The 142711-nt window shown below is 43.6% G+C and overlaps 2 protein-coding genes across 4 annotated transcripts in view; one reads left to right on the top strand and one right to left on the bottom strand.

The window, feature by feature from the left end:
• The window catches only part of GPRC6A (G protein-coupled receptor class C group 6 member A), a 13018-nt gene extending 6787 nt beyond the window's left edge, over positions 1-6231 (bottom strand). For 2 of the 3 annotated variants that reach the window (XM_074988803.1, XM_074988804.1), the window contains exons 1-3: positions 6038-6231; positions 3886-4189; positions 168-995 (exon numbers count right to left, since the gene is read on the bottom strand). In XM_074988803.1, the coding sequence (XP_074844904.1) occupies positions 168-995; positions 3886-4189; positions 6038-6231 (1326 nt within the window). The remainder of the gene's footprint in view (positions 1-167; positions 996-3885; positions 4190-6037) is intronic. The other variant, XM_074988805.1, reaches the window with a different exon arrangement.
• A 33159-nt stretch (positions 6232-39390) lies between these two features.
• Positions 39391-92136, top strand: RFX6 (regulatory factor X6). The gene is made up of 19 exons (XM_074989118.1): positions 39391-40147; positions 40645-40801; positions 42634-42757; positions 47125-47186; positions 56914-56991; positions 60034-60061; positions 66382-66489; positions 68900-68977; positions 69069-69182; positions 73060-73109; positions 75982-76141; positions 77174-77318; positions 78783-78892; positions 81494-81611; positions 82660-82782; positions 84294-84503; positions 86863-87375; positions 89916-90134; positions 91961-92136. Exons 1-19 carry the CDS (start codon positions 39391-39393, stop codon positions 92134-92136), a joined length of 3330 nt encoding a protein of 1109 aa, XP_074845219.1.
• The last annotated feature ends 50575 nt before the right edge of the window (positions 92137-142711 follow it).

The raw sequence follows: 142711 nt of genomic DNA, 5'->3' as shown, positions 1-142711 counted from the left end.
TGTATACCCATGTACCTCAATTCAGGGAACAGGTTTCTGGCAGGAAAAAGTAGGTTACAGTGTAACAAGAGGACAGAAGTGTCCAGTTATTGAATATAAGCAAAAAGAAGAAGTATGGAATGAAAGGAATTCTCAGAGGAGAAAACATGCAAGTATGATAAACGTACTTCCCAGGGGGCAAAAGCAACAGGATTCTTGCAGTCTCTGTCTTTGCATTGCTCCCGTATGGCATATGCAATAGCATGGACTGCAAGTATAGTACTCTGGATAAATCCTGGCTCGATATTGGCCTTCAGAAAATCATCTCTCCAGATCTGTTTGCGTATCTCAGCTTTGGAACTCCAGGTCTCCTGAGAATTATTTGAAATACACCTGTTCAAATCCTGGTCCTCCACATGTGCGCAGTCTGACAAAAGCACATTATATTCATTTAAGAACCAGTTGTTTTCAATGGGCCGCAATTGCAGGGTTTTCAAGAAGTCATGAAACGTAGACATGTTTTCACTTTTGAACGCAAATCCCACTACGGTTCCCAGGTGCTTGATGTTGGGAATTCTACTAATCTTCACGGCAGCAGACCAGTTATCACTGGCAATCCAGATTTTCTGTATGTTCCTCTCTATGGCTTTTTTAAATAGTTTTGTCACATGGAACTGTCTCAGAAAGACAACGATTACATTTACCCTGGTTTCCTTGACAATCTTCTCAAGGGCTTGATTAATTTTGGCATTGATGGTGCCATCAGAGAGATAGGCCGGCAACATCTCTTTAAAAGCGATACAGACATTGCTCGCCATGGCCTGTACACCAAAGGTCTCCAGAGCAGAACGCCCATAGTCATCATCAGTGGCTATTATTCCAATCCAGTTCCACCCAGACTTGTGGATCAAGCGGACCATTGCCTGGGTCTGAAAAAAATCACTGGGCACAGTGCGTAAGAAGGAAGGAAAGCGGACTTTGTCACTGAGGATTTCAGCACTTGAGGCGTGACTAACCTAGAAGGAACAAAATGTTTCAGTTACAGAACTTGAATTTTGAGTGTGTATCAAGCGGTTCAGTGCTGTAACAATTGCTTCTCCTTTGAACAAATGCTTTCAACTAAAGGTTTACTCTTCAGGTGGACCAAATTTGAGCCTGGTACAGCTGTGGTCGGGAGAGGCAAGGGTCACCCTAAACCATCTTTCTGCCTTCCCCCAATCTTGGGGCTGGCTGGGAGCTTCAAAGGCACTCCCAGAAGCCCAGAATCACCCAGAGTCATGCTCCTCTTCCACCCTGTCATGACTTGGACCTCACTCCTCCTTACTCCTTTGCTGTCCTTGACAGTTCCAGTACACTAGACAAGTAGAGTGGGTGATACAAAGTCAGCAGAGGACTCCTCCATATGAGGGAAAAGATTGGCTGAGTATTTAGGGCTGGTATAAAGACACTGGGCCAAATTCATAAAGGTATTTAGAGAACTAAAGATGCAGACAGGTGCCTAGTGGGAGTTTCAGTAGTGTTTAGGCACATATTTGTATCTGTAGACATCTAAATACTTTTACATTTCTGGTCCTTTGTCCTACTCTGGGGGCACAAAGGTTGATTCATGATGACAGAGGATCTGGTGTTAAAAGAAGAAACAACAATGCTAGTGCTGTCATTTTGTTTTATGGATAAACTTAGTTCAGAAGAGATCAGCCTGCTATTGAATGCTATTCAGCTATTTGGTAGTTTTCAAACTGTTGGTATCCTTAGACTTTGTAAGGCAACACTATCATCAAGCCTAGTAGAACAGTTTGCACTCTCAGAGCTTTAATTTAAAAAGAGTTACAATTTCGGTATTTACTGGAGGATCATCACTGGGAAGCTAGTTGCAAATAGTAAGGAAGTGTAGTACCAGAAAGGGTGAGACAACCCCTTTTGTAAAAACTAGTTGGTGCTCTGATGCTGCAGACGATAACATGGACATCTGGGCGGAAGTGTTTAACTTACACTCAGGTAGCTTTCAATCCATTTTTCCTTTGCACATATTGCCTGTCTTCCCTGGCATGTGAAGAACTGTCACAATAAGCCCAGACTTGCCTACAAGGGAAGAATAACCAGGCTGGTTGTTTCCATTACTGTTGTTAGCCAATTATACAAATTCTTGGTGGGAAAAGCCTCTGTTAGGTCATATTCCCCACCCTCCTGTGCCAATGTTCTTGTAACCTGCCTTTTGATTTAGATGAGGTTCAGATCAGCTTAATATCTGTTACATCCCCTTCAGGGGAATTGGACAGCATGATCACTTCCTGTCAGTGGAGAAGGAGGGTTTTAATATCTTTTATGTTTGTTTTCCATCTTTACATTTACTAAGTCCTACTGCATACTTTTAAAATTATATTCAGGACTAGATGGTGGCGCCTGTCTGCACCCCTTTTATATCACTGGAGCATCCCAAAAGCAGGTGCTTAAGCACTTGCCTAAATTTAAGCATGTGAGTAGCCTCACTGATTCCAGTCTGGTTCCCTGACTCCCAGCCAGAGGTGGAGAAGGATATTTGGCTGCAAGGTGAAGATGGCTGGAGCACCCTGTGCTCCACCAATCCCTGGATGCTCTACAGAACAAAGAGGAGAAATTCCAGATTTATCTCCAGACTAGGTCTTGGTCTGGGGGAGTCTGTGTTTGCATCTTATACTGTACAGCAAAACAGACAAAGTTAAACGTCCATTAACTCCAGTGGACTTTGGATCAGGGCCTCAGCTTCCCCGGCCTGTCTAGTTCGGGGTGAGGAATCTTTTTTTCTGTTGGGGGCCACTGAGCCTCAGAAAAAATGACTTGTGGCCACACATAGCCCTGTGTGGGGGCAGAAGCTTGGAGCTTTCCCTAAGCTCAGTGGGGGGAAGGGGTAGAAATAAGGGGGTGCAGGGTGTGACGTGGGCTCCAGACTGGAGACGAGTGATTTGGAGAGCAGGAGCAGGCTCGAGGCTGGGGGTGGAGGTTCTGGCAGGGGATTGGGGTGCAGGAGTGGGTTCCAAACTGGGGCATAGAATTCAGGCTCTTGTAGACAGTGCAGCCGTGGTAGCTGGCTCAGGGTTGGAATGGGCGTTGGGGTGCTGGAAGGTGCTGATGGCTCGAGAAGGGGGTTTTGAAGTGGGGGACCCAGACTCTGGGAGGGACTGGGGGAGTGCGTGAGTTGCGGGTGCCTACTAGGTGCTGCTTACCTAAGACAACCACCAGTAGTAGGGCTAAGGCAGGCTCCTACCTTCCCTGGCCCCATGACACTCCCAGGAGCTGCTACAAGGTGGCTTTGCATGGCGCACACCAGCTGTTCCCACAGGCCCTACTCTCACAGCTCCCGCTGGCTGCAATTCCCAGCCAGCGGGAGCTGCAGGGGCAGGTTTATGTGGACTTGGAACTTAACTGATCATCCCTCCCTGCACTGAGGGGCTGCGTGGGCAGCCAACCAGCCTGACACCCCAGCTTCCTCTGCAGCGGGGCGAGGTGGCACTCATGGTTCCAGCGTTGCGAAAAGAAGCACCAAGATGTGGAGACTTGCCCTGGGCTGGACCAAATTAAGCAGGGGCCTGGACCTGCCTGTGGGCCCAGGCTCATCTCTCCAGTTCTAGTTAGGCAGCTTGGGTCCAATCATCAGGTGCCACGGTTGTGTGGCTTAGGGGGCAAGTGAACTTCAGAGCTCTTCCTTTATGCCCTGGCATGAGACAGCTCACAGGCATTGACTGCAGTGCAGGGCAGCACTGTCAGTTTGGCACCTTCCCTTTTGATTCCTGAAGATGACTGTCAGTCTTTGGGCCAAAGCCAGCTCTGGTGTTAGCATGTGTCATTCCTTTCATTGGAGTGGCCCCTACTAACACCAGTGCTAAATTTGGTCTTCTACTCAAAAAGCAAATATTGCCCCAAACTTACCAGTGGGACTAGTTGCAAATTCAGTAGCCTGGAAACCGCCATTGCTATTTCAGAGTAGCTAGAACCTATGACAGCCTTAATTCTTGGTATATAGTCAGAGTAGTTACACTTATATTCCACTGTGTTCTTTGAAGCATTGAATTTAGACAGGAATCTCAAAGCTGCACCCATGGCTTTTGTAACTTCAGCACAACTGTCGTAGATTTCGTAGCCCAGTGTAATTCCAGATAACAGTGGAGAATTGTTGATCATTTCAATGGCATGGATCATCGCCAGACTCTGAAGAAACACTTGAACTTCGAAACTGTAAGAAAAATGAACTGTTACTTTCAGTAAAAATTTGCAGAGGCAAGGCTGCAAACTGCTCCCGGCCTTCTTCTGATATTTACTAAAATGAAAGCTCAAGATGATTATTAGTTGCGATTTGTTTGGGACTGGGGAAAAGTACTATTAAATTGAGATGGTTTTGCCTCACATCCAAAGGCAACGTTTAGGAACCCAACACAAAACTTTAATACAGCATTAATAAGAATTTGCATGTCAAGGGGTACACACTGCTATTCAATTGTCAAACTAGATATATTAACAGGCCAGACCATTAGGTGGTAAAAATCAGCAGAGCTCTGTTGAATTCAGAGCTCCCTGCTGACATATATCATCTGAGGATTTGGCCAAATAATCACATTTTCTATGTGAAGCATTTTTTTCCAGCATGTGATGAAGAAGTACTTTTTCATACAATGCAGAATTAATCTGTTGAACTCACGGCTGTGGGATCTTGTGAAGGCCAAAAATATAACTGTTCAAAAAAGAGGTGGTTAAGGTCCTGGGGTATGTCTATACAGCAGCCTTATTTCAGAAGAAAACAGCGACACACAACAATGCATTTTGAAATAGCACTTAGCTACTATGCTAATGAGCTGCCATTAGCCATTGTGAAACTGCTCATGAGCATGAAGCTGCCGGCAATACCCCTCCATGGAGACCCAGCCTGGCATAGTTTGTTCTTCTGCCTTTAATAATGTCTTTCAAAAAAACTGTCATCTTGTCTAACCTTTCTTCCCCCCTTAGACTTGCTTCCCATGGTATCTTTCTTACCAATTCACCGGGTTTGCTTAAGTTGTCCTTCTGAAGGCCCATTTTTATCTCCATTATTCCCCCTTCTGTCATTCTTTACAGCCATTAGCACTATCCTTTCATGATCACTTTCTCCCAAGCTGCCTTCGAAGTCTTAACTAGTTCCCCCCAATTATCAGAATCAAATCCAGAACAGCCTCTCCCCTAGTCACTATTTCTCCACCTTCTTCAAAAAAAATACTATAATTTAGAAAACATACTGTATGCAATAGTGGCTAATACAACATACTCAAGTGATATATTATTATATGGCCAATATTTAAGATGTCGTCAGTAACATACTACCATGGAAAATAGTAACAGAGAGGGAGCCGTGCAAGTATATATACCTTGATCATTTTTTTCTGATTTGTCCTCCTTGATTACTGTTTTTGGTTCTCTGTGCCTTAAATATTGAGTCTGTTCTGGTCTGGCTATGGTCTGAAGAAGTGGGTCTGTCCCACGAAAGCTCACCTAATAAGGTATTTTGCTAGTCTTTAAAATACTACTTGCCTGCTTTTTGTTTTGATAGTACTACCATGGAGTGTAAGCTCTTTGGACTAAGGCTGTCAGTTTGCTCTGGATTTGTACAGGGCCCCCATACAGTGGGCTCCTGTTGCAGGACTAGGGTTCTTAAGCACTGCTGCATAACCAGGAATAAATATTAATACAGTAGGCTAATGTTCAAGCAAATGAAAACAAATGAGAGTAAATTGGTAATTGAGAAGAAAAAGATTTGCTCATCCTCAATCTCCAATGCCATTTTCTTCCAGGCGTAAATACGCCCAGGTGAGTACAGGAAGAGTCACCCCAAGTTCAGTGGGTCACAGTAGCTTCTAGGGAGCATATTATTACACTACACTGTGCTATTCATCCCGCTTAACTCCAGGGTTCACAAGACCAGCTGGCTTTTAAGAAGTAATTGTTCAGAAATGCAATTGATCAGGCATTTTTGGTATCTGCTCATGACTGGTTTCAGTGGTATCATCTTGTATTATTCTTCACCTTGTATTGTATTATTTGCAGCGTTACTCACCCAGCACAATTCTGAATCACTGGTCTCATGGGGTGTTCCTCTGGATGTAGCATTTTGCTGTGAACTGCAAACAAACCTCCAATGACAATGTCCCCGGGGGCACTGGCCCCCACAAAGTTGTCAGCATTCTGGCAAGAGTGAACAACATTAAAACTGATCACAAAGCAGGGGATCAACACACCAATTAATGCCATGCTTCTGTTTCACTTGCTTTCTAGCTGCCTGGAGTTTATTAAGCTAGCTTCTGTACCAACAATGCTGTTGCTATTTCACCTGTAAATAGCTGCGAAGGAAAAGGGCTGCACTGAAAGCCAGTCACACCTCACTAGATACCTGTGTTTAGTTCATATGGCTCATGTTATTCTTATGCAAATAGCTGCAAGAGAGAGAGAGCTGCAGTGAAGTAGATGTATTTAAATAAACAGGATGTTGGGCACAAAAATTCAATGTACTTAATGGTGGTAAGTTACTGGGCTGTACGTGAAACATGTCAAATATTTTGATGTAAATTTGGATACTACATTTTGTACCAAGGAGGAATTTTCTACAGTAAGGTCTCAGACTATGCGAACCCGGCTCCAGTCCCGCAGGGGAAAGCCAGCTCCAGCCCCAGGGGCTGACAGGGGCTGACCTCTCTGGTTTATTTACAGTTGTATGTCCAGACTGCACTCACACAAACGGGAAACATTTAACACCAAACAGATTTTGGGGACTGGCATAAAAGACCAGAGTGAAGTGCCACCTGGTACAAACAGGGAATCTGTGCAGGGACAGTTGAGGGGTGACACAGTCTGTGCTTTGACATATTAGAAGAATAGACCGAATCATTATAAGAAAGTGCTAACAGGGGATCACATGGTCAGTTCAGCTGCAATACTTGCATTTCCCACCCACACTAACACTAACCTCATTCAGAATGAACCAGTGAGGGGAGAGATGTTCATAAAAGTTGCTAAGAGGTCTTGCAATTGGCCGCACTTACGAAATGGTGTCGAACCACTTGTGTATGTGATGAAGGAGTGTCTTACAGCTTCCTCAGGTGATTGCACTGTTATTGGAAATGCCAAAATCCTATCATTCTCTACAATCACAAATAAAAGGAGATAATCAGACGGAAGGAAACCTTCATATCCCAGAAAAACATTCCAAAAACATTCTATTAATTGCTGGCCTGTGCCTAAGTGATTTACATCAGCATTACCAATGGAACTTTGGATCTGGAGAACTCCCTGTGATATCCCTATCTTTCTTCAAGTAACTTCAGGGAGCAGATGTTTTATCTTAAGTCTCCAACATTTTCTTAGGGCTTGTCAGGTAACTCCAACCTTCTCTTAATACATCAAGCAGTGAGGAAGGCCACATTTTTCCAAACACCTGGGTTGAGCCCAGGGTACACAACTCAGCTGGCTTCCAGAGTCAACCCACTAAGAAAAAGCCCTTTGAATGAGTATTGTTTTTGTCTAAGAGCTGCAATGAGAAAATCTTCACAAATCCTCTGGCTCTTGGTTTGCATCCTTTTTCCACCAGAAACTGGCTTGATATTTCTTAAAGAAACCTTTCCTGTTTCCTCTGTAAACAAGGAATCTCTGAATGCTGTTTTTCAGTGGAGATTCATGATCTAATTATCATCTTGTACGTTTCTACTTTAGTAAATCTAAAAATGACACATGCAGCAATGAACAAGGGATTTTTCAACTATCTGATTTGACAGTGCTAGATCAGGTGTATTTATCTGAGTAGGGTATTTCTGAGTATCTAGCACCTTGGTTATCTTTTATGAACATCTCTCCCCTCACAGGTTCATTCTGAATGAGGTTAGTGTTAGTGTGGGTGGGAAATGCAGATACTGCAGCTGAACTGACCATCTGATCCCCTCCCAGAACTTTCTTACAATGATCCAGTTCATTCCTCTGATAAGCCAAAGCATAGACTGTGTCACCATTCAACTGTCCCTGCATAGATTCCATGTTTGTACAAGGTTGATCTTAACTCTGGGCTTTTATGCAGTCCCCAAAATCTGTTGGGGTTAAACGTTTCCACTTTGTATGAGTGCAGTCTGGACATACAACTGTAAATAAACCAGGGAGGTCAAGAGGACAAGTAAGCATTGTCTCACTGTGGTTTTGTTCATGAGCTCTGCTAGATTTTATCTGTCCTGTATACGGGATCTCCCAAAGTCACAGTGAGTGGAGAACAACAGGAAACCAGTGAGCAAATTCTTACCTGCTCTAGCGTTGTAACTGGCTGCAGCTGACAGCTAGCCAAAGCAGTTGTAAGAGTGTGCGATTCTTTGCTCTTTACATAAAAATAAATGTATATTACAAAATATTTGTTGCTTATAGTTCTCTGACCCATTTCAGTAATAGCATCAGACTTTCTGTGTTATTTGTGTCACATGGATTCCTCAGTAATTGTTTCTTCTTAGAAAAACTGGATGGCCATTTGATGCACTTGACTTTGGGAGAGCCAAAGAAAGGCAGAAAATGCAGTGTTTTCACCACATAACTCTTCCTGGCAGGTAGTGCTTCACAGCCTGTGGAGAAGCAGAGGACATGACTTACCAACTCCTAAGACATAGTGAGAGTGACAGAGAAATTCTACAGGGCTTGGAGCAAATGTGGAAGGCCAGCCTCACTCTGATATCCCAAGGTTCCCCGTTACCATAGCAATGTGGCTCCTCACTTGCATCTCCCTCCCCGCCATGCCAAATTTCATTTCCAAGGGACATTGGAGGGCAGAGGCACCACATGGGAGATAACGTAGGCAAGGTCAGTATTTATCCCTGGGAATATTGTAGGCTTACTTTACATAAACTCCAAGGTCAGAAGGGATCATCTAGTCTGACCTCCTGAACGTGCAGGGCTCAGAACCTCACCCATTCTTGACACACACTTCCTAACTTCTGGCTGAGCTACAGAAGCCTTTAAAGTTTAAAGACTTTAAGTTACAGAAAAATCACCATTTACTCCAGTTTAAATACACAAGAGATCTGTGCCTCATGCTGCAAGGGAAGGTAGCCCATCCAGGGTCTCTGCCAATCTGACACATCAAAAAAATTGATTCCTGACTCCAATGGAAATCACTTAGACCTTGAGCATGTGGGCATGATGCACCAGCCAGGCATCTGGAAAATAATTCTCTGTATTGATCAGCTGGTGTCCAGTCATTTTATTGATAGTGCCATTAAATGCTATAACACTCCTTTGACCAGATGCACTTCACTCCCTAAACCTATGGCCCTGGTTATGCTGAGGGGTCTCTGTGAAGCCAGGAGCTGGCTATGATGCCAGATAGGTTCAACCTTAGATTATTCAGACACATTTTTGATCCCACAACTTGATCTTTTGCTCCTTCTTCTTGATCATGGCCACAGTTGGAGGGGCGCAGCTGATTCTTATACCGAAAATAATGTTTTCTAACAATAACTCTGGAGCACATTTTATCAGCAAAAAAGATACCATGTTTCAGGGGATCAAACAATGAGAAGTTTGAATTATCTATATGCTCTGGCAATTGCTTTTCATAATGGAGAGGCTTATACAGCATGCTGGATTGCAGTGCCAGTCCCTGTTCTGAAATGAGATAGTGTAGGACTGTTTTAATACCATTTTCTTTCCGGCATAATAACTGCTTAAATTCCTTCATTTCAAAATAGTGTGCAATGAAGGTCCAGATCCTCATCTAAGCAAAGAATATGCTGAATGCAGCTAGAAGAAAAGGAAGTGCCATAGATTCAGGTAGTTTTCATTTCTCACCACCCAAACAAACTGATGAGACAGCGCAGGTCCAGGGCTGTGCCTTCCAGGCCCAAGTAAGCCCTTACCATATTCTGGACCACATCAGGTACTGAAAAACAAAATTTCGTCATGCTTTTGTACTTTAATGTTCTTCTGAACTGAGAGTAACTTAAATCACTGACAGAGAGGTAGCCGTGTTAGTCTGCATTCTATCAAAACAAAAGAGCAGTCAAATAGCACTTTAAAGACTAACCAAATAATTTATTAGGTGATGAGCTGTTGATCTGAAGAAGTGGGTCTGTCCCACGAAAGCTCATCATCTAATAAATTATTTGGTTAGTCTTTAACGTGCTACTTGATGGCTCTTTTGTTTTGATTAAATCACTGAAATGTCTCTTTTGTCTGTTCCTATATGAAAATTATTCTCCCAGCCCCACCCCTTCCAACAAAGGAGGGGTGATCTTGTGATTCAAGCACTGGCCTCAGATTCAGGAGACTTGAGTTCAATTTCTAGTTCTGCTATAGCCTTCTTGTGTGCTTTCAAGCAAGTGACTTAGTCCCAGACTTCCATGGGACTTTGGTGCCGAAATACCTTTATGAACTAATTTCTCTGTGCTTCAGTTCTCAACTGCAAAATGGTCAAACCACGCCTGTCTTTGTCTCTTTTGATTGTAATGTTTTCAGGATAGCACTATGTGAAAGTATAGTGAAACACCACTCCACTAGGGCCTTTAGCTGCTACTATTTTCATGAGACAATAAATAACAACAATAAGAACAACTATATGGTAAGAGAAACTACACACATTGATCCAGGCTCTGCTGTAAATCAGAGCTGCAAGATGTGAAGATTAAATGCTTCTTTTATACATGTTTGCATTTGATCAGGGTTAAAGAGAGGCTGTTTTCCCATCTCCCTACATGTTTTGCTTTTCAGCGGGTCTCTTTAAAATAAGTGCTAGCTTCTTATATCACTCCATTGATCTTGGGAGTACTGTAAATATTGTGGTTTCATAACCCCTAAGCCTTTAAAGTTTCCTTCAGTTTGCAAATGGCAGCTCGTGTGTGCTGTTCTCTCCATCTCACTCCAGAGACTGCCCCAATTATTGCTGTGGCCAGCAAACTACCAATGCATCTATGTCTTCCTTACTGGGCCCTTCTTAAACCCTAAAGGGCTTGGTGCTGCTTTACTGTTCTTTAACTTGTTTGCTCCAGTGTGAAAAAAACAAACATCCCAACCCCATCAGGTTACAGCTCTGTAAAGTGCCTTTTTAAAAACAGACTCCCAATGCTGGGAGCTCTGCTCTGCCCAAGTGCTGGTGCTGCACTTCAAACTTACAAGTGTAGAGAAAGCTGCGGAAACAACTTGCCTGAAAAATTCCCATGCAGTGGAAGTTAAAGGATCTGCTCTTGTAAGGTCATTCTGGAGTGGCAAGGAGAGAAACACACTCAGGCTCTCCCAGAAGGGATTCAGCACCTCACAAATACAGACCAGAGCCTTGCGTCTCATGGACAGAAGATATGGGAGATCAGGGTGACATGTATCGGAGTGTAGAGCTAGGGGTGGGATTTCTAGCTCACACACCCACACCAGCTCCATGAGAGTTACCATGAGTATAAATAGGAGTATAGTCTTAGTAACACAGCTTAGCTATGCTGAGGAAAAACCATCCTGAACCCTGTGGGCATATACTCAGCAAGGTTGACCCATGCAGTCGCTACCCATATTACTACAGTTATACTATTTATACTCATGTTAGTCCTCACCCAACTACTAGGAGCAGAGGTGACAAGTTGGGGAGGGGCAAGCAGGGTTGACCCCTCTCCCCCACATTTGCTGCTTGGTTTGTCCTAATCATGCTCATACAGACTGATCAGTCTCAGTAACACTGCTCCACCGCTCTGCTCTTGCACTGTCAGCAGGCACCATGTATATGTTAGCTGGGACTCTCACCTCTAGCCCGTAAGGAAGATGTAGCCTCACTGCAGAGTCTAACAAGGGATATCTGCAAGAGATAAACAACCAAAAACCAGCGAAAGCAAACCCCCCACCCCAATCACCACAACCACTCTGCAAAATTATCCTGAAAATATACAAAAAACTAGAGTGACAATTAGTTTCAGAGAATGACACCAAAACTGACTGTTGATACCTCCCCATCTAAAGCAAAGAATTGAGCTACGTGCATTAGATCAGCGTTGGTATGTCATGATGACGGCATTTTAGTTAAAAGGGATTTGGAGAGGAAATAATAATGTCAAAATTTAAAAAAGCCACAAGGGTTGCCAAGGCATGGAGGTGCATGGAGAGGAGAAGGAACACATACTTGTCAGCCTGAACTGTTTCTGTATCTTGGGTTGTCTACATTTTTCCCAAGTGATTTAAATAAAATTTCAGTCTGAGAAAGGGAACTACTTTGTTCACATAATGCATAATTATCCTGTGAAAGTGACTCCCACACAATATTACTGTGGCCAAGAGCCTAGCAGGATTCAAACAAGACTGGACCTAAATATGGTGAATAAGAATATCAAGAGTTAAAACAGTTGAGACTTTTTTTTGAAAAAGACTTTTGGGAGAGCTATGTACCTTCAGGCTTGAAAAAGGTGTACCCAGCCTCTGCCTAAAGGAAGTTAAGTAAGTAATTTCCTTGGAACCACATTATCCCACTATTACATGTTGCAGGGCTTTTTGAATGTACTTCTGTGGAACTGACTGCTGGAAACCACATACTGGGCTGAATGGGCCATAGGACTGGTCCAGTATGGCATTATGGTTCTAACACTAATCTAAATCCTAGCCACGACCGTGACTCTAACCTTATCCCAAACTGAGATCTGACTCCAATACTGCTCTTATACCTGACTCTATCATTATCTTTAACCCCAGGCCTAATGAAGAATCTTGTTTATCTCCATTCACACAGATAAAAACTCAACCCAAAAGTGGGAGGGTTGGGAAAAAAATGCTATTTTCTAGACTAATATCACTGTTCAATTTAGCCCAGTGCCTTTTGACTCAGTCCATTTAAGCAGACAAACAAGAAGAGAAATAGAAAGAAAAAAGAAGAAAGTAATATATTATTTTAATTATATTCAAACACTCCATTTATACATCCTGGTAACAGTGTAAGTGCATTTTAAACAGTGAAAACTAAAGTTAGGAGCACAGGATAGTCTATTTTTTTGATTTTTAGACCAGGTGAACAGAAAAAGCCTAGGGTCCTCACCATCACAGAAAGTAAAAAATTGTCAACGTCAGATGAAGCTTGGGTGAAAACCAAAAACCTAAAATACCTAAAAACAAGCTCAATTTTCAAGGTAATTAGTTTTGTCCTCTTGGCTCCTTCACAGGAGTTCCACAGTGGGAAAATGTGTATTTTTTCATCCGTGACAACTGAGTAGCATAATATCTATGCCGACACAATGCTGTCCACAGGGTGGCCTCACCCATGATCTCCGATGCTTCTGCTACAGTAGGCTCTAGTAGAAGGCTGGCTTGGTGGGAAGTCTGCCCAAAGAAGCAGTCTGGGAAGACTGCTAGTAAGGCTAGCAGCTGTCAAGTCTTCTTTTTGTGGGCCTGTTGCCATGCTGCACAGCCCCAAAAGTGGAGCTGTGACTGGGGAAGGATGCTCTCAGGACATGAACTGATATAGGGCACTGTAACTGTAGCCTCTATGGATTAGGCTCCATTTAACTTGGAGAGATTAAAGCACTCCCTTTACAGCTCCCTTGCGGTGGGGGGTGGGCCACAGGAAGAGAGGGACAGTGATAAAAATAACCTCCACTCCTACCAATTGCAGCACCATTTGCTAATGAAGGGAAGCACAATTTGAACTCCTGTTAACAGGCATGATTCTGGACCTTCAAAACATAAAGGTTACACTCACCCTACTACAAAAGGTCAAACAATGCCTTAACTATGTTTATATGCCAACACTTGTGCAGGGATTGTAATTTTTCTTCTCTATGTGTACACAGAAAAAAACCAAGCTAATATAATGTTATCAGAGCAGCTATGTTAAGTACTCCAAAACTAGGCTGCTCCAAAATTAAGGTTGTGTTCATGCTGTGCAGAATATACATGTGTTGTGTTATAGTATAAAATCACATGTACACATTCTATTTTTCTGCAGAATGAATCAAGACAACCTCAAAGGACATGAGTCACCTTCAGATAGTAATCGGTAGAGAAATGGAGACCAATTTTTACAAATATGGCCCAGAAAATCCAGGCATTGCAGGTGTGACTCAAACACTAGACGTTTGACTGTTTTCTTTTCAGAACCAATCACCAAATTTTATTTATTTTATCTTATTTCATCTCTGTCTAGAACAAAAACAAGTTAATGCAAATTGGGTCCTTAGGCCCAGATCCTCAAAGTTATTTAAGTGCCAACTCACACTGAAATCGATGCAAGTTAGGAGCCTAAATAGCTTTAAAAATCAAGGGCTGTGTAGACATTTTGAAGAATGAGTTAGGCCGTAAATCATGTAGGCGTGTCTGAAAATTTGGCCCAACCGTCCTCATTTTTATTCTTGTTGTGCTATTCTATTTTTAAAATACTGAAAGCAGTCAGGGTCAGATAAGAAGGCTTTAATATGCTTATGCTATAAGCATAAACACGTATGCAAACAGCCTGCAACCAGAGCAGGTGACCCCTGTAAAAATTCTTTTGAGATAAGGCAGGTACAAATTTCCTGGAAAAAACAAACGAAGAATCTGCAGGTAACCATTCTGCTAAGAGATTACAAAGACAGGGAGGTATGGTGAAAATTCATTGGAGTCTTCTGTTCAAATGCACTGTCTTAAAGCAGATTATTGTAAACCGTTAATTAACGCATTAACTTTCTACAGTAACCTCTTTTATATCTGACAGCCCCAGGACCGAGAGGTTGCCACATATTCATATACTCTGGATAACAGAGAAATATACCTAGCAATGCATAACACTAAAGCAAAACAAGATTAGATATTCAGACACACAAAAAAAGTTGTCAAATTACTTTATTTGCCAACAACAGTAGTATTGTGCACCGTAAACTTACATTGTATTTGCTATATTTATTTGTATTTACTTTCACCGTACTGTAACTTATGGAAAACATAACTCAAATTTACTTATGGTTAAAATGCTGGTTATTTGAGAGTTCTGGATAATAGAATGCTAGCTATGAAAGTGTTTATTGTACATCTGTTCGGCATGCTGCTTCTGAAGATTCCTAATTGCTTACACAAACAAAATATTTCTAGTTCAGCACTCTCGAGATCTGACCAGTGCCAAATGTGAGAATTTGCTGGACCACTGGAGGTCAATATTGTTTAGCATCATTACCAACATTTCCACTGCTTACTGGGCTCTTAGAAGACATTTAGGGGTAAATTACAGTTAAATAACAACACAGAACACTGAGAGCCCTGATGGCTGGAAACAAACTTTATGGGACCAAGGGGAACTTGGCCAAACACAGGATAAGTGATCATTCAGCTAACTAAAATCGTTCCCGATTACAGATGTTGCTGGATGAGAGACTGCCAGACTAGAGAGGTTCAACCTGTATTACTTCTGGCTAGCTATAATGTAAGTAGCAGGTTGTTGTGATAATTCCTTTCCAGTAAATAGCAACCAGTAAGAGATTACTTGCAAAGTGAGTTACAGGGATAAATAAATCACTAATTAAAAGGTATTCTCTTTTTATTTATGATATACTGGTTGTGGTCAAACACATACTCATTAGAGAAAGGTGGTTGTGGAACCTCTGGATTACTCTGGAGCTTGGTATTGCATCTATTTGAAGCCACGTGCCTGTGCTCATTATATGTGGAAGTGCCATCAGCATCACATTCATAACCTAGATGGTGGCATTAAAAGCCAGGGAAAGAGATGCAATCCCTTGCATTAACGGGCAAAACAAAAGGTAATAAGAACTTCTAAGATCCAATGATAGACTGAGTTGTCGTGGTAAAAAAACCCCACATTAGAGGGAACAACTGTGCAAAATTCACGTTTGGTTGAAAAATATCCCCATTTCAGTTTGTGCATCTTCACACCACTGAAATTAGGCAGTCACTGTGTAGTGACTATTTTTACACTGGAAATAAGAAGTTGAGTATTTTTAATACAAAAGTTGTTTCCCCACGATAAATAGACCACATTTCTCAATATCTGATTTTACTCAGCAGATGCACCTAATTTAGCACTTTCTTCTGCAACATGGGCTCTTTTTTTGCAAAAATCTTACATCCCAAATTGCTTTACTATCTGCATTAAAGAGTTTGCAAGCTCCTGCGGCAAATTGAGGCCACAGGCAGCTTTGTAAGCTGAGAAGCATTGAGAAAAAAGAATATCTGGAAGTTAGGGCATAAGTAACTTGACCTAATGGGTGCTTGGACATCTGTCTCCCAAGCTTATAGTTTCCACTTTCTCACACTTATGGCCATGTACATTGATTTCTAACACTCACTTGGGAACTTGTGTTTTTTGTTTTGTTCCCAATGATGAGAGAAAGTATCATCCAATGGGAGTATGTACCCTCTATAAATACAGGCTTACTTGAAACAAAACTCTGATTGAAATGAAACTGTAACAATGATTTTATAACTTGTGGCCGCCAAGCTGACCTTTACCCTCATTATAAATGGCTTTACTTGTTCTAAGTGCTTCAGCTATCTCAAATATAGTGTAATGAGAATATTTTGTTTCCTAAATATTATGGACCAAAGTTGGTTCTCATTTACATAGTTGCAAATATTTTTTGCCTGAATTCATATAAATTGGTGGTAGAATGCAGTTGCCTCCATACGGACACATTATAATTTGACAAAACCAGTGGCTTGACTTTGATTTGGTTTTTAAAAGTGTTAACTTTAGTATTGTTAGCACAATGAAGGTCTTTTGTTTGCTTTTTTGGGTTTGAAACTTCTGCATTCATGTTTTCGAGCTTTTTTGTGCAACCATGAGTACCGGAAACTTACTTTTTTTAAAAAAAAATGAAAGCTGAAATTCTCATATGATGATATGATTCCAGGATCTGGGTCTTTAAGAAAACACCAGCACTGATGTTTTAGCTAGTCTGCTAGTGCCCATAGTTTCATTATTAGTAAGAAGTTAGGAAACAGCAAACCAAATTCTGCTCATCATCATAGCAGATAGACTGATGGCTTGATCCTGCAAAGTATGACACACCCTCAGTAGCATGGGGGATTATGAGTGCTTTCCCTCTTGTACCATTGGATCCGAGAGGTTTATAATAGAATAATGAAGGTAAGATAATTCAGTAAATTTCAGAACAAACCAAATACTCTTTCACTATGCTTCAAACACAAATCAGGGTTCCCAACCCTGCAGGATTTTCGCGGAGTCTCTAGGAATTCAAGATTAATTTTTAATTAAAGATAATGTCATATGATGAAACCTCCAGGAATACATCTAACCAAAGTTGGCAGCCCTAGCCACAATATGATTTAACTACTAAAATGAACTTTGAAGATACCTTTATGTTATATGGCAACATAACACTGATATCATTTCAAAATATAAATACTAACGGAAGAATAAAAAAACTAAGAGAGCAACACTGACATATTCCATTACAGGCTTTTTCAAGTGGCTGTTTCAACAGCAGCAGTGAAAACAAATACTAAAGTCTTTTGTCTTGCTTATTGTGTCATATATTCTATAACCTTTCAGCAGGGGTGGGCAAGATAAAGCCCATGGGCTGCATCTGGCCCAAGAAGCTTTTTAATCTGGGCCACAGCTGGCTCCTGAGGTGGGGAGAGCTTCTAATGCTGCCCCCACAAAATCTCTCAGCTGCTGTTGGCTGGAAACTGGCCAATGGGAGCTGAGATATTTGTCTGGGGGCGGGGCAATGCACCTCAATTTCTTGTCTCCCATTGGCCAGTATCTGGCCGATAGGAGCTGTGAGATTTTGCTGGTGGTGGTGGGAGGGGGACAGTGCAGCACAATTTCTCAGCTCCTGTTGGTCAGTTTCTGGCTAAGGCTCCTTTGAATGGGTTTACAGGAGGTAACACTGATGCTTTGACCTTGAAAGTCTTTTTTCTTGTCTCTGGTAAGTGCACATGGGCACAGCTTTTTATTACAGCTGGCACCATTGTTGGGAGCATGAGCATGGACCTTAGAGTGGACAGCTCTGTCCTTCATAGATGTGTCTCTCCTAAAGAAGGCTAAAGAGAGATTGCTGGGGAATTATGGCGACGCTATTAGTTCAGCATCTATCCTTGTTCCAGTTGTATGCTAAATAAAAGACCACACAAAACTCCTTCCTAAAATGCACATGCCTTTCTTCAGCAAGTGCTTCAGCTCTGTATTTAGGGTTGAATTTGGCTCTCTTATGTTTAATGTCATCAGCCCAGCATTTCAACAAGTATTCAGTTCATTTCAACATCTAAAAATGAAAGTGCTGGGCACCCCTCCCGCCAGTCTCTACAAAGTGCAATTAGATACTGTCTAAATGTGAGGCAGTGTGATCCAGGCCTGCCGACGGGGAGGAGGGCCAAGAGGGACGAATGCACCTGGGCCCAGCAATTCAAAGGGGCAGGAGCTCCTGGCCATCACCACTGCTACAGTGGCAGCAGCAGCAGCTGGAACCCTAGGCACCTTGAAATGCTGCCAGAGCTCCAGAGTGCCACTCTGCACCGCTCTGAGTGTTGTGGGGGGAAATGATTTGGCCTTACTTCCCTCAGCCCTGCCCCTTCTTCCCTTGACCCCACCCCTTCTGGGGGCGCAGAGCCAGCTCCGCCCCACACCTTGCCCCAGGGCCCGTTGTGGCTTTTGGCCCTGTAGGTATTATCTATGGATGGGGCCAGGAACCAATAACTCCACAGTTTTAACCAATGTTACCACTGCCTTGCTGAGTTACCTTGGAAAATCACCATGGAATTGCAAAGATGTATCCTGAGCTGTGTGTACCCTATGGGGTGTGATTTCTCTGCTCATTTGCACATATTCAAAGTGTAAGTATACCCTAACATAGACTTACCCTAGCTCTCCTCAAGCTAGTGGGAGTAGAAGTAGGAGTATAACCATGATTTCACAGGTAGCAACATGCCAAGTACATACCCACTGGTTTCTGGCAGACTTGTACTGGGCACAGCTCAGCTTTGATTCTGCTGCTTCCACTCATGTTACTGCCACTACACTGGTACAGGTTGAACCTCTCTCGTCTGGCGCTCTCTCATCCAGCAACATCCATAATCCAGCATGATTTTAGTTAGCCAGACAGCCACATATCATGGGGTGTGGCCAAGTTTCCCGTAGTCCTATAACGTTTTGTAGCCACCAGCCCTGGCTCTCAGTGTTCTGTGCTGTTATTTTTCTGTAATTTCCCCCTAAATATCGTCAAAGAGCCCAGCTGAAAATGCTGGTAACCGTGCTGGACAACGTTGACCTCCCATCATCTGGCAAATTCTCTCGTTGGGGACCGGGCAGGTCCTGAAAGTGCTGGACTAGAGAGGTTCAACATGTGTTTATATTTGCACTATCTTGATGAGTGCAACCATGAGTATGTGTAAATGAATAGTTTTATCGCTCCACTAGCTTGTTATATCAACACAGGAGTAGAGGGATTTAGCCCACTGAAGGGGTTGTTTTCATTAGCTGTAAAAATGCAGTTATGGCTGTAGCTGAGGAAGATGAACCTTTTAAAGTATCTGCATTCCTCTGAAGCATAAAAATGCTAATATTATTGTGCCTACTTCAATTAATAAAAAAATCAGTTACGTACTTTGCTTCAGTGATTTCCCAGTGCTCTTTTGCCATGTTTTTAGATCTTCACACAGTTTTCTTGGGATCTTCTTTTCACTTATATTTCAAAATAAAGACTCAGGCTGGCAAACCTAGTGTGACTTCTTGTGGCTTATGAGGCTGAACTCCACCTCTGAGCTTCCCATAATGAGCTTCATTCCTCTGAGAGCTCTCACATTCACCAGACCTAGTACTTGTCCCATCTGTTTTATTTATATTCTTTTAAATAGGCAAACAGTGGCTTCGGAAATGCCTCCTTTTTAATGAAGTGACATTGAACTGGAGCTAAATAAATCAGGAAATAAATCAGTGTTTGCTCTCAGCAAGTTTACTTATAAGGAAAAAGGCTGAAAAAATGTAAGAGTAAAGATATCAAGGCCTTTCTTTTGAATAATTTGCATCTTTTAGAAGGGTCAGTGAATTATGTTTTGCTGGTGGCTGATCTTGCTTACTGTGTCTTATCCCCAAAAGGAAAGTGAAGAAAATTCTTATGTGAATAACAAAGGAGATTATGGTGAGGAGGCTCTTTCTAATTTCAATTAGGCTGATCTAAATCACTTCTATAAAATTATTGTAATTAGGTTGTGCAGACCTTACTCGTGCTCCCACCAGAAGAGTCATACAATGAATTTGCAGCATCTGCATCCTCTGTCTTCTGCAGATTCTTGAGCTCTGGTGGTGTGTGCATGAGGACAGTCTCTTCCAGTGACTTTTCATGTACCCTGTTTTGTCACAATCAGCGTTGCTGCTAACATCCCTTTCTCCCCATACTGCTGTCAATTAATTTTCCAATGTAGGACACCCTGGATGTAACCAGCTACTTTAGCTATGTCTACACTAGCCCAGAAGATCGACTCTCACCCATTTTTATTACAGCTGGCACCTCTGTTGGGAGCATGGGCATGGACCTTAGAGTGGACAGCTCTTTCCTTCATAGACGTCTCTCTCCAGAAGAAGGTTAAAGGAGATTGCTGCGGAATTATGGTGACACTATTAGTTCAGCATCTATCTAGTAGGGACATGTGAAATTGACCTTGCTGTTGACCCCTGTACTCCTTGTGAGATGCGAGGTGTAAGGGAGGTCGACAGGAGAAACTCTCCCATCGACCTTGAATTAGGGGAGGGTCTCAGTACTAGGCTGCAGCCTGAGCATCCACATCTATACTCCAATTTGATAGCCCTACAGTGATTCCAAGTCAGCTGACCTGGGCCAGCCAGAGCTGTGCAGTTCTTTCATCCAAGTGTAGACATACCCTGCAAGACAAATCCTGCCCCTGAAGGGCTTACAAGCTAAGAAAACAAAAGAGGGAATATACTGATACTTTACAAACAAGAATGAGAGACATAAAGGCCATGTCTACACTAGCAATGAACTTGGAAATTAACTTTGAAGTTCGAGCTTACTTTGAAGTTAAGCGCGGAACTTCTAAACACTTTATATGTTACTCCAAAATAGCGGTCGAAGTAAGGGGGCCCAATTTCCAGGTCCTTATTCCTTTCCCCGGATGGGAATAGCACCCTAGTTCAAAGTGTAACTTCAAACTATGATGTGTGTGGATGCTCCACATCCTGTTACTTCGAAGTAGTGGGTCCGCTGTGGCAGCAGCCCACAGAGATGCTCTGGCCAGCCCAGACAGGACTCTATGGTCCTTGCCATGCACGTGTAAAGATGTAGCTACCCAGCAACTCCAGGCAGGAAACTGAGTGTGTGCTACAAGCAGGGGGAGTACGACCTCCCTGCAGCATGACTGTTCCCTGACGCCACTGCACCGACAGCCACCCTCAGCCAGCCACGTCAGCCAGCCAGGAGCCCCATGCCTCCCAGGAGCCCAACATTGAGCCCAGCCAGGGGTCCCAGCAGACCAGCCAACACCAGCACAAAAGCGGCCCTTCCTGGATGGAGGAGGAAGTCAAGGTCCTCCTTGCACTGTGCAGGGAGGATGAGGTCCTGCTCCAAATTGGGGTGTGGCAATGAAATGTGGATGCATATGAATGGCTGGCCAGGGGCGTCATTGCCCAGGGGCACCCCAGCTGAAGCAGTGAAAACGTGAGAACAAAAGGGAAGGAGCTCTGGCAGGCCTACTGCTGAACCCAGGACACCACCAGCCGGTTGGGGGCATGGCCCACCCGGTGCCCCAGTATGAGGAGCTGCACTGCCTCCTGGGGCCAAAGGAGGTGAAACCTCTGGAGCACCTCCTGGACACTGCCACACCTCCCCCCCCGGAGACTGAGAAGGAGCTGGAGGCAGCCACTGACAAGGCATCCTCAGGTGCCACCAGCACCCACCTGGGGGACCAGGGGACTGAGGCCAGGAGTAAAAATGAGGATTCCAGCAATGGGACCCTCATCATCGCCATCTTCTCTGGGACATTGAGCCAGGACACCTCCAGCCAGGCATCATCCGAGTTCATGGAGGTACCAGCTGGTAGGTACAGGGCGTTCAGGATGCCTTGGGGCCTAGGGAGGGGGACCCTGTCCATGCCACAGCTGGCAGGGGGCCACATGTCCGCATGACACTCAGCACTTGCCCCTGTACAGCCCCACAGTCCACACGCCTGACCCTCAGCATGTGGGAACCCCTCTGCAGCTGGGATCCCAGGAGGTCCCCCAGGACATCAGACAGAAGGGGGATGAGGTGAGGCCAGTGGAGTGGGGGCCCTGGGCCCCAGATTCACACTGCTTCCCCCTGTCCCTATAGGTCCACTGTCCAGGAGCCACCCCTGTCCCATCCAAGACCAGCCTGCAGCCGCAGAGGGCCGGGAGTCTGACACCCCACCTGATTCTGCATCTCCATGGGGTCACTGATGGGCCAGGTGCTGCCACTGACAGGGAGGATGAGGAGGTGGCTGCCAACAGAGCTGTCCTGTGGGAAGTGACCACAGTGCTCCGGGACTGGCTGGGGATGGAGCAGGAGGTGGGGTGTGGGTGGCTGACACCCTAGAAACCCTGACCCAGGCTGTGGCCACCCACCTCACCGAACCTCCTCCCCCCTCGCCAGCCTGTCACACAGCACCTCCCGCAGCACCCCTGCCACTCCTGCTGCAGCTGCCAACCTTGGGGCCCTGCTCTTGCCTGCTCTCCCGCCTGCTGCCCCTCTGATGCTCGGGAAGTAGCTGGTGGCCAGCCCCTCCCAGGGCAAGCAGACCTCTCCATCCCCACTGGCTTCCCCATCCCCTCCATGGCTCCCACCGACCCTGAGGATGCCATACCCCTTCAATGTCCCTACCTTCCCATTTTCCCATCCTCAACCCAGCCCCCAGGGGGTCCCTGGACCTGGAGCAGTAATGGGTTCCATGGCCACTGCAGCTCCCAGCCCTCCACCCCAGTGGACAAACAAATCTTCACCCACCCTGGCTCCCTCCTACAAGTTGGTTCCCTCCCCCAATGCCCCCACCCAATCCCTCTTGTATATAGTTTCTCCCTTGTACATAGTTGTTTAGAGGTTTACAAACACGAACATTTTATTTACAATGGTAAAGTTAATGTTTGAGTTCTATCCCTACTCCTGCATCCTTATTGTGTGGTGGGGGGGTGAGAGGTAGGGGTGTGGGGGGCGAGAGGTAGGGATGTGGGGGGCGTGGTTGAGAGTTGGCTGGCAGAGGGTCACGGCGGGTCCCAAGTGAAGGCTTCATGCAGGGCCTCCCTGACATGCACCCCGTTTCTGTGCACCAGGCGGCATGGGGCTGTGGCTGCTCGTACCTGCCAGTGGGCTTGGTGGCCCAACCCTGGGCAAAGGGCTCCCCTTTACTCTCCACAGTATTGTGGAGAGCACAGCAGGCCGCAACCACCGCGGGCACATTTGGGAGGCTAACCTCCAGCCTTGTTGAGCAGGCATCTAAATTACCCCTTCAGCCACCCAAACACCCACTCAACAGTGTTCCTGGCTTGGTTCAAGGCACGTATTAAAAATGTCCTGGGACAGGTCAGTGCATCCTGTGTGGGACATCATGAGCCATGGGTCCAGGGGATACGCAGCATCAACCACGATGCAGGGGGGCACGGTGACGTCTCCTACTGCGAGCTCCCGCGGGAGAGAGGGAGGTGTCCTTCTGCATTCTGTGGCTGAGCCATGAGTTCTGAAACACCCAGGCAACATGGGCCCTGTCCAACCGTCCCACACAAACGTTCATGACCTGGCCCCAGGAATCACCAATGGCCTGGAGGAGCACAAAGTGGTAACCTTTGCTGTTTATAAAGGTGCCAGCGCTGTGTTCTAGGGCCTGGATGGTGATGTATGTGCCATCCAGCATGCCAAAATAGCTGGGGAAGCCCAGGAAGACGGAGCTGGTGAAGGCGACATCCAGGTCCACAATGGTGATGACCTGGAGGAGAATAAGGGTGTTGAATGCCCAGATGACCTGCATGGGGTGCAAGACAGATGAGTCCATGAATGCATGTCTGGATGGTACCCACCTCCGTGCAGGGCCCTGTTCCTGTCCCCATATAGGGCAACCCCCCCAGCCCCATGTAGGGCCACTCCTTGCCAGGTGCCCCCCTGGTGGGTGCATGGCCCTCAGCCTGGCTTATCTTGATCAGGACTGCCCCAATGGTGGCCTTGCCCACCCTGAACTGATGTCTGACAGAGAGGTGGCTGTCCAGGGTGGCAAAGTTCTAGAAGGCAATGGCTACCCTCCTGTGCAGGGGGCGTGCAGCCTGCATCCTGGAGTCCCAGTGCTGGAGGGCTGAGGCAAGCCAGTGGCAGAACTCCTTGAAGGTCTGCCTGGTCATCTGGAAGTCGTGCAGCCAACAGTCATCGTCCCAGTCTCCCAACTAAAGGCAGTCCCCAGCATTGCTGGATCCCCAGGGTCAGGTGCAACCCCTGTCCCTGGCAGAGGGTCTGCAGGAGGGGGCCCATGCAGTGTTGCTGGAGGATGGCCACCAGCAGCGCTGCCACCAGGCTGCTACAGCCTGGAGGAAATCCAGCTCAGTGAGCTGCTGAGGATCCATAAGCATCTCCACTGCGACTTGGCTCTGTGCAAAGGGTGGGCTGTGCTGTATACAGCCTGGAGCCCTGAGCACACGCAAGGTGTTCGTATTGGGAGGGGCCCCTTAAATGACCGTCTGCCTGTGGGCCCCAGAAGGGCTTGTCAGCCGTGCGACCTCTGTCCATGGCATTTCCTGGCCTCCTATTTCGAAAGAGGGTCAATGGGTGTGTAGATGCTTCCTTCTGAAGTGCCTGGCCGCTACTTTGAAATAGCATATGGTGAATTTGATCCACTTTGTGTGTGTGAACGCGCATTTTCAAAGTTTGTTACTTCCAAGTTAAACTTTGAAATAAGCTCCTTTGAAATTACAGTGTAGTGGAGACGCAGCCAAAGTCGCTTGTCTGAATGAAAGCGAGATGTGTGTTGTGGGGACAAGAACAGAACCCAGCGCCTTAACTGCGAGATCATCTTTCTTCACCCTGTAGCAAAGAAAAAGTCCCTAGCAACCTCAGACAAAAAGTTTACAAACAGATAAAAATGACAATAAATTACTGGCCAGTTTCAAGCCACCCATGTCCCTGAGGTCTGAGTCAAACATTTTGCAGAGTTCTTGTGATTACCCTGTGCAGAAACAAAACAAGTCCCCACTAAAGGTAGTGGTTTGTTATGAGGCACAGTGCTGAACAGCAGTTCAGAAGATGGAAGCACAATACCTCAACTACAGCATGACTCAAACAGGCCTGTACCTACTGAGTAGATCACGTTCAGACTGCAGTGGGCTGTATGGTTAAATCTGTTATCCAGCAAGAATCTGTCACTCATCTCTTTTGTTGATAAGACAGGGTAAACGTCTCGCTGATGTTTTCAAAACACTTCCAGACTGAACAGGTGGTTCTTAAGGAGTTCCAGTGTAAGGACTAGACTAGCTGAGGCTGGCTGTGGCTAAGGGGATATTGTACTCTGGCATTTGGTGTCATAAAGAGAAGTAAGAAAGAGGGGGGCTTGTTGCTCCGTTACTTGTAATGACATTACTTCACAGGCAGCTGTGAACCCCAGACATTGCTGTGTATTTCTGAGCAATAGTAGTCGACTCAGACTCCCTCACCTCTGCCCACACCACATTTTTGCTATGCCCATTTCAAATCCCCCAGTCCTTTGCAGATTGTGTGATTTGTGTCATAGCAAGAAACTAACTATCTCTATTTCACTTATCCCTCATCCAAGCACCAGCCTTTCATCGCACAATTTCTCTGCCCCAGTACTCGGGAACTTTGGCCAAAATCAGCTTTGGCCAAAAGTTGCCTCATAGAAGCACACCACAGGTTCTTCCAATGCTTTGGAATAGAACAAATACTATGGCCCCTGTAGGACAGCTTCACAAAGAAACGTAGGCATGGGGATGCTCCGAATCACTGCATCTAACTTTTAGGTGTAGTTGTGATTCACTAAGCCTGAGTTCATTGTCTAGGCTCCCTACCCAATGAATGGGGCACCTCAGAAGTGGCACCACAAAAGCTCCTAGGCAGTTAGAGCGTGAGTACTAAGCTCCACCCCCTTCTCACAGAGAGGCACCTCAGTCCAGTCTACAATGAGATGCCTCCTTTTGATTGGGATTCTCAAATGCACATGCTTGTTTGGCATTAAGCGGTCACACCATTTTTGTAAGAACCCCGGGAAAGAAGCAGGAAGAAGCACTGCCTCTTAACTTCTAGCAAAGTGGTTAAAGTACTCCCTTCAAAAGCGGAAAGCCCTGGGTTCAAGTTCCCCCTCCATGTCTGGAGGTTTAAAAAAGCCAGTGTCTAACCACAGGTCTGCGGACCTTTAGCTGGGTGCCCTAACTATGAGAAATGAGTTATGCGGGTGTGGGGGGAAGTCTCCCTCAAGTCCAGCTCTTTGAATTTATTCTACTGAGGAAAAATAACATTTGAAAAATCAGAGCAAGGGGAGAATCCTGGGTGTCTCATCTCTAACCGCCATGCTACTGAGTAGTCTAACCATCAGGCTACAGCCACCAAGCAAGTTTGGGCACCTATAGAGTTCAGTGGCATTTGAGCAGGGATTCTGTGAATCCCACTGAGACCTGATTCTGGGAGCCAGGTGCCTCAGTCCTTTTGTGAATGTAGCCTTAAATATCCAGTGGCAAATGCTGAGCCATTAAGGACAGGCAGTGTAGGTGCATAAAATAAACAAAAGCAAAACTCTGATCAAATTACATAAAACTTGAGTCAGACACTGAAGCTGGCTGGCTGGCTGGGGTATGAATGTCTTTATATGTGTTTATTTCTGTCGAGGACAGCTAGTAAAGGACCTGCCCCTCAGCCAGAATGCAGAAGGGTAATTCAGCCACAAGGTGTATGAGACATTTTGCACAAGAAAAATGCCATGTATGCCCTGCTAATCCTAATCCAGATCTGAGTGAAGTCAGTGAAGCCACTGATTTCAATTGGTTTTGAATAAGGTCTTAAGGCCCAGAGCCTTAAGAGGGATCTATCAGCTACTGATTTCAATAGGAGTCAGAAACCTCATGCCCTTTGAGACTCAAGCACTAGCTACCCACATATATAAATGAAATGTAAAAATGATTTTTCAGATGAAGTAATTAACAGGATACACAAAATAACAAAGTATCAGGCAGTGTGACGTCATTCGGCTTCCTTATCAAACTGCCACCCTGGAACGTTTCTGTCTGTGCTTTGACCAGTAGTGTTAGCAACCAGTAAGAGACTGAATATCGAATGTGATTGCTCCTGCACTCTGGCACAGCTAGCTCAAGCCATTTTTTCAAGGAAAGGTGTGTACAAATCTAGCAAATGCCTTTTCCGGTCTTGTAGTCCTAGTTATGAGAACGAGTGACAGAAGTCTCGTTGTCTCACACAAAAAAAGAGCAGTTTTGTCATCTTGATGACTTGCCTTAACACCAGAGCTTTTTTTTTTTTTTTTTTGCCAGTACTTGCCAGTACTGAGTACCAGCACCTCAGCAGTCCCAGCCATGGAATTGGCTGGGGAGGGAGATGGTGAGTCTGCAGAGTACCAGCTCCATTTTTTCTTTTTCTTTTTTTTACAAAACAACCACTGCTTAACACCTTGCTCTGCAGCTACTCCAGCTGCATCAGTAGCATTGCTAGTAGAATAGTATACAACATGTGCATAAATGTTCCACATCACTCTGTGAAGATTAAATGGATTCTCCATCCTCTGTCCATATTCTTGGAAAATTCATAGAAAAGGGGACATTGTTTGAATAGCCGCACATATAAAAACTCAGTTGGGCTTCCTACCTCCATTCACATGCACACCATCCAACGAGGCATGGTGTAAACAGATAAAGAGCATAACTCATTTCCAGTTCTTCGGAGTATGCACTTGTGATAAACACACAAATATTTTTACAAAATTCGGCAAAGCAAGGCATGTCTTCACTGAAAAACCAAATGTAAATTCTGAATGGACACAAGGCACAAATAGTTTTTACTTTAGGCCACGTGTACACATAACAAGCTTATAGCAGTACAGCTGTGGTCACAGAGCTCATCTAGCTCATTAGGGAGGGAGAGGCCAAAGAGGCAAAATTAATTATTTTTTTAAATTAATGTTTAACACCCACACGGGTTCACATTGGTAGCTCCTCTTCCTCTTTGTTTGTCCAAGGCTTGGCATAATGCTGCCTGGGGACTCTGGGTGGAAAAGAAGATAATGAAGTACAAATAAATAATAATTCACAGATTTGTAGAATGTCACTTGAAGAGGGGAAAGGGGACGTGCAGGTTCCTGGACAAACAAGGCCATTTCTCTACTTGAAAGGAAGTCAGAGCAGAAAATGAGAGGTGAATGGAGGCTAAGGGGGAAACAGATGATCAAACATCACCATCTACTGGTGATCAGTGTTTGCTTCTCAGGAAGCACCTGACATATCTGTACTGAATCAATTTGCCATCCAGTCTCTGCTTTCATTCCGGTGACAGGCCTGTATTCTCAGAGATTATTTCCCAGATGGTCCCCTTTCCCCAGCTCACACTTTCAGAGCTTTGAGCTCAGCTGTGGGAATAGTAGTCTTGGGGCTTTAGACCTGCGGAGGGGTTTGGTGCCACTGCTTGGGCTTTCACACCTGGGTGAGGTGATACACCAGGTCTTTGGGCTTCAGCTTTACAAGAGACATCAGGCTCAGGGCTGCAGGCCTATGAGGCATGCCAGGGCCCAGGGCTTTGGTGAACCAGAGTGCACCAGGGCTTGGGCTTTCAGCCCTGTGGTAGATGCTGAGGGCCTGTAGGTCTGAATACATTTACCAGAACTCTACTCCAAACAGTTCTGGCTGAACTCAAGCCCTAGCTGACAGTCTTCATGAAATATTTATCAGCTCACATACTGTATCTGTGGACCTTCTTCAGAAAATAATATTTTCAGCATAAAGGGGAAAAAGTTGCCCATTCAGAGATTATCAAGACAAGCATGAGAACGTAGCAATCTCTTTGTGACATCATGGGGAGCACTTGCCAGCAGTCACCATGGCCCATTTTTTTCAGCTTTTTGGAAAGAGGCGTTCACTAGCATTTTTCCCTGACAAATACACTTTAAACCATAGGAATATATAATGGAATTATACCATTAGCCCTCCAGGGGGCATGTGTTAGCTTGCAAAGGAATAAAAAATAACCCGCTTGTTTTAATTATGTGTTATTATCTACAGTGGCAAATTGAATTGTCTGAAGTTTTCCTTTTTGCATGCTCATGTGTGTGCATGTGCTTACACAGACACCCAGGTCTACTTTAAAGTAAACTTGGCTGACACATGGATTCAAGACAATTACCTTCTTAGCCTTTTGTGTGCAGTGCCTATTTCTCTTCTATTGAGAGTCATGTTCATGCTGTCTGCACATGAATCATCAAGGACATGAATCCATCAAAATTCAACAGATTTTAGATATAGTTCTGGGAAATCCACCCTACCCCTCCCCAGTGAGTTTGACCAGCTATAACATGATGTGAATGAATTGGAAATAGCTCAGAAAAGAGCTGCAAAAGTGACTCAAGGTCTTGAAATCTTCTTTACAGCGAAAAAAAAAAAGAAAAAGAAAAAAGATCCATCCATGTAGTTTATCTAAGAGATAGGGATGAAAGTAACTTACATTTTTTTACAGGTATTGTTCTAGTGCAACCCGGGTCCCTACCAGCTCTTTAAACAGCTCCCTGCTGGCTGTTTACAGAGTTGTGTACCAAGGTACATCCGCTTACTTTCACCTCTGCTAAGAGAAGATTGAGAGAGGATTTGATCACAGACTGTAAGTACTTATATGGGAAGAATATTATATTCTGAGCATAGATGGCTCTTTAACTTGGTAGATGAGGGTTTAACATGATCCACTGGCTGGAAGTTAAAGCCAGGCAAATTCAGGCTAGTACTAAGGTTCAAATTTTAATCAGGGAGGGACAATGGAACAACTTACTGAGAAGTGTGGTGGATTATCTGCCACTTGAAGTCTTTAGATCAAGAATGGCTGCCTTTTCTAAAACACGTTCCATAGCTCAACCAGAAGCTATGGACCTGATGCAGAAATTATTTGACAAAATTCTGCTGCCTGTGTTATTGTGGGGATGATCATAACGGTCATTTCTGACCTTCAGATCAAGGAATCAATGTATCTGTGATATACTGGAACTAAGTTCTACAGCTACAGTCCCATTCCTCCAGGGCAGAATTTGTATAAAATGCTATGGAAACATGGAAGACATATTCTGGGAGCGGAGAAAACCTCCCCTGACTTCAAGAAGAGATTTAGAGCTCATTTTTATTATACATTAACTATTGTGGTAATATTGGCTGTCTGAGAAGCTCAAAAATGTCCTTAGTTATCTGATCTCATCCAAACCCTCAGGATTCAAAGCATAAAGCTGGTGAATAAGTGAGGTGATGGGTACTGTAGGTGTTCTTTCTAATTTCCTGATTTTCAAGCCCAAAAAGTAACTAAAATGAGGTGCAGATGTACAGAAAGCACAGCTTTTACTTCACACACTGATGGTCATTGATCATCAGCAGTGAGTTAATAGTACAGAAGCAGAACTAGCGTAAACTGCCATACCACCTCTGAAATTAATAAGCAGCATTGATTTATATCAGCTGGGGACCAGGCCTTTTACTTTAAACTTGATAATAGTGTGAAGTTGACAGTTCTGTACATTTAAAGAACTATAAATATATTTGGAAAGGAATAAGTGTTTGATCATGCCAAAAAAAAGAGATGTTGATAATCCACAAATCAATACCCTATCAAAATTTCTATTGTAGTGCATTTGTCAAGGGAGACTATAACATAGTTTCCATACACTTGTGTCAACATAAAAAGTTACACGAGAACAAATCAATAGCAAATTTTACTTCTATTACATATTTATCTTCCACACTGTTTTTTGTTTAGCGCTCAGATACTCCTATTTAGTCAAGTCATGCTGATGTAAATAATGATCAAAACATTTAACTACTATGTGCTGTGCTGGCAGCATAAGGAGGAAAAGTTGCACCCATTTGGTAGATACTGATGTCTACAAGCTGGCATAAAATATATCATCTACAAACTGGTCACCATAGTTCTAGCATGCCATTGAACAAATGTAGGCTATTAGACCCTGCCCAAACACTGGCATCTCAGGAATTTTTCAGGTCTGTATCCAAAATCTGTTGAATGTGAGTGGTTTCATAGGCATGAGTTTCACTAGAAACCACCATCAGAAGTGCAGGCACAGAAATCATGGTTGTGACTTTGAATAGGAAAAGAATAAATAAAGGGGTTCTTTGCATATAGGATGCTAAGAAGATCGTTTTTGATGCCCAATGTTGACTGAAACTAGCATTCTGACTGGGCTAGTGAACTCAATTTTCAGATGTGCTGTGCACTCACATATCAAGATGAAGCCAATGGGAGCTATGAATGCCCACCCACTCTACAAAATGTTCTCTCTCCCTGGGGAGCAAATGTTTGCAATGTAGTGAAGGCAGTCTCAGACAGCATCTGGGGAAAGATGTGACATAAACCCATCTTACTGCCTGGCTGGCTTCAAACTCAGAATGTGAAACATGAAATATTGTGTTATAGAAATACTATTTGGTTAACTTCACTAACTTCTAAAACACCATCCCAACAGCTGGCAGAAAAGAATGCACTATAATGTAACATGGTAGCCCAGCCATGCCTCCTGTATTAATTAACTGAGCACTACTGTGTTCAGCTCTATGTAATATGCAGAAGATGCAATCTTTGCTCCAGAGGTTTTAGACTATCATAAAGTTTGCAATATTAGGCAAATAAAGGCCACAGACCAAAGATAATGCAGATCTTTAGTATCTTCACTGTGCTCGTTTCTAGCATAAATCCATCTTGAAAGGCTTCATGGAAAGAGTGAGATTTTCTATTATTTAATTCAAAAGAAACAGGACACTTTCTCCAGATGATGAAGCAAACTTTGGAAGAAGGCCCAGAGATAAAAGTGGTAAGGTTTGGTGAATACAATATGCTATCCATACATAAACACACAAATAACCAAAAGACAAATCATGCCCTTTCTATTTGATTGACTGCTTTTGAGATTGCATGAAGGAACAAAGAACAAATATAAATTTCCAAGAAGAGAGAGCATATAGTGTGTCTCTCATTTTGTAAGACCCCTTTTCAGTTGTCTCAGAACACCACTCTTCAACACACACAGAAGAAGTCTCGTTATATTTAAGGTGCAGCATGTGGAATATGGAATTTTGCCTAAGTTGACATACATACTACAAAGGGAAGTGTTTTGGTTGGAAGCTCGAGTGCAATGAAGTGAGTAGGCAGAAGTAAGTATAAGTACAGAGGGAGACAGAGTTGTGCAGAGCCTTGAAGTAAGGCACTGCTAGCTCAGATATGCTGGGGGGAGACTATCAGCCTACTGTTGCCAACTTGGGCCAGGTCTACACTACAATGAAAAATTGATATAAGATACGCAACTCTAGCTATGTGAACTGCATAGTAGAGTCAAAATATTGGAAATGGATTTGTTGCACCATCCCCACAGTGGGAGGTTGATGGGTGGAAGTGTCCTGTCGACTTCCCTTACTCTTCACAGAAGTGAGACGTTCCAGGGTCAACAGTGGAGCCCTGATGCTTAGATTTAGTGTGCCCTCATTAGGCATGCTAAATCAAACCCCAGAATATTGACCACAATGTCAATCTTCCAGTAAGTTTAGATGTACCCTTACTAAATTTCCAAACAGGCATCTTTTCCCATACTGACCCTCACACTTGGGAGGTGCTCCTTAAATCTACCTTCAAATTCTTCTCAGAACTCTCCTTTGTTATGATGCCCACAAAAATCTTGCAATGGTTAGTCTTCTTCCTTGTATTCCCCTATCACCACATGTTGTGTCTTTTCTTATCTGAAGATTGTAAGTTGACTGGGGGCAGGAATCATCATTTAATTCTGCGTCTGTACAGCACTGGTACAATGTGATCCTAATCTATTAATAGTAATAATCATATAATCAAGTAATAATAATACTATCATATCATATCATCTAGTAATAATAATAATCTAGTAATAATCATATCATCATCATCATCCCCCCCTTGAAATTAGGGAACTTTTGGAATTACAACATAAGGAAGTTAAAGGAAAAGTAAAAAAAGATTATTATATGTGAAAACTACTCTAAGGGCAAATCTGAAGAATTTGATTGGTGCCATTCATATGTGAGTGATACCAGTTGTAGAGTACACTCCTAGAGTGATCACGTGAGATCAAAAAGAGAAGAAAAAACCTGACATCCAAACAAGATGGCTCCTGGCAATGTCTAGGGTAATGAACATCACTCAGGATATGGACAGGATGTACATTGGATGTTGTGATGAAGGAAAAAGTGTGCTGTCTCCAGAGGAAGCAACTGACAATGCAGAATATAAAAGGAGTGAGAATAAAAGATTGTCTGGTTGCAATAACAAGCAATGGCTGTTTGTACATCCCAGTCCAACAAAGCATCAAAGAAAATAGAAAACAAATTGCAAAAGACAGACTTGCAAGATTTAGACAGAAATCAATGTATGGACGGACAGTGGGTGAGAAAGATTTAAAACTTTAGTGATAACCTAGATTAACCAACTCATAGTTTGTACAAGGATACCTCAAAAGAGACATAAGGTAGATGAAATAATGTCTTGTATTGGACCAGTTACTGTTGGTAAAAGAGACATGCTTTCATGTCTACACAAACCTTTTCTTCAGGCCTAGTCAAATACAAGATATTAGCTCACACACCTTATTTCTAATATCCAGGGACCAACACAGCCACAAAAATATGGCAACAAAATGACCAGCAGATTTGCTCCCTGAACTGCAGAAGGTGATCTAAAAAGGAAGAGATGATGGAACACATACTGAGTGCTTGCAGGAGCCTGAGTAGGAGAGAAGACATAAAGAGGTGCAATGAGATTCAGCGAGGGTCTTCACTCCAGCTAGTGTGGCAAGTGCAGATTGAAATGAGCCATGCAGTTTTATGACCATCCAATTGACAGCGCTCTAGAGAACAAACAAGCTATGGTTTTTGTGGGGTCTGTCACAGACTAGATCAAATGGTGCAGGCACACAGGCTGGACATACTGCTTGGAGAAGAGAAGACAAAAAAACCGAGGTTAACTGATAGTGATGCTCCAGCAGACAGATATTTTAAAAGGAGCCACAAAGAGGAGAGTGAGGTGTGAAGAACACTGCACTTGCAGTGGAACCACTACTGAAGAACAGAACACAAAGTGATCCCTGAGATGTTGTAGCACTTGGACTGATCCCTATAGGTAGGATGAGCAGCTCTAGGACACTTTAGGAGAGCAGGACATCATTGCCCCCTGAAGACAACACTGTTAGACCCAGTGAAAATTTTAAGGCAAGTCGAAGTTGAACGAGTGCATTGGAGCACCTAAAATGCAGCAATTCTGACACAGATTTAATAATCTTCCTGACAACCCAAATCTACAGGAAATAATCTCAGAGGGGTAGCTGTGTTAGTCTGTAACTTCACAAAAACAAGCAGTCCTGGGGCACCTTAAAGACGGAGGGCCACTTCTTCAGATTTGGAGCAGATAATAAGAATCCAGGGTTTACATGGGGAGGGGAGAGGGGAAGGAAAGAGGAGGAGGAGAAGAATCAGAAAGAGGGGTAGTCACCTGTCATCAATAGGAGCAGTGGAAGAAGTAAATTAAGTTGGATGTGTGCCATTCCTGCAAATATCAAAGGTGGGGAAATTGTCCTTTTAATGTGTAAAATTCTGTTAAGCCTCTGGTAAAATGAGTCAGACTTGCAAATGAATTCCAGTTCAGATGCTTCCCTTTGTATTCTTGTGGTAAAATCCTTCTGTAAGAGAATGGCAACTTTCAGATCCTTTACTGAATGTCCAGGGAGGTTAAAGTGTTCCTCTACAGGTTTACATATATTGCAGTTCCTGATGTCTGATTTACATCCATTCATCCTTTGGTGCAGAGACTGTCCAGTTTGCCCAATGTACATGGCAGAGGGGAATTGCTGGCACATGATGGCATATATCACATTAGTGGATGTGCAGACATATTAGTCCCTGATCGCATGGCTGACGTGGTTAGGTCCAGTGATGGTGTCTTTAGCATAAATATGCGAACAGAGCTGGCAACAGGGTTGGCTGCAGGGATAGGTTCCTGCATTAGAGTTCCTGTGGTATGGTGAGTAGTTGCTAGTGAGTATTTTCTTGAGGCCTGTAGGAAAGAACAGGCCTGCCATTCAAGGCCTGTGAGAGTGAGGGATCATGTTCCATTATAGGCTGTATATTGTCAATGATGCACTGTGGGGGGGAGTTAAGCTGAGGGCTGTAGGTGATGGCAAGTGGCGTTCTGTTATTTAATTTTAGTTTGCTGTCAGCAGCTATTTGTGACTCATTAGGATAAACAGTAAACAATAGCTTTTCCACTTTTATGCATAAATATATTATAAACTGTGAAGGCTATTTATTTTAAAAGAAATCCCCATTATAATGTAATATTGAGGGAAAATAACAATATAGCAGCAACATGACTGAAGCAATAGAAAGTCACACTTTTTGCTTCAGCATCCTGGCTAGACTGTAAGGAAGCAGACTGGCCTGACACAACAGTTCAGGCTGGAATAATCAAAACAAAAGATAGACACCAAGAGAAAAACAAGAGGGGTAGCTTCAGGAGACAGGTGAGAGGTGGATTTTGATGAAGTTATAAATCCCAAATGCATTTTTGCTTTTCCTGCTTTCAAGGAAACTATTTTTGCACACAGTAACTCCATACCCCCAGGATAATTTTTCCTTCCATAGATTAGGTTAGTATATCATCAGCATACAGTTTTCAAAAAACAAACAAACAAAAAAAAAACACCTGTTGGAACTATTTTAGGGTTATTAAAGTTCACTATCTACCCAGCATCTGCAGAAAATAACATACAGTTAACTATTACCTGTATTTATAAAAATGCTTACTTATTTTGTTTCTATTAATTATAGAGTAGACATGTTTGTTCACATAATGTGGCACTGGATGAGATGCTAGTTCTCATACACGCAGTGTGTGTTTACATAGGGGCACTAGCTTATCCTATTCTCTTTCTTTACCGTGGCAAACATATGCTTAGTTTTCTATTAAGCTGGCAACACCACCGGACACCCTTTTGCTGGCTTTCAAAGGAGAAATAGGTGCTGTTTATATGAGCCAAACAAAGGTTAGTAAATCCATTGAGCAGTTAGATTTGCTTGAATAGCTCTTAAAAATCACTGCAGACTTTAGGTAAGGTTAATTGAAGCCAGGGTTCTTTCCAGCTCTAGGTCTCTGTCTCTCTCACTCTCTAGGCCAGATCATGACAGAACCTGAGCAGCTGTGTGACAGGAAGAAGGCACTGCACAGGTGTCTGACTGCACCAACGCTGGAAGCCAACTGTTTCCTAAGCCTGATTCACCACTGTCTCACTCCATTTCTACGCTTGAGTAATCTTGCTGGTTTTAGCGGAGTTCCTCCAAAGTACAGATTGAACCTCTCTAATCCAAAACTCTCTCATCTGTAACCAGGCATGATTTTAGTTAGCTGGATGACCACTTGTCATGGGTGTGGCCTAGTTTCACATGGTCCCATAAAGTTTGTTTACAACCACCAGTCCTGGCTCCCAATGTTCTGTGCTGTTATTTAATTGTAATTTACCCCTAAATGTCTTCTAAGAGGCCAATAAGCAGCAGAAGAGTTGGTAATGTGATAGACAATGCTGACCTGCATTTGTCCATCAAATTCTCTCATCTTGCACTGGTCAGGTCCCAAGGGTGCTGGATAAGAGAGGTTCAACCTGAAGTATGAGGAGAATCTGGTTCCTGCACAAAGAATAGTACATTCAGTTTTGGGTACCTCCTGGCCAAAAAGACCCAACACACTAGAGTGTGCCAGCGAAGACAGTTACAAATAATTAGGGACTGGAAGGAATTACTTTAGAGAAAATATTGAGAGAGCTAATAATTTGGGCCAAATTCCCAAATATGTCTCAGTGAAATCAACTCTCAGTGAAATTCCATGATTTACATAAGTAAGCATTTTTATAAATACAGGTAATGGTTAACTGTATGTTATTCTCTGCAGATGCTGGGTAGATAGTGAACTCTGCTCTTACTTATACCATAGCAATGCAGTTGCACCAGTGAAACTAGGCCTATGTCTAGACTGCAGGGCTCTGTCATCAAAACATCTGTTTTGTTAACAGAGCAAGCATCCAGACTGCAGATCTGTTGGCAGAGATCTGCCAGTCGGGAGCATTCCTCATTCCATGAGGAAAAAGAGATGTCTCAATCAAGCAGGGGTTTCCAACATTGAGCCCAGCGTGGACAGGCCAAATGTCAGAAAAGCCTCTCCCGACAGAACTGTTGCCAAAGATATGCAAATGCATTGTGTAATTTGCATATCTTTTGCTGACAGTTCTCTGCACGCTTTGAGTAAGAACTGAAGTATAAGCTAAGTCAGGCTGTCAGCATTTGGCTTTCTGTGTATAGTTGGAATGCTGAATGGTAAGTGCTGAGTAAAGGTGGAGGGAAAAGGTACATGGTAATAGTTCACAGATGTAGGAACTGTACACTACTAAGGAAGGAGAGAAATTTCGGAACGTTGCAGCCAGAGGTAAGAAGATGAAAGTAAATAAGGAAAGACTTAGGCTGAATATGATTTCCTGCCAGTGACATGTATTAGGCTGTGGAACAATACTCAAAGGGAAATGGAAGAAACATGGTTCCTTTGGATGCTTAAAAGTAGAATGGATCGATTGCTAAGACATATTAGTGGGAGCAATCGTGTCTTGGCAGAAGAATGACTAGGGTGACCTCACAGGTCTTTCCCATTTCTAAATGCTGCCATTCCTTTTCACACAGTAGCTATGATCCTTTTGGCATACATGACTGAAGACACTGCTGTCTTGGCAACACCACCTATGTTGGTCTGATGCTGTGGTCCTGAGGAAAGGCTGAACATCACTTTGCATCATCTGACACCTGTGGAGAGGGGTTGAAACTCCTGATATTTGAATGGCAGTGCTCTGCCTTGCGGCCCAGCAGTGCATGATGCCACAAGGGGCAAGGTGCTGGAGGCTGGGAGACTGCATGCTTGGAGCAACTGCTTCAGTAATCATGAATGACAGCCCAACACTGCAAACTGGTGCCAGTGAAGCGGTAGGGCCTGGCTCTGCCCTCACACTACCCCTTCCTTGCCCTTCCCACGCTCAGAGTTCCTGAGCCCTTGCACTCCAGGAGCAAAGTTTTGGCTTGTTCAGGAACAAGGCAGGCAAAGCAAAATCCTTTGTCCCTCTTCTGTTTCTGGCACATCAGGCCAGAGCTAGTGCTCAGCTCAGGTTAAGTATGTATACCTGTAGGAAAGCTGTTTTCCAAAGGTGGTCAGAACTGGATTTTCCATTCCTTAGGAAATCCCATGAATTACATATTTGTCCCATCCTGAAATGACATGAACACAAATACACACAAAACCAAAACAAACAAAAAAAACTCATCCTAACTCAGGATAGGCTATCCACCCCCCTAATTACTACAGCAAAGGTTGGTTGAGTGTGATGTTTCCTCTCAGTGAACTCAAAACATCTTGTTGTGATTTCAACAACTGAATTTTAAAAACTTGACCTCCCTCTGGACACAACTTCCCCACCTGTGTAACCCGGAGGGTGTGGACTCAAATAGGGGCACTTTGGAGCTTAATGCAGGTGCCTCTACAATTTGAGCTTAAAGCTAACTCCCACTCAGCTAAGGCTATAGGGAAGACTCATTCTTTCTCCGGATCTGGGTGCCACTACATGGGACAGTGAACCACACCCACTAGGTGTGTGGGTAACACTGGCCCTTAACTCCAGCACTACAACTGCAAGTCACATTAAAGCCCAGCACGGGTCTTGGGTAACAGTCAGGTAACAGAATGGCAGGTAGGTGCATCCCTGATTCCTGGCCCTGCTCAGGGCACTGCAGACACTCCCCTCAGCTTGGACCTGGGAGGGCTCAGCAGGCTGGACCTGGCCGGGCCATGCCAGTGCCCCTTGCCCGGCTCCAAGTGCCCGAGTGACTGCAAGCTTGGCTGCTGCTTGGCAGGGAGGAGTGCTTTAACTGTGTGCGCTGTGCAGAAAATTCTTTCCCCTGGTTTAAAAAACATGAATTCATATTTTTTTAAATTTTGTTTTAAATTAACAGGTACATCTAGGAGCAGCCTTAGCCTTACTGGCCGGGGCATCTGCTCTGCAGCTAATTCAGCATTTCCTGTCCTCTTCGTGTATTTCACATGCTGCAACAGTTTTTCTCTCTCACTATTTAACACCTTCCCCAGAGTTGGATGTTTCCGCCACGGGGAAGGGAACGTCTAGTTCGAAGTTTGCACATTACACCCCTGGGTCCCCCGCGGGATGGTAACCGCTGTCTGGGCAGCTTCTGTACCTCGATGGGCTTGTAGCACGACTCCAGCTTCAGCACCGTCCACCGACGAGCCTCGGAGGTTCCCGCTCAGGAAGGCGTTCAGAGCGGTCCATCTCCAGCACGGCGGGGGTGTTACCTGGGGGCTGCAACCAGCCCCTTCCCCGCGGGAACACTGGGCGGCGCGGTTAACCATTAACCCGGCTCCCCGGGCGGGGGCAAAGCCTCGCTCTCTCAGCGGTGACGTCGGGCCCCGTCCGGTCCACGCGGCGGCTCCCCGGGAAGGGGCCCTTGGCTGGGGGCCGAGCCACGCGCCGGGGGCTGGCGGCCGCATAAAGGCCAGGCGGGCGGGCGGGAGCCGGGCTGGGCCATGCAGTGTAAGGCGGCCCTGCCCCCGACGTGCCTCTCCGCTTTGGGCCGGCTGCGGGGCTGATCTGCCGGCGCCCGAGCGCTCCGGGACACCCGGCTGCTCCGCTGGGCCGGGGAAGGAGGGGCGGCCCGGGGGGCCGCTGGCCCTGCGCTCGCCGCCTGCCCCGGCAGGGGGCAGCTGCTCGCATGGAGGCGGCTGGGGCGGGGCCGCGCTAGTGAAGAGCATGGCTCGGGCGCCCGGCGGACAGGAGGACTCCTTCCCGCAGCCGCAGCCCCCGCCCCAGGGCTCCGCCGGGACCCCGGAGGATCGCTATGCGGAGCTGCTGGGGAAGGCCTTGCTCGCCTACCCCGCCCCGGGGCTGCCCGCGGGCATCAAGGCAGGTAAGAGCCCGGCCACCGCCTGGGGACTGCACTGCGCTCGCCCGCCCGCTAACGCGCACCTCCCACCTGCGGGCGCCGCTTCTGTGCTCCCCCTCCCTCCCTGCGCCCTTAGACCGCGAGCGGCCGCCCTGCAGCGGAGCGTGGCTGTGGCATCTCCAAGCCGGGGGGTCCGGTGCCTGCGTGGTACCATCGCTGGCTTGCACACCCGCCTGCAAGCCGCCGATCCTGTCCCAGCTCGGAGGCGGTCTAGAGAAAATAGCGGAACTCCAGAGATCCGTCCGCCCAACCGAACTCATCTCCGAGCAAAGGTTGTTGTGTGTGTGTGATACACCTGTGTGCGCACAGGCAGACCCGCGGGCATACGCAGAGAGCTAGAGAGTCCAAGGATAGGCGTGCAGGGCTGAGCAGGGACACGGTAAATACTCTGTACAGCGGCAATGTGGTGAACAAATGTAATGATGCCCTCGGATTTATTTTCTTTTCCCCCTGACACTCAGAAATGCATTTTAACAGTGAAGCCCTTTCCTCGGAAGAGGAGGATAGAGATACCCCTGAGAGTAAAGTCAAATCCTTGGACAAAAACCTGTCTCCGAAGAAGACCATCACACAGATGATGAAGGATAAAAAGAAACAAACGCAGCTCACCCTACAGTGGTAAGGCTTTTACACACCTACACACTGAACACACCTGCCCTAGAAGGAGCTGCTTTCTTTCTTCGAGGAATGCTAGTAATTATTTACAAAGTCTGAGTGAAATCTCTGTAAGAAAGCTTTCCTAAAAGAAGTTACTTTACTACTTTCAGAAAATTGCTACCTATCGGTGCATTTACTACTTTTGTTGCTATCTATTGGTGCATAGGTAAAGCAGATCAACTGTTACAATATGCAGGATTTTAAGCCACAAAGGACATTTAAGTATTTGTCTACCAACACAAGAAATTGTTCTCTGTAGCCCATTTTCACAATATTTGCCATTTGATCTAGTGCTGTTTTGAAAAACACTTTATCTAAAAATATCGTCCACAAGATACCTGAAGGAGATATTCCACATTTTTTTAGGTGGCAGTTAACGGTTTTAATGTAGACTAGAGTAAAATGGGATGAGAGTTGTATTAGGAGGTTGTTTATAGAAAAGTCAACCTCTTCAGGAGCACTTTCACTGCTATTGATGTGTCACTCCTGAAAGCAATTAAAAGCAGGAGGATCCTAAAAGAAATATCCTCTTCTGGGTACCAAATAATGCAATAATAACCAGCATCTTATTTAGACATTATTTTAGTATGGTACTGTTATCTCTCCTTCTAAAAATAAGTAGCTTATAACCTTGAGACAAACATTAGTGAAAGAAGGGTTGAATTGCCAGAACTTTGGTCGTTTTACTGAGTTGTAAGGAACTGGTCATGGTTCCCAGATTGGAACCCCCAGTTTTACTGTATTTTATTTGGGCAAAGAAAACATCCAATAACAGTCCTTATTTGGCAAATATTCCCTTAGAAACATTGTTCAGGTCAGATAACTCTTGCAGAAGTCAACAGATCTTTGTTACAAACTGAAGGAGGACCCCAAAATCATTTTGTCTTACTGTGAAAATTGCATAATAAATACCAGGCTGCATTTCTACTGCAGATTTCTCAATCTAGTTTACCCTAGGCAGTGAGGCCTGAATTTTTTCAATAGTGTTTCCTAGAAAAAGTCCATGTATGCATTTATGCAATTTTGGAGGGGGGGTGAGAGGCTGTTGTACAGCAATGGTACTGATAATAGTGCAGGGGAGAAGTGGGGAGGGTTTGAAAGAGCTACCAAACTGCCAGCATGGAGGTATCCCCAAATGCCATGTTCACCTAGTACAAAATGGAAGAAGCAGGCTTCATTTCAATCCTTAAAGTATCTCCTTAATGTCCATTCCCGTTAGCCTCTGTGTCACTTTTAAAGGAAGCGCCAAGGTATGCAAGCATGAGTCAGGTAAACAAAAATAGCCTCTAGATGAGACTGTGCGTGACTTCTAGTTTAGCGGCTCTTTAATAAGCATTTTCAGTGTTTCCTAGCACTGGATTTTTAGTCCAAGGTTGTATATTGAACTCGTCCAAGCATGGAATCAGGATTTAGATTTATGCTCTGGATCAGTCAAAAATGATTGATTTGGATTAAAATTATCCCCAGGGATATCTTTATTGCATTTCAGTGAGTAACACCAAGGAGGAGTTCCTCCCATTATTTTGAAGTGGTGGCTTTTTATTCTTTCTTTCTTTCTTTCTGGAGAAGGAATTTGCAGTACTCATGGTCCTCCGTAAAGCACAGCAGATCGCAATAAGCCTTTTGACTCCTCCATCTTGCCAAAGGTGCTGTACAATACATTACTGCTAGTAACTTATAAATAGAACTCTGAGCAAATTTTGCAGAAAGGACAGGGAAAAGGAATGGGAGAAAATAAAAAGAGGAAACAAAAGGAGTGACTTTTCATTCTGGTTATTGTTTTTACTCTGCAGGCTGGAAGAAAACTACATTGTGTGTGAAGGAGTTTGTTTACCACGATGCATCCTTTATGCCCATTATTTAGACTTCTGCAGGAAAGAGAAGCTAGAACCAGCCTGTGCTGCAACATTTGGGAAGGTAAAGAGGAAATATTTGACTGTCCATTGCTTGTTTGACTAGTTCTTCCTCGAGATCATGTTTAACTCCTCTTATATTATCATGACTCTCAGAAATAAATGGGTCCTTATGCTTTCTAGAGCCTCTGCCTTTGAATTGAATTGGGTTCAACTAGACCTACCTTGCTCCCTCTAAATGGGGTGTTAAACAGTCATCTCAAAGGAATGAAATTACAATTCCTCTTGATTTGCACTGTGAAATCAAGAAGAGACATGATCTCTCAGGGTTATCATTTTGCAATGAGACCATGTGATTCTTCATGTAAAAAGCACAGAGTGCGGGATTTGGTATAGAAAACACACCTTATACTTGCCAGCTTTTAGTGCAATTAAACAGGGAAATGTTGTAATGTTTGTAGGAGACGAAGAGTGCAAATCAGAATGAGTAGCTAAGTTGGAAACTTTTGACTCCCCCTCTCTTCAATCTCTCTCACCCAATGAGTTCTAAACCCATTTAATTAGAGTGAGAGATACAGACTTTCCGAATTAAACCAGATACAGTTAATGAACTAGAAAACCAAGAATGCATCACGGATCAATTTTGTAAAATGCCATGGATCCATTTGGTTTGCTCACAGAAATGCATAAGTCTAATGAAAGAGCAATAATGGCAATCGGCTCCAGGTCATAAAATGCATAACATGTTCCCTATTCCCATTTTGTTACCTATCTTGGATGTATTTGTGGAGTTCCTCATTGATTAAATGACTTCAGTCAGCACAACTCAGGAAACAACAACTTTCCACTAACACAGTATTATTGTGAATGTTATTTTCTCTGATCATGGGATCAATGATTTTTCATCTTGTGCATCTGCTACCTGAAGCATCATTGAAATGACTATTGATGAGGAACGAAGATTAGGGCACTATCCTAGTGTTTGAGAGACAGGGGTTTAGGTTCCTGATCTGCCACAGACTTCTTACATGATCTTGGGTAAGCCATTTAGTTCCTCTGTTCCTCAGTTTCTGATCTGTATAATGGGGATATCCTTTACTGTGTTGTTGTGAGGATAAATACCTTAAACATTAGGAGGTGCTCTGCTACTGTGCCAGTGGGGGGAAGGGTCATATACATGAGAGAAGCTGTGTCTACACGTGCATGCTACTTCGAAGTAGCGGCACTAACTTCGAAATAGCGCCCGTCGTGGCTACACGCGTCGGGCGCTATTTCGAAGTTAACTTCGACGTTAGGCGGTGAGACGTCAAAGTCGCTAACCTCATGAGGGGATCGGAATAGCGCCCTACTTCGACGTTCAACGTCAAAGTAGGGACCGTGTAGACGATCCGCGTCCCGCAACGTCAAAATTGTGGGGTCCTCCATGGCAGCCATCAGCTGGGGGGTTGAGAGACGCTGTCTCTCCAGCCCGTGCGGGGCTCTATGGTCACCGTGTGCAGCAGCCCTTAGCCCAGGGCTTCTGGCTGCTGCTGCTGCAGCGGGGGATTCATGCTGCATGCACAGGGTCTGCAACTCGTTGTCGGCTCTGTGGATCTTGTGGTGTTTAGTGCAAGTGTGTCTGGGAGGGGCCCTTTAAGGGAGCAGCTGGCTGTTGAGTCTGCCCTGTGACCCTGTCTGCAGCTGTGCCTGGCACCCTTATTTCGATGTGTGCTACTGTGGCGTGTAGACGTTCCCTCGCAGCGCCTATTTCGATGTGGTGCTGCGCAACGTCGATGTTGAACATTGACGTTGCCAGCCCTGGAGGACGTGTAGACGTTATTCATCGAAATAGCCTATTTCGATGTCGCCACATCGAAATAGGCTACTTTGATGTAGGCTTCACGTGTAGACGTAGCCAGAGAGAGAAGAAGAGAGAAAAAGAGAGAGAGATTTGTGTGTCTTAGCTTTCAGAGTGCAGATTTAAGATAATAAATAAATCCATTGCAAAACAAAGTATCTAAGGGCCAAATCCTGCTGGTCTTATTTAGGGTTTATGGCAGTTTTGTTTATGTAAAGATACAGGGGCCTTTTTAATATTCTCTTGTCAGGTTTCCATTGGTACTGTGTAGTATACAGCAAGATGAATGCAGAGTGATTGTGTTGGAGTCATCAGTGCACAGGAGTAGTAGCCAGGCCTCCTGAACCATATTTCTAGCTGTGCCTCTGGCTCCCTGTACAAGCTTAGAAGACTTACTTACCCTTCTGTGCCTCTGATTTGTAATACTACTACTTCCCACTGAGCGAAAAACTCAACCAATCCATGTTCACAAAGTGCTTTGAGATCCTAGATTTTATCTAAATTCAAATATTCACCTGCTGAGAGCTGGTGTGGCACATGCTGTGAGTCTGTGGTGTCCTGTCAGAGGGATGGCAGGCATTCTGTCCTTGTATGCTCCTGTCAGTGGAAATCCTGCTGTCACTGGTTTTTACTCAGACATAGATTAAAACCAATCAGAAGGCCCATTCTTCAGGTAATACCCAGCTCCCACAGCCTGGAGACCTTCCCATTGGGAAGCAGAGGCCCTGCTATTGTTAGCACCCTCATGCGCTCTGCCTGTTTGAAAGGGAGTCGGTGAGGGTGAAGACATATCTCTTCTCCCCTCCTTTCCCCATATACTGCAGCCAGCAAAGCTGGCTTGCTGGGGAAGGGATCACTCATTGCATCCTCTTCTCAGGCAGCAGAGCGATCCTGCTGGCATGACTCAGTGTCTCGATCTGATGCCAGGGCCCCAGCAGGTGTAGAGGGCCAGGTGTGCTGTTAAAAGCTACTCCTGCCTGCTGAAAGGCATTAGCACAGCATGTTGTGCTATCTCATGTGAGTGTCTTTGGATCACCCCTGTAATTTTCTCCTGTCCTCAAATGGGGCGATGTGATCTGAGAGCCCCACCTTGCTGCTGCAGTGAAGTGGGGAGGTTCTCCCCAAGCTGGCTTTCTCCATTATGGGCTGTATTGCAGGTTGGGCGGGGAGCAAGAGGAAAGGAGCCAGCACAAGGAGCCATTTGCCTTTTCCCCATGGTCCCCAGTCCCGTCATCCCCCCTGCACAGCCTTGACTCGCTCCCCAGTACTGCTGCTTTCCTCACTCCTCCCCAGGCCAGAAGTACTTTCCAGTGTGGACACCAGGTACCTAACACCTTCTAGCCCTCATAGGCTTGGAGTCTTCCTTTCTCCTCTGGAGCCCAGACTTACCACACAGCACCTGCAGGAGCAGAAGTGCTGCAACGCATTCCTTCCTTCCACCTGATGGCCTCCCTAGCTGCTTGGGCAAAGGATCCAGGGCAACTTAAGTGCAGCACATTGAATAGTTGCTCCTGAGATGGCTAGTCTTTGGATGACCTTGCAAGTCACCTCTGCTCTGGGCTCTAGAAAGCATAAGCAGTTTGTTTGATTGTAGCATTGAAGGACCACTTATTCTTTAATCACAAACGTGACAGGTTTTGCTCTGTGCCGTGTTCTCTTAGCTCTTTTATACTCAGAGGTGAAAGTAAGCTGGTTCATCCCAGTGCAGCACACTAGTAAGAGACTGGCCAATTGGAGACATGGCTCTGGATGCTGCCAGTACCCTGGGCTGTGCAGCCACAGTGCACCTAGGCTCCAGCCCGGATGCTTGGGTGGCTGGGAAGTGCAGTCCCCACTGCCTGGGCCAGCCCCAGAGATCAGACGGCTGTCAGCACTGTCTCCACCACCCCAGTACATGGGCAGCCGGGCTGCATCATCTTTGCCATTCCAGCTTGGTTGGGCACCATGGCAGCAGCATTCCCAGCCCTGACCTGGCCCCCCCATATACCCTAAGCTCCTACAACCTGCAACCCACTGCTCTGACCTTTGCAGTCCCATTCCCTCCCATTCCCTGCTTTGACTTCTGAACACGCCCCCCCACATCAGCACCCCTGCCCTGAGATCCCACACCTTGAGCCCCTTAGCTTGGGTTCCCACACGCATCTCAACCCTATGTCCTTAGCTCCTTGCACTCCATCCCACATTTAAATTTCTGCCAGGCCTCTTCTATCAATTCCCCACCCCCATCTGCTACCTTGATTTCCGCCCACCCCCAAGGGGAAGTTATGATAGGACAGTGACTTGACTTATACCCCTGTACTCTGGGTGGAGCACAGGTCATCTACAGGTCTCCTCCACTTAACCCTGTCTCAGGACAAAACTTCTAGCTGACCCCGGGAGTACCTCAGTTGTTGTTGATAGGACAGTACCTATGAGAAATTCAAGTTACTTTCACCTATGCTTTATACTACATGTGCACTCTTTATTTTTAATATATTTGGGGGTAAATATTTGTCCACTGTCTTACACTTGCTTTTTCAAGATTAAACATTTCAGAGCCACTGACAAAGGAAACATGCCCTTGCAAGTAACTAATATGCCTGATTTCTTATTAGACCATTCGCCAGAAATTCCCCCTGCTTACCACACGGCGGCTTGGGACAAGAGGCCATTCAAAGTAAGCCATCATTATCCATATGTCCACGTAGAGCAGAGGCTGTACCAACACGCAAGTACTTCTGTGTCTGTATTTTATGGATAAAGCCCCAAAATCTCCATTCAGATAACTAGACCTACAGAAGGGGAGGGTGTGTGTGTGTGTGAGAGAGAGAGAGAGAGAGAGGAAGCTGAAAAACACCTGAATTTTAGAAATATTGCATGTACGATTTTTAAATTTAATTGCTTTCCCCCAGATTTTCCATTATTTTTATGTCAAGGATCTTTTGTGGTGACTGCAATCCTTTGTCAGGTATTTGTTAATAATTGCTCATTTTTTGCTGGGAAAAATCCGCCATTGAATTATGATTGCTATTAGTCTGGTTTGCAAACCCGGCAGCTTTTTACTCCCATTTCCTAATTACAGCAAAGCTTCAGCTGCAACTACTAGAGACAGATATTTAGCACTGAACTAGAGGAAACAAAATTACCTTTGTAAGGACAGTTTTATAAGGACTTTGAGAAATTCTCAATTGTAGCTGTTGACTTCTTTGGTCTAATCAATTGATTTATACAGCTGGTCCGTGGAGCATTGTGCATCAGGCGTACAGCATGTTGGGTTTTTACATGTAAGCAAGTATGATGCCTGTTGTGTAAATGATGTCTGTGTTAATCCTGACTTGCATTTTTAGCCCTAGGCAGAACATTATGTTGAATCTAATGGTAAATACCTCGAGAGCTTTGAGGAAGTGCTCACTGAGATATCTCATGTGATTTTGGTTGTGGTTCAAGAATGTAAAAAGTAAGTCTTTCCATGGATTGTGTATTTTCTTACAGAAGTAAGGAGCAATGTCATGTATCAATGTACCAATACATTACATATGGCACATTGAACAGAAGAAGCACAGTGGTCTAAATGGTTCCATGATGCACAATTAGTGAATAACCAAACCAGGAATCCGGTATTTCAGTAAACTCTCTTCCTGATGTGGGAAGTTACTGATGCAACAGCATTCTGTGTTGTTTGAAGATAAGAGTGTCAAATAGGTTGTGCTACCAGGCTAGATTTGAGATTGTTAGAGTGGCTTTACAGGCTAATTCCCATTCCTAACAATATTTCTAACAATATTCTAAAGGTCGTACTTCAATTAGAATTAGGGGATTTCGAAAGTGAGAGGAGACACTTCTCTGGTGAGAGGGGGTTTTGTTAAACTTTATTGTTCTTAGAAGGTATTGATCAAAAAAATTTGCAGACCTCAAACTTGGGTCCAGTTTAGTCAAGGTTTTACTTGTGAATTTTTCTTGGCTTCAGAAGTTTTTCCTAAGAATGCCAATGTTGCTATGAGGAAAGTTATGGGATATAAATGGTATCCATGTTTCTGTGAATATATCAACACTAATCAACAAGGTGTCTAAATATGTGTGTGTCTTCAAATCCAGGAGTACTCCCAGGATTACTCTCATGCTTAAAGTTACATATGTGTTTAAGTGCTTTCCTGAATCAGGGTATAGGAAAATAGACTTGACTGAAAGAAGAAATTACAACAGCATGACAGTTTATTGAGGTAAAACTGAAAAACAAAGACAAGTAACCAGGGAAAGATTCACTAACAAAGATGGAGAAAAACAATAAGCAATGAGAAAATCCAAACCTTCTGTTTACACAGGAAAATACTCTGTGTATGAAAGATTTCAATCTTACTATTAAATAACCTGTAAAACAAGGCACAGAAAAGAAAGGTGATTTCCAAAGGGAAAATATAAGGTTGTGTCCTCCTTGAATTATTTACACTCTATAAAGACTTCCTGATGGATGTTTGTTTGGTTGATTGGTTAGTTTTTTTCACTTTAGGCTTTACCTCAGAAATCTCAGGAAAGGAGAACTGTCTCTGTGGCTCTTCTAGAGAGCTCACGGGAGATGCCATGTATGGCATTTAGTTTTTGAGTTTAATCAAAAGTGGAGATGAATTGTAATTTAAAAATTTTAACAACGTTTGTTGTCTCTTGATGGTTTCTCAGGCACTGAAGTTAAATAAGTATTAGCAAAAACAAAATGAACCAAAGTGTATGTATAGACTGGCGTTTTGTCCCAGAATTTTGGTTTGTAGTTGATCTCATGTAAACTTCTAAATTTTCTGGTGTTGACACTGTCTGCATAAATAAATTACTAACCCATGCATTCCCTCAAGTTAAACAAGTCTTCTTAAAGGCCCCATAACCACTGAATCTAGAGTTTAGGTTTAGCCATTCTAGTGCTATGGTAAACATGAAAATACTAGAAAAAGTCCCCAAAATGCACCTGTTTTTTGGACCTGTCATACCTGATAAATTGGTTTTGCCCCAAAGCTTCAAAAAGGCAATTCTAACTTAAGTAAATATCGTACATCTGTGAAATGTCAGGTGCTTTGATTTCCATGAAGCTGAGGGGATTGTTTAAAATACTGTATGCATTTGTAAAGGGACTCTAGCTCCAGCCTTAATCGTGTGGAAACTAGTATCACTGCTCACGCCTGTTTTCTGAGACATTTTACAATATAATTATAGAAACACAGCTTGTCCAGCATTTACTCCACAGATTGCACAGACTAACTGACCTTGTCAGTATCATGTTTTCATATGGATTAACAATTTCTTCCAGTGGGTAAGGCACCTAGAGATTTCACTCAAAGGTCTGGCATTGGGATTGTCTTTTTTAAGTTGTTTTTTCACATCATGGACTTGATTTTTGTTTATACTGAGACACTTTTGAAGTGTAGATCAGTATTAGCCTACTTACATTGCTCAGGGCTGTGAGAAATTTCACCTTAGTTCAGTCAGCCTAACTCCTACTCATAGATGTGGCCAGGAGAATGGAAGATTTCCTCCATCAACCTAGATGCACCTCTTGGAGAGGTGGATTGACTAGGCTGAGAAGAAAAATTTCACACCCTGAGAGCCAAAGTTAGCTTGACCTAATCCCCACTGTAGACACCATTAGGTCAGTGGATGCATTCTGCCATCAACGTTGCTATCACCTGTCAAAGAGATGGATTACCTACTGATAGAAAAGAGCCCTTCCATTGATATAGGAGATGTCTACACAGCAACACAGTAGCAGCATAGCTACAAGACAGCATCTCTGCTGCTTTAGTACTTGTAGTGTAGACATAGCCTAATGAGACATAGCCACTCACTAATGAAAGTACGCTGGTCCCCAACCTGGCCTTGTGTGAGGTTAGGTGCTAGGGCCATCCCAAGTTGTAGATGGGCCCTAAGGCTCCACTCCTTTCCTGCCCCCTTATGCCTCCCCCAGCAATGGGGCCAAGGGATTTTCTGGGGCTGGGGGTTATGCATGGCAGTGGTAGTAGCAGTGGGGGTTATCTCCCCTGCCCCACTCACCATGTGTGCAGCAGGAGCAACGGCATGCTGTGGGCAATCTAGGCATAGTGGGTATGGGAGGGTGATGGAGCGGACAAGCTGCTGCTCCTACCACCTGCATAGTGAGTGTGGGGGGAAGGCAAACTCCTGCTGCTATTGCGGCCACTGGCACATGCAACCACAGGCCCCAGGTAATGCTCCAGCCTGGGCCCAGCCTTTCAATAATAAATTGAAAGCTGTCTGGGGCCAGGAGTGCCTTTTGGTTCTGTAGTTGTGTAGCACCCAGTGCAATGGAGTCCTGGTCCATGACTGGAGTTTCTAGAGCCCCAGCTCCAGCCCCAGGTAATCTTCCCTTCCTCCTATCCATAGGATGGCTGAGGCAGCAATTGCAGGGCCCCCAAAAGTGTGGGGCCGAGGGTCGCTGCTGTACCTCATCCTATGGACAGGCTGGCTCTGTTAGATACTACTGAGCGCCACGTTATAGTACAGATATGTCTGTGGAGAGAAAAGCTAGGGTATTTTGACTGGATACAATCATTCCCTAGCACTCAGCCTTTTTCCTTTTAATGACTGTAACACAATGGATTTATTTCAGTACTACGGGTTAGATTCTTGGTTATTATTTTTAATTGTATTTCTGTAGTGTCTAGAAACTCTCATCATGGACCAGGAGACCATTGTGCTAGGTGCTACACAAATATAGCACCAAAAGACAGGCCCAGCCTCAGAAAATTTTCAATCTAGTATTACAAAGCAAAACCCCTACTTTCCATGACTAAGTTCTCTCATTATGTACTTATGACCTCATGCATGTCAGGACATTGATAGAGCACAGCCATACCCAGAGCAGACCAGTGAACCACTGGAGCAAATCACTTCCCAGAAGCTTCCCAGGGCTCAGCGTTTGTTTTCATTTCACACTGGGATTGTGTCAACAGAGAGGGGTGTGTGTGTGTGTGATGGCAGGCCTCGATGTGATGTACCCATAGGCTACATGTGGTGAAACACACAGGTTCAAGTCCCAGCTCTGAATGTCTGAAAGCAGTTCTTCATCCCAGTGCCCCTGATTTAGGCAGCATAGAGCCTTTATCGTGTCTCATTCACATCTCAGGGCAGTGCCCTAACTGCCCCATAGAGTATAAGCATCTTTCTTCCTCTTCCTGGATTCCAAGCCCCATTTTGCCAAAGTCTTTGTTGAAAGGAAAACTTTTGGGCTTGTCTAAAGCAATATGTTTCACTGCAGGAGAAGGCTTCCAATCAGCATTCATCGCGACTGCCCTGTATTTCCTACATGTCTGAAGTTGTATGGGGGAAGGCAGAGGGGGAGGGTCCTGGCTCGATCCCAGCTGAATGGGGAGGGTCCATTATTGAAAAGAGTGTAAATCAATGTCTGTAAGCTCTTTGGGGCAGGGACTATGTCCTCTTGTGTGTTTGGAAAATGCCAAACATATTGTGGCTGCTCCCAGAATAGAAATAATAAAAAATAATGCCCACAATCTGTGAATTACCTGTGACAGCTTCTCAGGACAATGTACATACTGTGTAGAGCAGACACACAGGAGATTACGTTTGAGCTCAAGTTACATTTTAATTTCTTTGTAGACTTTGATCAATGTTAAATCTTAGCTTTTGTCCATCATGTCTGAAAGCCATTATCTTATTTATTAGGAGTGATTTAGTGGGTTAATAAAACTGATATGGCAGCTGGCCTCGTGATAACAAGTTATTGCAAGTCCCTGAACAACGTATTCCTATCATTTCCTTATCAGCCATCATTTGTGTCAGTGTAAGCTAAAATCACGGCTACTAGCTGCACAGGAACATATGTTATGGCAGACCTATGAAATAAAAAAGGAAAGCAGGTTAGTATGTTTATTTTGAAAGATTCTGTTGAGAAAATCAAGAAATAAGTCCTTTACCATCATGGATTTTATTTTATTCCTCATATATCCTATACAATACAGTAAACATATAGCTATGCACTTATGCATTTTATATAGTGAATGTGAACTCCGTATTTGTTGGGAAAGAAGGGCTATTTTATTAGGAGGTGAATTTTAAAATTAAAAACAGCAAGTGTTTAAAGCTCTGGAGAGAGTTCAGGTATTCGACTAAGATCTGAGAAGCTGCTTTTAGAGTGGAAATTAGCAAGTCAATGGGACATGTATTATAATGTGCATCACATTTTTTTAACTACTGGTGATATTCAGTGTTTCCTGTAAACTGAGCACTTGGACATACGCCCAAGAGAGATTCATGTGCCACTCAGCTGACTGGCACAGTGCCTACAGCTGTCCACAGCCACCCACAGCTGGCATCATGTGTTACTATTGGTGGTGCATATCCATACCTGCCTTGGCGCGCACAACAAAATTTATTCCACACATGGATGGAAAAATTAGAGGGCACATGGGCGATATCTCCATATAATACTTTCTTTCATCCAATGTACAACTCTTATTATTTAATTCCTAAATAAAACTTCCAACGTTTGATTTTTTTTTTAGAACACAATCTCATGCTTTTCATATCAAGGACTCCTAACTGTCAGATCTTATCTAAAATAGTTTAAATTCAATGGGAGAAAACCATTCCTGAGCCCACAGTGAAGTTTGCCTCTGAACTTTGCCATATGTCAGGAATGCTCAGATCCAGAAGTTTTGTTGAGGCTCATCTCTTGAATATAGAATACTTGGAATACAAAAGCTGAAAGAAATTTTGTGACTTCTCTCCATATCTGAGATTATATACAGAAGTTTATGCTATGGAGATAAAGTCGCTAGCATTATAGCATCTACTGACTGGTGTTAGCTAGGGCCTAAACCATCTGTTGACATGATTTTACATAGCTACTGTTGGGCAAAAATAATGGGTATAGGGGATATAATTTTGAACTATGTTAATGCATCTTTAAAATTGGACTGCTCACATGTACTTAGTCACACCACTGATCCTCAGACTAATATACTCACGGCAAAGAACCAAGGGGTATGGTGATAAAGTATGTGACAAAATCTTGCTCTTCTCAAGGGTCTTTGGGTACCTCTATGCTTTGGTGGAGTTATTTTTACCTGCAAACTTCAGACAAAGAATGAAAGCAGTAATGCATTTATTAGTGACCACTTAACATTGCATTCCATTAGCTATAAACCCCTGCCTACAGGCAGAAAACCTGCCCATCAGCAGAAGTAGTGCTTCGGTTGGGATTTGCAAAGCCAACGTGATTAATTTAGACACACAATGATAATCAAAATGGCCTTGTGTGGGAGTTGTGTCCAAATCTCCATCTCAGCTTTGAAGATATAGAACCTTCTTCATCTTTTACTGCTTCTAGCTTTCCTTGTAATTCAAGAGAGCAACTACTGAAAATACTATTTTATGCTAAAAGGAGCAACAATACTGAGTTAGAAATGTTCATCTACTTGTTCAGAGACAACATCAAAGGAGAACCATGTGCTTAGTCTCATTGAAGTCAGCAGGATTACTTCTGTGCTTAAAATAAGCATGTGCTTAAGACTCGTACTAGATCAGGGCCCAAATCACGTTGCAGAGCACAGCAGTTTGGCATCAATATAATGTTCACTGGTAGATTAGGATCATCAGTAGCGGCCTAGGGAGCAAGTATTTCATTAGTCGCTATCTCTAGGGATCTTAACTGGTTAAAACATTGCAAAGGCAGTTTCACATCTCTTGATATTCACATCTCCACACCAAATATTGTGAATGAGACGCATCCATGCTGACTTGATTAGACTTATTAACACTGGTCCGACACTGGACAAGCACCCTTTTTGTTGTTCTTGTATATACCCTGCCTCAGACTAGTATACTCATGGCAAAGAACCAAGGGGCATGGTGATAAAGTAGGTGTCAGTCTTGTTCTTCTCAAGGGTCTTTGAGCACCACTGTGTTTTCCACTCCAACTCATCTGAGGAAGTGGGTTCTACCCACAAAAGCTTATACCTAATAAATCTGTTAGTCTCTAAGGTCCCATGGAACTCGTAGTTATCTAGTCCAAAACATTGAGGCTTATGATGGTAAACAGCAGATTCAACAATGGTTTCCACTATGATATTGTTAACTTTGAGTTCTTTTGTTACACTGAGAAATGATACACAGACTGAAAGTTCAACCTTTTTCTTGGAAAGGTTTTATTTTAACCTTCATGATGCCATAAAATTAGGTTTTCGTTCACCTCCCAAGTAAAATCTAATGCTGAATCACTTTGGCTACGGCTAGACTGCAGACTTTGGTCTCTTGGAAGAAGTCTGCTGTGACCAAACAACGTGTCTGCTTTTCCAAGACCACTTTTGGACATGTGGAGTGGCCAACTGTTGGGAAAACCTCTCCCAACAGAACTGTCAGCAAAAGATACACAAATTTTGCTGACAGTTCCCTACAGTTCAGACTCAGCCTTTGACAGCACATGGGTCTCTTCCTCTTCTCCTCGCTATTATACTTTATGTTGCTCTTACTTTAAAAGTGACTTTAGCACTTTGAAAAGTGTAGGTATGGTGATCCTGTTAGTAAGCAAGAGTATCAGGTAAATGAAATTCTGTAATTCTGGTATGGAAACTTGATTCCATTATCTCTTGTAATCTCCTGAGCACGTCACATAGAAGTTTTCAGGAGCTTAAGTGATTTCAGACAGAGCTAAACCCTTTAGATCAAGCTAACTTACAGGAAGACCAGCAAGATAATTTATGCTAGGTCTAGACTGCATATTTTTTGCTGGCAGTTCTGTCAGGAGAGGCTTTCCCAACATTTGGCCCAACCTCACAGAGCCAAATCTCAGGAAAAGCCCCTCTGTCAGATCATCCCTTGTGCCTTATAGCATGAGGTATACAGGGATGATGGCAGAATATGTCCATTTTTCTGACAGCGTTTGGACCTCTGGTCTCTCAGAAAAAGTCTGCGGTCTAGACATAGCCTACAAAAAAGGGGGATATGGTGTCCTGCTCCATGCCTTTCTCAGCACTGCTTGCCCAGTTACTCTCCAGATCCTAGCAGAGCATAGGGACGCTGGAGAATCATAAGAAACAACCCCATTTGATGCTCACACTTAGAATCAGGGCCATTGACTCTAAATATCCGTGAGACCATCTAGCCTTGTTTTGTCTCATATATTTACCAGAGTTTTGTCCAGTGTAGTTATCAGTGTGCTACATGATGGGACTAATCACCCTTTAGTGATTATTCTTCCTCCTTCCACCTTAACTCTTCTGCTACTTGGGGATCTTCCAATTGCCTCTCAACTCTTAGTCTTTAGAAAGTTGTCCACCTAATTGTTCCTCCCTCTAGGTATCTCCTTCCCAACTGCATTTAAGGAAAAAAAAAAAAAACAGAGGTGAAAGGATTAATATACAGAGTTTGTAAATTAGGTGATAAGTTTGGGATCCCGCTGGATAAATGGAGCTATATAAATATAGGCTATTAGCTTTTATAGATGAGGAAATGATGTTGATGTAAGCGATTCTAATGCGACACTAATGAGCCATTTTTAAACACATTACTACTTTTATTGTTTACACCTGGAATATACAAAGTGGAGTCAATCTAAAATTTCCCCTCAGTTAAGCTGCCGTAATTTCACTGAGTTTGGAGGGGTCACAGCAATGCAGTGTTGGCCTTGTCTACACACAGAGTTGACCAGTTTAACTAAAGGTGTGATTTTAAACCAATTTATTTAAACCAGTGCAACCTTGTGTTATATTCTGAGGGCCCATCTGAGGAGAGTTACACTGATTAAACTAATGAATCAGTGCACTCAGTAGGGAGTGGAAAAAGCCTAAGAGGAGAATCCAGCTAAAATGAAGATTGAGGGATAGTATTTCTAGATATGGACAGCAGGCTGAAAACTGACTCATAGAGAAGACACACACTATAGTTGTTTGAAGAAGCTGCAGCATCACACCAGCAAAGCAGCAGTCTGAAATGTAAGCTGATTATAAGACACTGAGAGCTTTCCAGGGGCTTGGATTCTACAATGAAGAGTATGATATAAAAATCAGGATCAAACGTGACACTTTAGGGTTCACCAGGAAGCAAACTGAAATCCACTGCAGACTGTGGAGCAGGCATGAGATATAACCTGGCAGGACATAGCATTTAATAAGTAGGCCATTGCATTTTGCACCATTTGAATATCTAAGTGGATTTCTAGTGTACTCTTGCGATTGAAGGAAGTAGTTTAGCTGTGGTCTTTGGGCCAAATCTTGAACACAATGCTAATAGTCTCATTGTCTTCAGTGGGACCAGGGTCTGGCCTGGTGACATGAAAAATAACTTTAAAACAGAATCTAAGTAACAGTTGAGTTAAGCACCAGTTTAGCTCCTGGTAGACCTTTATGCCTGTCCCCCACAAATGTAAGTAACTCCTTTCTTTTTCACAGGTATCATTACTATGGAATTGGCATTAAAGAAAGCAGTGCGTATTACCACACCGTATATTCTGGAAAAGGGTTGACAAGGTACAGTAACATGACTTCTCAGATTAAGACTCTGCCACTGTATTTTGGAATGATGTTTAACAGTGATCTAATCTTAATTTTGTTTATCTACATAGGGTAGTCACAAGGCAGCTATCACTGTAGTATAGTGATGCCGGTAATATTATGCTCTCACCTTTCCAATGCTCAGTAATGTATACTGGAAGAATCAAGGGCTACATTTTTTAACACAGAAGGCTACATTTTTCAACACCTGTTTCTAGCTGGTATAATTCAGCACACCTGGGCTACGTCTACACGTGAACGCTACATCGAAATAGCTTATTTCGATGTAGTGACATCGAAATAGGCTATTTCTATGAGTAACGTCTACACGTCCTCCAGGGCTGGCAACGTCGATGTTCAACTTCGACATTGCGCAGCACCACATCGAAATAGGCGCTGCGAGGGAATGTCTACACGCCAAAGTAGCACACATCGAAATAAGGGTGCCAGGCACAGCTGCAGACAGGATCACAGGGCGGACTCAACAGCAAGCCGCTCCCTTAAAGGGCCCCTCCCAGACACAGTTGCACTAAACAACACAAGATCCACAGAGCCGACAACTGGTTGCAGACCCTGTGCCTGCAGCATGGATCCCCAGCTGCCGCAGAAGCAGCCAGAAGCCCTGGGCTAAGGGCTGCTGCCCACAGTGACCATAGAGCCCCGCAGGGGCTCGAGAGAGAGCGTCTCTCAACCCCTCAGCTGATGGCCGCCATGGCGGACCCCGCTATTTCGAAGTTGCGGGACGCGCAATGACTACACGGTCCCTACTTCGACGTTCAACGTCGAAGTAGGGCGCTATTCCTATCCCCTCATGGGGTTAGCGACTTCGACGTCTCGCCGCCTAACGTCGAAGTTAACTTCGAAGTAGCGCCCGACGCGTGTAGCTGTGACGGGTGCTATTTCGAAGTTAGTGCCACTACTTCGAAGTAGCGTGCACCTGTAGACACGGCTCTGCACTGATGTCAAGGGAATTAAGTGATTTACACCATTTATACTAGCCTGATAAATTTAAAGTAATGAAGCTCAATTTCCAGAGCATTTTCGTTGCACATACTTGTGTGGTAGTCTTCTACATTCACCACCCAACACAGCTGATGATAGAGAGACTGCCAGGGAATGGTGTGAAGCTGGCACCTGTGGGCAGGAGGGCAGGTTCCAGTGTAGATTAACATTTACGGGCTCTTTTACTGGCAAATATCAAGATGAAACCTAAACCAGAAACTCTAATTATATTTATTTAAGGTACAGCCAGCAAGATCAATAAATTATGATAGCTTCATGTTGGCTTACCCAACAAACATTAATAGTTCATAAAACAAATGTCTCTGTTCACATGTGGATTGAATGACGGCTTTCATTGTCAATGAAAATACAGACGTGAGTGGGATTGAGTTAAAAGGAAGAGATAAATGAGTTCATGGACATATACAGAAAATTCAGCCACTGTCAACTTCAGGTTATCGCCAAGGGTCCTTGGCATAAGAAATAAAATGCAGCAGAAAATATGAGGCTAATGCTGGCATTGGTTATCTAAAGAAAGGGAGATCTTGCAATTGCTGGGTATGATAAATCTGATCCTGCCATTTTCTTATCCAGTATTTATCAGTGACTGCGGAGGTGGTGTTGGCACATTGTCAGATGAGGTTATTTTGTAATATAGAATTATCTTGGACAAATTGCTCATTTAATTGAATGAGAGGCACAAAAGAGGCTGTATTGCTAATGGAGCCGAGCAGTATCTCAGCCAGTGCCATCCACCGTTAGCTTCAAGCCTCTGGCCTTGCAAGCTTCAGCGCTGCTGAGTGGGGAAAAAAAGTGGAGTTAATGCAGAAGTGCTTGGGGCCAGATTTTCAAAGGTGTTTAGGTGCCTTACAGTATTTTTCAGTGCTCCCAGGTGCCTAACGATCACTGATTTCAGTGTGAGAACTGAATGCCTTGGCATTTTGAAAACCCCAATTAGCACTTTTCTGCATATTTAGGTTGAATACTTTTAAATATCTCCCCCCCGTCCCCCCGATACATGCCTAGTCTTTCACAGGAGGAAGCGTAGCACGCTTCTACCAAGAGCACAAGCAGCACTTTGGCTTGTGAGTGGGGCTTTGGAGGAACATACCCAGCAGAAGTGGCCCTAATTATTTGGTGGCGTCCCCTTGCTGCCCTCTCCACATCACACACCTAGCTGGAAGGCCACTAACTCCATCCCTGTAGGCAATGGAGTTCTGCCCACCTGCCCTCTGTGCTTGGCATCAGACATGAGGTTAAGAAGATTTTGCAAGGATCTGCACAATGATGAAAACAAGTCAGTTTTAATTTGCCTAATTAATAGAATTCCATGGTAATTTAGCAGCAAGGTGATAAGATTACTACATGAAGTTGACATAGGGCAGTATTGTGGTTGCCAGCCACGGAGACATGCCAGAGACAGGGAGTGGAGCTAAGCTGGCCAGAGTTGACCCAAGGCATTCTGCCTGCATAGCCCAGATGTACACAGAATGGTGTCTATACTATTTCATATTCCTGACAGTTATTAATGATTATTTTCCTGTGAGAGATACATCTCTCTTGGATTGAAACCATACTGAATTTTAAGAAATAAACTAGTTTCTGACTAGCACTTCTTTATGCTATTATCGAAGGGGAAAGTCTAATTTCTTTTTTTAAATTTATTTTTTAACTCTTCTTTTATTCTAAATCTGCTAGGCAGTTCTAAAATATTTGAGATTTGTGGCCAAATGTCTCACTGACTTACACTGACTTTTGTGAGGTCCTGGCCCAGGTTGGAATTCTAAATAGACCTCAGACCTTAGGCTTTTCTCTTCGGTCACTTTTAAATGGCTTTAACTGGAGAATGGGAGAAGTTAAGAATTAGAATTAATTGTACAGGCGGGTTTATTTCTCATGCTCACCATGACTGTTTTCCATCCCATGCTGTGAGAGAGGAGAGCTGTTGTTGTTGTTGACTAAAATAACCACAGTGCTTAGTTTTGAGGTATTAATACAATCTCTTTGTTTTCAAAGGTTTTCTGGAAGCAAGCTGAAGAACGAGGTAAGCGCTGTGCCCAGTTTTCTCTCAGTTGTAGTCCAGTTATTCACAATGGTACTACTGACTAGGGAGTGATTCCCCTCCCCTTCACCTCAGTTTGTTTGAAAATTGCAGCAGGACATGAAAGGATAGATTGTGTGACCTTTAGTCATGTTGCTAACCAAGCCAATGGAATGACACTTGCGAGTAAGGGTTCTCAAAGTAAGGCTGTATTGTGTAGCTATGTGTGTTTGACACTATGCAGTTGAGTTTCTAAACAAAACTAAACCGAATGTGACCAGTTAGGATTTAGTGAAACTTGCAACCTTTCGTCCATTAAACTTGTATATCTGTTCAGTGCCTTAGAAACATCATAGAAATGTAGGACTGGAAGGGACCTGTAGAAGTCATCAAGTCCAGTCCCCTGCTCTGAGGCAGGACTACTTACTAGACTGTCCCTGACTGGTATTTGTCTAATCTGTTCTAAAAAATCTCCCATGATGGGGATTCTACAAACTCTGTGGTCGTTTTGTCCAGTTAATTTTTGCAGGAAGGATTTACAGTGAGTGCATGAGAGAGCACTCTCACCAGCAATACAGAAACATTGAAATATTTTAAAAATCTTATAGATGCAGACTAAATGAAACTGGGATGGACATTGATTGCCAGGCACATTGTTTACGTCTGGTATATTTTAGCACATTTTTAGTATTTTTTTGTATGAGGAGGTATCAGCAAATTCTATTATCTGAACCTGTTAGTGTGCCATTAGAGTCTGCATGGTTAATTAGGCTGACAATATTGCTGTCATTATCTTAATGTTAAATAGCCATTAGAAACAGATGGTATCAGAATGAAATAGCAGGTGGCAATGGGTTAAATTATCAGATCTAAAAATTGGACATAGTTGTATAAGTCCATTAGCACAATGAAATGGTGCAAATGCTTTTTCTTAAAAAAACTTCTAGGCACTAATTTCTTTTAATCAAAGCTTTTAACACATTTTGATGGCTAATTGCATAATAAAGGTATCCAGGTTGCTCCTGTTATCAATCGAAAAAAAACCTCTTGATACTGATATGCAATTGTAGAACTGCTGAAATATTGATTCAAAACAGTGTTTTAACTGTCTAATGTGTAAGTCAATACAGAATTTAAACTTCCATCATTCCTTTCATTTAGCTCTTTATCCATGTTTGAATAGGTTGATGGGACAGGCAAGGTGCTGTTCAAATAACATATGTCTGTCATTCCCTGCTTTCTGATGATAAAGTCAAGACTGTTTGGAAGTCTGAAGTATTCATTAAAATCTGAATTTAATGTACCCCAAATGCAAATGCACAACTTCAAATGAACCAGATCAGTGTGAGAATCTAAGTCAAATCATTAAAAACAGGACAAATAAAGTGGGGCAACACTTAGTTTCAGTTCTTGGTATTCAGAATTTACGTAATGTGAGGCTGACTCATTGCTGAAATCTTTACTTCTGTTATAGAGGACACAGATTTACACACCTTTCTGTATTTCTTTACATTGCATTTATGTACACCCATGAAACTTGCTAATCCATACCAGTATGGAATTCACCCATATACAGAGGGCTAGAACAAAGCCAGTTCATGTACCATTTACATTCTCAAACCAGTGTTTAAAATGTGTCAGTTCAGCACCTTGTCTGAATCCCACCCAGCAGTGACTGGGGAAACCAATTCAGAATGAGTAGGTTCGTAGACGTAACATTCTTCTCCTTACAGAAGGCCTGTGCAAGGCTCTGTGTAATGTGAACTAAGCGAGGCAGAGAAGGAACACAGGGACTTGTGCAGGCAGCCTGCCCATGGGTAAATGTAACCATACATGAGCAAACACAAGTCAATAAGTCAGGAGGGAATCACAGAATGTACTCTGTCCATTTATCTTGACAGCTACCATTTCATTTTCCTCATGGCGTTTCCTGAGGCAGCAATAAATTGTACAGTAGACCCTGAGCTATGTGAGGGTTGTGATCCTACACACCCTTGCGTAAATCAAATTTCACATAAGTCGGGGGGAGCCAGGAACCAGGCGGTAGCCAGGCTCCCAGCTCCCATGGGCTTGCGGGAGCCAGGAAACTGACCAGTGCTGGTCAGTTTCCTGGCTCCTGCCAGCTGAGGGAAGCCGGGCGGGCAGACAGCTGTGGTGGTGTGGCTTCTTACAAGTGAGGGAAGCCAAGGAAAGCAGCTTCTCCCTGGCTTCCCCCAGCTAGGGGAGCAGGGGGCTGGATCTGGGAGGTGGCGGAGGAGCTGCCCTTCTGCCAGCTGCCAGCCTTTGGGAACCCCAAGATTTCGATTTGTGCTTACCTCACATTAACGCAAGTTAAGTGCAAGTCAAAATCGCGTATATCAGAGCTTTACTGTACAGAGGTATAGATAATAAAGCTTAGGCAGTCTTATTAACATCACACCTCATATTATACAGAGTTAAAGCAAGCAGTGCTGCAGCACCTTAAAGACTAATAAAATAACGTATTAGGTTGTGAGCTTTTGTGGGAATGAGCCACTTCTCCAGATTCTGGAACAGAAGATCTGATTCCTCCATTTTCTCTCAGTTATGCTCCAGAATCTGAAGAAATGGGTCTTTCCCACTAAAGCTCATCACCTAGTAAATAGTATTGTTAGTTTTTAAGGCACTATAGGACTGCTTGCTTTTTTTTGCAAAGATACAGACTAACACTGCTACTTTTCTGAGATTGTACAGGGTGATAATGTCCAGGCTTCGCTGAGAAGTGGGCTGTGGCAGCTGGGCTTTTATGAAAATTATAAAGTCAGCAAACTAGTGAAGTGTAGATTTATCATGATTTATTGTACAGTCAGCATCTAAATGTGCAGGGTTGTTGTTGTTTCATCATCTGCAACTGCCATCACTCTGAATAGGAAATGCTAACAGGTGTTCAGTAAACAAAAAAGCAGTCCTGAAGCACTTTAAAGGCTAACAAAATAATTTATTAGGTGGGAGCTTTCGTGGGACAGACCCTCTTCAGATCTGGAAAATTCTGAAGATCTGAAGAAGTGAGTCAGTCCCACAAAAGGTCATTACCTAATACATTATTTTATTAGTCTTTGAGGTGCTACAGGACTGCATTTTTGTTTTGTGAAGATGCAGACTAACACAGCTACCTCTCTGTGACTGTCAGTGTCCAGTCTCACAGTTCTAGCGATTAAAGCTTTCCTCTCTAGGTATAGCCAGCACCTGTGCTATCTTTGTCTGTGATCCTACAAGGGCTTACAAGATTGTGAGGTCACTGCTCGAATGGGACACCTGTAGGGAGCACCTATCCTCCACAGAAAGTGGTTTGGATGACTCCGATACAGTACGGAACCAGTGCCCCCCACAGGGTAAAACTGTCAGCCTGGTGCTGCTTAGAATACTATCCTTCAAGGAGATGTAAGCCTGATCTTACAACCAGTGTTCCCTGTAAGCTGTGTGCTTGTGCGGCCATTCAGGAGAAATTCCAGTGCTGTCAGCTGACTAGTAGAGCACCCACAATTAGGCTTAGTGTTTCTGTTGGTGGTGCACATAAATGCACATAAAAATTAATTCTCCAATGGATTGTAAAAATCACGCATGTATGGAAAAGATTAGATGGAGGATTGATCACAACCCCTTGAGGGTTTTTTTTGTGGGGGGCGCATTGTAAGAGAGAATTGGCCTTACTGTCCTGACCAAAATTATGTTTTGCATCTCTACACTAGCCCAGTATTTAAGTTGCGTGAGTTATTCTTCATGTCCTGTTTCTAGGCCCAGTCTGGGACACCTCAGTTAAGCACAACTTCCATTGTCTAGGGGTGTTGGTACTAGCCCCTTGTTCCATAGTGTTACCGTGCATTTATAATAAACTATGGTTACCCTTACCTCCAGACACCACTGTGTTCAGCAGGGATTCAAAACCACGAGCTACTGTCATCTGAAAGAAGGAGAACTCCTTTAGATGTGAGAAAACAGCAAGGCACAGAGTTTTAGTTCACTCCTGAGAATGAATGAGTAGGCATCACATGTTTGCAGGTTAGACTGTTCTGAGAACCTTTATAAATTAATGGGAGCCTAACTCCAAAATGAGCAACCAGCAAGGTGCTCTTTCAGTTATCCAGCCCATATGAATGAAGAAACAGTCTTGGGGTGTGTCTACACTTGGATTCCTCTTTCGAAAGAGGTATGCAAATAAGGTAAATTGAAAATGCAAACGGGGCATAAATTTGCATAGTCCACACCTCATTTGCATATTCTAATTTCAAAAGAGCTTCTTTCGAAAGAAGAAAGCCAGTGTAGATGCTGCTCTTTTGAAACTAAACCCCATTTTTGAAGGAATCCTTCTTCCCATTAAATAAAGGGAAGAAGGATTCTTTCAAAGATGGGTTTACTTTCGAAAGAGCAGTGTCTACACTGGCTTTCTTCTTTTGAAAGAAGCTCTTTTGAAATTAGACTATGCAAATGAGGTGTGGAATATGCAAATACATGCATCATTTGCGTTTTGATTTATCTCATTTGCATACCTCTTTTGAAAGAGGAATGCAAGTGTAGACACACCCTTGGGGTTTACAGTCTGCCAAGTGAATGACAAGAAGTCCTGTGGCACTAATAGACTAACAGGTATTTTGGAGCATAAGCTTTCATGGGCAAAGACCCGCTTCATCAGATGCATGAGTGGGGATGTTTCAGAGGGGTATTTAAAGAGTGGGGTCCCAGTAAAAGGGAGGGCCAGAGCTGACAAGGTCTATTCAGTCAGGGTAGAAATGGTCTACTAAAGTGTTACAAGAGGCAATTCTAGTCTTCCTGTGAAAACTCCCTCTTACGTAAATGGACTAGGATTGGGTCAGGGTTTAATTTGTAATGAGAGAGGTACTGTGGCTCAAGCAATTTTGTTAACATTCATAACTGATGCAGCAAGCCCAGCAATGCCAGGGTTATGAACTGCCAAACCTAGAGGAGCTGGGGCTCAGCCCTGGCAAGTCCTGGCACAAATTAAACAGTAGAGTGGGCTCATGTTCTCTAAAAGGTTCTCTCCTGGAAAAAAAAAATGTGTCTAATTGCTGATATAATTCTGTTAAAATCAGTGGATTACACCAAAGATGAATTTGACCCAATGTCATCACCTGGTCTTTGTGTATGTTTGCATGTTTGTCCATTTAAATACAAGAGACTATAATCTGCTGTGACTTGTGAATCTGGAGTCAATTTCTTGAAGCCAGTAGAATTCCATGAATTCAGTGGAGTTATTCCAGGTTTGTGCAATACGAAAGCTCAATTCAATTTCACAGAACACTGCCCAAAATTTTGATAACCAAAGATTTGGAACTTTTGCAAATCTTGTGAAATCAAACATCAGTTGAAGTAGTAGTAGTAGTCGGCATCCTTCAGTCTGCATAGACTATGGATCGCGCCCTTTAAAGTTTCAATTGAGGACTTCATTTACAGCGTCTATTGTGACTATGAAGACCCACACGAGAGTGACAGTCCTTGCTGCATCTCTTGCAGATGTAGTGGGTGTCTGGCAAGTCCTTATTGTGCTTTCTGTGCGCTCGCTTCTCCTCTGCTAGCTGTCTGATCTTCATCTCGCCCTTCTGAAGGCCCTTGTGTAACCCCTGCCTCCACCTGCTGTGGTCATCTGCTAGTTCTTCCCAGTTGTCCAGCTCGATGTCCACCTCTCTGAGGTCTCTCTTGCAGACATCTTTGTAGCGCAACTGGGGGCGTCTGGGAGGTCTTTTGCCAGAGGCTAGCTCACCATACAGGATGTCTTTTGGAATCCTTCCATCATTCATCCTGTGGACGTGGCCAAGCCAGCGGAGTCGACGCTGCCTGAGGAGGGTGTGCATGGTTGGGATTCCAGCTTGCTCGAGGACGGCGGTGTTGGTCACTCTGTCCTTCCATGATATTCCAAGGATGCACCTGAGGCAGCGCAAGTGGAAGACAGCAAACTCTTTCATATCTGGTAGCTCCAGGACTAGGGGGTTGCCAGATATTCAGATATTTTGGATAATGGAGAGGTATTGTTAGCGATTTATAATACTAAAGAAAAACAAGATTAGCTATTAAGAAACAAACAAAAATGCATGCAGAGTACTTTATTTACCAACAACAGTAGTACTGTACACTGTAAACTTATACTGTATTTGCTGTATTTATTTGTATTTACTTTCACTATATTGTACTTATGGAAAACGTAATTAAAATTTACTTGTGGTTAAAGTGCCGGATATTTGAGAATTCTGGATTGACAGAGTGACAGCTGTGAAAGAGTTTACTGTACTAATTGCAAGTGGTGGTGGCTTTATTAACTATTTGTAATTTTACTGTATTTTTACACATTTCAGGGTGGCTTCACTAGGAAATATTCGCTTAGTTCCAAAACTGGAACTCTTCTTCCAGAGTTTCCCAGTGCACAGCACCTTGTGCTTCAAGGGGGCATTTCTAAAGAAAAGGTAAAATGGGAGATGCTGCTTTCTTGACATGCAGACCAAAAACTGCCAGAGAACTTTTCTCCATATCTCACTTAGCCTTTGAGGATCACCGTATTGACATGAAAGAGCTAGAAATGTCCACAGTCAAACAGAGTTGACTGATTTATAGAAGGGGCAAACCTTTACTAATGTCGATTAACTAGTTCATCATTGGAAAGGCAGTTGAATTATTTACCTATTAACTGACCTAGCATTTTACAAACTGGTGGTATGTAACAATGGAAGGGCAAAACAAACAAATAGTTGGGAGCTGTATTCATTCCAAATGCCTGTGGATTTCAAAGTCAATTTTTACTGATTAGATTGGAGCAAATAATTCACAACAAATAATTAGGTGAAATTTATCTTTCCCAAACTTCCCTCTTCATCAGCTGTCTTTGAACAAATCACAAAATGCTATATATACCGATTATTTGAAATTATTTGTGTATTTTGTAGTGAATTATTCTTGGTCAGAATAATGTATGAATTGCATATTTCACTGCAGTGTTGGAAGTCTGTCCTGGCTGGTTAGTTACCATAAGTCTGATGGTATTGTTGCTGTTTCCTGAATGGATAATATATGTAACTGAACAATACAGAAAGCGTTATAAATTCAATATACAATATTATCCTACTCCAGCTTGTGTGGTAAATAGTTTTGTTCATATAACCTGTGGGTAGTACCTGTTTTATGTGTTTGATCCAGGTAGGAAATAAATATGTTACAGGTGTTCTAAGATGGAGCATTCTCTGTAGATGGACATAGCTAGGCAATAACCATGTCAAACCCAGTGCTGGAACCAGGAGCTCTGTTGTGGCTGTATTGACAGAATCAGAGGCAGGTCTATACTAGGCAGATAAGTCAATTGTAGATACGCAATTCTAGCTATGGCAATGTGTAGCTAGAATCATCTTATCTGCAATCGACTTACCTGGCTGTCCTCATAGAAAGAAGTTGATGGGAGAAAATCTCCCACTGACCTCTTCTACTCCTCGCAATACTGAGGAGTACAGGCATTGACTGCCGACCCCAGATGCTTTGATTTCGTGTGTCTCTAGCAAGCACGCAGAATTGAGCTCCAGAAGATCGACTCTGACCAGATCAATCTTCTGTGTCGCTTAGGCGTATCATTATTGACTGCTGCACTACAGTCTGACTCTTGGAGACCGAGGGAAAACAAATGTTGCATCCAAGACAGCCAGGGAGCTATGAAAATAGAACTCAAAAAGTATCTGAAGAGGACAGAATAGGACTACCCTTTTCTAGGTTCTTAAACTGAACGAAATACCCAGCAGCTTCTCAGATCCTATAATGATGAGATGCTATCAGTTAAAAAGCTCAGTAGATAAGTGAGCAGAGATTCTGAAGGTGTAGAAGCTGGCATTATGCGTTACAATTCAAGTTGGCTGAAATTTTCCAAAATTAGATTTTTTTAATGAAAAATTATCAAAATTATAAATTCCTACACAGAATTGCATGAATACATTGTTGATGCTCCCTTTTATTCCCCCATTTTTCACACAGTCATAGTTACAATTGTAGCTGTGTGAAGGCCAGCAGGTTCATTTCACAGAGTGATCAGTACACATCACTTGTATTTGTTTCTCTTGACACATTCCTCTCTTTTCCATGCAGCAAAAATGTGTAGAAAGCACGCACCTCTGAGTGTAACCTTGGTCTTGGTATGTTGGAAAGTTGCACAAACCTTACCAAACTTTCTCTGGAGCTGGATGATCAGCTAAGTTTTGTCTAATGTCAGATTTCTTTGCAAATGCTTTCACAGCTCCAGTTACAAATATTAGCCATTTTTCAGACAGTAGAACAAATTCCTTGTCAAAACCCTCTGCAATCCCACCAAAGCCAAGAAGCAGTACACTAGAGATGAATCAGTTGCATGAGATGAAAGAAAAATTCTGCTCTTTAAAGCTTTGCTCTTGAAAGGCGACGATTAAACTTTGACCCAGTGACTGACAGCTTTTTTCCCATTTGTCCACCCAATGATGTCCCAAAACACTCAGAGACGCCTATAGTAGCCTAATGATTAACTTGCACTTCTCTTGGGAATTAATCCTACTTTCAAATATGTGGATATACTTCACCACCTAACTTGGGTAAACTGGTCGCTGCCTATGTAAACTTTCAAGATATATTTTTACAGGATTGGGCCTTAAAAGTGTTGATGTAGAGTTAGAGTTGGGTACCCCTTTTATTGTTATCACTTCCAGAGCTGTACCCACAGTTTTCTGAAGGTCATGCATGCACTTTCATTCCCTTCATGTTAGAGGGTTTATATGCTGTACTGAAATCCTAGCAAAAGACAGCAGAAACAACACCACACTAAGAAGTAGTACTAACAATCCTATTTCATCTTTCTCTCTTCCAAAACAGGTAGATACCCTTATCATGATGTACAAAACACACTGTCAGTGTGTTCTTGACAATGCAATAAATGGGAACTTTGACGAGGTGAGGCTGCTTGAATATACGTTCTTGGTCATATATTCATTCATAACATGAAAGACATTATTTGTCTCTGTGTTTTGTTTCCCCTCCCTAGATTCAGCATTTCTTGCTCCATTTTTGGCAAGGGATGCCTGACCACCTTCTTCCCCTGCTTGAAAATCCTGTTATCATTGACATCTTCTGTGTTTGTGACTCCATACTCTATAAGGTGTGTTCAGCATTCAGTTTTGTGGATAATTTGGGTCAATGTGTCGCTATTTAACAGGAGGGGGTTAAGTAAAACTATAGCACAGAAGTTAGAACAACCAGATTTCTGAGGCATCCTCACTCTTCTCCACACCCCGGTAAAGAAGCCGCTATCTCACTGTAATCACTAGCATAAAACTGGTGTCACAGCGGAATTTGTATTTAATTCAATCCTTCTTCTGCCATCTATTTGCTGTGTGATCTTGAGTATATCACTTAGGACCAAATCCTGAGGGTCATTATTACTCAAAGAAATACTCAGTAACCTCACTGGCTTAGTAGGACTCGGAGAAAAATCTTAATACCAGTATTTTGATACCCACATAAGAAATTGTATTAATTTTACTATTTTGGGGAGAAAAGAGAAGAAAAGTCACCACCCTCATCAAAATAGTTAATTCAGTCTAAAAACCTGTGTGTAGACCAGGCCTGAGGAAGGCCCTTAGCACCTGTCATTTAAACAATCCCTGCTTCAATTTAGCACCTGTCAAATGGAAATAGTTTCTTCCTGACACCCATCTGGGATCTGTTGGGTGCTGAGCTCTTTAGAAAATCTGGCCCTTACATAAAGGCTGTAAAACTCTTTGAGATCCTCAGATAAGAGACATCACATGAGTACAAAGGATTATCATTATCTTCCTGATAGGTTTCACGGTTGCATGTAGATGACATGAAGTGATTACTGGCAAGTCAGAAACCATTAAATATAGTGCTTATGGCAAATGGAGAGGGTTGGGCATAGTTACTGCTGAGTCTTTTTATTGTAATTTATTTTCTTGACTGAATAAAAATACGAAAGAAATCTGCAGAGTGGCGGGGAGCATTGTTTGAAAGCATATCACACAAAAATAGAGCACTACATTTTTGACTCGTGACAATTTATGTTGAAAATTTAAAAAAAACTGTCAGAGATTAGTATAAAGACATGAATTACTGCTCTTGGACACAAAAGCTGTGTCTACACGTGCACGCTACTTCGAAGTAGCGGCACTAACTTCAAAATAGCGCCCGTCGCGGCTACACGCGTCGGGCGCTATTTCGAAGTTAACTTCGACGTTAGGCGGCGAGACGTCGAAGTCGCTAACCTCATGAGGGGATCGGAATAGCGCCCTACTTCGACGTTCAACGTCGAAGTAGGGACCGTGTAGACGATCCGCGTCCCGCAACGTCGAAATTGCCGGGTCCTCCATGGTGGCCATCAGCTGGGGGGTTGAGAGATGCTCTCTCTCCAGCCCCTGCGGGGCTCTATGGTCACTGTGGGCAGCAGCCCTTAGCCCAGGGCTTCTGGCTGCTGCTGCAGCAGCTGGGGATCCATGCTGCAGGCACAGGGTCTGCAACCAGTTGTCGGCTCTGTGGATCTTGTGGTGTTTAGTGCAACTGTGTCTGGGAGGGGCCCTTTAAGGGAGCGGCTTGCTGTTGAGTCCGCCCTGTGATCCTGTCTGCAGCTGTGCCTGGCACCCTTATTTCGATGTGTGCTACTTTGACGTGTAGACGTACCCTCGCAGCGCCTATTTCGATGTGGTGCCGCGCAACGTCGAAGTTGAACATCGACGTTGCCAGCCCTGGAGGGCGTGTAGACGTTATTCATCGAAATAGCCTATTTCGATGTTGGCTTCACGTGTAGACGTAGCCAAAGATAGTCTTATTAGTCTGTGTCTACACAAAACAAAAAAGCAGTCCTGTGGCACCTTAAAGACTACCAATTTTGTTTATTAGGTGATGAGCTTTTGTGGGATAACCCCACTTCTTCAGCTCTGCAGAATACTGCTTTTGGATTGTGCCATGTAACATCACTTCCAGATGTAGGACATGCTGTGCCTTGAATTTATCATGGATTTTCTTCTTACAAAAAATAGTGTCACCTTATGCATCTGTTACAAATTAAGCTAATATCAAGCTAAAAGGGAAAATGTACTACAAGATGCAGAATTAAAAATCTGGAATAGTGGCATTCCCTAGAACTTCATCACATTTAAAATTTTGCTATTCCTTCTATGTCATTTTTCCCTCTTCCTCACTTTCGGGCATTAAAGATGTTCTTGGAATTCTAGCTGTCAGACATAAAATAGTATTTTGCTGTATTATTATTAAGTTTATTAGCAGAAACAACTTCTGTTTATTATTGATTAAAAAACCCTGTGTTCAGCCAGATAAATAAAACCCGTCAGAGAGGATGCCATTCATTGCTGTTTCACCCTAAATGTTCTTCAAGGGACTAGAGCCTTGCCCTCCCTACCCAAGTTGAGTTCCAGGACTGGCAACAAACTCTGAAAGTTTTCTGGCCCCCAGCCATACAAGAGGAAGTAAAGCCCAATGCTTGGGGCGCTAACCTAGGACTAGGGAGAGTTCAAATCTTTCCCAGCATAGATTTTCTGTGTCGATGTAGGCAAGTCATTTACATAGACATCTGTGCAGCAAGCCTCTGAGGAAATGCCCCTCTCTCGGCTTCAGAACCTGAGCTCTAGCCTGAGTCGCAGTGGTGACAGAGCTATCTTTAGTGTTATAGAGTGAGCCCACATCCGTGGCTCCAGGCTTAGAGATTCCCTGACATAGGCTGTGTAGATGGCCCCTCTTTGGCTCAGTTCCTTGTCTGTGTAAAATGGGGATACCAATGCTCCTCTACCTTAATGGTGTGTTATGAGGTTGTGAGACAGCTTCCCCATCTTTGATATTTGTAGTGATCTCAGGCAAGTTACTTAACTTAATAGACATTTGCAGTAAGTAATTTTCTCCCCCCTCCTCCCCACCTTTCGCCCCACCATCCTTCTGTCCTACGTACCTGATTTGTCAGTTGTCATTTCAATTTTTTTGCTTGTATTTCTTTGTTATACAGCCATCATGCCAATTCCCTTTCAGCCCCATTTCCAGTACAGCACTCTCTCCAGATCTGAAGAAGTGGGTCTGTCCCATGAAAACTCATCACCTAATAAATTATTTTGTTAGTATTTAAAGTGCTACTGGACTGCTGTTTTGTTTTGGTATGAGGCTAAGTAAATTAAAAGTGGTGTGCCTCTCAGATACTGCAGTAATGGGGGCCATATACATACCTAAGCTATTACAAAGACAGGATCATGGCTCCATGCTCTACAGGCAAATTTTGAGAGAAAATCCTTTTCCCCAAGGAATCTGAATATCCAAGAGAGACAGAGGGTAGGGAAAGAAGTATCAGTGGGCTCATTGCAGTAAGGCACGCTGACTTGTCCAAGGTCACAGAAAGAGTCAGTGACTGAGCCAGAAACTGAACCCAGCAATTCTGGGTCCCAGTCTAATGCTGTAAGCCGCCAGCCAATCTTCCTGGCCACAGTGCTATGACTCCTGAATTTAACATTACCAGCTGGTGCTAGAACAACAGTGTTAGGTGTGACAAAAAGACGAAGGGAATTTTGGAGACATTTCCAGAATAGACCTTTATGAAATGCATTATTTTAACTACCTTGGTGTGTCTCCCTTGATCAGAATAAAGGCAGCCAATAAGAAAATACAATACTCAACCATCTCCTCAGCCCCGCCCCCCCCCACTGCCCCAAGTACTGGCACAAAAAAGCACGGAGAAAATAGGTTAATACTGTGAGCCTCAACTGCTAAATTAAAATATCCAAAACTAACAACACCAAGAGACCCTATTTTAATGCCCAGTTCTTTTCTCATTAAAATGTCCAGATCTTTTCTTGTTATCTGATTTTTTTTCTTAACTGGCATGAGGAAAGATTCAAAGAATTGTAAATGGAAGAGTCCTCCAGCAATTTACAATGGGAATTATATTTCCCAGAAATTAAACTTCTTTGTATGAATGTGTTGACAATGCAGATGTAAAAAATTTTTCTATTACCTTGATCAAGGTCCTCACAGATGTCCTCATCCCTGCAACAATGCAAGAAATGCCAGAAAGGTGGGTTCTTGACAGTTACTAATAAAGCTGTGTTCTAGGTAGTTGTTAGAAAATCAAATGCTCTAACAAGATATGCCAGAAGCAGCCAAGTTTACAGTGGAATTCTAAGCTTAGGTGTTTTTTGTTCAGCCACAACATTAATTTTAAGTATCTTTTTAAAATAGTGCAGTATAGGGCAGAATGTAGTCTGAACTGGTGGAATTTATAAATGCAGCCCTGTGTGTGTTTCTTTTTCCAATGTATTTCAAAACATGAGTCTACAAGTATGTCGCCCTCTGTTCTTGCTACTGTATTTCACATTGCAGCTCTAATGAAAGTAGGGTGAATGATGCTACCATTTTAAAATTTCCAGTGATGGGGACCAGCCTGGCAAATCCTTATGAGTGTGTGTGGCCCTATGAAATCAGTGAGACTCCTCACCAGATTGAGGATTTCATGGTTAGGCCCATAATTACTACTAACACTGTGAACCAGATCTTCAGTGTGAGGAAGAGAATCTGAAGGAGAACAACAGGGGATGAATAGATGGGAGCTGAAGAGGCAGATAAGTTAAGTGAAGATTCTTTGAAGACATGAGACTAGAACATGAAAATAAGAACTGACATACTGGGTCAGACCAAAAGTCCATCTAGCCCAGTATCTTGTAGTCCTGCAGTGGTCAATGCCAGATATCCCAGAGGGAATGAATGGAACAGGTAATCATTGGGCAAGCCCTCTCCTCTTATCTTCCAGCTTCTGACAAACAGAGATTAGGGACACCCACCCATCCTAGCTAATAAATATTGATAGACCTAACCTCCATGAATTTATCTAACTCTTTCTTGAACCCTGATAAGTCCTGGTCTTCACAACATACTCTGGCAAGGAGTTCCCCAGGCCTACCATATACTGCATGAAGAAAAATTTCCTTTAGTTTGTTTTAAACCTGCTACCTATTAAATTCATTTGGTAACTTCTAGTTCTTATGTTATGGGAACAAGGAAATAACTTTTCTTTATTGATGTCCTCCATACCTGTCATCATTTTATAGACCTCTATCATATTTCCCATTAGTCTCCTCTTTTCTAAGCTGAAAAGTCTCTTTTTAATCTTTCTTCATATGGCATCCATTCCAACCCTTTAATCATTTTGTTGCCCTTTTCTAAATCTTTTCCAATTCCAATATATCTTTTTTAAAGATGAGGCAACTGTATCTATACACAGTTTTTAAGATGAGGGTGTGCCATGGATTTATATAAAGGCAGTAAGATATTCTTTGTTGTATTCTCTATCCCTTTTTAAATAATTCCTAACATTCGGGTTGCTCTTTTGACTACTGCTGCACATTTAAGGTAGGTCTACACTAGCATTCTTCTTTCGAAAGAGACACGCAAATGCGGGCAATTGAAAATGCAAATGAGGCACATATTTATATATCTGGCACCTCATTTGCATATTCTTCTTTTGAAAGAAGAAAAGCAGTGTAGGCTCGGCTCTTTCAGAAGTAATCCCCATCTTTGAAAGGACACTTCTTCCTATTTTTTTATTAGGAAGAAGGTTTCTTTTGAAGAATGGGTTTACTTTTTAAAGAGCCCTGTCTACGCTGCTTTTCTTCTTTTGAAAGAATATGCAAATAATGTGCCAGATATGTAAATCTGTACCTCATTTGCATTTTTGATTTCCCCCATTTGCATGCCTCTTTTGAAAGAGGAATGCTCGTGTAGACATAGTCTGAGTGTATGTGTTAAGAGAACTATCCGCAATGACTCCAACACCTCTCTTTTGAGTAGTTATAGCTAAATTAGTCCCCATTATTTTGTATGTGTCATTGGGACTATTTTTTCCAATGTACATTACTTTGCATTTAACAACATTAATATTCATTTGCCATTTTCTTGCCCAATCACCTAGTTTTAGGAAATCCTTTCGAAACTCTTCACAGTCTGCTTTGTTCTTAGCTGTCTTGAGCAGTTTAGTATCACCTGCACATTTTGCTGCCTCGCTGTTTACCCCTTTCTCCAAATCATTTAAAAATATGTTGAGTAGAATTGGTCCCAGCACAGAATCTTGGTGGACACCACTAGTTATCCTACTTCCTTCTACAAACTGAAAACATGCTTGTTTTGAGAGCCAAAAGCTTAATTTCCTCTATTTTCAGAATATTATCAAGGTTCCTGCATCACACCCCATCACCAGTTATATCTAAGTATCTTCCAACCATGCCTTAAGAATGTGACTAGTAGTACAATGGTTCTCAACTTGTGGTTCAGTCATCATGGAGCTACAACTCATGTGACATTCTCAGACAACACACAGGCCGTGTCTATACTAGCCCCAAACTTCGAAATGGCCATGCAAATGGCCATTTCGAAATTTACTAATGAAGCGCTGAAATACATATTCAGCGCTTCATTAGCATGCATTTGCAGATGGAAATAAGGGGACTTCGAAGTAGTCGGGATCCTTTCGAAAAGGAGCCCTGTCAGGACGAGCCGCGCGGCGGCGAGGCGCATCAATTTCGAAGTGCTGCAGCCGCCTGCATGCTAATGAAGCGCTGAATATGCATTTCAGCGCTTCATTAGTAAACTTTGAAATGGCCATTTGCATGGCCATTTCAAAGTTTGGGGCTAGTGTAGACACAGCCACAGTGGGCCACGTATAAAAGCCACCATGGTAAATAGGATGAGAACCACTGGACTAATATCTGTTATATATAAATCTTCTCCATTCCTTTTCCCTGTAGGAAAAATTGTTTGAGATATTTTATTGGTGTGGATTTTATGCTGCTGAATCCTGTCATGGGCTTAACTTGCCAAGTTGCTCCCCTAAAATTGATACAATGTAATACGTTTTCACAATGTTAGCCTTTCTTTAATATATTATTTTACTGTAGTTTATTGGCAGACATAAGAACTTTTGCTAAAAACTGGGAACAGTGGGTTGTTTCATCTCTAGAAAATCTACCAGAAGCTCTGGCAGACAAGAAATTGCCTATTGCACGAAGATTTGTTTCCTCTCTGAAACGACAGACCTCCTTCTTACACCTAGCTCAGGTAAACTTTGAACAGCAGAATAAGAACTTGCATTATTACAAAACACTGTAGAGTGAAAGGTACATAAAAATCCTTCTCAGTTTTTGGCCCATTGCAGTCATCGGACTGATGAATCTGATATCTTTCTTTGACAGGATAACAAATCTTCTGGGTAAGAGGGAAGTGGTAGATGTGGTATACCTTGACTTTAGTAAAACATTTGATATAGTCTCACGTGACCTTCTTAACAATAAACTAGGGAGATGCAACTGAGATGGGGCTACTATAAGGTGGGTGCACATCTGGCTGGATAAAGCCTTCTCAAAAAGTGGTTCAAAGTCATGCTCATAGGACATAACAAGTGGAGTTCCATAGGAATCAGATCTGAAATAGATTTTGTTCAATATCTTCATCAACTATTTAGATAATGGCATAGCAAGTACACTTATAAAGTTTGCAGATGTTACCAAGCTGGAAGGGTTGCAAGTGCTTTGGAAGATAGAGTCATAATTCAAAATGATGTGGACAAACTGGAGAAATGATCTGAGGTAAATAGGCTGAAGTTCACTACGGACAAATGCACAGTACTACACTTAGTAAAGAACAATCAGTTTCAAACATACAAAATGGGAAGGGACTCCCTAAGAAGGAGTACTGCGGAAAGGGATCTAGTGGTCATAGTGGACCACAAGCTAAATATGAGTCAACAGTATGACACTGTTGCAAAAAATGCAAATATGGTTCTGGGATGCATTAACAGGAGTGTTGTGAGCACGACACAAGAAGTAATTGCTCTGTTCTACTCTGCATTGGTTAGGCCTCAATTGGAGTATTGTGTCTAGTTCTGGGCACCACATTTCAAGAAAGATATGGAAAAATAGGAGACAGTCCATAGAAGAGCACCAAGAATGATTGCAGGTCTAGAGAACATGACTTATGAGGAAAGAATGAAAGGGGAAAACCTGGAAAGGAAGGAAAGGGTACATGATCCTTCTCTTCCACAAATTATTTCTTGGTGCAGATCTGAACATTTAGCCCTGTTGTCTCTTGCAGATTGCCCGGCCAGCCCTCTTTGATCAACATGTGGTGAATTCCATGGTGTCTGATATTGAGAAGGTAGATTTGAATAGCATTGGTTCTCAAGCTTTTCTCACGGTCTCAGGCAGCATGGAATCTGATGGGGAAGTCTATACTGAATGTAAGTCTGTTAAGATAGTTTGTAAATTTGCACTTACTGGTTTTGAGTTTCCTATGCAAGTCCAGGAGTCACCTTCAGAATTTTTATTTTTAAAAAGACATTAAATGTGTCCAACCAAAGAAGCTTTTACCAGATTCTGCATGCAAATATCATCCTGAAAATAGTTTAAAAAATATTTGTGTCAGCTTTTGGCAATTCAGCTGCACATTTTTAAAATGGTTGTTGAGAAAGTAATACCTATGCTATCTGATATTTGCCACAAGAAACTGTTTTTATAAAAGTTAGCCGTCATCCTAACAGCTGATTAGTTTTGGGGAAAAACAAAACAAGAACAAAAAAAGTCCCTCCTCTTAACAGTTCATTTGATAGTAAAGAAGGTACCGAGGGCTCCAAAGGAACACATCTACAAGCATATTTAATGCTAAATTACAACTTTTATCAAATAGCTACTAGAGCTGCCAGACATTGCATGAAAAACCGTTTTTGTTGTTAAAAGTGGCTACTTTTTTCTAAAATGAAAAATTTCAGTAAAAATATCCTAGAAGTGTCACATAAATAGATAACGGAAACACCTTCACATCCTGAATTTTTCACAGAATTATTTTTCTATTTTTTTAACCTATTCTTATAGTTACAGTCTCAGGCTAGGGGGATTTAGCCATCGTCTCCTGGGCACCTGAATATACTGTGTGGTGACAAAAGATACTTTTTAATCACTTAAGGAATGTGTTGGTCAAAAACCTGGCAGAAGTGAGAGCAACACAGGATCTGTATTCTTCTATATTTTGTTGAATTGATAATGACAAGTTGAGCAAAGTATATACTGTTCTTTCTTTTCAAGAAGTAATGCCTTACAATCTTGTCACCTTCTCATTTTAGTTGCCATTTTGTTCTCTACTTTTCTTTCTCCCTTTTTTTCCTCTGTTTTCTGGTTTTGCTCTACCAGCATCGGTGTAAACATAAAAATTAGCTGGGAATTCACTGGACAGGTAACTAGACATTTTCTAGAAAAAGGAACATCTTGGAAGTGACAATAGCTTAGTTTTGCTTTACATAGTGACATCCTAAGATGTCAGAGAAACCTCAGGCACTCTGAAAGTCATCCACTGTTTCTATCATCTATATTACAGTAAGGCGAAGCCATTCTTTGTCCTGTGAAACCTGGGGTTAGACACAGTTCCAAGAATAGACCCTGAAACTACTGACTAATATCAGTATCTCAGTGTGCAATTTCATTTTATTTGAAGACTCTCCATTTTCTTAAAGTCTCTCATACTCTGCAAAATGGGAGAGCTTTAAAAAACAAAAACCAAACAAGCCACTTCGCCAGTGAATTTCCCATTCTTTCAGTGCTCTAATTCTTTTCTTTCCTTTCCATGCTACAAAATTGTCAGTGACTGGTGAGTGGCTTTTTCTCATATTCAGAGAAGCGAGCAACGATGTGTTTTCCTTTTTACATGGTAGATGACTCTATTACAGTGTTCCAAGAACTGAAGGACCTGCTAAAGAAGAATGCCACTGTGGAATCATTTATTGAATGGTTGGATAATGTGGTTGAGCAAAGGGTTATCAAGGTACCTTTCAAGTGCTCCATCTGACTCAAGTCCCACTCCCCTTAGTCACGTAAGCATGGTCCCACTGATTTGAAGAAAGCAGTTTTCAGTAGCACTCAGCAGTGGGCTAACTTTGCTCTCCCAGAAGACAATGACTTTTCAGTGAGACAGATCCTCAGATAGTGTAATTTGTCATCAGGCCATGGAAGTCAATGGAGGCATGACAGTTTACTCAAGTTGAAGGTCTGCTCCAGTAGCTTCAGGGTTGAGCCAATGCTAATTGTTTCTGAAAAATCCCTCCTCGAGTGCTTTGAAGACTCCATTATATATTACTATGAGATTGGAATTAGCCCTTTCATAATGATGTAAAAATTAATAAGGGTGTGTATACACAGCAGCCTTATTTAGAAGAAAGCAATTCCAAAATAGCTTATGTTGAAATAAGGCTGCAACTCACAAAAATGCATTTTGACATGGCACATGGCTATGTCGTAATACCGCGTCTACGCAGATCCTATTTCAAAGTACAGCCATTGGATGCACTATGACTTATTTTGAAACAGGCTCCATACCCTGTCTTAACAGCACCTGTTTTGAAATAGCTATTTGAAAACAGGCACTGTTCCTTGTAGAATGAGGTTTATCAATTTTGAAATGAGTTAACTGTTTTTTTAAATTATTTTAACCAATTATTACTTGACCAATGGGCCGTCTAGCCCACTATCCTCTCTTTTGATAATGGCCAGTGCCCGATGCTTCAGAGGGAATGAACAGAATGAATAGGGCAAGTCCTGAGTGATCTGCATCTTGTCATCCACTCCCAATATCTGACAGTTAGAGGCTTAAAGACGCTCACAGCATGGGGTTGTATCCTGACCATCTTGGTTAATAGCTATTGATGGAGTTATCTCCATGACTTCAAGTGAATTTTTTTTGAGCTCAGTTATAATGTGTACCTTCACAGTATCCCTTGGCAACAAAGCCCACAGCTTGACTGTGCATTCTGTGAAATACTTCCTTGTCTTTGTTTTAAACTTGACTGCTTATAAATGTCGTTGAGCGACTCCAGATTCTTGGGTTATGTGAAGAGGTAAATAACACATCCTTAATGCCCATTCTCCACATCATTTATGATTTTAGAGACCTCTGTCAAATACCCTCATGTCATCTCCTTTCCAGGCTTGACAGACCCAGTCATTTTAATTTCTGCTCATATGGAAGCTGGTCTGTATCCTTAATCATTTTTGTTGCCCTTATCTGTACCTTTTCCAGCTCTAATATATCTTTTTTTGAGATGGAATGACCAGAATTACAGTGGTCTGGGTGTACCAAGGATTTATAGGCTAGGATTATGGTATTTATGGTCTTACATCCACAATGCACAACTCCCACAGATTTCAGTGAGGTTTGAATTATCTTATCTGAAGGCAGAATTGGATTGCTATAATCTCAAATGTGATGCAGGATTTTCTTTTAGGGAGTCAGTGACAAAAAAGGCAGGTAGAAAAGATAGGACATCATCTCCCCTTCAGCATCTATTAAGTAATATGATATAAAGGCAAACAAGTATGGTTGTTTTTCTCAGGATAAGCAGTCCCTGGGAGGAGTGGAGATTAGTTGAGTCCCAGGTAATCATTTACAGAACATGTAACCCTCCCATTGCCCCCTACCTTCTGTTTGTGTTAAAAGTGCAATTGCTGTCAAATTCACAACACTGCTTCTTTTTGTTTGCAAAAGTGACAGGCTATAAGGTTAGCCCCTGGAACAAAGCCCTGTCAGGGTCAAGTGACAACAATGAGTGTTAGGATGCCGGAGATGCCGTTTTGTTGTTTGGCAAGAGAGAAGGCCCACTGAATATTGCATATATGAAGTTAAAGCACAGGGATCAGTTCTAGCTCTATGTCTGTATGAGGCAAAATACAGTGCAAACAGTGATAGGACAGGAGTCTGGCAGAACCATTGCCAAACATATCACAACCCTAAGGGAGAGCCCACTGGAAGAGTGGCCAATCTCCAGTCCACTTGCACTGCAGAGCAAGCCCATTATTCCTCTCCCAGGTACTAAGGACATGCATTGCAAAATAGGTCTCATGCAGCCAAACTGACCCAGCCTGTCCAGGACACCAACTAGAGGGGAAGGGTGAAAGGGGCAGTTGCCCAAGGTCTGGTGATTGAAAAGAGCCCAGAGCTTCCAGCTGGTGCCACCACTTCTACTGCAGTAGCGGCGGTGGATAAAGACCCAGCCCTTTAAATTGCCACTGAAGTGCTGTGCAGCACATGTGGGGTGGCTACAAAGGTAGGGGACATATTCTCCAGGCAGTGCTGAGGGCTGGTTGCCCCAGCCCCGCCCCTTCTGCCCAAGTCCCCACTTTGTGCAGGAGTGTAGAGCCACTCCCTCCCACCCTGACCTTGTCCAGGGGCGTCAGTTCCATTGCCCCCCCCACCCCCGGATCTTGTCCTGCCAGACTGGCTAAGGGATGCTGTGAACTGCCACATGTAAACCATTGTCCTGTCTCCCCTACTGTGTTGTGTGACCACATGCACAGGCTGAATAAGATTCTTTATGGGCTGGAGTCAATATAGTTTATTTACAGATTTGTCTTCCTTCCTTTCTTTATTAAGGCAAGCAAACAAAATGGGAGGTCACTGAAGAAGAGAGCTCAGGATTTCCTTCTCAAATGGAGCTTCTTTGGTGCCCGAGTGATGCATAATCTCACCCTAAACAACGCATCAAGTTTTGGTACTCTGGGCTTTGTAAAACCTTCCTTTATAAACTATCTTCTTGGCTCTTTATTTAGACTTCCCAAGCATATGGAATTGTCTTTCAGTTAATGTTCCTCTGATCAGAGCCTATGCCCTATATATTGCTGCCTGTATCTTTAAAGAAAATTCTTAGCAAAGAATAATACCACTAATATGGGATACATAAGAACAGGGAACTATTATGATAAATTCACTAGGCAATAGAAATCACACTTGTATTTCCCAAGATAAGAGATGCAGATAAGAGATTTTAAATAAGAATAATACATCTAAATCAATTGGATAAAAATAATTGTTTTTCTCATCAAGCCATTTTACAATGAATTTGTCAAAATATCTTTATGGGTTAGCTCTTGGATAATGGGCCTCAACTCAACATCCTGCCTTATTTGCTTTAAGATCTCAAGTTCACACTTCATATATTTTTAGTGTCCTTCAAAATAGACATTTCTAAATTAGGTATTTTTTTCAGCTTACATGGAAAATCCCGTTAACACATCATTTTTCGACTAACATCAGTATCAGAGGCTACCTTTTTATCTTTAATTGAAAGGATATTTGGAAATTCAAAAGATATTTGGAAAGGCTGGAGCAGGAGTTCTGTTTTGAATGTGGTGTTTTCTTGACATCAGCTCCAAGACTCTTGTCGACCATTGTCTGGTTATTTAGTACAAGACAAACAGAAATAGAGCAGAGTCAGGCTCATTCTAGCAGAGTGAAGCCTTATCTACCTCTAGTGTGTGCCCTCTTCATGTATAAAGCATGTCTCACTTTCATCAGTATTTTTCTTTGATGTAATTAGTGGCCAAATAGCCTATAGGACAGTAAACATATTGAGCTAGGTGGGCCAGTGCAAACAGAGATTAGAGTGAGAAGTTAGGCACTATTCCTTGTTGGTCTTAGCAGGTCATTTAAAGTCCAACAATTATTTGTTTGTTTCACTTGCTTCTTGTAAAGTGTTGAGAGATGGTCACAAAGATAATTTTGCTACACTCTCTCTTCCTTCTCCCACTCCCTCCCCCAAGGTTCTTTTCATTTGATCCGAATGCTACTGGATGAGTATATCCTGCTAGCCATGGAGACTCAGTTCAACAATGACAAAGAACAAGAACTCCAGAATCTATTGGACAAGTATATGAAGAATTTGGGTAATTTGATAATTAAATGCAATTCCTTTTGGTTTTATTTATTTATTGATTTAGGCACTGATCATGCAAAGGTACATGCTTAACTTTAAGTGCATAAGCAGTCTCACTGACTCCAGTTGGACTACCCATATGCTCATAGTTAAATATATACATAAGCCTGTGCAGTATTGGAGACCTATGTCACCTTAGGGTACACAGCAATTAAACACCTGCAGAAGGCCCCAGTCAGTTGACTCTGTCTTGCAAGGCTCTGGTTGCAGGGCTGTAAATTGCTATGTAGCTGTTCAGACTCAGATTGGAGTCCAAGTTCTAGATCCCTGCAAAAAGAGTCCCATAACCCAGACTCCAAGCCTAAAATTTTAACTGTGCAGTTTTTAGCTCCTCAGCCTTTACCTTGCAAGTCCAAGTCAGCTAAGCCAGGCAGCCTCAGCCATATCACAGGTGTTTTATTCCAGTGTAAATGTGCCCTTGGCAAAGTACTACCATGAGGAAAGGCACAAAAGGAATTTTAAAAAAGCATTTTAAGCATTCCCAGCGATCATTCTACTTTAACATCGACACTTTTGTCATACTCCATGCAACTTGCAATGAGGTGAGTAAAGCTGAATAAAGCTCAAGAAAATCTATTTGGACCAAATTCAGCTCTCATTTATGCCATATATATACTCAGTCCTGGGTTCAATGGGATTGCTTTGGATTTACTTCAAACTACATCAAATCAGTCTTCAGCATTTTGTTGCTTAATGGTCAAATTCTGCCTCTTTGATACAAGCTCATAGATTTCCTCTGACAGCAGAAATTGGTTTTGTAGTTGTCATGCAGCTTTATAAAATCTTGTGCTATGCAGAATTTACATTCAGCTTGGGAAGCCAGGTCGGGCTTGAGGACATGAAGTAAAATCCTGGCTTTGCTGAAGACAATGGCAAAGCTCTCACTGATTTCACTGGTGCTGGCCTCTTACCAATGGTGTGCAATGAACTTGAGATGTGCTGAAAAGAACAAATACTTCTTGCTAGGCAACACTATAAAATGTATTATCTTTATGGACTTTTGAATTCCCCTCTTCCTCCTGTCTTACAATTAAGGATTAAATGTTATGAGCCTAATTCATTCTTGGTGCAATTCAGTTGACTTCATGGCTGGAGTGTTTCCACTCACTTCATTTACATTTCCAGAGGGACAAATCTGACCCAAGTAATTACCATTTTTGCTTATTAAAGAACAGTTTTTCTGTTATGGTGTAAGTCTCTAGGCATAGAACATGATGGAAGGTGTTTGATCAAGTCAGGGGTAGAGTAGGGTTATACTAATAAAGTTGCATATATTTAGCATGCATGAAATTTGGAGGCTTTGTAGGATTTTTGTTTTTAAAATAAGTGCCCCATGTTAGTGAATCACTAACAGGCCCCTTGTATTCTCATCCACCGACTCATGTGGTATATGTACACAGCCAGGAAATTCACATTCTGGACATATGACCACAATCAAGAATTTTTCTTATACTTTCCCAGATGCAAGTAAAGCTGCCTTTACCGCCTCACCAAGCTCCTGCTTCCTCGCAAACCGCAACAAAGCTGCTACCCTTCCTAGTGACACTTCAGTCAAGAACGAGTGCCTTGCAGAGCAAACGTATGTGCCACTGTCTGCCAACCAGCACAGCAGTTTGCATTCTGGTTTGAACCCTTTCTCCGCTGGCGATAGTGAAAATATGCAGCTAACAGGTATTACTCAGTTTTTAATCAGGTAACAAGAAATAGCTGACGTGGGTTTGTCATGAACAAAACATGCAAAACCAACCTAATTTCCTTCCTTGACAGGGTTATTGGGCTAGTGTATGAGGACATCTGTAGACAATATAAATCTTGATTTTAGTCCCTCATGACATTCTCATAAGCACATGTGGTCTAAATAAAATTACCGTGAGATGGGTGCACAATTGGTTGACAGTCCATACTCAAAGAGTAGTTATCAATGGTTTACTGTCAAACTGGGAGGACTTTTCTCATGGGCCATTTCTACACAGGCCACTTTCTTTGAAAGTGACATGCTAATACACGGCCCGAAATATACTAATGAGCATGGATGCAAATTCCCCACACCTCATTAGCATACGGTCATGTGATTTGGAGTCCAGAAGAAAAAATTTTCGGGAAGAAGGGGCCTCCAGAAGAAGGACTTCCTTCCAGAAGCTCCCCCAGGACTGTGCTTCTACACGGCGTTTTGGAGTTCGGAAGAACGGTCTTCTGGACTCCAAATCACGTGACCATATGCTAATGAGGCATGGGGAATTTGCATCCGCACCTCATTAGCATATTTCAGGCCATGTATTACCATGCCATGTTGAAAGTGGCCTATATAGAAACAGCCATGGGGTCTGGCAAAGCTCTTTCCTGGAGCTGGTACTAGTCAATATTTTCATTAATTCCTTGTCTAATGGAATGCTTATAGAATTTGTGAATTACGCCAGGTTGGAAGAGGTTGATAGCATTTTGGAAGACAGAATTAGAAATTAAAAGGACCTGAACAAAATTGGATTAGTGGCTTGAATTTGGTAACATAAAAGTCAATAAAAGTGCAAAGTACCTCATGCAGAAAGAAGAAAATCAAGTGCACAACTACAAAATGGGAAATAACTCAAACTGCTCAAAATGATCTGGGATTATAGTGGACTAATGGACTCTGAGTCAACAATGTGATGCCATTTAAAAAGGCTAATACCATTCTGGGGTCTATCAATAGGAATGTTTTATAAATATATGAAACAGGAGATAATTGTCTCACTTGACTCGGTACTGGTAAGATCACAGCTGGAGTACTCTGTCCAGTTCTGAGCACCACTCCTCAAGCAAGGTGTGGACAAATTGGTGAGAATCCAGAGGAAAGCTAGTAACTGATAAAAGGTTTAGAAAACCTGACTTCTGAGGAAAGTTTTTAAAAGGGGAATGTTTTAGTCTTAAAAAAGTAGACCTGAGAACAGTCTTCAGATATGAGAAGGGTTGTTACAAAGAAGACACTGATCATTTGTTCTCCCTGATCTACTGAAGGTAGGACAAATATAATTGTCTTACTCTGCAGCAAAGGAGATTTAGGTTAGATACCAGGAAAAGCTATCCAACTGTAAGGATAGGTAAATAGTTGAATAGACTTCCAAGGGAGGTTGTGGAACCCCCATCCTTGTAGGTTTTTAAGGGCAGGTGTGAAGGATCTTCTTGTACATTTGGTCCTGGCTCAGCAGTTAGATGACCTCTCAAGGTCCCTTCCAGCTCTGTGTTTCTTTGACTCTGTGCATCAAGCTGTTCTCTTTGCTGATATCATTGCCCTTCTAGTCCATAGTTAAGCAAAGTTACTAAAGGAGGAAGACAATTGTATAAACGTTGTGTCATCAGATGATCAGCATGCTGTGAGTCCCCCTCTAAGCCAAAGTACAGATGATAGGAAGTTGTTAAAGCCCCAGCTAAAGAGCATTTGCTAGATCATCTCATAGTTTTAGTTCTAGAGTTCCTCAGCTCAGTCCTCAGGTAGCCACTTGTGTGGCTGTCACAAGAAGTGAGTGTTTATCTGAGATCTGAACCACTGTGTACCTCAGATGCTTGTGCTGAGTGTCCCTGGAGCAGTGAGTGTATAGAAGCATCATTGCCTCAATCATCTGAGGTCCAAAGTGGAGTGAATACCAGATGTGTACTCCTCTCCATTTAATGTGATGGCTGTTGTGTTGGCCCCAGTGTTCCCTGTAAGCTGTGCTTTTGTGCAGACCCCCAGGGGAGGTTCTGTTGCCAACCAGCTGATGAACAGAGCACCCACAGCTCCGTTTTCTGTTTCTTCTGGTGGTACACATTCCCACATGCCTCGATGCACATAACGTTTATTCTGCCCGTGGATAGAAAAAATTAGAGGGAACATTGGCCGTCACGCCAGGGATTCAATGGAGGGCCCCAGATCCTATGCAGCTCTGCACAGATGGGCCCATAACACATACGCACCAATATGTTCTATTTATGGTTTTAGAAAAACCCACTTTCGTCAGCGTCTAAGAATATCACAGCATGAACACTCCCTAATACTAATGTTTATTTCTCCCAGGTCAGATGGAGCTCTCTCAAAGCACCCGTCAGCTGATGACTCCACCCATTTCCCCAGCCATGGGCAACAGAGGAAGTGTTATCAACCAGGGTCCAATGGCTGGGAGACCGCCAAGTGGAGGCCCAGTGTTGTCTACACATTCACATTGCTCTTCCTATTCAGAGCCCGTTTACCAGACATTGTCACAAACCAATCAGAGCTATTACGGAAGCAACTCCAATTACCAGGCCATGTTCAGGCCTCAAGCCCCTACCCCTTCAGGAGTTTATCACCACAGAGCCGAGCACAGTCGATTCGCAGCCTTGAGTGAGCAGCAGTTCTCCAGAGACTACTTCAATAGCAGTTGCGCTGTGTCACCCTACAATCCCAGGTCTGCCTCCAACTACGGTGTCCCCGCGACTACACAGGACACAAACAATATGCAGTTTTTGAACACTGGGAGCTTCAATTTCCTGAGCAATTCAGTATCTGCTGCCTGTCCAGGAGCAACATATCCCCCTAATGCTTCCAATGGTATTAATCTTTATAAGCATCTTCCTTGCTTTCAGAATATCTATTCATATACAGAGGCAATATTGGCTTTTTGTCTCCTCTCTTGCACATAAGGTGCTCTTTGGTTTCTGTTCACAGGTTCTGTCTTCCCATGCACCCTGGCTGCTTGTCACTGCTTTGGTGACTCAAAGTAGGTCTAAAGCCAGTGTAACTGGCTGCTAGAGGATTGAGTTCTCAAAGCCGACTGCGCAGGGAGCTCTGCATAGCGGCACAGAGGGCCTTAACAATACTGTACTAACTGCCCTCTGGCAGAGTTCGCCTGTAGAATGTAAAGGAAGCACAACCCCACATCTCTACTCTTCAGCATCTCCACTGCTGGAAAAGTCCCTTAGGCAGCTGGTATAGAATGGAGCAAGCCTCAAATTGCTCTTCTTTATGCCAGATCGAGTCCCATGGCAAGGGTAGTTAAACAGCAGTGACTTAAAGCACTGCCTGGTTGCAGTTCAGGATTTTGGTCTTAATGTAGATTGCTTTGAACTACAAAACAGTGGCCATGTCCCACCCAAAAGATGTGGTGAGTGAATTGATTACTACTGGGACAGGGACTTGTAGACCTGTTTATAATTTTTGGTCCTTCAGGATGAAAGATGCGGCCCATAAGCAATACTTTTACAATTAGAATTTTCTGTCTTTGTATTTATTTCTTGGCCATCCATTTCAAAAATTATTTACATTTCAGAGTCAGATTTTCAAAGAGGTAATATTGAATTAGGGTTATGAAGCTTAATACAGGCTGCACCTCTGAAATCCGGTACTCTCTCGTCTGGCAACATCCCCCATCTGGCGTGACTGCAGATGTTGCCAGACGAGAGAGTAGCAGCTGGTGCAGGTATCCCCCACAGGGCTAGGAGCCAGAGCTTCTGCCTGCCCCATGGCGACATGTTGGGGGTGGGATGGGGAGTCCTTGCTGGTCTGCAGCAGTGCATGGATTGGGGGATGGAGCTCCTGCTGGAGCGGTCCTGCAGCAGCATGGGGACCAGGATCAGAGCACCCACTGGCAGCAGTGGGGGAACTGGAAGCCAGGAGCTCCTGCCTACCCTGCAGCAGCAGGGGTCAGGAGGCTGGTGCGAGGCTGAGACCTGAAGCCCCCTTCTGCTCAGGGGCAGCCAGAGGAGCCGGGGCTAGCTGGAGCCCCATGGCAGCCTGCGCTGGGGAGAGAGGCTGCAGGCTGGAGTTGCAGCAGCCCATGATCACAGGGCTTTCTGACTGCAGCAGTTCTACACCTCCCCTCCTTCAGCAAAATCTCTTGTCAGAGACCAGTCAGGTCCTGAGCATGCTGGATAAAGGCAGTGCAACCTGTAGTTACTCCTCTTGTTACTTGATTGTGGATAACGTAGTTCTGAGTCTGACTTTAGAATGAGTGGTTCACTCTGTGCCGAAACTATGGGCAAATTTTTAGACTCTCTTCTCTTTTCATTGCACATAGATATACCTTGATGTTTAATAAGCTGTGTGCTAAGGAATTCAATAAGAACTACACACTGTAGTTAATTGGGGGAATGGATTTACTGTAGCACAATGTCTAAACCCAGTCATTTGGAGCTGATATATATTAGTCCTATAAGTAATCCTGGTTTGGTCTTTCATATACATATCTAAGAGAAAAAAAGAAGGCTGAATAGCAATTTGAATAAGTGGTGTTTGGAACTAGATCCAGATACTTCAGCTAGAGTATGAAGTTTGAATTCAAGGCCATATAAAATTGGTGTTGTGGTTTGCATTCCATGGTACCAAATTTTTTTACAAGTGGCAGTTCTAGTTAGCTTCTCTGAAGCCTGACTGGAACCAAAAAATTGACCCCTTCAGCTTTTGGATCTAACTTGGTATAGTGCATTTCAACTTTGAGCTGCCAGTCTTTCTGTGCGGGCGGGGCACTTCCCCTTCTGGGATGGTTGTGTGTGTGTGCATCATATCGATCAATGCCAGCTGGGGTGATTTCTTGAGGGTCCCCCCCTCATGTTGACAGTCTGGCCTGTTAGCCTTCTAGCTGTACTTTCTGCTTCTCAGGGTCACGATAAGCTAGCATATCTGGGCCTCAATGAGGGCATCAAAGACTGTGCTGTCAGCAGCCGTTTCCGTGCCCTGTGTGCTCCTCGGTGGCGGGGGCGGGCAGCGAGCAAGCTGGCTTGTAAGGGGGAGACTCTGTCTGGCTACACAGTCTTAGAGCCCCTAAAATTCAGTGGGTTGGGTTGTAAGCATTTGGCTTTGACCCATCCCTGATAATCGTTGTTGCACATCAAGAGTATGATCTATCGACAGTTCCCAAAACACTTGACTAACATAAATTAATTTAAATCTAGCAGTGCCCCTTTAATGTAGGGAAGTACGATTACTGTCATTTGACAGATGGGGAAGTGGAGGAACGGGCCTAATGTCTCCCACACTGCTGGGCACTATCAGAGACAGTAGTAGACTACAGACCTTCTGAATCCTGACCAGTACAGCCACTAGAGCAACCAGGTTTTATTATGCTTTTTTTTTTTTAAATTTCCTATCACTAGGATACTATGGAAACAACATACACTACCCAGAATCCCACAGACTTGGATCAATGGTGGATCAGCATGTTTCTGTAATCAGTAGTGTGAGCAGCATTCGACAACTGCCACCATTCAATGAAATCCATGACCCACTCAACATTTTAGATGACAATGGAAGAAAACAGGCAAGCGCCTACTATGCAGATTCATCATCTTCAATAGTCTGTCGGACCCCCATAAGTAAGTATCTCTGATGACCAAGCCAAGAATCTGGTCTCCCTGCCCTACAGAGTAGTCTAAACACCTTGGCCAAATCCTGTAGTCCTAATTTAAGGAAAAACACATACTGACATCAGTGAGTTACACCAGAGTGAGTGTTATGTGATACCAAGCTGTTGGTAGAGGTAAGTATTAACAATAAAATCTAGCTCATCTCCGTTCAACTCCATCAAAGTCAGCTGCATTACACCAGGGCTTGTTCTGAGTCAATATTATTAATGAGGTCAGAAGAACCATACAGTGGTTGTAAATCACATCATAACTGGGCTCTGTGGCTGGGTCTACACGGAAGCCGCTTTTCTGGCAGCTCCATGCTAATGAGCAGCCTTGCAATTGCAAATGGCTGTTCATTAGCATGGTCCCATGGCTCATTAGCATAGCTGTGCAAGAGCTCGCTCTCAGCAAGGTGAGGTGCTGGCAGTAAAGAGGCCAAGTGACCATGCCTCTGACGGCAAAAAGCCCCTCTGTCGCCAGCTCCTTATGCCTGCCCCTGTTTGCAAATTTGAAAACACTTAATTTTCTGTTAACACATACCTCTCCTGATTATGAGATCATGATAATAAGTGTGAGCAAAAATTTGACATAGACAGTCAGACTAAAAATAATGATTCCGGAATGGGCAGCCGCCCATTCAGCCTATGTACCCAGCAGGAGCTTTCTCATCAGTGCCATTTTACAGTGGCACTAGTTCAGTGCTCTGAGTGGGGACAGCCCCTAAGAGTTAATACTGAAATAAATGATGCTAGATGCAGAAGAAGGAGGAACAGCAAACTTGCTTCATTTTCCATGCTTTGTATTAGAGACAGGAGTATGCTGTGAAGTTCAGCCCCATAGCTGGATTTCTAACTCCCTAAAAATTCAAGGATGTTCCTTCAGATCTGGGATTTTGCATTATCCATTTATAAAGAGAGAAGCCATTACCTGAGCCCTTGAACTTTTCCTTCAATAATTTCTTGAAGTGCTCTATTCATCTGTGCCAGTCACGAGGAAGCCCCAAAATAGAGTCTAACTATGGGTCTTCTGAAGACCTCCAAGCTAGCTGGCTTCTTTAAGAGAAATTTTAGCAGTGAAAAACCACTCCCTGGGTTGTCCTCAACAATTGCCTTTTGTGTCCTGTGATGATTTTTGCCAGTATGGAAGGCTTGATTTTTTTCATATCTAGAGGCAGTGATGCAGTCTGAGATTTGGTATGTACTGCATCACAGCTACATCATTGTGGGAAATCCACCCCCTTGAACAGAGTTTTAGTGACCAAACTCCTGGTTATAGACAGTAGTATGTTGATGAGAGGGCTTCTCCTGTCAACATAGCTACCACCTCTGGAGAAGGTGGAGTACCTATGCGGATGGGAGAAGCTTTGCCAATGGTGCAGGTAGTGTCTTCACTAAAATTTACAGTGGCACAGCTATAATGATGAAGTATTGTAAGTGTAGACAAGCCCTAAGAATTAATACTGAAATGAATAGTGCTAGATGTGGGAGGAGGAAAAGCAAATATGCTTTATTTTCCATGCCTTGTGTTAGAGACAGGTTTAGACTGTGAAGTTCAGCCTCATGGCTCCATTTCTAACTCCCTAAAAATTCAAGGCTGTTCCTCCAGATCTGGGATTTAACATTATCCCTTTATAAAGAGAGAAGCCATTTGGGAAATGCATATCTGAATCCAGAATGGTTCAGGTGTGCTACTAGTGTTTAGGGAGATGGATGCATGCCCTTATCTAATTAAACTGTATTTTCAAATGGAATCCAATAGAAAAATTGTAGTGACTGTTACTTTTCTTTTGATAGCTTCAAATATGCAAACTGCAATATCTGCCTCCTCCTCCTCCCAGTGCATGTATGGAACATCTAACCAGTATACTCAGGAAACGCTGGACTCCCATGGACAGCCCAATAGAGAGATGGTGTCATCTTTACCACCAATCAACACTGTCTTCATGGGAGCTGCTGCTGGAGGCACCTGAATTGGAAGGCATGTTTTATTTTTTTAAACTTATTTTCCAGTTCTAGCCTCTGATGGTTTTGTTAGTTGACAAACCCCATCAATGACTGGGATGAAAAAGTATTAAAAATTGGTCTCAAGGATCCCAGCCTGAAGATGATAACACCCAAACAGAAAACAGCCTGCATTCAGGTGGGGCTTGCACATGAATTGCTTAGAAATTGTCACCATCGATGCAGTTCTGAAGTCATAACTTCAGTGTGAGCAGAAGGAACCAATGATTCTTGCAAATATGTCTTGTTTGTGAAGAAATGATTATTCTCATTTCTAATTTATTACATACAGGCTACGTCTACACGTGCACCCAACTTCGAAATAGCTTATTTCGATGTTGCGACATCGAAATAGGCTATTTCGATGAATAACGTCTACACGTCCTCCAGGGCTGGCAACGTCGATGTTCAACTTCGACGTTGCTCAGCCCAACATCGAAATAGGCACAGCGAGGGAACGTCTACACGGCAAAGTAGCACACATCGAAATAAGGGAGCCAGGCACAGCTGCAGACAGGGTCACGGGGCGGACTCAACAGCAAGTCGCTCCCTTAAAGGGCCCCTCCCAGACACACTTTCATTAAACAGTGCAAGATACACAGAGCCAACAACTAGTTGCAGACCCTGTATATGCAGCACGGACCCCCAGCTGCAGCAGCAGCAGCCAGAAGCCCTGGGCTAAGGGCTGCTGCCCACGGTGACCACAGAGCCCCGCAAGGGCTGGAGAGAGAGTATCTCTCAACCCCCCAGCTGATGGCCGCCATGGAGGACCCCGCTATTTCGATGTTGCGGGACGCGGATCGTCTACACGTCCCTACTTCGATGTTGAACGTCGAAGTAGGGCGCTATTCCCATCTGCTCATGGGGTTAGCGACTTCGACGTCTCGCCGCCTAACGTCGATTTCAACTTCGAAATAGCGCCCAACACGTGTAGACGTGACGGGCGCTATTTCGAAGTTACTGCCGCTACTTCGAAGTAGCGTGCACGTGTAGACGCAGCCACACTGTTTTAGTCTTTCACATATATCTTTTTTGTATAAAAATTGTTTATTTAATACCCATGATGCTTGTTATTTATTAGGATTGCAGAGTCACTGTTTACTTTCTCTTGTTTGACAAAATAGTCAAATGTATGTTTTCTACCTCCTATGGAAATGTTTACAAGGTCAATTTTTTTTTTTACTGCTTCAAATCAATCTAAATCAAAATTCTTCAGTTTTCTACAGTTGTGTATTAAAATGTACATTTCAAATTCTTAGTGCCTTATGCTCCTCCTTACATTAGATTCCGCAAGAATTAACCATATTATAGTGCAGTTCTTTATTTTAAAATAATAATAAAAATTCTTTGAATGCCTTTCTCATTTAAATCACACCTTTTGAGACTGCAGACATTATCCTCTAAACATTTCATGGCACTGCCTGATATTGTTGCCAGATAACTGAAATTAAATCAAAACTGTGCCACAAAATCTCATGGAATTCTGAAAATATTTGTACTGTACAGGTCCAGTCCAGTGCTGATTGAATTAAATGGAAAGATTTATTGTTTTCAATGGGCCTTTGGCTGGTGCTCTATGTACCCAATACAAATATAGTGGAAATTATCAAAACATATTGCAAAACTCCACTTATGCTTTGATAACTCTCTCTGTAATTGGTAAATGAATATTCACTAACTGAGTAAAACGGGAGAGAGGAATAATCATAAAGCACTAACCTTTGATCACATACATTTCAGAGGAGACATTATCAGGGTCACCAGTTTTGGCTGGCTGAATTCCTTGAGGTTTCATCACATGTCCTAATCTTTAATTCCCGGAGAACAATCCAGGACAGTTGTCAACCCGAGACAGTATCCTATAGAAACGATCCCAAGACACAGAATTCAGATTTGGATTTAAATGAAAGTTCCCAGGTTTAAGGACCTGTTTAGTTTCATTAGCCCAGTTCAGACCATTATATATAACTCAGATGTGGATTAAGACTTTCTCATTTGCTGGAACCACTGGTTTAATTTTTTGGGAGGAGGGAGAAATGGGGTTGCGATGTGGTGTTCAGTATAGTTCCATCTCCTGCATAAGTTCATTTCCCTTTTTTACTGTGTTCTGTCGTGGAAGCCTGATTTCAGCAGAAAGGAAATAATACAGGCAGTGTGAATGCACATTTATCTGTTATGGTTTCACAGCACAGAAAATAACGCTTTGTAAAAAGCCATTCATTTAACTATCATGGGGCAAACTAACATCAACTTATCATTTTAAACGCTGCAATAAAGAAATTCATAATAGCTAAACAAGCCATAGTACTATTTAGTCTGTCTCCTTCCCCCAACTCCATTTTCCATAATGGCAACCAATCTACACATGCTGAGACAGGATTATACATCCACTGGATACTATAGAATAAAAAAGAAAAACTGTTGTGATGCGGATTTTTTTATATCACGTCTGCTAATGGTAGCAATGCTAGTCTCACTACACAAAAGTTGTAAGACAAATGAAGGACTTGAAATGTTGTCACACCGTGCTGAAAAACTTAACTATGAATGTCTTTCTCAAGGATATGTGCTACCTCAGCCAGAAGATCTGGGTCTGAAGCAGGAATTACTTAGCTTGAAAGCAAATCAGAGTAGATGGCTAATGCTCCTTTCTGGCCATAAAATCTATGAGTCTACAAACAAGAAACCAAGAAAGAAGAGTTGTAATCTCAGCTACATTTTTGTGTATATTAGGCTTCGTTCCTTTCATACAGGAGTCAGTGAGCAGTTAAGGGGAAGTACTCGCACATACATTTCAAAGTCAATATTGCAGTTTCCAAAGGTAAAAGTCGCATGAAGCCTCAGCACAGTGGGGACTGGCCAATAGGAGAGAGTGCTGTAGCTAGGTATTAGGGATAACCAAAGGAGGAATTTGGCTATGGGTAGTCCACACACCAATTAGGATGTTTTTCTATCAGCAGCTGGTTTGTGCCACTAACCAGGGATGACAAATAGCATAGGTGCCCACTTTGTAGGAGTTTAGGGGAAACACTGGTGGGTGCTTAGCACCCATTGATAGCCCTCCTATCGGCTCCACCCTTCCCTCACTTGTGCCTCGCAACCCCGCGGTCACCTGTTTCATGGCATTCAGGAGACTGTGGGAAGGAGAAGGGACCTGGCGCACTCAGGAGTTACAGAGGAAGAGGTGTAGATTGGATGTTAAGAATTACTTCACCAGGAGGGTGGTGAAGCACTGGAATGTGTTGCCTAGAGAGGTGGTGGATTTTCTCCATCCTTTGAGGTTTTTAAGCCCCAGCTTGACAAGGTCCTGACTGGGATGACTTAGTTGGGGTTGATCCTGCTTGAAGCAGGGGGCTGGACCTGCTGAGGTCCCGTCCAACCCTATGATTCTATAGGAGGTAAAACTAGGTGAGGCACGATTGGAGTGGGAGCGGAAGAGATTGGATGTCTGTGAGCCTTAAGGGTGGGGGACGGGGCCTGGGACAGAGACAGGGGTCTGTACCCCCTGGCACTTTTGAAGGTCAGCACCTGTGTCAAATAGTATATGGAAGAAAAGTGGAAAACGATGTCTCACCATATGTTATGAAAGTACAGTTTAGTCTATCCTCTCTTTAGAGGTACACTGGCTCTTTGATGGATGCGGTCTGGGCAGCTGGATCTTACATATGCCACATATGCATGACTGTAATGGTAGGAATTGGCTCTTATTCAGCAGGCATTGGTATCCAGTGTTTCACTTGTGTGTGTTGTGCTTTGCATGCATAACTTCTGGTCACATTCATTTTCTGGTGCAAGCCTCTTCACAGCCAGATGCTACTTAAAGGTTTTGTCATAGAGCTTCATCAAAACCATTCATCTTTGGATAAGACAAGACCCAATATCCCAAGACCTGTCAGCAAATATTAGCAGATTAATATTATAATGGATTCTGGATGCAGGCCAACTAAAATATTAAACTGCTGCCAGGTATAATTCATTACTGATAGCAGGAGCAGAAAAAAACAAGACTCTCATATTTAAATAACCACTTGTATGGTTTGACCAATCAAGAAGAGTTTTATATGGTCAGAAGACTGAGTTTCTTATATTTAATTAAAAACTGAGCAAATTGCATGGGATTTGATATATCAGCAATTTAAAATGAGCAATTGGTACCACATAGTCTAGTCAAATATGTGGTTTGATACCTTTAATGCTATGCTATGTAATGGGAATTTCCTTCTAATGCCAAATTAAAGTTTGCTTAGGTAAATTCAAGTAATTTAGAACTTTTTTATGTTTGATAGTGTGGCATCATTAAAGCAGTAAATAATAGACATAATGGAGAGGATAATTTACAAATGCTGGATAATTCAGTTTGAGTGTATGTTATATGTAAGTTCTTGTGTCACTTTTAATATACATATTCCAGAAAGTCAATTTAAAGTGATAAAAACTTAAAGGTACGGTAGGCAGGTGACACAATTATTGAGGGGAAAATAAAAAATATTCCAAAAATGAACATTTGAGAGCCACTACTGAAAAAAAAAGAAGAGAAAAGACAGCGAAATTTGGGCTGTTCAGTATGAGTGAGAAGGTGAATAAATTCCTCCGGTGTGCTCTCTGTTCAACAATAAAATAGATACAAATGCAAGTGACTGAGACCACTCAGCAATATCAACAGCAGAGAAGTAGCTGGTAGTTCATCGATACAGGACCTGATCCTATCCTTATTCACGTAGGCCTGGAAAGAATATACCTCCACTATTTATGGGGAGGTGTATTACTTGTAGTATGAAAATAGGTTGACTGTGGGATTTTCCTCCACCCTCAGGATGAGTGAATAAGTCTGCATCCCCCCCGACTATAAGTGCACGTGGAACATAAAAGGAAACTACAAAAGAAGGTGGAACTGAAGGAAATGAGCCAGTGTCCACAGCATTGTGGGCCATGGGCTTGTGAAGAAACCGATTCATCACCAGACTAGGAACAACTTCAAATAAACAAGCTAAGACCACTATTAAGAGTCTCTCCTACTTAGAGTACCCCATGTTGAGGTAAAGCACAGCTAACACCTCCCCATGTCACAGCTCTTTGGTACCACCCATGACAATCAGTTAGGAAAAGAATGAAAGCTGGGGCAGAGAAATGAGAGAAGCTGGGAGCAAAAAGGAAGCTGTCAACACAGGTCCACTTTTGCTATTGCCCTTGGACATAGCATGATAGACATTATCATCAGAGGGGGAAACCTCCTGAGAAGTGTGACAAGGGCCACTGTCAACCAATTACAAACACAAATGGTCCCAGTTCAGGCAAGAACACAGAGAGCCAGAAAACGGTTATAGCTGGGGGCAGGACAAAGAAAGCCAAGCCAGATAGCCCTTTAACTCCACAAATGTGTGCAGACAGTAGGAACTAACGTGGGGAGGGAGACAGTATAAAAGGTAAAAAATATTCACCTCACAGATCTCAAGTCCCAGGATCTTCCATTGAAACACAACAGAGATGATCGGAACTGCAACACACACACAAATTTAATGCATGGGTGAGAAGAAAGGAAGGCATGGGATAAAATTAATGAAGTGACAGATAGAGGACCACCAGGAACTGGGAGCTAATAGGATTAGAAAAACAAAAAACACAGACACTAAATTCCCTTTCTCCTGGTGGTAACACACCTGAGAAATTCTAGATGTGCAGTATTTCCTCTTGCTTCACCATCCACATGAAGAAATACTCTGCATGCCACTCAATAGCAGAACATTAGCGCTAGATAAAGCATAGCTACTAGTCACTCTGGTTGGTCTCTTTTCCATCAGATGCCAGCCCCCCAGAAATGTCAGATCCTTCTGGTTGTGCCCCATCCTGATTATACATCAAGGTAGTACAGACAGATACATTCCTCCTGGACTTTCAAGCAGCCTTTCTGTCTTGTCTGAATTATCCTGAGAAAAACAGAGCTCCATCAATAGTCATTACCACCCCACCCGCCCAATCCAAGCTGCATCCTCACAAAAGGAAAAATTATATTGGTGTGCCCCAAACCTGATTTCAAATACTTCAAACTCTGAGGACAGAAGGATATGTGCTCTAAACCTGGTTAAGGCTTCAAATGTTATTACTGTCTTCCTGGAAGCGGGAGGGATAGCTCAGTGGTTTGAGCATAGGCCAATTCTCTGTCTATTCCCCCCAAAATGTCCCTTTCTTTTAAAACCCCAAACATAAACTTTTCCAATTTTGGCAGCTTTCAGACAAATAATTTTGTATAAAAACTTCCAAACACTCCTGTTTTTTGGTTGAAAACCCCCATATGTTATGGGTTGGGAGATTTGGCTTTCCAATGAAAAGTGCAAATTCACTGTGGAAAAATACTGAAATTCCAAACAGATTTTGAGCCTAAAATTTCTGGCCTACCCTTGCATGGCAGACACTTCCTAGGAAAACTTATCAGAGAGAAAGCTGCTGCTCAAATAGTAAAATAATTTCCATGAGAGACATCAGCCATGGGCTTAAAGAAAATCCAAATGCAAATGAATGGCGTTGAGAGGGGACCACTGGGACTCTGACACCTCTAGGTGCTATATGAAAAGCCTCCACATTCATATGAGTTGTATAAGACGTCTCAGTCCTACTGCAAAGTTCAGACTTTTGGAATGTCAGACAAATGAAATGCCTTTGCATGCTTTCACAATAGCACAGTGCCTCATCAGAAGATGTAACTGGACAGTGGCAAGAAGGTTTTGTGCACAAAGCAATGGTAGGTAAAATATACCTACGCTGGTTATTGACTTTGAATTGGGGAGGAGAGTCACTGGTTGCTTTCCGGATAGTCATTAGTACCACATACACCTGGACAGGCACAGGCACATTGTTTTGTGCACAAAGCAATGGTAGGTAAAATATACCTACGCTGGTTATTGACTTTGAATTGGGGAGGAGAGTCACTGGTTGCTTTCCGGATAGTCATTAGTACCACATACACCTGGACAGGCTAGAGCGGAATGGAAAATAGAGGCATGACTTGCACTTGAGATCAGTGTGATGTGCCACATGGGTAAGCTCAGGTGGACCACTTCTAACAACTCAGCACACAACAGGAGACACTTGCCAAAACTCCAGATTATTGATATGGTGATGGTAACAGAAATGGAAATGGTGAATGCAGCTTCCCATAGGCAGGAAAACTGTATAACCAGTTGGGAGGTTCTGTTCACAAATTCCCTGTGCAGCTTTCCAGGTTTGTAAGGCATCTGTGAGGTTGAACTGAGCCACTTCTCCAAAGAGAGTGAATTATCCCAGTGGGGCCCACCTCCCATCTTTTGCTTCTGAGTGAGGAGCAGGTCCAGGCATGAGGTTAATAGGAGGCAGAAAAGTCAGGCCCATGTTGAGCATTTCCAAAGGCAGAATAAGCAATGCTCTTAAATGACTGCAATAATATTTCATACGTTTAAAAGCCTCCATGTCTATCAAATTCTGAGTCTTGTTATGAGCAGGTTTTTCTGCTTAGAATCAGAGCACAGACAGAAACCCATTTGGAAGCACATTAAAGATTATATTAAGCGATTGAAATAGGAAAATCTACTTCCCTGTCTCTTGACTTAGTTGATTATTATCCTTGATCAAATAAAGGGCCACATGTTCACAGCGCCCTTATGCCCTGGTTGCTACAGTAAAAAGAGACATACAGTGAAATTCTGCACCTAAAAAGAGATTGATATTCTATGTTTTTGTTTCTTTCCTGTAGTGTAGATTTGTAATGATAAATTAATAGCATATTTCTCCAATCCTATCATTCACATTTATGTAGAAGCTTTGTTCTACAAGACAGTCACCACCTTGAATCAACTGGCAGAGAAAAACAATTAAATCTAATGTATAAAGTTTCATTTTTTAGACAATATATACTCCAGTTAAAACCTGTTGTAACTATAAGAAAGAAGGCCATACCACAATCCTTGCCACACAAACATAGTGCTTAACATGGCCTCTACCGGTTCTCATTTTTAATAGAGAAGAAGCAGGCTTCAGAGACTAGCTGAAACTTTCAGCTTACTTTAGTGGTATCTTCATATCGAATATACTCTTTTTATATAGAATAGGTGTATAGCCCACAGGCTAGTGTGTAGAACACACACATACTCTGTGCCAAACCTACATAGTATGTGAGTTTCTAGCCCCCAGCTACCAGCTATAAATTTTGAGTTCATTTTCATGCTTTTAGCTTTAGATTTGAGCTGCTTCATCCCTCATCCATGGTCATTACTGGTCCCTTGATTTATGCGAGGGTTGTAATCTCATGCACCCTTGTGTAACTGGAATTTCATGTAAGTTGGGGGCTGGGGGGGCTGGCTTTTTCCCCAGCAGCATGCACATTCTGGATCCTGGGAAGCTGCAGGAGCACCAGGAGCACCTTTTGCAAGGTAAATCCTGGTGCGGGGGGCAGGAATTGGGGAGGGTTAAGCCTGGCGGTTGGTTGGGGCAGTGGGAGGGGAGCCGAGGGTTAAGCTTGGAATAGGTTAGGGCTGTAGCAGGGGGTGGAGTTGAGCGAGAGCTGAATGTGAGGGGGTTGAACTGGAGCCACGCATGGAGGGTTTGAGCTGGAGCCACGCATGGGGAGTTTGAACCACGCTGGGGTGGGGTTGAGCCAGAGCCGCACGTGGGAGTGGTGAACCGGGCTGGAGGGGCTTGAGCTGGATCCAGACATGAGGGTGGTGTGGCGCATTTGAACCGGAGCAGGGGGGTTTGACCTGGGGCTGTACGCAGGGGCGATTTGAGCCAGAGCCACGAGGGGGGAGGGGGTTTTACCACAGCGGGGTGGGGTTGAGCCGGAGTGGCATGTGGAGAGGGTGGTGAGCCAGAGCCGTGCTCAGGTGGGGAGTGGAACCAGGGCTGCGGGGGGAGGTTGAGCCAGAGCCATGCATGGAGGTTGTGGTGAGCTGAAGCCAGAGCTGGACAAAGGTGTGGGGAGGTGAGCTGGAGCTGTGCCCTGGTGGTGGGCATGGCTGCGGGGCAGTTGAACCGGGACCGGGGATAGGAAGATTTTGAGTTGTGCTTAATTCATGTTAATGTTAGTTAAGTGCAACTCAAACTCTTACCTTTTGAGTGTTTACTATACAGACATCATACTCCTGAAAAGTTGCTTACATGGTGTCATAGCCACTAGAGCTCTAGTTCATATCTATTTTTGAAGCTGCCAATATGTTTATGTTTTTTAGATTTGGCTTCCTAATAAAGCCCCAGTTTATTGTCTTCCATTTCCAAGACTCTGCAGGTACAGGTACACTACAGCAATTTGTCTACAGAAGTTACTGTTGGAAGAGATGTTCCAACAAAACTTCTGTTGACCAATTGTGTCTACACATAAAAGTGGATTGTTCTTTTGATCCACTCTGTCGACAAAAGCTGCCCCTGGAGCATCTACGCAGCTTTTTTGTTGACTGCTTCTGTTGACAAAACGCATTTCATATTAGATGCTCTGCATGTTTGTCGACAAAACTGGAGTTTTTGTCAACAAAACCCTCTTGTGTAACCATAGCCTGTGTGTTTATTACAGACAACTATTAGTGCCTGACATAATGAAAAAAGCTAAAGCATGTTTCCATCATTTTTCCAGACGGGTGGTAAGACATTTACCCCTATGCAGAACATCATCATTTAATTTCCTCTAAAATCCTAATCTGAAAGGTGACTTTGTACCCTAACTATATAATATATTGTAGGTGATTGCAAAACAACTAGTAACAACAGCTAGTGATAACTAAAGGAATGTACAGTGTTTGGCCAAAATGTTGAAACTTTGGCAACTTAAATTACTCATGAACTATAAATCTGTATTTAGGAACTCAGATACTTCAAGAGATTCTGAGGACTCTAAGAAATGCTCAGCTTCCATGAAGTCAGTGGAAAAGCAGGCATTCAGCATCACCGAAGCTCTGTATTTCTATAAGCAAACAGGGATTTTGGTGCCTAACTCTAGGCACCAAGGCCAGGCTTTTAAAGGGTATTTAGGCACTGCACTGCTCAGTTGCAGAGCCTAAGGCTTCATCTACACTTGCATTCCTCTTTCAAAAGAAACATGCAAGTGAGGGAAATTGAAAATACAAATGAGGTGCAGATTTACATATCTGGTGACTCATTTGCATATTCTTCTTTCAAAAGAGCTTCTTTTGAAAGTAGAAAAGCAGTGTAGATGCAGCTCTTCCGGAAGTACATCGCATCTTCGAAAGAACCCGTCCTCCCTTTTTTTATGGATTTTCCAAAGTGCCTGGTCTCACTGTGAATTCCAATAGCTTGATTTATGGACCACTGAAACTGACTGACATACTATCAAAATCCTAAAATCAAAGTAACCTGACAGGTGTAGCATTCAGTTTGAATTTAAAATTCTGAATGAAGAGTAGTGAGAATGCGCCATGTCTTTAAATCAAATTCATTACCCTCCACAAATGTCCCGCATGTGCACCACAGTTCTCCACTCTGGCCTCTTATATCTCTACTGCTGTCAAATGCACAGGAATTAGGTAACAGGAAGACCATTACAATTTGGCACCTGCAAGCCCATGGCTGTAGGGTCATGAGAGACTGAAAATTTTTCTTTCTTTTTCTTTTCTAGTAGCGAAGCTGTGAAGTCCATCCTTCTATGTATACCCCTGCTAGCAGCTTTTTCTTCTGCACTGCCTGGAGCCCATACCATGTGTCAGCTAAGCTGTGGGTGGGAGTCATGCTTGTCCAGTACTATAAGAAACTTGTTTTCAGCCATTTACATGTTGTTCTGCCCCCACATCCCTCCCTTCCCTCTCCCCGGAGGAGCCACACAGTCTGGTACATTCCTGCACCCAGGCTATTCACATGGCTTTACCATGAACCAATAAAATGACGACCTGCGCAAGGTGCCAGGCAGCTTGAGTATGGCGAGGGTCACAATTTTGGGGACTGGCTGTAGCCAGGGGTCTTTTAGCATCCCGGGAGAACATCTCCCTCAGCCATCATGATTTTCGAGGTTGGCTGTAGCCAAGGGTCTTTTAGCCACCCGGGGGATGTCACCCTTGGTAGTCACAGTTTTCAGGGCTGGCTGTAGCCAGGGGTCTTTTAGCCGCCCAGGGGAAGTCTCCCTTGGTGGTCACGATTTTCAGGGCAGGCTGTAGCTGTGGGTCTTGCAGTGGCCCTGAGCCATACATGTGTCCATGAGAGCAATATATTAGCTATACAATTACCACAGTTGTCAAAGTAAGGCTTGCACTGGGAATGTTCTTATCCTTAGAGGCTTCTTGCCTATGTCCAAACCTGGCTGTAGTCTGGGGTCTTTTAGCTTGATGAACCATTCGAGTTTCAGTGAAGCAACCATGTTTACTTAGACATAAGGGTCGTTTTTGGTAGGAGGCCTAAATCCAGATACAAGATCCTCAAAGGTCCTCCATGGGCTGTCATGATTTTTGTGGCTGTCAAAGGTGTATTGTCTTTTAGCTGGCACAAGCCATTACTGATGAACCATTTGAGTTTCAGCGTAGCAACCACGTCTACTTAAACATACTTAACATGGCAGGAGAAAGAGGGGAATGAAATGTGGAAAGATGTCATCATACACCCACATCTATGCATGTGGCCAGAATGCAACGGGGCTCAGGATAATGTGGGTCAAGTTCCCACAATACACTGCTGCAGCACTCGATTTAAGGTCAATTGAAGTGGCCTGTGTGTGGCAGCAGTAAGTCAATTTTGTGGGGAACATGTGGGAAGGTGAAGATGCTCAAAATCGAATGGATAAAACTCAGCATTAAGAAATTGATTTTAATAAATCGATTTTATCTCATAGTGTAGCCGCAGCCTCAGACTCATGGACTTGGGCTCCTAAGTGCAAGTGTTTTGCTTGAAAATAGGATTGAGACAGTTAAGTAACTGAGGATTTAGAACTCTGAGCGGAGCAATATTTTAATACCATTAAAAATCTGGGCTCCATATTTGAAAATGGTTTCCATGATTCTTTCGGCTAATTGACAGTTGCAAAGGCTTACCAAAATAGGGCACTGATGTAGATGCCTAAGTTTACACTTAACTTCCTGCTTAAGTGACCTGATTTTCTAAAGTGTGGAGCATCTGCGTTTCTCACCAAATATCATTATTCAAATGACTCTATCAAGTAGTAAATGCTGAAGAGCTACATGGACCATAAACAAAACAAATGGTAGTTATTCACCTTATAATTTTCATGACACATTCATCAGCTCACATATTACCTTCCATTTGCTCATTAAAACACTTTAGTTTGATTTTCATCATAACAATAATACCATCAATAACACTTTCAATCCTTCATCTGGAGAAAATCAATCAATCAATCAATCAAAAACTAGCATTGATTTAAAAAGCAGTAAGGATTATTAAAGCCTAACATCAACATTTTAAGCCTAACGTCATTAAATAAGTCACACAAAGAGAAAATTAAACATGAGCTGAAGAAAATTGTCTTATGAGGAACTAATTATGTGGTGTTTGGGGTTTTAAAATAACAGTTAGGATGAAATTTCTCACATATTTGCATTCAAGTCACACTCTTCAAGTTTTCATCATCCACCAAAAACTTTGGGAACCTCTCCACTTTCGATGAGCAGATTTTGTGAAGTGTGTCAGTGGCCAGGCAACTTAAGACAGACCAGAGATTGACCAGCTCTGTGTCTCCACAAACACAAATACAAACTTCTAACTTCTAGCATGGTGTCATTGTTTAACAGTAAAAAACCCTGTCTCTGTTAAGCACACTTTATCTGCTATCCTCAAGAAGAGCTTCTGAGACAAAAATGCCAAACAAACCTGGGGTGAGATCAAAGCATCAGCCTGTGCACCATGTGCGATCAGCCTGTCCTATGGAAGAACAATTGGCTACCTGATATTCAACTGCATACATCATGTGCGATATCCGATGTCACCACTTTTATCTGCGCTGATAGCGACTGCTTCTGTACTGGACAATGCAAAGTGACTGCACAAAGTGAACAGTGTTAAAGAACAACTTTAAAGACACTCTGCCATTTTAATATGCCACAGACCATTTGCATTTGAGAGGTTCCGAGGCTGGAAGGATCAGCTGTGCTCAAAGACAATTTCTACCAAAAGTTGTTTGCATAAAAAAATAATAAAGACTAATATTTGTAAGCAAGAATATAAAACAGTTATTTTACATTTAAGTATGCGGTCTGGCAGTAGTGATGAGTGGCCAGAGCAGGGAGCTGAGAATTAGGACTCTAGCTTTCTATTAAAATTTTCTCATCCATAAAACTGTGGGGGTGGGGAATATTTACATTACCTGCCTTTATTTATTGTTATCTTTATTTCAGAACGTACACTAAAGAAGAAGGAGCCCATGACCTGAAGAGGAAACAATCCAAAAAAACAAATCAAAGGATGGGGGAAAGAAAAGACTACAGAGGCACAGCGAGATCATAATTTCAGGTCTATAACTAAAAGTTATACCAGTGTAATTACTTTGGTTAGGAGTGTGAATTTTTATTGAAATTGTGACATGAATAAAAATCCCTAGTGTGAATACAGTTATGTCAGTACAAAAGTGGAATAGGTTATTCCCCTTCCTATACAGGAACAAGTGATGCCTGTGTAAGCTCTTTTATGCTGAACAACCATTTCTACAATAAAGGGTTGCATTGCTTTACCGGTACTAGTATAGCACAAGCCCTAAATGATTTGTCCAAGTTCATCCAGGAAATCACAGAGGTGTTACTGTTTGCGCAGTATTGAAAGTCTCACATGAAGGCATTGAACAGACAACTCAGACACTAAGGTGATGGGGCTGGCTGTCCGACTGGACATTCATCCCTGGGGTTCAATGCCTTTATTGTTTTACCAAGCATAAGGAGTCCTTTACTCCTCTGTGTGGGCTCTCTTCATTGTTTGACACCCTGCTAGGACCATCAGGGAAGCACAGGAGTGGGTGGAGCTAAAGTTCCATCCCCGCCTTCAGTTTGCTGGCAAGTACGGCTGCACCTATGTGGAGGGGAAGTAACCCACCCCCAACAAGAAGACTGGCACAGTTTACTTCTGCCTTAAACTAGGGGGCAGTAAGGATGAGGATGTATGATTATAATCATAATCTAGGCAAAAGCATTTTCCTCAGTACCCACTGTATGTTTCCTGACAAAGTGTGTGAGCTTTTGCTTGTTGTCTGAGAGAGAGGAAATTATCCTCAATTTCTCCATCAACTGTGGCACACTAGCCCCATGAAACAAGAGGTTGCGAAATCTACGTCTTTGCAATTAAAAACATTAGGGAGATTTTGTACTTTAAAAAAGATGGGGGTGGGGAAAATCACTCTTGTACTGTAACAGATGGTTTAAATGTGGTGATTACAAAATCCTGAAGTTAAAATAGTTTAATTACAAAGTCAATACTGCCTCCAACCTCTGCTAAGGCTCTAGTGTAAAAACAACAGACGGCATAGTGCAAACGGTAGGACAATGTTTAACCAGAACTTTGCATTAGCTACTGAGGCTATAGCTCTCCATCAGGCCTTTAGTAAACTGACGATCAACTGATTTTTCCCTGTTTATATTTATTAACCATCTCTGCCTTAGGATCAATGCATGGCAGCTAAAGGCACAACAGCCAGACTGTGTAATTTTAAAGAAACTGTAAGGCCCCATTTCTTTAAAAAAAAAAAAGGGGGGCGGGGTGGGGGTGCTCCATCTTGGAGTATTGTGGGAATAAAGTTTGAAGATGATGTGGCACCCAGACAATAATCAGGACTCAAATGGAAACTGAGAATTATTATAAAAAGAGAAATGAGACAAGTATTTTGAGACTTGTGTGATAAAGCACTAGCTACAATAAAGAAAATGTGAATTGAAATGGATATAAAGAAAGTTCTGATTTATTTCATAGCAGGGGTTCTGATGAAATTAGAAATGTAGAAAGGAACAGAGGAAAGAAATGACAGGAATTTTCTTTCATTTCCCCCAGAAAACTCAGTATAACGGGACCCTGCACACCACATTCAAAGGAGGTTAGTCCAGCTACAATAGTACTACATTTAACAGCTGAAAACCTGTAGTCTTGTTCTTTACTGTGGAATGTATATCTCATACATCTTTAACAATTGCATAGGACACTATACACATTGATTCACCCAGCTTTTTATAATTACTATAGCCTTGTATGTGAAACCAAAATAAGTAGAAGTTGCCAGTATAGCAAAGAATTGTTTCATGTTACAATCTTGTAGCTGCACCTGGCATAGGATATTTACAATCACATTATACACAGTCCATGAGGTCCTGCTGTCCTACCATGTGATGGTGGGATAAATACAGATAATGCCCTAAAGCCTGCACTTTGGTGAAAAGGGTATCAGATTCATGCCATTCAAAGAAAGTGCTGCCAACTGTGTGCCAAGTTCTGATGCTAATTTTCCCCATTGATTTCAGAGGGACTTTTCATGGATTTTAATGTTTGACAATACCAGTAACCCAGAAATGGGCCCCAAAACAGAAGGTGGAAAAAGGGCCTGATCCTTTTCTTGCTAACCCAGTCTTTATACTGGGGTAGCCTCTCTGACTTAATAGCCTTCCTTCTTATTTACACTGATGAAAGTGAGGTGGGAATCAGGTCCTTGATGTGTGAATTTTCCTTTCCTCATTCCCTATTGCCTTTTCCTGTTAGATATTCATAGCTAGCGGAAGACAGTGAATTTAGTGACTGAGGACACATTTGCTACGTGGAACAAACATTTGACAATTTATTTGATCTTATTTATGATCTTACTAAATATCACCCAGGATAGCTTGTGAAAACTCTTCCGGTGTATTGGACTCATGAATCTTTCTTGGTGGTGATTTATGGGAGGAGTCTTCCACATGACTTCCAAGGGAAAATGTTCATTATTCCTTTGGGTGGAAGAGGGAAACATCCTTAGCGCTCCATCCAGCAAGATGCTGCACATGCAGGCCCATTCCAGCCAAATACTTCAATACATGCTTAACATTACATAGCCGAGTAATTCCACTGACTTCAAATTGAAGTTAAGCAGCTGCTAAAGTTAGGGTTACCATATGAAAAAGAGGACACCCTGAGAGGGCATTAACTGTATTGGTATCTATCAACTCACATTGTATTAATGTGCTATAGTATATCTAGTACCTTAATACAATGTGAGTCAGTAGATACTGATACAGATATACTCCCTCTTAGGGTTGTCCTCTTTTTTGAAAGTTCAAATATGGTAACCCTACTAAGGTGCTTTGAGGCACTGCAGAGCACAGAGAATTGGTCCTAACTCTAACACAGACAAAAATTTATACTGGTAATCTCCTGGCAACAGAGTGAGACAATGACAAAGCACTGGCAACTCAAAAGTATGTTCCATTAATATTTTTAATAGAAACAGAAACTGATAACTTTTCATGGGAGGTGCCTTCAAGAGGTTTGTTTATTATTTACTTGAACTAATATTTACTAGCTTGAACTCTAAGACAAGTTGACCCACTCCACCAATCAAACTAAAAGGATCTCCACATGAGATTTTCATCCAAATCCTCGGAATCCTGGAACCTGGAAGAATCTGAGTTACAACTAAAACTTGATACTTATTGACTTATATGAACAATGAAAATAACCCCAACAGAGGATGCACCTTCATCTTCTAGCAAATACAATAGCTTTTTCACCATCTGGACACCAAACAGTTCTTTGGAATGTTTCCTCTGAATGCCTGACTGGTCTTCTATTCCCAGTTCTGTTTCCTTTCTCTACCCTAACCACTTGTTTAGTAATTGAGTCAGAAAAAAATTTCCAATCACTGGAGAGCAAGAGGGGCTCTGTTGCACCCTGCCCCAAAATGATTAAGTGTGACTCCCTTCTGGTAAAAGCACTTTCTCTTCATCAATTTAAAAACATCACAAGAAAGATTAAATGCTTTAGAAAAACTGGGTCTAGTGATTTCAACTCAGAACTGCTGTTTCTAAACAGAGGCGAGTTTTGAGTTCTGCATCAAGGCTGGCTATTGTGTCTTTCTCATTTGTTTGCAACACAAGGGGTACTTTAATTTGAAATGTTGTCATCATCATGACTGGATGTGTACCGCAAAATTTTCAGTCATGTTAACACACTGCTGGGTGTGGCTGTGATGTTAGTCCCAGAAGCATAGTGGTTCTGAGAATCATGTATAAAACAGCTTCTAAGTCAGATTGCCAGTGAGTATTTAGAGATAATGCCAGATACCAAGTACATTCAAAACACCTGCTTTCATTGCTCCAGAAAATGAAACATCCAGATTCTGCCTTTGTTTCCTGTATAATACTTTGACTTCTGTGGAGATTGCATGGGGAGTATAGCAGGCAGAATTTGGCCCTTGTCCTTTGCGTTTACACATTTAAGCTCTGCAGTATCAAGTATTAACAATTCTTGAAGAGAACTTTGCAGCTTTTGGACAGCTGAAGACTCCTGAATTCATCTACGAACATAAGAATGACCATACTAGTTCAGACCAATGCTCCTTCTAACCCAGTGTCCTATCCTCTGACTGTGGTCAGCACAAGATGCTTCAAAAGCAATGAACAGAAAAAGGCAATTTATTGAGTGCCCCATCCCCTTTTGTGCAATCTCAGCTTCTTGTAAGCAGTGGTTCAGGGGTCCCAGGATCACTGTTGTTCTTAGATTTATTATGAAAGTATCTACCGATGCTGCCTGTGAATGGGACCCCATCGTGCTAGCGGCTGTACAAACGCACAGCAAGGGAGACTTCCTGCCACTCCTAGCTTACAGTGTAAACAGACTTGGTTTTGGAGAAGAAACTAAGGCACAGAACTTTGCTCAAGATAAAACAGCAGAGCAAGGAACAGAGCTTGGGTCCTGAATCTCAGTCTGCTGACCTGGCCACTAGATATACTGCCTCTCACAATACAGAAAGTGAGTTTTACCCAAGGGCCACATGCAGGAAAACTGATGACTTTAGTGGAAAAGCCCTGGCTCCAGCCACTCCCTTTTTCTGACTATTATAAAAAATGGCTCCATGGCTTGTCTGCTTTTGTAACCCATTAAGAGGTGATGCTGGGGCAAAACACGATCAAATAACCACTGCTGTGGAAAAGCCAGAAGTCTATTTTTAAAAGTCTTTGTTTTGTCAAAGCTCTTCACTGATCTTGGCAACAAAATTATTGAAGTCTGCAATGACCTGTTCTCATGTCAAATAAGCCTTCTTATGAGCAGTATTAAAATTTATATCTGTTTTTACACTAAACACTTTGGGTTCATTAATGTTTCCTTTCCTCTCCAAATTTCTTTGTTGAGAAGGGGGCCAAAGGAAATGTGCTAGCAACAGGAGGATGTGAAGTATAGCTCAGACTACATTAAACATATGTTGATGGGCCATTAGCCCAGTTTGTAGATACTGCCACCTGTCCCCTATACCACTTGCTGTTACTTTAGTAGCTGAAACATACTGGAAGAGACGTGTCAGATCCCATTAAACCTTTACTACTGTATTAGAAAGAACTGAAGAGCACCTGGGTGCCATATTACTAAAAGGGCTTTCCATTAACAGCTTGCCTATTGAGAAAAAAAAAAAAAACACAAAACCTCATTAAGAAAGAGGCCAAGGGCTAAACGTCACTCTGTGTCATTAAATGTTTAAGAGGAAGATCTTGCCATTGTAAATGTAAGTTGCTGCAATTAACCCTTTGTTTCTTTCTCTCATACTAGTGAGTGAATCCCAGGAACCTCCTCTGGTTCCTCAAGGAATACTTTCATCTACCTTTACAGGGTAACAGAACACTAGCATCTATAGTAGAATATTGTGAGATCTGAAAAACTAATTTATCAGCTGACGGGGATGAAGACAGTCTAACCTACTGGTAATGGTAGGCATCTGGCCTCGTGGTCAAAGCAAGCATGAGGAACCAAGGACTAGGGTCAGAGCCAGAGTCAGTAGTCAGACGCTGGAGTCAAAGAAGTTACATGCCAGAGCTGACAGTCAAACCAAAGTCCATAGCCACAGGCCAAATCAGAGGGCAGGGACAGGGATGAGTGGGGTATCAACAAGGAAGGGTTTCAGGCAACAGTGGGACTGAGGCAAGGTTTGGTGCAATGCAGAAGCAGCAGGAACAAGGAAATGAAGTGGCAGGTGCAGTGCTGGCCATAAGCACTGAGCAGCCAGGGACCTGCTGCTAGCTTAAGAGATGGCCTTTTACCTTCTCCAGCCAATCAGGTGATATGTCCTGCCAAGCAGCCAGCTATACTGATGAGGCTGCCTGGAGATTAGTTGTCCTGGAGGCCTCAGTTTCTGACAGTACCTGCCCTTCAGAGCAAAGGTGCCATCTTCAGATCTCTGGGCAAGCACGGTGGAAGGAGTGCAGGAGATCCAGAGCATGGATGTGTTCTGCAGCTTCCCATGAACGTTCATCTGAGCCATACCTGCCCCAATCAAGTAGATAGTATAGCTTTCCTTAAACCCAGTGAGAGTTTTGAATCTGCCTGACCACATATTCATCTTGTCCTTGAATGGTTATAAGCAGAGGATATGGAAGTGATTCTTGACTAATGAGTTTAGAAGAGGTGAGTCTTGAGGGAATCTGATAGCTGTAACTTGAACATAACCAGGTTAATCTGTTTCTTGATTTGGAAAGTCCCCAGGTGCTTATGGTCCAGCATCACAGAAGAGCAAGACATTCAGCTATGTCTACACTACACAGTTATCTCAAAATAACAGCAGTTATTTCAAAATAACTAACATATTGTCTGCACTATACACATGTAATTTTGAAATAATTTTGAAATAACAGGTGAATTATTTTGAAATTGCTAACCCTCAGTGGCTATGTCTACACCAACCCCCTCCTTTTGGAGACAGCATGTTAATGAGGCAGTTTGGAAGATGCTAATGAGGCACTGACATGAATAAGCAGAGCCTCATTAGCATAATGGCAGCCGCACGCGATTTGAATGTGCCACTTTCGGAATGCACGCAGTGAAAGTAGACAGGGGCCTTTCGAAAGGAACCCCCAACTCCCAACTTTGAAAGCCCCTTCTTTCTATTTGGTTTTAGGAAGAAGGGGCTTTCAAAGTTAGGGGGGTCCTTTTGAAAGGTCCCCCCCATGGGCAGAGTGAGTTCTGAAAGCAGCACTTTCCAATCACATGCGTCCACCGTTATGCTAATGAGGAGCTGCATATTCGTGTCAGCACCTCATTAGCATCTTCCAAACTGCCTTATTAACATGGCCATTCTGAAAGGAGGGGGCTAGTGTAGACACAGCCAATGGCTACGTCTACACATGTATGCTACATCGAAATAGCTTATTTCCATGTAGTGACATCGAAATAGGCTATTTCGATGAATAACATCTACACGTCCTCCAGGGCTGGTGCCGTCGACGTGCAACGTCGATGTTGGGCAGCACCACATCAAAGTAGGCGCTGTGGGGGAGCGTCTACACACCAAAGTAGCACACATCGAAATAAGGGTGCCAGGAACAGCTGCAGACAGGGTCACAGGGCGGACTAGCACCTCCAGGGCAACAGCTAGCTGCTCCCTTAAAGGGCCCCTCCCAGACACACGCAGTCTGCATAGCATGCGGTTTGCAGAGCCATAGGAACACACACCTCGGCAATGCAGTTATGGACCCCCAGCAGCAGCAGCAGCAGCAGCAGCAGCCAGAGGTCCACCCAGCCGCCCCTGCAGGAGCAGTGCTCGCCCTGCTCAATGCCATGCAGGAGGCAGCTGATCACATTCTAGCCACAGAAGAGGAGCTGACCCCAGGGGAGGAGGAAGCAACCCCAGACCCTGCAGCCCCCCACCCCCCCCGCCGCACACACCGCCGGCTGTGGAGCTACCCCATGAGCACCAACTGGTGGGAGCGGCTGGTGCTCGGCGAGTGGGACGATGACCGCTGGCTCCAGAACTTTCGGATGAGCTGGCAGACATTTCTGGAGCTCTGCCAGTGGCTCACCCCCGCACTGAGGCACCAGCACACCGCCATGCGGCGTGCCCTCAGCATGGAGAAACGGGTCAGCATCGCTGTCTGGAAGCTGGCCACTCCAGACAGCTACCGATCTGTGGGGCAGCAGTTTGGCGTCGGCAAGGCCACCGTCGGGGCTGTCCTCATGGAGGTAAGAGGACCCACGGGGAGGGGGAGGCAGCCCTGGGGGTGGAGGGGAGCCCTGGCAGGGGAGGGCCAGACACACCCTGCACACCCCTCACTGGTGCTCTCCCATGTGCTTCCCCTGCAGGTCGTCCACGCCATCAACGCCCTGCTGCTCCACAGGCTTGTGCGGCCTGGGGACCCGGATGCTGCCATCGCGGGCTTTGCCACCCTGGGCTTCCCCAATTGCTTCGGGGCTCTGGATGGGACCCATATCCCCATCAGTGCCCCGGAGCACAGTGGAGGACGCTTCTTAAACAGGAAAGGCTACCATTCAGTGGTCCTCCAGACCTTGGTGGACAGCCGGGGCTATTTCCTGGACATTTATGTGGGCTGGACTGGCAGCACCCACAACGCCCATGTATTCCGGAATTCGGGCCTGTGCCGCCGGCTGGAGGCGGGGACCTACAGCCCCCAGTGGGAGATCCCTGTGGGGGACACCACCATGCCCCTCTGCGTCATCGCAGATGCGGCATACCCTCTCCAGCCCTGGCTCATGCACCCTTACACGGGCCATCTGTCAGCCAGCCAGGAGCGCTTCAACATGCGCCTGAACCACGCACGCCAGGTGGTGGAGCACACATTTGGCTGCCTCAAAGGGTGCTGGAGGTGTCTCCTCACCCGCCTTGATGCAGGCCCCACCAACATCCCCCAGATTGTGGGCATGTGCAGTGCCCTCCACAACCTGGTCGAGAGCAAGGGGGAGGCCTTCTTTCAGGGCTGGGCTGTGGAGGCTGGCAGGGCTGACGTGCAGCCACCTGCTGCCCCCAGTTGCCAGGTGGACCCCGAGGGGATCCGGGTCCAGGAGGCCCTGCGGGCCCACTTCGATCAGGCCACAGGGTGAACGCTGGCAGGCCCCCCACTGCACCCCCCCCATCCTCCACAACACTCCCTGCCCCTACGCCCACACCACAGAGCACCCAAGAGCACCCCCCCCACACACACACTTTTCTTGCAAATAAAAATAGACCTGTTGTTCGTGAAACGTTGAACTCTTATTATTATTATATTATTTACAGCAAATATAAATATTATATATATTATAATGATGATTAAGCCAAAAAAAGGAGAAGACAATGAAGGGGAGAACTATTTACATGGGGGGGCAGGTATCATAAAATAACAGGGGTCTAATACAAACTATATACAAAACACAAGTAAAAGGGGATATGTACAAAGGGGGAGGGGGGGGCCACGTCCTGGGCCCCGCACCCCCTAATGTCCAGCGCTGGGGGTGGGCAGCTGCGACCCGCGCCTCGGACTCAGCTCTGGCCGGGGCTGGCTGGGGGCCGGGCGGACCAGCAGATATGGCCGGCGGGTGTCAGCAGGCCCCAGGTCCCCCACGGCGGAAGGCCCCTCAGTGGTGCACGGTGGTGCGACAGTGGGTGGAGCAGCTGGTGGAGCGGCGGGTGGAGCAAGCAGGGTGGGCAGAGCGGCGGCTGGCGCGGCACGGGAGGCCAGGTAGTCAGCTATGTGCTCGAAAGTGCGCATAAAGGCCCCCCATGCCTCCTGGTGCCAGGCCAGCGCCCACTCCTGCAGATGGAGCTGCCGCTCCTCCACCCACAGGCACTGCTCCGAGACCTCCAGCTGCCGCCGGCGGATCGCCTGCAGCTGGGGGTCCGTCACCGTCCATGGGTGGTGTTGGGTCCACCGTCGTCCCCAACCTGGGGCTGGTTGGTGCTCCGCCGAGGGGCTGGCCTGGAGTGATTGCCCCAGTGGGCTCTCCGGGACCACTGACACCTCGCCAGCACTCTCCGGTCCCTCCGATGGTGCAGCTGCGGAACACGGGGGGGAAGAAGAGTGGAGACAGCCATTAGTGTGGGCCCCGAGCTGTGGCCCTTGTCCCCCCCACCCCTCTGCTGCTGGTTTCCCATCCCTGTCCCTGGGAGATGGTGCTGCTGCTGATGGGTGTCCCCGCCTCTCTCCCCCGGGAGGACCCTAGGTTCCGCTCCCCCCATCCCCAGGGATGGGGCATGGCACTGTCGTGCTGGGGGGGCAGGGGCTGATGCACTCTTCTGAGGGACATGCTACTGCTGTCCTTGGGGCCATGGTCATCTGGGCATGTGGAGGGCCCTGGTCATGTCTGTTGCCCCCGCCCCTCAACCCCGGGGGTGTGCATCGGGGGGGGTACATACCTGATGGTCCTCTCCCATGGTCAGGGAACACCCGGTGGGTGGACACCCTGCTGGAGCTCTGGGACAGCAGTGCGATGTGGATCCCCCCATCGCTAGAGGAGAATCCCCCCCCCCCCGCCTCCTCCGGTGTCCCGAGGAGGGCTCCTGGGGGGGCCCCCTGGGGTGCGGGGCTTGCCTCCGGGGCAGAATCCGCCTCCAGGGCCTGCTGGGGCTTGTTGGCCGAGGTGTCAAGAGTGGCTGGAGGGGAGGAGGTGTGCCGGGGGCCCAGGATTTCCCTGAGCTCCCTGTAAAAGGGGCAAGTGATGGGGGCGGCCCCAGATTGGCTGGCCGCATCCCGGGCCCGGGCGTAACCCTGTCGCAGCTCCTTAACCTTACTCCTGACTTGGTCAGGAGTGCAGGCAGGGTGACCCCGGGCGGCCAGGCCCTCGGCCAGCCGAGTGAACGCATCCATGTTCCGCCTCTTGCTCCCCATTACCTGGAGCACCTCCTCCTCGCCCCAGAGCCCCAGCAGGTCCCGAAGCTTGGCCTCCGTCCAGGAGGGGCCCCACTGCCTCTTCCCAGGCTGGCTGCCAGCCTGGGAGCCCTGGCTCCCCCTGGGGGGTTGCCCTGGAGTCGCCTGGGGGGCTGGCAGGTGGCCATCGCAGAGGGGAGGGGTGTCTCTGGGTTGCTGTGAGACGTGCAGGCTGGCCGCGTGGCTGTGCTGCCGCCTGCATGCTCTCTCAGCTTCCTGCACGCGGCGACCATCGAGCTCAGGGGCTGGAGAGAGCGTCTCTCAACCCCTCGGCTGATGGCCGCCATGGCGGACCCCGCTATTTCGATGTTGTGGGACACGCATCGGCTACACAGGCCCTACTTCGACGTTGTGGGACGCGCATCGGCTACACGGGCCCTACTTCGACGTTCAACGTCGAAGTAGGGCGCTATTCCCATCTCCTGATGGGGGTAGCGACTTCGACGTCTCACCGCCTTACGTCGATGTGAACTTCGAAATAGCGCCCACCACGTGTAGTCGTGGCGAGCGCTATTTCGAAGTCGGCGTGGCTACTTTGAAGTAGCCAGCACATGTAGACGCGGCTAATGTGAGCAGAATAGTGCTTATTTCAAAATAATGATTTCGAAATAAGTTCAGTTTAGACAGGCAGTAAGGGCTATTTCACATTGAAAATCCTGCAGCCCTCCTCAGGGTGTCCTGCTCCAGCTGGCCAACTGCTCTGGCCATGGACAGGAGGCCTCAAAGGTCTTCCTTCCCTCTCCTGCCACCACAGCCCTCAAAGGTCTACAGAGTGCACGGGCTGTGTGCCGCCAGCAGGCCCACAGCCAGCACTCTGCTGTCAGGTGTCACATGCCCTGCCATGAGCCAGCACGAGGGCTCTGAGCTGCCACCCATGGCCATGGCCTGCCTCAGTGCCTCAGGATCCTGCCCAGGCACACTGCAGGTGGACACCTTTCTGGCTGGCCACAGATCCAAGATCTGATCGAGGTCTGGGGGGATGAGACCATCCTCCAGGATCTCCACATCCAACTCAGGAACACAACCATCTATGGCCACGTGGTAGATGCTCTGACCACCTGGGGCCACATCCACACCCAGGAAACAGGTGCAAATGAAGGTCAAAGAGCTCTGCCAGGCCCACTCCAGGGGCAGTCCAGGTCAGAGTCAGTGCCCACCATCTGCCCCCACTATGCTGACCTGGACCGGACCCTGGTTATCAACATAGACCTTGACCGCCCTCCCGCCCATGAGATGGATGTGGGCATTGATGAGGAAGTGGAGGAGGGGACCATCAGCCCTGGCCTGCAGGACCACCAAAAAGTATCCCTTGTTGTTGATATACGTGGACACGCGGTGTTCTGGGGCTCAGATGGGGATGTGTGTCCCATCAATGGCTCCCCCACAGCTGGGGAAGCCCAGGTCACTAAGTCCCTTGATGATAACATCCACATCTGCCAGGTGGATGACCCTGCACAGCAGGATGGTGTTGATGGGCCCTAACCACTTCCGTGGGAGGGACAAAGCAGGACTCACCAGGGTGCCAGGGCACCTGCTGTCTTCCCCGGTCTCCCTCCCTGCTTCACTGGGAGAAGCTCAGTGCATTCACACGTACTCCCGGCCAGACTTCATGGGGGTGGGACAGAGGGAACCCTCTGGTATGGGGGCTTTCACTATCCTCACTACACTCCCCTTCTCCAGGGTCTCCCATCCAATCCTCCCCCAAGTGCGGCTGGCTGGCCTGGGACCCCCATACCTCCATGAGCAGGGCTCTGACAGTGGACCTCCCCATGCCAAATTGGTTCACCCTGGACTGGTAGCTGTCTGGCATGGTGAGTTTCTGGACCGTGATGACGAACCACTTCTGGAGGAGGATGGCAGATCTCAGGTGCATGCCCTGTCACTGCAGAGCAGGGGCAAGCCACTCACATAGCTCCAGGAAGGTGACTTTCAACATCCTGAAGTTCTGGAGCTGCTGCTGGTCTCCCCATTGCTCCAGGATATGGTCCCACCAGTCTGCACAGGTGTCCAGCCACCATATGTGGTGTGGCATGAGGACCAGCACCTGGAGGGCAGCCTCAAGCAGCTGGATCTGCTCCCACAGCTGTCCCTGTAGGGTCTGCCACATGGCCCTGGATTGCGTTGGTGCAGGACGGAGTCGTCACCCTGAAGAAGTGCTCCACAGCCTGATGTAGGAGTAGCAGGAGATGGAGACCAGCAGGGCCAGCTCTGGCTCCATGGCAGGGAGTGCTGCGGTGTCCTAGGCAGGGTAACCTGAGCACAGGATGACAAAGCTTTGCAGTCCCTCGCCAAGGTAGCCAAGCAAGCAGGAAAAGCTGAGTATCAGCTGTCCAGGGTGGTCTCTTTAAGTGCAAACCTCAGACAGTCTCAGGCAGCAGCCACAAGAAGCAACTGCTGACCTGATGCCCTGCCTGAACTGCTTCTGAGTGGCCTTAAATGAGAGCTAGCGATAGGTGTAGACACTGTATTTTGAAATGGCAATATTTTCAGGTGTGAACCCATTATTTCCAACTAAGTTATTTCAAATTAATGATTTTGAAATAACTCAGAATGCTGCAGTGTAGACATAGCCTCAGAAATTCTGGGTGGATAAACACACACTACTCCCCAATCCCCCATCTAAATATTGGCTGGTGAGACTGCTTGACATACAATTTGTAGGCTGCTTTGGTGACTTTTAACAGACTAGAGTTACTGGTATCTGCTGGATGTGGGCTCTGAGTTCAGTAACAGTGAGGGTGGGTGATTCAGAGAGGATCTCTGGATGAGCAAGAAGGTGGAATTAGCAAATAAAGGAATCTGCTTGGTGAAGGCATTTGTGGCATTATTGTAAGCAAACCTGGTGTGAGAGAACAGGGACAGAAAATCTCAATGAAAAGTTCAGGAAACAATTTCCCTACTGATTGACCTGTTTAACCTGCCTTTTGGTGGATGGGTGCTAGGCAGCTGATGTTAGGAAATCAATACTCAGACGTAGAAATAGTTGGCAAAAGTAAGAGATAAACTGAGATCCCTAATCATATACCATTTCTGTGGGCAAATGATGGAGACAAAAGATGTTGCTAACAAGTAGGTGGACTGTCTCCTCAGTAGAGGGACACACCCAGCTCGGAGCAAAATGTACCATCACTAGAATGATAGTGTGGACTTATAGGATGGTAATTTCATGATGGAGTCCATGGAAATGTTGGTTTAAGGCTGAGGAAGATTGGATAGGAGATGGAGGCGACCCAGCAGTCTTGAATGGGGCTGGTGGTCTTGGTCTGGGTGCAAAGTTCATGGGAATCTACATATGCTTCAGGAGGGGTACATGCAGCAGACCACCAAAAGTTCCTGGAAACCAGGTCTTAGAACATTTGAAGTGACCTACTAAGGGAGTGCTATGGTACAACTGGAGGACTTGAAGCCAAGTGGGCCCTTTGGACACGTAGTTGCATCCTTCATGGTTTAGGTATGCAAAGACACTGGCAGTTTGATCCTGAAGGTCACTGTCTGAGGTATGATGGTTTAGGATGGCATTTGGATCACTAGGCAACTCAGAGCAGGTGATGGGTAGCAAGTTTGAGGCTATGGTGAAAAAATACTGTTTTTAGAAGGTTTGAGAATCATGGACCTAAGTCTGGTACACACTAGAAAATGAAGTCAACGTAACTAGATTACTCAGGAGGCCTGATTGGTGTAGTTAAGATGACCTAAATCCTTGTATAGACAGGATCACAGAAAAATTCTTCCTTTGACCTACCTCTTGTTAGATATTTGGTTGCATGTGCATGTTCTCCCTGTGTGCTTCCCCAAACAGCTGGCACAGCAGACCTTGAGCGAGCTGCCCAATGACATGCTTGCCTGTCTGTTGATCCAGCAAAGTGAATGTCAAGACTTTCCATTCCTCCCTTGGCTGCACAAAGATACTTCCTTTGAGACACATTTTTATATCCTGATATGAAAAAAAGTTACATACAGACTCTTGACACAGTTACTCCTCTCTGACATGGCTCGCTATGACATAATACCTGCCGGGGAGGTGGATGGGAAAAGCTCTCTCCTGTTGACATAAGTAAAAACTACACTGAAGCACAACAGCAGTGCAGCTGCAGCTGTGCCACTGAAGTTTTTTAAATGTAGACGGGGGACACAAAGAAGTGCCAAATACAGGCTTTTGACTTGTGCTTATATTACAGGGAATCTGCATCAGTCCTATAACCCGGTGTGCATACAAGAGGGAAATGCATGAAAGACCACATTTTATACTTGACAGGGTCACTGTGAATGTCTAGTTTTGTCATTCAGCCTACACAGTGCTCCAACAACCTTCCAGCAATTTATGAATCATATATTCCAAGATATTGTGGACCACTTTGCTAATAACTTCCTTGATGACATCCTGATGTTTGCCAAAGACCTAGTTCTACATGATCAGCATAGGTATAGTGTTCTTGAAAGACCATACAGAATCATGTATATGCTAAGCTGGAGAAATGCAAGTCTTACCGGGACACTTTGGAATTTCTTGATCATCTTACAGAAGGGACCAGCCATGGACAGACCTGCAAAGTGATGCCTGTCATGGATTGGTTCAAGGATGTCCATGGAATACAGACAGAGCTTCTGGGTTTTGCTAATTTTTATAGAGTTATTTTAGGGTTCTCCACTTTGCCTTGTCCTCTCCCGTTTTTTCTGTGAAAAAGGGTCTAGTTTTTATGCTCCAGTTTTTATGGTCCCAGCTTCCATCTTGATCTACTCCAACACTACCAGACCATTTATGGAAGAGAAGGATGTTTCAAACTTCATTCTAGAGTCAGTTCTTTTCCAACTTGCTGGTCTCGATGATCAGTTTTGTCTGTTTGCTTTTCACTAGTGATAAATGATGACAGCATGGACAATAAACCACTGGTCATAAAAGTAACCACTGGAGAATGGTTCCCTCCTCTGGAGGGGGTCTAGGTTCTCAGTTCAAGTTCTGATGTACCATAACAAATTGCAATAACTAAAAATGGCCCTGCATCTTGTCCCTTTTTGTTTGTCCCACAAATTGACTTTGTTGTCACCTACCAGTCTGGGACAAGGAACAGGAAGACAGATGAGTTCCACAAGCCTTCCAAGAGCTCTGATGCCAGGGAAGACCTGTGTGGTTGGTTGTGTGGTTGGGGTGTGTTGGCTGGTGGCCTCTGGAGAATCAAGGTATGCTTGCCTAGCCATTCCCAGGAGGCAACCACAGGTTCTGATACACAAATCAAACAGATTGTACAGAATGGGTGGAGGCACCATCAGAACACACCCTTATACTCTTGTTTAACCTCTGGCAGAAATGGTGGCATCTTTTCATCTCATTCCATCTGACACAGGATGCCAAATGATGAAATTCATCGGAGTACTTGTTCATGGATCAGTATCCATGCCATAAGATCAAAAGTATTTCCTCAGTGGTCTGCTCATAGTTAGGGTTATCAAAGATGATGCTCATGGGAAAGGATCAGAAGAACAGTAAGAACAGGAGCTGACTCTGGTTCAGGAATCCCTGTAATTTGTCCCAAGCTTCATCTATTTTTCATGATCTCTTGAAGAACCAGCAGTCTCAGAAAACTGTAGAACAATGATAGGTCCACTGTTCTGTTCCAAAATGTAATTGGCCAATTAAAACAGTAGGACCCAACACATTCTGTAGGATTTTCCATCATCAGAGGGGGTTTTTCTCCATAAAGTTTAAACGCATTGGGTTATTTCCACTCATAGTATCGCTAATGTGTTTTTTTTTTGAAGAAAGACCAATTTCAAAGCAGAGATGAAGTTGGCTCATGTGTTTTCTAACCAGAGCACACCCTGTGTTTTGCCTTAGGGATAGGAAAACACTACATAAAACAGGCTGGCATTAGTGAATACATATTTATTTTTTCCTTAGACATTTTCCCTCCTTTTCCTTACTTCTCCCCACTACCCTCGTCTTCCCTCAGAGGAGGAACTGAAACCCAATAATGTTAGAGTCAAACATTTAACACCCCCGAATCAGATGGTCTTAAAATTCAGCAAAATCATTTTGCCCTTTGACACACTAACATTCTGAGGTCTCTTAGTACTTCATCTTTCTTGCCTTCTCTGTACGAGGTGAAAAGCAAACACTTTGTGGAGGGGCATACTGACAGGACTCCAGCAATAGTCTTGTGCACACCATTCAAATGCCAATCAGCCTTCTCCTGCTTGGAGCTAACAAGGATTGTGTCAGTTTGGTGATATTTTTGAAAATAAGCAAACTAATGTAATAGAATGCACTGTTAATGAAAACAAAAATCTGAAACGAGCAGAGTTTCACTTTAGTTTCCTGTTGGGATTTGGGTTTTTTTTCATTCTAGGGCTGAGCTCACAGCTGGTCACAGCTGTCACAAGAGCCCTGAATTTCATGTTTTTTATGTTATTTAAATACAGCAACAGTGGGGCCAGTGGCAGGAGGCTGCAGCAGAGGTAAACCAGTGGCATGGGGGAGGCAGGAATGGAACTGTGGGTGAGGCAGGGTGGGAGACAGTGGTGGAGTTTGGGACTGGTCAGGCCCTGAGGGTGCTGGACCTGGGAGGTTGTCATAGGAGATTTTATGAACCGGAGGAACATTTGCTGGAGAAAGTGGGGGTCTGCACTGCAGGTTGCACGCAACTGAGAAGGGGAGTATATGATAAATATAAGCAGCATCTTCACCACCAGGTGACAGACATGGTTTATTATCAAACTAATGTTAACTGTACTGCTGGTCTAGAGGGTGGAATAGCCTGTTAGACTCTTATTGAATCCATCTCCAAAGAGGCAAATGGAAGAGAATGTAAGAGAAAGGAAACTGATATTTGAGAGTAGAATTAAAATTGGATTTCCACCTGTCTTGATGCTATGGCAGTTCTACAGCTCTGTCAGTAAGAGCTTGTCCTCTGCTCCACAAAACAATGCTTTGTGCTCCCTCTGCTGGCTGTGTGCTTCAGCACTGAACACAGTAGTACTATTCCCAGAGCTTCTTCAGGGGGTTCTTAGATTTCTCTGATCCTGTTCTTCACAGCCGTTCACAAAATGTGCAAAATGAATGCAAAGCAGGGTGCAAAACTCTATCACAGAGGAATGATAGCATCCAATGCTCACCTTGCACTCTCCTGGTGTAAATCACAACACCGGGTGCAAAGCTATGGACAGACTTTCACCTGAACTTCAGCTTCACTACTTAAAGTACTGTCTGAAGTAGACTTGTATCACTGAGAAATGAACTGTCTTGTTAGTTTGTTAATGTGCAGCCATAAATCTTGTTTGTCAAAAATGCATGTGATAAGTTAAAACAGCATTATAAAAGTGCACTCTATAAAATGGCTTTCAAGACACCTGTACCTTGAATTTTGTGATGCTGATCAACAAATTGAAGCATTATGTTATGGAGTGCCTGCATATTGGCAAATGCAGTATTTATGCCTGTGAATCACCCACAGAAAATGATTTTATATTCTCAGCACTGGTGTGAATATGATTTGGAATTAAGGTTACTAAAGTGCTCCAGTAACCTTCTCCAATGGGAAAAGCTCATACACCATCTATTGAAGTCAATGAAGAACCGCTTGAAAATGTGGAGCACTTCACATACCTTGGAAGTCATCTTTCCACTAAAGTTGACATTGCTGTGGAAATCCAGCATCGTCTGAGCCATGCAAGCTCTGCTTTTGACCACCTGAGATGAAGGGTCTTCGAGAACCGAGACATCTATCCCAATACAAAGCTCTTTGTATGTTGTGTAGTGGTTGTTCCAATGCTACTATATGCATGTGAAACTTGGATAACATACAAGTGCCATGTGAAGGCACTTGAACAATATCATCAAAACTGCCTCAGGAGCATCCTAAATATCTCTTGGGATGATAGATGTACAAGCACTAGTGTCCTGGAAGAATTGAACATAACGAGCATTGGAGTAATTATTATTCATTAACACCTTCATTGGACTGGTCATGTGATTTGGATGTCTGATCAGCACCTCTCAAAACACATTCTGTTTTCAGAGTTGGAGAAAGGGCAGAGGAGCGTTGGGGGCCAGCAGAAGCGATATAAGGACATGTTGAAGGCACACATGAAAAGTGCAGGATTGGTGTTGACACCTGGGGGAACCTTGCCCAAGACTGTCCCCTGTGGAGAACAGTAGTCCTTGAGGGGCTGACATAATTTGAGATGTTCCGCCACAGTGCAGATGAGGACAGGCAGAGAAGAAGAAAAGAGCATCAAAAACTGCCCCACGCCCCTCCAACAGCTACCAATGCCTGCCTCTTCTGTAATAATATCTATGGCTCTAGAATTGGGCTTATCAGCCATCAATGAACTCACAAATAAGAAGGTGGCATAAAGACATCCGACTCATAATCAAGTGATCGTCAAGAATACATCAGTGTCTTTGAAATATGTTTAATATGCTGTCAAGCTAAGTTGTAAGTTTGTTCTTATTTTAAATCCTTTAACACTACATGGCCTTTGTTATCCTTATGCAGAGTTAAGTGATAAAGGGCTCTAGAACAACAAGAAGTCTTGTGGCACCTTACAGACTAACAGATATTTTGGAACATAAGCTTTCGTGGGCAAAGACCCGCTTCATCAGATGCTTCATCAGATGCATGAGTGGGGTGGTTTCAGAGGGGTATTTAAAGAGTGGGGTCCCAGTAAGAGGGAGGGCCAGAGCTGACAAGGTCTATTCAGCAAGGTGGAAGCGGCCCAGTATCAACAGTACTTATCAAAAGAGGAAACAAAAAGTCAGATCAGACAGGGGGATGTGAGCCATTAGACTCTGACAAAGCTTATGTTCCAAAATATCTGTTAAGTCTATAAAGTGCCACTAGACTTCTTGTTGTTCTCAAAGCTACAGACTAACATGGCTACCTCTCTGATACAGGGCTCCAGATTATACACCACTGTCAAATCACCAGTAGGTGGCAGCACTACCTTTGGAACACAGCAAACTTTACTATTCATTCTTCCTCATCTTTCAGCCACATTCCTTCAAAAACAAACTAACTCTTTCATTCACTGGAATAGTAATCTGACACGCAAAATGCATGCACATGCCCAATATTTAAACAAAAAGCAGTCAAGTAGCACTTTAAAGACTAGCAAAATATTTTATTAGGTGAGCTTTCGTGGGACAGACCCACTTCTTTTACTATGCCCAATATTTGGATTTGATTATACATATTCAACATTTAGAGTGCTATTAGCTATTGTTCTATATTATAAGAATCCATAAAAATGACACAACTTGACATCTCTTTCCACACAAAACATCCCAATGCATTAAAAGTAAAAGAAAAATCTAAAATGATCAAAGCCGAAACTCCTTTCCACACAGTTTTTAAACCCAAAAAGAGAGATGTGCCAGTAATACCACAGAAGACTTTGATATTGATTTTATGTGGCAGGCACTCAGATACTACATTGATGGTCAACAATATAAAAGCCCCAGGTAGATAGACACAAATGTAAAAAACCCTTCCCTACTGTACAGGGCTTTTAGTTTCAAGAGATAAAAGAATCATGGGCTTTGTCTCTCGTTAGCAATCAGCCCCATGCAGCAAGTGGCGTTTTAAATAAGACTTTCATAGACCTTGTTGCATGGTGTTCTCTGTAGCACCCAGTTAACTGCTAAAACTGATAAAGACAGTGCTTTCTCTTTTAAAGTAGAAAACATAATAACATTATATCTGAAGCAAGCAAGAAGTATCCCAATCAGGGCCAACCCCAGACCACTCCAGACGAGAAGTGTCTTTGGTACCCATCCCACTTGTTAAATTGTTGAATTCCCAATATTTTAATTGCCTTTGTAGCCCATTTCACAACACTGATGCATGATTTGCATGTGTGACTTATTCTGGTCATATAAGATGACAGATTTGCACGGAAGGATCTTCAACTCTGTGTACATCCACATGACAACAAAAACAACACTCCAAATTTGCCTAGACCCCCCAAAGCAAGGCACCTCAGGCAGTCACCTGACCCTAAATCCGGCGCTGAGTCCCCTTGTGAAACCAGTGCAAATCTAGAAACAGCACTGATGAAGTGATGCTTCCAAGGTGTTCCTCGTTGTATTCAGGGTGGCTGGTGGCAGTAAGGAGTACTGACTTTTAAGCCAGAACATCTTGTGCTTTGATTTTATTAGCTGACATAAAGGTTTGGCCTGGTCAGTGCTTGAATGAGAAATTCCAAGGAAACAACAGGTTCTGAAAGAGGAGGTGGTTGTAATTCACTAGTGCTGAGTAACCTATTGGAGCGTGTTGCTGGAGGTGTGGGAGGTGAAACTGAAAAAAAAAAAATCTGAAAGAAAGTAAAAAAAAATGAATAAAATTTTCATGATGAAACAAACCCAGGCAGTGGTGACAAGTATCAGAGGGGTAGCCATGTTAGTGTGTATCTTCAAGAATAACAAGAAGTCCTGTAGCACCTTATAGCTAATAGATATTTTAGAATCATAGAATCATAGAACACGAGGACCGGAAGGGGCCTCGAGAGGCCATCGAGTCCAGTCCCCTGACCCGACGGCAGGACCGACCACTATCTACACCATCCCTGATAGACATCTATCTAATCTGTTCTTAAATATCTCCAGCGAGGGAGATTCCACAACCTCCCTTGGCAACTTATTCCAGTACTTAACCACCCTGACAGTTAGGAACTTTTTCCTAATGTCCAACCTAAACTTCCCCTGCTGCAGCTTAAGTCCATTGCCTCTTGTTCTCTCCTCAGAGGCCAAGAAGAACAAGTTTTCTCCCTCCTCCTTATGACACCCTTTAAGATATCTGAAAACCGCTATCATGTCCCCCCTCAATCTTCTCTTTTCCAAGCTAAACAAGCCCAATTCTTTCAGCCTTTCTTCATAAGTCATGTTCTCCAGACCGTTTATCATTCTAGTTGCTCTTCTCTGGACCTTCTCTAATTTCTCCACATCTTTCTTGAATTGGGGTGCCCAGAACTGGACACAATATTCCAGCTGAGGCCTAACCAGCGCAGAGTAGAGCGGAAGAATGATTTCTCGTGTCTTGTTCACAACACACCTGCTAATGCATCCCAGAATCATGTTTGCTTTTTTTGCAACAGCATCACACTGTTGACTCATATTTAACTTGTGATCTACTAGAACCCCTAGATCCCTTTCTGCTGTACTCCTTCCTAGACAGTCTTTTCCCATTCTGTATGTGTGAAACAGATTATTCCTTCCTAAGTGCAGCACCTTACATTTATCTTTATTAAACTGAATCCTGTTTACTTCAGACCATTTCTCCAATTTATCTAGATCATTCTGAATTATGACCCTATCCTCCAAGGTAGTTGCAACCCCTCCCAGCTTGGTATCATCTGCAAACTTAATAAGCATACTTTCTATGCCAATATCCAAATCATTAATGAAGATATTGAACAGAACTGGTCCCAAAACAGACCCCTGCGGAACCCCACTTGTTATGCTTTTCCAGCAGGATTGAGCACCATTAACAACTACTCTCTTGGTACGATTAGCCAGCCAGTTATGCACCCACCTTATTGCAGCCCCATTTAAGTTGGACTTGCCTAGTTTGTCGATAAGAATATTATGCGAGACCGTATCAAATGCTTTACTAAAGTCTAGGTATATCGCATCCACTGCTTCTCCCTTATCTACGAGTCTCGCTATCGTGTCAAAAAAAGCTATCAGGTTGGTTTGACATGATTTGTTTTTTACAAAACCATGCTGGCTGTTCCCTATCACTTTACTACCTTCCAAGTGCTTGCACATGACTTTCTTAACTACCTGCTCCATTACCTTTCCTGGCACAGAAGTTAAGCTTCGGCGGTGTTGGAGTCATACAGAGTGAATAGCAGACTGATAGGTTGTTGAGGGATATCAGTGATAATGCGGAGGCAGCAGTGAGAAAATGCGGGGAGTTGGGAAGTTGGTTTAAAACAAGTAGAAGTATGAGACAAGGAGATTCAATATCGCCAAGTATCTTCATCGCACATCTGGAGAGAACGATGGACAAGCTCAAGGAAGAGGTAGAAGGAATATCTGTGCATGGGAAAAGAATTAACAACTTGAGATTCACAAATGATATAGTAATCATTGAGGAAGATGAGGAGAAGCTAGCTAAAATGGTGCAGATGTTAAATGAAGAAGGGAAGCAGCACGGACTGATTATGAACATCAATAAAATAAAAACAATGCTATCTGTAGATAAGGAAATAGGAAGGAAGATCAGTGTCGATGGTATTGAACTAGAAAATGTAGAGAAGTTCACATATTTGGGGAGCAACATAATGTATGATCTAGACTGTAAGAAGGAAATAACAACTAGAATAGCGAAAGCAAGAGCAAGTTTGAAGGCAATGGATAAGATCTGGAAAAACAAAGCAATTAGCTTAAGAATGAAGCTGAGAGTCTTGAAAGCAAGTGTATTCAGCAGCATGTTGTACGGATGTGAGACATGGGTGATAATGAAAGAGTCGAAAAGAAGAATTTTGGCGTTTGAGAGGAGTTGTTATAGAAAGATTCTGAGAATAGGATGGATGCAGAAGGTCACCAATGAGGAATTATATAGAAAGATACAGCCGAAAGAGAACCTGCTGCAGAAGGTTATAAAACGGAAGCTACAGCTATTTGGGCATATTTGCAGAATGAACGATGAATGAAAAATCAAGACCCTGGTATTCGGCATAATGGATGGTTCGAATAGGAGAGGCAGACCCCACAGAGAATGGATAGATGATATAGTAGATTGGTACAGAACTAGTCTACAGAAACTAAGCCACTCCGCTTTGGACAGAGAAAGATGGAAGGAAATAGTGAGAGGGGCATCAGACACCAACAGGCGCTGAGCCCACAGTTATTGGTGATGATGATGATGATGATATACACAAGCCCTAATATTTGCTCTGAGTGTGCCCATCCTTTGTGTGCTAATAAACCACTTTTGTTTGCAAAGCAAATGTCTTAACCAAGACCTACAAGTTCCCAATGGAAAAATAGGAGATCAGCCTCTAAAAAGTAAGAAATTAGAAAGAAAGCAAATCTTCAAGAGTTTAAATCTAATGATAGGATAAGTTGAATTCAGTCCTTTCCTTGCTCAACTTGGAAGACCAGATCTTAGAGTTAAAAGATTCTTAGAGTTAAAAGAGTTACAAGCCAGCCATACATTGATGGTCCATTAAGGAGAATCAGTGCCAGTGGGCCCCTCCCAAAGACTCCTAAGAGAGCACATGGGGCCTGTCTAATCCCTTTCACGCACCAAGGACCTTTCTAGTGCCTGGGAAATGAGGGGCAATGACATCACCTCTCTTCTACCCCACCTACTCTGAAGACAACCAGGACATTTGGAAGGAAAGACTTTGAATATGGTGATTAGCCCCGTGCTCAACCTGTGTATTAAGAACTGTGAACTGCTTACAGTGCCCAGTGGGGAGAGGAAAACTGCTTGATTCAAATCGTGTTTAGTCTGATAGAGTTCGGGGTATAGAATGCAATTTTATTTTTATTTCTTAATTAAGCAACTCTGATATTCTATTCCAACACCACTTGATTGCTTACCATCCTTCTTTCTCTACTGCATAAACTTATCTTAATGCTTTGTTTTTCACAATTTGTTTGTCCAAAGAGCTTGGGGCATCCGCTCAGATTACTAAGGATGGTGCATGGCCCACCACCATTTGACATAGTGGTGAACTAATAGTGAGCTTCCATTGTTCTAATGAAGGTCTTGAGCAGGTAGGGCGAGCATATCTCCCTGTTCCAAATATGAGACAGCGAGATAACGGGGGAGGGGTGCCTCCTCCCAGCTCCACCAAGCTCTGGGGAGCTGGGAAGGAGGCAGCAGCCACCAGCCCTCCCCTGGGGCCTCAGGGAAGTGGCAGGGATGCAGCAGCTGCCCATGCTCCCCCACTTCCTGAGACTCGAGGAAGTGACTCCTGCCAGCAGCTGAGCCTGCCCAGCTGCTGATGGAAAATGTCAGCCGGGGGGAGGGCCCATATATGGGGCAATTAGTCCCTTTTAAAACATATGTGGGAACACCTTTTTGGCGCCCCAAATACGGGACAGTCCCACCTAATATGGGATGGATGGTCGCCCCCCAAGCAGTCCCTGACAGTGCATTTCTCAGATGCAGGAAGCTGTGGCAATTTGATCATGTGTCCCTGAGCACAGTTCATGAGAAGCTGTGAGAGCCTGCAGGTAATCTTTGGTGTGCCCTCCAGTGCTAATGGCTGTGAGAGAGTGAAGCCTAATGGGGCTGTTTGTCACTAGCAGAGCACTGTGAGAGGTACCCTGATCCAGGGAGTAAAAGAGGACATGGTGGTCTCACAGGTCTCCAGGGGTCTGTTACAAAGATATGACTGAATTCTGTAGGCAACATATGTTTCTCTTGCTCACACGCAGGCACCTTGAGACAGTTATTGAAAAGAGTTCCTTGCCCTTTCTTTTCATCTAAAACAACCATCCAGCTGGGCTACTTTTTAAGCCAAAGCTGTGGAGGCCTCTTCCAAAGAGCCCAAAAGGAACTGGTGTACGGAGAGGCTGTTCTTGCCTTTTACCCTACTCCTCGAACATTAATCCTGACCACCAGATGCACAGTCCTGCTTCTTAAGCCTGCAGAAGAGATTTTATTGTTTTTGCTGTTGGTCTATCTCAGAACTAAAGTAGCAATTGCACAGCCCCTTAGCCATTGGCCCGGAAGCTTGGGCTAGAAAATAATTTCAGTGTCCCCAGCCTGGATTCCTGCCTGAAGCAAACACATTTGATGTTCATACATGGTCTCTTGGCTGCCTCCATGCAAGGCCATCTGTTAGGATGGCATTGTGCCTGCTCAGACAGTGGTATGCTACTTTCATTAGGACATACAATAGATGTTAAAAAAAAAACAAAAAAAAACGAAAACCTTCTCTGGGTTTACTTGTATTATTCTAATTTCAAAGTGTATGCTAACATTAATCCATATGTTAACATTACAGTATTATAATGCCATTGTATCACCATATTTTCACGATTCATAGGATGAAAGAAACTATACAGTAATCATCTCTATTTGTCTTGTACAAATAAGGCCTAGTTTTGAAGAGGGTGATTCTGTTGCTATTTGAAAGCATTTCAGAGTTTACCATACATATTGGGTTCAATTTTCAGAAGTGCCTAAAGGAGTTAAAAGCACCAGCCCCTTTGCAAGTTGCTTCTGGAAACCCACCCCTACAGAATAAAAATGTCTGTATCTTAAACAGTTGGACTTATAAAACAATTTGCAAATTCTGTGGCATATGAAGTATAATAACCCTAGTAAAAGAATCCTATGTATATTATGTCTCAAGATTTTGTGCAATATCTATAAAATAATCAGATAGCTTTCAGAAAACAATTACAGGATATACGCTCACCAATGCTCCCATGGAAGTCAATGGCAAAGCTCCCATCCTGGTGCCTCTGACTACTGTCCATACATTCATGACTACCTTGGAAGGAAGCTCTTGTGTTTCTGGTCCTGCCCTCACCCAAAATAAATATTATTCTCAGCCCTGCTACACTAAGTGCTGTCCCAATGGACTGTGGGTTTTTAGATACAGTGGTTTGTGTCTATGGAAAAGCCATGAGCAGGAGATTTCCCCTTCAGCTGATATTCCTCCCCCCGCACCCCGGCAGACTTGTAGCAGATGTCAAAACTCTTCACTGGTTATCCTTTCCCCTTTACTGCACCTCCTGGGGAAGGGCCAATCAATGCAGCTGCACATGCTGAGCCGGGTTGCTTTTTCCCTCCATACCACAGCATGCTTCTGCCTCCCCCACATGTACACCAAGGGCTACTGAATCATTCATCCCTGTGTTCTCAGGGCCAGATGAGAAGCAGATGTTCCCTGCAGATACCACTCTTCTCTAGCTTCTCCTGTCTTCCCTCACCCCTTGTTTCCTAGGCCATGGTGAAGAACCTCTGAAGCTGCCACTGATCCCAGCCTGGGGGGAGCAGGGGGAAGAGAAGACCCAGCTCCAAAGCTGCTGGATGAGATAGGTGTGCTGGGTGTTAGGGGGGAATGTGAGGCCAGTGTGAGTATGGCATGGATATGGGCTTGGTGTACAAAAGCAGATGTGAGGTTGGGGTGAGGGAATACAGATTCAATTGGTGTGAGGCTGGGCAAAGGCAGGACTGGGATGTAAAATGAATGAACGGATGTTTCTGATTTGAGGAGGAACAGGAAGCCCTATATCAACAGGCAGTGTTTTATGTACATTTACATTAACACATGAAGATTTATGCAAATTCACTTGGGAAAGGGTTGGTCTCAAGTTGCTACCACACATATATTCTTAAATCAGTAATACTAAACAAAATAAACCTTGTGAAAAATAAAAAATTAAAATTATATGGTTGTATATTAATGGCAAATATATGTACATGTACCTCAAAGGCAGGCACACACGTACATAGGTAATTTTCCAATAGAAATATTTTAAGTATTTGGTTTTGTGAAAGGCATGACAGGCAAAAACATAATTGTAACTTAGTAACCTTAGCTCTTTTTAATCATTTTTTGTTTCTTTATGGTATGTACTAGAGGGCAGAGTAAAGGTTGCCATGGGAACTTTAAATCTAAAATGCCTGTCTTTTGTGAGTTTAAAATATCAGCCTCAAGATGCTACAGCTTGTTTTTGTGCCATTACACAGAGCATTTCCCAAGGACATACTATCCATTTGATAAAATAGATTAGTGTTTCTCAACCTGCGGTACTTGTACTCTTGGGGGTACACTGATGTCTTCCAAGGGGTTTATCAACTCATCTACGTATTTGCCTGGTTTTACAGCAGTCTATGTAAAAAACACTAGTCAGGTGAGTACAATTTAAAAGTTCATTTAGGCAGTGACTTGTTTCTACTGCCTTGTGCTGAAATGTAAGTTCAATATTTCTATCCCAATTCATTTATTTGATAAGAAGATGGTAGAAAGTCAGCAAGTGTTCAGGAGTAGTCTTCTATGATATTTTTGCATGTTTTTGCAAGTAAGTAGTTTTTTCTTAAGGGAGGTGAAACTTGGTGGTATACAAAACAAATCTGACTCCTGAAAGGGTACAGTAGTTTAGATATGGCTGACTGGTACTTGTTTCAAGACTTCAGGTTATGTTAGGACAGGGGCTCTGCAACCAAAATAGTGAGAAGAGCCATTTTTTCCAAATTCAGTTACAAAATCAATCCTTCACGAGCTGTAGTGCACATGAATGTGAGAGAGTCCTTACTAAATAACGTCGAACCGTGCTTTTTGTCACCCGTCTTTTAAGAACAACGCATGCACATTTGTATCAGTTAGAAAGGTGAGGTACCCCATCTTCAGGGTTAACCCCCCTCAGCTCCCAAATCCCCAAGTTTTCCCCCCCCATCCCACAAACCCATTCCCCATCCCCAGGCTTAACCCTTCTTAGCCTCAAACTACTCCCCAGTCTCCAGGTTTAACCAGCCTCAACCACCCTGCCCCAACCTGCCCACTGAACCTGGATCTTATTTGCCCACCCGCTGCTCCCCCACCCCACAGTCTGGGTCTCCCCACCCTCCTTCCCCCCCAACTTCTCAGCCAAAAAGTGCCTGAACCTCTCCCAGCTGCTCCCCACACAGCAGCACCAGTTCCAGACTCACCAGGTCTGGGCAGGTAGCTGGGCTAGGTCCTGAGGGAACTGAGCTGGCACCAGGACATGGGTCCAGGCTCCAGCAGCTGCCAGTGGAAATGGGGAGGAACCACAGCTGTGGAGCCAGGAGGAACTAAGGGGGTGCTGTGCTGCCCAGGAGGAGGCACTAGCCCCACACAGAGGGAAGCTGAGCTCCACTCCCAGGAGGCTTCTCCCCCTCGCCTCACCTCTTCCTCCTTCTTAGTGAGGCTGCACAGCTCTGGCAGGTGCAGACTTGGCTGCCCCTCTTCCACTTGCTCACTTCCCCACATGCAGTGCGGGTGGCTCCCTGCCCTGCCATAAGGAAGTAATGGAACTCAGTGGAATTGGTTTAGTGGCCAGATCCCTCCCGCTGTCCTGTTGGCTGCTAAACCCATTCCATTGAGTTCCATTGCTTCAGCGGGGGCAGGGCAGAGAGCCACAAGAGGAGTCAGTGGTGGGAGCACCCAGATCTGCAAGGGGCTCCTTAAGAGCCACATGTGGCTCTGGAATCACAGGTTGCTGACCTCTACCTTAGGACCATGTTTCTTAACCGGTGGTATGCATCCCCTTAGGTGTACACGACAGAAGTCTGGGGGTACTTATAATTGTTTTTTAAAAAGGGGTACTTTATAAAAACTGATGAGAAACACTGAACTATATCATATTATATAATTAAAGATTATTATAACTTTATAGTGTAACTCTGAGAAGCTTCATTAGACAAAACATACACTAAAACGGATTGTGAGCAGCACTATATGGGAGGCTTTTCCTCCACGACCAAAAGGGCCATTTTATGTGAAGTAAGATGCACTCCCCATGAAAACTTTCTCTAGAAACAAATGAATATGTTGTCTGGGATGAAATTCTACCATGTGTAGAATGAAAAACTGGTTTTGCTAGTGGAAATGAGGACAATGTGTCACTGGCTAGCATGGATGCATAACAATTTGCGTCACACTGAAATAAGCCCAAAGCAAATGTGATAATTTCTCACATCTCTCCTTCTGAGGTTGCAGCACAAATCCAGATCCGAAATCTAACCTGCCTAACTTAAACATCAGTAGCAGGTAGAAAAAGAAGATTGTCAGAAGTTACCTCAAAGTACAATAATCTGATGAGTAAATTTGAGTGGGCTAGGAGACCTGGCTGACTGGTAGTAGATGGGCACATGCACCAGCTGTAGAATACAAAACAAGCATGAGGGCAAATATGTCACTAACTGTGGGCTGCAAGATGGAATGTAAGCTTCAACTATTTCCTGCGTGTAGAGTAGATTTAAAGTTTAATGGCATTAGCCTTTAGAAAGCTGGAGGAGGATATATTTGTTTTCAGTTTCTCCTCCTTTCCTCTCCATCTACTAAGAATACCATCTCCCCCAGAGTTGCTATTTCATCTCCAACTCTCTCAGCAGAAAGGCACTTCTCTCTCCCTCCAAGCACTCTCCTGTGGGTAAATCTACAGTTCTGTGGGAGGTGTGATTGCAAATTACTTAAGCATACCCACACTAGATTTAAACTAGTCTCAGAGAGGTAGCCATGTTAGTCTGTATCTTCACAAAACAAAACAGCAGTCCTGTAGCACTTTAAAGACTAACAATATATTTTATTAGGTGATGAGCTTTTGTGGGACAGACCCACTTCTTCAGATCTGGAAAAACCTGGTAAATAATAAGTGAGACTAAAGCTACGTCTACACATGTATGCTACATCAAAATAGCTTATTTCAATGTAACGACATCGAAATAGGCTATTTCGATGAATAACATCTACACGTCCTCCAGGGCTGGTGCCGTCGATGTTCAACGTTGACGTTGGGCAGCACCACATCGAAATAGGCGCTGCAGGGGAGCGTCTACACACCAAAGCGGCCCACATCGAAATCAGGGTGCCAGGAACAGCTGCAGACAGGGTCACAGGGCGGACTCAACACCAAGCCGCTCCCTTAAAGGGCCCCTCCCAGACACACTTGCACTAAACAGCACAAGATCCACAGAGCCGACAACTGGTTGCAGACCCTGTGCATGCAGTATGGATCCCCAGCTGCAGCAGCAGCAGCCAGAAGCCCTGGGCTAAGGGCTGCTGCACACGCTGACCATAGAGCCCCGCAGGGGCTGGAGAGAGCGTCTCTCAACCCCTCAGCTGATGGCCGCCATGGTGGACCCCGCTATTTCGATGTTGCGGGATGCGGATCGGCTACACGTGCCCTACTTCGACGTTCAACATCGAAGTAGGGCGCTATTCCCATCTCCTCATGAGGACAGCGACTTCAACGTCTCACCGCCTTATGTCGATTTCAACTTCGAAATAGCGCTCACCACGTGTAGACGTGGCGGGCGCTATTTCGAAGTTGGCGTGGCTACTTCGAAGTAGCCAGCACGTGTAGACGTGGCTTTAAGAGAATTTAACAGAAAGATAGAATAAATGAAATAAAAAATGATGAATCAGTAGATAGGACAGAAGGCGGGGGGTTGGGTTAGGGAGTCTTTAAAATGCTGCAGGAGAGGGTTTTTTTTTTTATTTAAAAAAATATTAATCTTGCCAGCGTAGCTAGCACTAGCCTTGAAAATGTGGTGCCCTGGATCCTGGCCTGAGAGAGCCAGGGTTCCAGGCAGGTTTGCCCAACTGATGCCAGGGTCTGTGTCTTTGCAGCTTCATTAGTATTCTTAGCCACGCTAGCTAAATTAAAGGGATAAGTATGTCTACAGAAGCTGTAAGGCCGGGATGCCTACCAGAGGTGCAGTTACACCTCTGATGGTAGTATAAACATACCTGACTGCTTAAACCTCTGCAGAGCATAACAGCTGGAGCTGGCCAGAAAGCAAGAATTCTACTGAGGTTCCAACATATGGTTTTGTTCTCCATTAGAACAAAAACAAGATCTTTGAATTTTTTCATAAAAGATAAGTGGGAGGTGGAAAGAAAACCCCACCTTTCACTACCTCCGTGTCTAGGGTAATTATCTAGAATGTAGGAAACCAAGTTTCAAATCCCTGCTCTGACTCTGGCAGTCTTTTCTCTCTAACTAGGAGCAGAAATTCCATCCTGGACTTAAGAAACCTTCCTGATGAAACATTTGTTGACACCAGCACTTTTCTTCAAAAGGTTTTGATTACAACAAATTGGCATTAGCCAGCAAAAATATTTTGTTGAAAAATTCCCATCCAATTCTAATCATAACCCAATCCCCCCTGCACTGATCTTCTCTTCAGGTTTCCTGCCTCCATTCTGTTGCCAGGTTGCTTCTCCAACACTGGTGGTCTGCATCCATGACAATTGCCTGCCCAACTCTCTTGAATGGCTGCTGTCAGCCAGCTGGCCTCCCGCTGCTGACTCCTAGCCCATGGAACAGACTGAGAACCACCATCTTGGGAGCAGGTCACTTCCAGGGTACTATGCTGTGCTGTGTCTCAATGGGACTTTGGATCAATGGGTAGGCAAGGTGTTGGGAGAATGTTCAGTCAAGTGTCTCCATCTGCCCTGTGTACCATCACTGCTGGAATTCGTCCCTAACATCTGTCATAATTTTTCTACAGGAAACCCTAGAAACTACTTCCCAGGTATCATACCCTTAGGAATTTGCCATCATACTAATGGCTAACCACTACCTGTAGCAAATCCTAAAAGACATGCAAAGCTGCATTCAGTGAAGTGTTTGACTGTGCTGAGCACAGGCACGTGTCTTTGACCATTAGTCTCTTTATGACAGCTTTCAGCCATGAGTCAATTTTTGCAGGGCAGTATAATGCCCACAAGGTAATAAGAAATGGTTAAAGGAATGGGTGACATAACTAGAGCATCGAAGCTGTGTGGTAACACAGATATATTTCAACAAACAGATTATTTACTATGATAGGAGACCATCATCAAGCTCAAAGGAAATGCAAAGCATGGATTCAGTTTTCTGATCCTTTCCTTTGTGGCCCCTGTCTGGATGGCCTCCAGGACAGTTGTAATATAGGAGTGTGTTTCTAAAGCTAATCTTGATGCTTCTTCCATTTATGTTAAAGCTTAAATTGCAAGCAACATGCCCATTTGACCTGATATTGCCTAGTTATATTCTTTTAAAAAGTACTATTAAATGCCAGCATAAGGCCTAGTGCATTTCCTGACATTGATATTTTGCCCTAAGATGAACCCCTGTAAAGTGTTCTAGTATCATATCATAATTTCATTCTGTATCAGATCAAAATATATAGCTCAAATAACTCCAGTCTCTTAAATCAGACCTCCAAAGTATCACCCCAGTGCCAACCCCAATCTTGTGTTCCATTTTGTGAACTGCAATGAACAGACTTCAGTTTCTTTACTCTGTCATTATCCATGTATGCTTTTCTACCCTTACAGAATTTTGCAGTACTCAGAAGCTATATTGCTGGGCAATAGAAAAATAACAGGAGCCGATGGAAAAAAATGGGGAATATTTTTCATAAATATTTGCACAAAATTATATTTTTCTGTTCTTTTCATTGAAGATTTTTGGGAAGGGGGGAAGTCAACATTAAAAAAAAATCTATTCATGCTAATTGATTATGCCTTGATTCTGTCAGGAAGAAAACAGGTAGGCTACATCTACATTACAGAGTTTTGTAGACAAAACTGGGGTTTTGTTGACAAAACTCATGGAGCATCTACACATAAAATGTATTTTGTCGACAGACAAAAAGCCTGTGTGAACTCTCCAGGGAGGCCTTTTGTTGACAGAATAGATCAAAATATCAATTTGATTTTATGTGTAGACTTGAGCTGTCCTTAGAAGTTTTGTAGGAACATCTCTTCCGACAGTAACTTCTGTAGACAGATGCTTCTACTGTAGATGTAGATGTAGAGCGTTATACATAGTCCCTGGGGAATGAAAGAATAATCAAAATCACCTCTGTGTTGCTAGTTTATTAGTAAAAGGCAGTGTGCAGAGAAGAAAAAAATGGAGGACCCAAGCAATAGCCTATATTATTTGATGGTACATAGGTTTAAAATGTTTCACTGATTCAAACATCAGTGCTTTCTGATTTTTCTGCTTTATATCCACAGTTGATTTATCTGCCAAGGATACATGAAACATTTTTATTCTCTCCTATGATACATTAAAAACATCATTTAGCATAGCAATACCTTAATTAACAACGCAACAAAATTTAACTTAACACAGACACAAAAAGTAATTAAGGACATCCCTTTCTTGATCTTTCCTCCCCTGTACCACACACATACACGCACCCACACACACTCACTCACTCATTATCAAGCACCTGGCAATGGCAAAAACAAAGGACATGCTATCCATGAATCTGTACATCCCTCTTCAAATATCCATAACACTCTCAGCTCCTTAACCTATCTACTGAAACACATTGCAAAGCCATTAGAACACCTGCCCCAAATCAAAAGTAAAGGTCAGAAATGAAACCACCACAACAGTAAATCTTCAATTAAAATGTCCATGGTAAACTGGGTAGAATTAAGGATCTTATGGCAATCTAAATATGGAAGATTTTGTATTTCAGTATTTGTAATATATAAGTTATTATAATTATTCCAAAGATAAACAGAGAGAGTAAAAGAGCGAGAGAGAGAGAGAGAGGTCATATATGGCATTTAGGGAGCAATAGTAAAACACTCCTGTAGCTTACTGAATACCTAAACATTCCTAGATTATTACTGATATCTAATATCTCAACTCTGAATCATCAATGGAAAGTTAAGAACACTCAGTTCATTGCAGGTTCAAGGTTCTAGTGGATAAGTCGATCTTGCATTGACTTGCAGACATGTGGATCTCATTATGACCTACCGTGAGAATGTTGTATACCTTTATATTATATTTATGTACATTGAGGTAGCAACAAAAGTCCCCTGCCATACTAATACATTGGTAAAAATGGCTCGTGCCTCATAGAGCGTCTGATTTATGTTTAAATCTAGTTTTCCATTATTCTTTCCTTACTAGTAATAGTCCATATATTTGAATATACAAAGAATTGGGAATTAACTTTCCTTTATTTCATATATGACTGATGTTACTATCTGAAGACCTTGCAGAGGAGCTGCAGTATAGATGGCAGTTGCCTATAACCCTAACTGTTTTGCTTAGGGGTAATGGTTTTCCAATTCTACAGCACCCGATAAAATGGATTACTGGGTATTAGCCATCAAAATGAGAGCTACTGCTGACTAGAGTATAGAAGGACATGTGGAATCCTTTGGAGTGAGAGCTGGAGAATCAGGGAATCTGGGTTTCTATTCCCCACTTCACCTCTTGATGTGGTCTGCAACCACAAGAGGTTACTTGGGTCCAGGTTTTCAAAAATGACATCTAGTTTTGGGTGCCCCCATGTACATCCACATGTGGCTCTCAATCTTCCAAAGTTCCCATTGCAGCAAATCAAAGGCTGTGGGAAATAAGAGCACTCAGCCCTTCACCAGGATTCAGCCCAAGCTGTGGCAATAGAAGCAGCTCTTAAAAGACATGAAAGAACAGAAACACTATATTTGAACTGCTGGTCAGAATATCATCACATCACACTACCCGTAACTCGGTACAATCTGTCCTCAGAATGTTTTGACAGCTGGGCCTAGTTGTCACGTACAAGAGAACTAACTCAGTCACCTGCTCAGGAAACAGAGCTTTCAGGTGCATTCTTCAATAGCAAGCTAGGAAATGATTTCTCTCTTCTCAGAACTGAAGAAAAGAGTTGCGTTTATTAGACATATAACGCCAGCATAAAAGATTTGCGAAAGGATATTGTAACTGAACTGTTTCAAGAAATGATTCTTGATCTATTTTAAGAAAGTTCTTCCGGGGACAAAATATAATAAATAATGGAACTGGGGAACCTCTTGGAGCTCCCAGGTTCATGTGCCTTTCAAATTATTTTTGGATGCACAGAGTAGATACAATTCCCAAACCTTTATGTTCCCCTTATACCGTATCTAAAACTTATGGTCCAAATTCTTTCTGAGTTATACTGGTGTAAATCCAGAGTAAACCTAAAGACACCATGCAAAAGTGTGTGTGTGTGTGTAACAGGGGGGAGAGAGAGAGAGAGAGATGCAGTCTTTTATAACATGATCATTTCCTATTTTTCCCACAGGACTCTTCCTTCATTAGGTATAGGTTTGACTTTGATCTTTGAGTGAGGTTGGGGTTTTTTAATGTTTAATATTACCCAAATTGTTCAAAGTGTGGCCTCTCACAGAACAGGTTGAACCTCTCCAGCACTTTGTCACCCAACAATATCCATAATCTGGCATGATTTTAGTTAGCTGGATGACCACTTATCATGGGAATAGCCCAGTTTCTCATAATCCCATAAAGTTTGTTTACAGCCACCAGTCCTGGCTCTCAGTGTTCTGTGCTGTTATTTAGCTGTAATTTATCCATAAATGTCTTCTAAAAGCCCAGTAAGTAGCAGAAGTGTTAATAATGCTGCTACACAACATTGACCTCCCATAGTCCAGCAAATTCTCTCATCCAGCACCGTTCAGGTCCCCAGGGTGCCCAACTAGGAAGGATCAACCTTTATGCTGCAAGAGTCTTGTTTTTCAGATGCTACATGAATTTGGTGGAAACTAGGGATGAATTTTTCTTACAAGTTTTCCACCATTTTGGGCTGAAGGCTTTTGGACTTTGGTGCCATCTCACAAGTAAGAGTAAATGGGTGAAATTTCATAGCATATACAGGAAATTTAATAAAATATACAGGAGGCCAGGAGGTGCAATGGTCCCTTCTGGCCTTAAACTCTATGAATCTGTGAATGCTAGACTTTACCCTGATTTGACCTGAAATCTGTACCCCAAGCTCTAGTTTAAATCTATTTTGGAGTTGAACAGAACCTTCTAGGTACATCTTTAATATATTTATGTTATAAACTGACTCAAATTAAAACCTTGGATCAAAGGGGCTGGTTTGGAACCCAAATTCAAATCTGGATCTAAATTTTGTGCCTGCACCCCTATCTCTAAAATGAATTAAGTCAAAGCCTAGAACCCTGGACTGTGAAGGTTCTAAATTCTGTACTTGAGGCCCACCTCTTTTAGGATAGATAGAGGGATTTTTGCTGTGTTGGATAAAGCCTAGACTGACTAATGACATTTAAGTCTTCTGTAGCTTCCGCAAGTTCATTGTTTATCAAATTAACTGCAGCAATATGGTGCTTACATGATACGTGCTAAACTCCTTTATTAGCCATCATTCTGTCAAAGAGAAAAAACAATCTTATGGATAAGGTTCCGGAATGTGATTCTGGAAATCTGGTACCATTCCCATCTTGGTTCCAGTCTTACCATGTGACCTTAGGAAACTCATTCATTCTTCCCATGCCTGAATGAAATTAGAATCCTTCTTTTCTCCCCATCATTTTTCTGCCTTATCTAGTTCACCTGCCAATTCTCTGAGGCAAGGACACCCTCTTCTAATGTGTCCTTATAGTGCTTGGAACACTAAGGCTCTGAGCTTGGCAACAGTTTCTGTAGTATAAATAATTAGCAGTAATGTTCGTAGTCCAACCATATACACCAAATACACACACATCCATTTACTTTATATTTCCATTTTACACCGAAAAGCATACAGATATCTGCATTGGGATTGGGATAGGTCACTTTTTCTTTGTTTTGATCCATGTACACATTAGAAACTGCAGGGAAAACGAGTACATGACTCAGAGGCAGAGGTCTAGTTTATCACTGCAAAAGTTGGACCTGAGTGAATTGGTCTGCTGGTGTTCCATGTATTGTTTTAAAAAGCAAGGCCCAATTAATTGTATTCCTTTTTTGTGATGGTCACGGACACTTTAATCCAGCTCCTCCAGTGGTAGGTCCACAGTGTTTTGTGTTAGGTCCACAGTCTCATTTGCTTTTATCTTGCCTTCCTAAATCTTACACACTTGGAAACGTGCAGGATCAGCTGCTTACTGTAAAACTTCACTGGTAGAAAGAGGGACATGTCCATCAGTTCATCGGCCCTGACTATCTCTGAGGCATAGAATTCCACAAGTGCATTCCTCTTAACCTGAAATGAGCAGCAGGTCACTATAATTCTGTGTGTGGAGTTCTGCAACAGGCATTGCAGACATTTCTCTCATTGGTGGTAAATATCTGGGAAATCTCACTGCATTTTTGGCACAGGAAATCCCATGTTCTTCTATAACATAG

This window comes from Carettochelys insculpta, chromosome 3, assembly GCF_033958435.1.
Source record: "Carettochelys insculpta isolate YL-2023 chromosome 3, ASM3395843v1, whole genome shotgun sequence".
NCBI classification, from domain to species: Eukaryota; Metazoa; Chordata; order Testudines; family Carettochelyidae; genus Carettochelys; species Carettochelys insculpta.
The sequence above is the reverse complement of the archived record's forward strand: the minus strand, read 5'-3'. Positions and strand labels throughout refer to the sequence as shown.

Bases quoted from the DNA above. Each gene is read 5' to 3' on its own strand.
- RFX6 (XM_074989118.1), top strand. From the start codon at position 39,391: ATGGTAACCGCTGTCTGGGCAGCTTCTGTACCTCGATGGGCTTGTAGC. The intron at 47,187-56,913 runs GTAAGCCATCAT...TCTTTTTCACAG, and splicing joins GGGACAAGAGGCCATTCAAA to GTATCATTACTATGGAATTG. The intron at 69,183-73,059 runs GTGTGTTCAGCA...ACCTTGATCAAG, and splicing joins GTGACTCCATACTCTATAAG to GTCCTCACAGATGTCCTCAT.